We start from the raw sequence: 144,179 nt of genomic DNA, 5'->3' as shown, positions 1-144,179 counted from the left end.
CGTCAACCACCTCTGAACCTGCCCCTGCAGAGCTGACAGAACCTCTGCCCCAGTGTTGCTCCTGTCCCCCAAGCACACCAGCTCAAGCACCGCATGGCATCTTTTGGCCTGCGTACTTGCGTAGCCCCTTGAACGGCTACGGAGCACCGCTGGTTCCAAGGACAAAGCACAGGAAAAGGCCATGGAGGAAGAAGAAGAGGAGGGGGTGGAGGAGAGAGATGTGTCACAATCATTAGCATTTTGGAGGCGTGGTGGCGAAACAACCTCCAACACTACTGCACCTTGTCCTGCATCCTTCCCAGCTGCCAGCAGAGTCAGCCAATGCACCGTGAAACTTAGGTAACGTCCCTGTCCATGCCTGCTGGACCATGAGTCAGCAGTAATATGCACCTTACCGCTGACCGCCCTGTCCAGCGAGGCATGGACATTGCCTTCCACATGCCAGTAGAGATCCGGAATCGCCTTCCGTGAGAAAAAGTGGCGTTTGGGTACCTGCCACTGAGGAACCGCACATTTCACAAACTCATGGAAGGGGGCAGAGTCTACCAACTGAAAAGGCAGCAGTTGAAGTGCTAGCAATTTTGCCAAGCTAGCATTCAACCGCTGGGCATGTGGATGGCTGGGAGCAAACTTCTTTCGGCGGTGCAGCAGCTGGGGCAGGGAAATTTGCCTGGTACAATCTGACGTCGGTGTACCAAAAGCAGATTGCCCACAAGTACTTGGCTGTGACACACCTAATTCTACACCTTCATTTCTCTCAGTGCAGGTCTCAGAGAGGACTGAAGGTATAGTGGGCTTGGAGATCTCAGCTGATGAGGAGCAAGGAGAGGTCCTCTTTGTTCTTTGGTGTGGGTCTTTTAGATACACTTGCCAACGAACTGCATGGCAGGTCAACATATGTCTGGTCAAGCATGTGGTACCCAAGTGGGAGATGTTTTGGCCACGCGAGATACGCTTGAGACATATGTTGCAAATAGCAGTGGTGTGATCTGATGCACTCGTCTCAAAAAAGGCCCACACCAAAGAACTTTTTGAATAATGTGCAGAGACTGCAGCGCCCTGCACATGTGGAGCTTTGGGGTGTGATGCAAGGTGCTGCCCTTAGGCTGGCCCCTAAAGGGCATCCTGCCTCGTTGGTGATGTGCCGCCTCCTCCTCCTCCTCTCTCCTATCAGGCACCCACGTTGAGTCAGTGACCTCATCATCCCCTCCCTCCTCATCACTGGAGCAAACCTGGCAGTATGCTGCAGCAGGGGGAGCATGACTGCCAGATTGCTGTCCTTCTTGGGCACCCCCTCTGTCCGTGCTCACGTTACTGCCTTCATCGAGCTCAGTATCATCATCAGAGCCTTCCAAACGCTGGGCATCCTCCTGGAGCATGTACCCAACACTGTGGTCAAACAGTTTGAGGGACTCCTCAGGAGGACATGGTGGGGCTAGGGAAGGAGTCACTGATGACATTGAGCCAAGGGAAGAGGCCGCTGCTTTGCCAGACAAAGTACCCTGGGCATGGGTGAGAGAGGATGAGGAGGATGAGGACGGCTTGGTCATCCACTCGACCAAGTCTTCCGCATGTTGCGGCTCAACACGGCCAGCTGCCGAAAAAAAGGCCAAGCGTGTCCCCACGGCCATGTGCTGATGAGGATGCACCGTCTCCACGACCAGCACTAGACACAGAGCCTGCTTGCCCTCTCTTATTGGCTTGTGACTGTCTGCCTCTCCTTCTTGGCCTTCCAGACATACTAATGGCCTGTAGCTGCACTAAGCTGGGATATATATATATATATATATATATATGTACTGATACTGCAGCTAGCAAAATCAACTGCCTGCCTGTAGTATGAGAACACCACCAACCTTCTACAGGCAGCTTTAGCTGAACACTGTGCAGAGCTCGCAAAAAACTAACTTGTAGCTTTTTTAGCTGCCTGCGGTAGTGATAGGATCAGGAAAACACCACCAACCTTCTACAGGTAGCTTTAGCTGAACACTGTGCAGAGCTCGCAAAAAAATAACTTGTAGGTTTAGCTGGACACTGTGAGGAGGACGCACCACACTAACTTGTAGTTTTAGCTGAACACTGTGAGCAGGACGCACCGCACTAACTTGTAGGTTTAGCTGAACACTGTGAGGTGGACGCACCGCACTAACTTGTAGTTTTAGCTGAACACTGTGAGGTGGACGCACCACACTAACTTGTAGTTTTAGCTGAACACTGTGAGGTGGACGCACCACACTAACTTGTAGTTTTAGCTGAACACTGTGAGCAGGATGCACAGCACTAACTTGTAGTTTTAGCTGAACACTGTGAGCAGGACGCACCCCACTAACTTGTAGGTTTAGCTGAACACTGTGAGGTGGACGCACCCCACTAACTTGTAGGTTTAGCTGAACACTGTGAGCAGGACGCACCCCACTAACTTGTAGTTTTAGCTAAACACTGTGAGCAGGATGCACTGCACTAACTGTAAATAGTCTAGCTGCCTGACTGTGATACTAATAGGATCAAAAGAACACCAGCAATTTTCTTCAGGTAGCTGTAAATACTGTAACAAGACAAGCCTGCCTGTCAGTAAGAAGATAACAGGAACATATCTAGCTGAACACTGTGAGCAGGACGCACTGCACTAACTTGTAGCTTTAGATGAACACTGTGCAGAGGTCTCACTACACTAACTTGTAGGTTTAGCTGAACACTGTGAGCAGGACGCACAGCACTAACTTGTAGTTTTAGCTGAACACTGTGAGCAGGACGCACCGCACTAACTTGTAGGTTTAGCTGAATACTGTAAGGTGGACGCACCGCACTAACTTGTAGTTTTAGCTGAACACTGTGAGCAGGATGCACCGCACTAACTTGTAGGTTTAGCTGAACACTGTGAGGTGGACACACCACACTAACTTGTAGTTTTAGCTGAACACTGTGAGCAGGACGCACTGCACTAACTTGTAGCTTTAGATGAACACTGTGCAGAGGTCTCACTACACTAACTTGTAGGTTTAGCTGAACACTGTGAGCAGGACGCACAGCACTAACTTGTAGTTTTAGCTGAACACTGTGAGCAGGATGCACCGCACTAACTTCTAGGTTTAGCTGAACACTGGGAGGTGAACGCACCACACTAACTTGTAATTTTAGCTGAACACTGTGAGCAGGACGCACTGCACTAACTTGTAGTTTTAGCTGAACACTGTGAGCAGGATGCACCGCACTAACTTGTAGGTTTAGCTGAACACTGTGAAGTGGACGCACCACACTAACTTGTAATTTTAGCTGAACACTGTGAGCAGGATGCACTGCACTAACTTGTAGCTTTAGATGAACACTGTGCAGAGGTCTCACTACACTAACTTGTAGGTTTAGCTGAACACTGTGAGCAGGACGCACCGCACTAACTTCTAGGTTTAGCTGAACACTGTGAGGTGAACGCACCGCACTAACTTGTAGTTTTAGCTGAACACTGTGAACAGGATGCACCGCACTAACTTGTAGGTTTAGCTGAACACTGTGAGCAGGACGCACCGCACTAACTTCTAGGTTTAGCTGAACACTGTGAGGTGAACGCACCGCACTAACTTGTAGTTTTAGCTAAACACTGTGAGCAGGATGCACTGCACTAACTTGTAGCTTTAGATGAACACTGTGCAGAGGTCTCACTACACTAACTTGTAGGTTTAGCTGAACACTGTGAGCAGGACGCACCGCACTAACTTCTAGGTTTAGCTGAACACTGTGAGGTGGACGCACCACACTAACTTCTAGGTTTAGCTGAACACTGTGAGCAGGACGCACCCCACTAACTTGTAGTTTTAGCTGAACACTGTGAGCAGGACGCACTGCACTAACTGTAAATAGTCTAGCTGCCTGACTGTGGTACTAATAGGATCAAAAGAACACCAGCAATTTTCTTCAGGTAGCTGTAAATACTGTAACAAGACAAGCCTGCCTGTCAGTAAGAAGATAACAGGAATGGATCTAGCTGAACACTGTGAGCAGGACGCACTGCACTAACTTGTAGCTTTAGATGAACACTGTGCAGAGGTCTCACTACACTAACTTGTAGGTTTAGCTGAACACTAAGAGCAGGACGCACAGCACTAACTTGTAGTTTTAGCTGAACACTGTGAGCAGGACGCACCGCACTAACTTGTAGGTTTAGCTGAACACTGTGAGGTGGACGCACCGCACTAACTTGTAGTTTTAGCTGAACACTGTGAGCAGGACGCACCGCACTAACTTGTAGGTTTAGCTGAACACTGTGAGGTGGACACACCACACTAACTTGTAGGTTTAGCTGAACACTGTGAGCAGGACGCACCCCACTAACTTATAGCTTTAGCTGAACACTGTGAGCAGGACGCACCCCACTAACTTGTAGTTTTAGCTGAACACTGTGAGCAGGATGCACTGCACTAACTGTAAATAGTCTAGCTGCCTGACTGTGGTACTAATAGGATCAAAAGAACACCAGCAATTTTCTTCAGGTAGATGTAAATACTGTAACAAGACAAGCCTGCCTGTCAGTAAGAAGATAACAGGAACGGATCTAGCTAAACTGAATACAGTGTATATATATATATATATAAATGCAACACCTGGGATGCATATATATACACAATACACTGTAAGTGCAGCTAACTGACTGACTGTTCTGCCTAATCTATCTAACTCAAATCAAATGACACTGTCTGTCTCTCTTTCTATCTATGAACGCCGGAACACACACTACACAGGGCCGCCGTGCAGGCGGCCTTATATAGTGTGGGGCGTGTACTAAATCCCCTGAGCCATAATTGGCCAAAGCCTCCTTGGCTTTGGCCAATTACGGCTCTCTGTTCAGACGTGATTGGCCAAGCATGCGGGTCATAGTGCATGCTTGGCCAATCATCAGCCAGCAATGCACTGCGATGCCGCAGTGAATTATGGGCCATGAGGCGCCACACGAATTTGGCACGAACGGCCCATATCGTTCGCAAGTCGGCGAACGGGTGAACAGACGATGTTCGAGTCGAACATGAGTTCGACTCGAACACGAAGCTCATCCCTAATCCATACTAATTCCATTAATGTAAACAATTTTTCTCCTATAGGGTTTTTCTACAGAGTCAGGTTTTGGCCACAGTTTTTTATACCTTTGCCTGACTATGCATGGCCTAGGCTGACTTACCATTAAACTGACCAATGTTCCTTTTTTTTTCCCTTTTTTCTTTTATTAGTTGGTTCACGTTCCAGATTGATCACCATCTGTGTTACCTTGTGAGATACATAATGTTTAATATGATCCTGGTCTTACTTTAATTTTTTCATATTCCTACCTGGAACTAATTATTTACTTACAGTTATGTTATTTGTTGTTTACAGGCAGTGTGCTGTCGGGGAGCACTTCCCTCACTACTAGGGATGAGCTTCGAGTTCGAGTCGAACTCATGTTCGACTCGAACATTGGCTGTTCGCAAGTTCACCGAACAGCGAACAATTTGGGGTGTTCGCGGCAAATTCGAATGCCGCGGAACACCCTTTAAAAGTCTATGGGAGAAATCAAAAGTGCTAATTTTAAAGGCTAATATGCAAGTTATTGTCATAAAAAGTGTTTGGGGACCTGGGTCCTGCCCCAGGGGACATGGATCAATGCAAAAAAAAGTTTTAAAAACGGCCGTTTTTTCAGGAGCAGTGATTTTAATAATACTTAAAGTCAATCAATAAAAGTGTAATATCCCTTTAAATTTCGTACCTGGGGGGTGTCTATAGTGTGCCTGTAAAGGGGCGCATGTTTCCCGTGTTTAGAACAGTCTGACAGCAAAATGACATTTTGAAGGAAAAAACTCATTTAAAACTACCCGCGGCTATTGCATTGCCGACAATACACATAGAAGTTCATTGATAAAAACGGCATGGGAATTCCCCAAAGGGGAACCCCGAACCAAAATTAAAAAAAAAAAATGACGTGGGGGTCCCCCTAAATTCCATACCAGGCCCTTCAGGTCTGGTATGGATATTAAGGGGAACCCCGGCCAAAATTTTAAAAAAAAAATGACGTGGGGTTCCCCCTAAATTCCATACCAGACCCTTCAGGTCTGGTATGGATTTTAAGGGGAACCCCGCGCCAAAAAAAAAAAAAAAAAACGGCGTGGGGTCCCCCCAAAAATCCATACCAGACCCTTATCCGAGCACGCAACCTGGCAGGCCGCAGGAAAAGAGGGGGGGACAAGAGTGCGGCCCCCCCTCCCTCCTGAACCGTACCAGGCCACATGCCCTCAACATTGGGAGGGTGCTTTGGGGTAGCCCCCCAAAACACCTTGTCCCCATGTTGATGAGGACAAGGGCCTCATCCCCACAACCCTGGCCGGTGGTTGTGGGGGTCTGCGGGCGGGGGGCTTATCGGAATCTGGAAGCCCCCTTTAACAAGGTGACCCCCAGATCCCGGCCCCCCCCCTGTGTGAAATGGTAAGGGGGTACATAAGTACCCCTACCATTTCACGAAAAAAGTGTCAAAAATGTTAAAAATGACAAGAGACAGTTTTTGACAATTCCTTTATTTAAATGCTTCTTCTTTCTTCTATCTTGCTTCATCTTCTGGTTCTTCTGGCTCTTCTGGTTCTTCTGGTTCTTCCTCCGGCGTTCTCGTCCAGCATCTCCTCCGCGGCGTCTTCTGTCTTCTTCTCCTCGGGCCGCTCCGCACCCATGGCATGGGGGGAGGCTCCCGCTCTTCTCTTCTTCTCTTCTTTTCTTCTTTTCTTCTTTTCTTCTCTTCTTCTCTTCTTCCTATTCATTTTCTTCTCCGGGCCGCTCCGCAATCCATGCTGGCATGGAGGGAGGCTCCCGCTGTGTGACGGCGCTCCTCGTCTGACAGTTCTTAAATAACAGAGGGGGGCGGGGCCACCCGGTGACCCCGCCCCCCTCTGACGCACGGTGACTTGACGGGACTTCCCTGTGGCATTCCCCGTGACGTCACAGGGAAGTCCCGTCAAGTCACCGTGCGTCAGAGGGGGGCGGGGTCACCGGGTGGCCCCGCCCCCCTCTGTTATTTAAGAACTGTCAGACGAGGAGCGCCGTCACACAGCGGGAGCCTCCCTCCATGCCAGCATGGATTGCGGAGCGGCCCGGAGAAGAAAATGAAGAAGAAGAGAAGAAAAGAAGAAAAGAAGAAAAGAAGAAGAGAAGAAGAGAAGAAGAGCGGGAGCCTCCCCCCCATGCCATGGGTGCGGAGCGGCCCGAGGAGAAGAAGACAGAAGACGCCGCGGAGGAGATGCTGGACGAGAACGCCGGAGGAAGAACCAGAAGAACCAGAAGAGCCAGAAGAACCAGAAGATGAAGCAAGATAGAAGAAAGAAGAAGCATTTAAATAAAGGAATTGTCAAAAACTGTCTCTTGTCATTTTTAACATTTTTGACACTTTTTTCGTGAAATGGTAGGGGTACTTATGTACCCCCTTACCATTTCACACAGGGGGGGGGCCGGGATCTGGGGGTCACCTTGTTAAAGGGGGCTTCCAGATTCCGATAAGCCCCCCGCCCGCAGACCCCCACAACCACCGGCCAGGGTTGTGGGGATGAGGCCCTTGTCCTCATCAACATGGGGACAAGGTGTTTTGGGGGGCTACCCCAAAGCACCCTCCCAATGTTGAGGGCATGTGGCCTGGTACGGTTCAGGAGGGAGGGGGGGCCGCACTCTCGTCCCCCCCTCTTTTCCTGCGGCCTGCCAGGTTGCGTGCTCGGATAAGGGTCTGGTATGGATTTTTGGGGGGACCCCACGCCGTTTTTTTTTTTTTTTTTGGCGCGGGGTTCCCCTTAAAATCCATACCAGACCTGAAGGGTCTGGTATGGAATTTAGGGGGAACCCCACGTCATTTTTTTTTTTAATTTTGGCTGGGGTTCCCCTTAATATCCATACCAGACCTGAAGGGCCTGGTATGGAATTTAGGGGGACCCCCACGTCATTTTTTTTTTTTAATTTTGGTTCGGGGTTCCCCTTTGGGGAATTCCCATGCCGTTTTTTATCAATGAACTTCTATGTGTATTGTCGGCAATGCAATAGCCGCGGGTAGTTTTAAATGAGTTTTTTCCTTCAAAATGTCATTTTGCTGTCAGACTGTTCTAAACACAGGAAACATGCGCCCCTTTACAGGCACACTATAGACACCCCCCAGGTACGAAATTTAAAGGGATATTACACTTTTATTGTTTGACTTTAAGCATTATTAAAATCACTGCTCCTGAAAAAACGGCCGTTTTTAAAACTTTTTTTTGCATTGATCCATGTCCCCTGGGGCAGGACCCAGGTCCCTAAACACTTTTTATGACAATAACTTGCATATAAGCCTTGAAAATTAGCACTTTTGATTATTCATGTTCGTGTCCCATAGACTTTAACGGTGTTCGCATGTTCGAACGAACTTTTTTCCTGTTCGCATGTTCTGGTGCGAACCGAACAGGGGGGTGTTCGGCTCATCCCTACTCACTACCCCTTCCCTATAGCATAACCCCGTCCCCCTCTCCTTCTGGGGTTGGCGAGCGCGAACGGCCTTACAGTTGTCCTATTCAATCCCTCCTCAGGGATTGGGATGGCCTCTCGCTCTCTCTTTCCCCAATGGGACCACTGCAGATTTCTGCGTGTTATTCATCTGGTTCCCACAAGTTCTTTAATCCACGTATGTAACTTTTATACATGCTCATCTTCTTACTCTTTTCTTTCTTTTTTTCTCCAAACAATCTCTCCCGCTTTGCCCCCCCACTCCCCCCTCCCTGCTGGCATGCATGGCAGGATAAGCTGAAGGATCACATTTTATTTTAACAATGGCTACTATAAAGATTATATCATACAATGTCAGGGGTCTTAATGTCTCTGCTAAGCGCCACCAAATATCTTGTGAACTTAAAAAAGCCGCTTGTTCCATTGCCTTTCTTCAAGAAACACATCTAACCCACACAACACCTGTTAAATTAACATCACCCCACTTCCCACAGTGGTACTATAGTCTATCGGGCACCAATAAAGCTAAAGGAGTAGCCATTGGATTTTGCAGAGGTGTGTCCTTTAGGCTATCCAACATGTTAGCAGATGATCATGGTCGCTTTCTTTTTCTTAGGGGCTTCATAGGTAACACTCAATGCACTCTTGCAAATGTATATTGTCCAAACCATAATCAGCCTGCCTTTCTCTCACAAATCCTAACTAAACTGTCACACTTCGCTAAGGGACTTACTATCCTAGCGGGAGACATAAACATGCCATTAGACCCAACGATTGATACGTCCCAAGGCTTCTCTAATATCTCTTTCAAACGGCTGAAATTTGTTAAAAAAAGGCTTTTGGACCTTCAGTTGATGGATGTCTGGCGTCTCCTCCATCCCAAAGAAAAGGATTTTTCACATTTTTCCACAACACACCAATCTTACTCCAGAATAGATAATATGTTTTTAGATCATTTTCATCTCCCCCTTCTACAATCTACTCATATAGGCACCGCATCTGTTTCAGACCATGCACCTGTGTCAATGACGTTGACCATGTCTTCCTTACCACGACATACTAACAACTGGAAACTTAATGACTCCCTTCTTTCTAATGAAGCTGAGGTTTCCATGTTAGCCTCTCATTTATCGCAATACTTCAAGGAAAACAAACCCTCTGACACCTCTCCCTCCATCGTTTGGGAGGCTCATAAGGCTACTATTAGGGGCCAATTCATTGAGCTTGGTGCGAGGAAAAAAAGGGAACATGGACAACACATTAACCAGGTTCTACAACAGATAGCGGTTCTTGACAAACAACATAAACTCTCTCTGCATATTGAACACCTCTAATCCCTCACACTTAAATGAGAGGAATTAAAATCCCTCCTTAACTTAGACACCAAGAGAAAATTCCATTGCCTGTCACAGAAATTTTATGAGTGGGGGAACAAACCGAATAAATTATTAGCTAGATCATTAAAGACTAAACAATCGCAGTCATTTATCTCTAAAATCAAACTTTCAACTGGTGAGATTGCTCATGCAACTCCTGACATTGCTAAGGCTTTTAGAGAGTATTACGCTGACCTTTACAGTGTTAAAAACAACTTATCCTCTCTGCCTCAAAAAGAGAGAAGAACTTGCATGCTTACCTACTTGAAAGAGGCCAATCTTCTTAAATTTCCCATAGCTTTCCTTAAATAAATGGAGGAGGATTTCTCAGTTGAGGAATTTCAGGCAGCATTGAAGTCTTCCCCATCCGGTAAAGCTCCTGGACCTGACAGGTTCACTATTTTATAGTATAAAACATTCATCGACATTTTGCTTCCCCGCCTTTCCGCTTATGCAAATTCTGTCTCTCACTCTTCAGGTTATGCCCAGAATCCCTTTCAACTCATATCACTGTCATTCCTAAACCTGATAAGGACCCCACCCTATGTAACAGTTTTAGGCCCATATCATTAATAAATGTCGACATTAAACTATTTGCCAAAGTAATGGCAAATCGCTTGCTCCCCCTATTACCTAGCTGGATCTCAGCAGACCAATTAGGTTTCATACCCAATAGAGAAGCAAAAGACAATTCCCTTCGGGCAATCTCCCTAATCCAGTACGTTCGGAGATACGCCCAGCCCACCCTACTCCTTTCCACAGATGCAGAAAAAGCTTTTGATAGGGTGGACTGGGAATATCTTAAGATGACCTTACGACATTTTGGCTTAGGACCTAAAATGGTTCATTGTATCTCATCCCTTTACTCTAACCCCTCAGCACAAATTAGAATTAATGGAACGTTAAGTGATCCCTTTGTCTTACATTATGGAACCAGGCAGGGCTGCCCCCTCTTCTCTTTGCTATTACTTTAGAACCCTTCTTAGCTACTATTAGGAATAATGTTAATATCAAAGGCATACAAATAGGTAACAGATCCCATAAATACGCAGCATATGCCGATGATGTACTATTTTTTATTCAACAACCACGTATTTCGATTCCCAACTTAATGTCTGCTTTTTCCACATTTCGCTCAATTTCTAACTTCAAAATTAATTTATCCAAATCCGAAATTTTAAACAATAATATCTCCAAGACTGAGGTACTTTCCCTTAAACCCCTTTTTCCCTTTAAATGGGAACCAAAATGTATGAAATACCTAGGTATTTATCTTATTCCTAATCTCCAATCTCTCTTTCGATATAATTATATCCCCATGCTAAATAGGATTAGAGATGACCTACGAAAATGGTCCAGCCTATCACACACATGGCTGGGGAAAGTAAATATCATTAAAATGAATATATTACCTCGCATCCTCTTCCTCTTTCAAATGCTCCAATTAGATGTACCAGTAGGGTTCTTTACTATTTTACAATCCATGTTTTCCCGATTTATTTGGAAGAGCAGTCATTCCAGAATATCCAGAGGGCTATTGTTTCGCTACAAATGCTCAGGAGGATTGGCACTTCCTAATTTTAAAATATATTACCAAGCGGTTATTCTGGCCAGAGTGGCTGATTGGAAATATGCCTTTAAATTGAAATTATGGGTACAGTTTGGCAGGAGGCGGAGCCTAGCAGAGCAGACATGCATTGTTAGAGCTCCACACCGCTGAGGAGAGAAGAGAAGGACAAAGCGGAGCCTGCAGGCTCAAAAGGTATCCATCTGAACCTTTTTGCCCCAGGGAACAAACTGTGAAAGTTTGGGCAGGAAATATGGTACTGGGAGGAAACCGTGGCAGAAATAAAAATCACCTCACAAAGAGCTCACAGGCACTCACTGCAGCTGAAGCAGCTCCAGTCACCTCACAAGATACAGCATCAGGGCGCTCTCACAGACAGAAAATGTCACAGCAAGACTCTCCATTTGAGTCAGATACAGAACAAATCCTCTCACAAACTTCTCCACAAGCCTCCTCAGTATCCCCAGTAATATTATTACAATTTGAAAAGATGCTTCATAAGGCTTTAAAACAAACCTCAGACCAAATAACAAAAAGCCTAACCAAAGAAATAAGAGAGCTGGGAAACCGCACCGCAGCCTTAGAAATAAAAATGGATGAAATTGAAATTACAACCCAAGAAAATATAACAGAATTGGAACAATTAAAAAAAGAGAATTTAATACTTCAAACTAAGCTCGAAGATTACGAAAATAGAGCCAGACGTTCAAACTTGCGCATAAGGGGAATACCTGAAACTGTGACAGACCTGCAATCTACTATTACTGCTCTATTACAAGAACTAAAGCCAGATATCCCTATTGAACGTTTAGAACTGGACAGAGTACACAGAGCCCTCACAGCCAAAAAGAAAGATGGACCCCCACGTGATATAATCACAAAATTTCATTATTACAGAACGAAAGAACAAATACTAATTGCTGCAAGAGAAAAAAAGGAACTTAATTTTCAAGGACACAATTATCAAATTTTTGCTGACCTATCCCAATTTACTATTACTAAAAGACGATCCATGAAACCCCAACTAATGGAACTGCAACGCCACAACATTATGTATCAATGGGGCTTCCCCTTTTCAGTCAGATTTAAATACCAAGGTACAATTTACAGAAGCAGATCAGCAGATGAACTACAACAAACCCTTTTAAAATTAAATCTGACAGAACCCACAAGCAGCAACACTCCCACACGCAGAAGAATGGCGTCATCTTCACCTTCAGGCAGCACCCAGAAAATTTCAGAACAAAATGGGAATCATCATTCTCACAAAAGAGGCCGTTATGCCACATCATCCATGGACCAAGAAGATTCAATGGACTGACATCCTAATTCCTGATATCTCTTCATTTATTATACTAAGAGATGGTTCTCTATAAAAAACCTATATTTATAACTGAATGTAACTGCATTCTGATAGTCACACACTGTGTGGGATCATGTTACATTCCAGTTATATTTCTTATTACTTCTGATTCATATAGCCTTAGAATATATAAGTGAAATAAGGAAATTCTTGTTCAGTTATATATTATCAGGTAATAACAATAGATTTATTACTTTTTAGGACAAATATGTTCAATAATCCAGAAGTAATGGAAGCTTTTTCTTTCTTTTCTTAAAACAAATATATTATTACCTAACTAGTTCCTAGAATTATGTTTTTGTTTATTCTAATCTGAAGCAATACAACCTCAATTTTATGAGTTAACATATCTAAACAGTTGCGTATGAATAAAATATGTAATTGTTTACTCTAAAAGGGTTAAAATCCCAAAATAATTCAAACTATCTTCATCAATACCAAAGTTATTAACAATACCTTTCTAACTGAATTATTTAGCCTAGGGCAAGACTAACCATATACAACCACCCTGGAATAAATAATTTCAACAAAAACTATATTCTGCACTCCAATTAATGAAACATCATTTTGATGTCTTTTGACATAGCACTTCTCTCCTGTAAGCGGAAGATCCGTGTACCCCCATTAGCCCTCCTCATTCTCCCAACCATATTATGTGGGAGTGTGACGAAGGCACTTATTCCCCTGAGAGAGATATTTATTCTCTTTCACGGGTAAATTGTGATTACTTGCAAAAAATAATTTATGCAATGTATCATCTAATCTCATATGTTTTTTGTTTACTCTTTACTCCAGAATTCACTGGTTTCTTTTCTATCTATTCATCTCTTCAGTCCACACAGGTTGATCTGCGCAGTCAGCTCTGCATAACAAAAAGTAAGTCAAAACTATTTGATCTATTGCCATGGCACCACTGAATATACTTTCCCTGAATGTTCAGGGAATAAATGTCCCTCAAAAAAGGACCAAAGCCTTCCGTACTTTCCATAACAAGAAGGCTCACATAGTATGCCTCCAAGAAACACACTTCACCAAAGATTGTACTCCAAAATATATTTCTCCTTTTTATCAACAAATTTACACGGCTTCTGCCTGTACCAAGCAAAGGGGAACTCTAATTGCATTTCACCGATCCACACCATTCACCTTATCATCAGAAATTAAAGACCCAGAAGGTAGATACCTGATACTCATGGGTTATATAATGGATACAGCAATCACGGTGATTTCCTACTACGCTCCTAACAAACAACCTACACCATTCCTCTCACATATATTACAAGTGATTAATACACACAAAATAGGAACAGTGATAATGTGTGGGGATTCGAACCAGGTCCTCCTCCCATTTCTAGATAAATCACCTTTTACACCATCCAAAATAACCTCTAGATTACCTTTTTCTCAACTTCTTTCCAAATACAATCTGGTAGATTCATGGAGAGAAAGTAACCCAATGAAAAAGAAATTCACTTATTTCTCGCACCCTCATCAAACCTTCACCAGAATAGATCATATTTTTCTAACAATAGGAATGATACCAGAAATTATTGCATCAGATATAATTCCGATTCCGTGGTCTGACCATAATGCAGTATACACTACTATAGCCTCAGCCATACCAAAAGCGCATGACCCAACGTGGTACTTACCGGACATAATGCTCAAACACCCACTACATCAGATGGCCATTGAATAAGCTTTAAAGGAATACATATCAATTAATAACACAACAGACATCTCCCCAATAACACTGTGGGAAGCTCATAAGCCTGTCTTGCGTGGTACAATACAAAGACAAATGGCACTATTTAAACGGGAACGCAAAAATCTAGCAAAAAAACTAGAACTCAATTTTAATGCAGCCTACATATCATTTCAAGATAATCCATCTCAGAGTACAAAATCTCATCTGGAAAAATCTAGATTGGAATACGATCTATTTCTCACTGAGTCAGTTGATAAATCCCTCAAACGCTCCAAACACAATTTCTACATGAATACAAACAAACCAGGTACATATTTGGCTCGGGCATTAAATTCAACTAACAAATCTTTCAAACCAATACGTTTGAAATTATCAAAAAATGTTTACACTTGTAATCCAGTTAAAATAGTCCATAAATTTCACTCACATCTCGCAACTTTATACAAGACATTGTAAAATTCGCCCCTAGCCTGGCCAACATTTTTATGGCCCGGTGGGAGGAGGATGTCGTCTATGCCCTCGATCCCCCGGAGTTAGCTCTCTGGGCGAGGTACATAGACGACATCCTCCTCCTCTGGAGAGGGAGCGTGGATACCTTACATGCCTTTTTGAAGAAACTCAATGATAACAAGATTGGGATTGAACTAAAATATGAGATCAGTGCTTCATCTATCCATTTTTTGGACCTAGAAATAATGGTAGTTAATGATCACCTAGAGACTAAAACATTTTTTAAACCAACCGACCGGAATGGTTACATTCCGGTCGATAGTTGCCACCACGCCACGTGGCTGAAATCGGTGCCACGTAGCCAATTTACACGGATTAGACGTAACTGTAGCAACCTTACTGAGTACTTCCAACAGACACAAATTTTAAGGTCCAGGTTCATCGATAAGGGCTACGACCCCGGAGATGTGGACAGTGAAATTATGAACATCGCTCAGATTAATAGGGAATCTTTATTGATGGGACACCCCAAAAACAACTCTGATAATAAACACAAATGGTCTTTGCTGACTAATTTCTCCATACAACATAAACAGATCAAAGCAATCCTAGCTAGACACTGGAAAGTTCTTAAGAATGACCCAATACTGGGTCCGGTCCTTCCTGAACGAAGTGGTATTATTTTTAAAGGGGCTCCTTCCATTAGAGGCCAAATTGCCGCTAATGTTATCGATCCCCCTCCGATTCGTTCATTTTTTCACAATATGAAGGGTTTTTTCCCTTGTAAACGTTGTAACGTATGTCTGCACAACATCAATGGACGCAGACGAACGGAGACATTCACCTCCACCTTTACGGGGAGGGAATACCAGATAAAACATTTCTTGACATGTGAGACCAGATATGTGGTCTATTTGATCACATGTCCCTGCAAAAAACAGTATGTAGGCCGGACCATACGTACATTATCAGTGAGAGGTAATGAACACATAGCTAATATTAAAAAAGGCCTTACGAATCACAGTGTCCCTAAACACTTTTTGCAATGTCACAACCAAAATCCGAATGGTATTCAGTTCCAAGTTATTGATAAATTTATTCCACATTGGAGGGGCGCGTCGATGAAAAGGGGCGTGTCCAGATTGGAAACTTTCTGGATACATCAACTAAAATGTTACCTACCTTTTGGCCTCAATGTCGACTGGGATATAAATGCTTTTATTAACCAGTCGTGATAGTTACACTAGTAGTCCTCTCTCTCTGAATCTTTGTACTTCTAATCCTTTTTGCAATTTTATGTTATTTGTATTTTTTATTTTATTTTCATTTTGCATATTCGTGTCAAGATGGGGATTTGGGGTTATAATTAGCTGAATATATTTTCCCCCCCTTTTATACATCATTTGTTGCTAATAATATGTACCTATTTTACCGTTCTCCATAACCCCTATTTTGGTTGATTTTGATTAGCCGGTTGGAGCTATACATTATATTGGTATAGTTTATTTAGGTACTCTCTAGGAATTTCGTGAATTTTATACATTTCTGCAGTATGGTAACATATTGTATTACTAGCCAGTATAAGGTTATTGTATCTAGCGACGTTTGAGCCATGTTATATCAAATTTCTTTCTTCTTTCCCCTTTAGAGGCTGGACCGCATATGCGTGCCAGCCTTCACAGTACGTTATGTGTATTTTCATTGACGGACTATTATGTTTGCGTCCCAGGTTCAGGGAGGCTTGGTTCACATGTGCGTTCCACCCTTCGTCACTTCCGGAGATTACGGAACTGACGTCGCACACGTCTTCCCAGTGAGCGCTCCCACGTGACGCATTTGCGTCCCACCTTTCGTCACTTCCGACGGCTACGGAACTGACACCATGGACGGTCTGTCAGTACCGCCCCTTCATGGACGCTGCGCATGACGCCTCTAGCATTTGGGCCATGATTGGCCCTGGGAGGTGACACGTATGGACGTTGCCTTCCATCGGGGAGGTAGACGCTGCCCACGCTACACCTTGATGGGACCGTCCATAGAGAGGCTTGGTTTGGAGCCAGGTTCTGTCTCTTCGTGATTGGTGGTTCCCCTATTTTGACGCCCTCTTCCGGATATCCCGGAAGTAACGGCACACATGGCACAAACAGCTGCTACCATTAGGTAATTATGAGTTTTATATATATATACAGGCATTTGTGGCGGACAGTCATGTACCCCAGTTGAAGTCCCGTAGGACGAAACGCGTCGGGTGGTTATGCCTGTCTTGCCACTTTTATCTTATAGCGCTTTTTATTGTCTATACCTGACTGTGAGTGTCCGGGTTAAGGCGTGTTGTTTAACCTTCGCTTTATTAATAAATGCTTCTGAGTAAGCGGATTTACACTATGGGGTGGTTTCCTTCTTTTAAAACCCCATTTTGAGGACCCATACCTGGCCTTCTGAAGCGGCTTTTTTGTGAACATCCTCCGATTGAACCCTTGCAGACCGGGAGTCATCACTACTTGAGAGGTCGGTTGGTGAGTGTCGAGGGTCCCCTCCAACCCCTCCAACTGTCGTGGAAGTCTTCTCCCATATCCTTAAGCCTGTTAGACCCCCAGGCCGCTGGCCGAGGGGTCCACCATTTCCGGTAAGAGTATGTTTTACCTATTCCATCTTGATATATGCTGAGCCCCTTGTCCTGTGGATGCCATCCCTGGACTGAAGGTCTTCTACCAATCATCTTGACAACTACAGACTTTTGATTCTTTATTTCTGAATGTTGGTCACTGAAGTTTTCTCATTTAATTATTGACTGGACGTTTTTATGACAGCTACATAGGCTGTTATGGTATTTCACTATTTATAATTTGCATATGTGTCACCACATCATTTTTAAGGTTTCCAAATTCATCACTTTTTGAATGAGGATTAGTGAGAGAGTACCTCTTGATCCCTTTTTCACATTGGGTATAGTCAGGGGTTCGTACCAGTACTGCCTTTAATGTTGGTTGGTCCCTTCTGATTAACCCACGTATTTATGTATTATTTTCACTAGTCTAACACACAAGTTGTTTTGGTGTTTCATTAATACACTTTATTGGACTATTTTCCTCACGGATTTCCATTCTGTCAGGCCTTGTCCACTAATGTACATGATTATTTAGCGCCACACTTATGTACCCAAGACAAACAATGAATTTAATCCTACAGAAGCTGAATCCTTCTTCTCAAAAATAACCTTACCTGAGTTATCTCAGAATCAAAAAAGCAGTTTGGATGAGCCTATAACTATAGATGAAGTTGCTAACGCCATAAAAGACCTAAAACTTAACAAAAGACCAGGCCCAGACGGTTACTCGGCTTTATACTATAAAACATTCTCAGAAATACTCTCTCCCATTCTCACTGAAACTTTTAACAAACTTCTAGATGGACATTCTTTTCGGCAAGAAACACTAATGGCAATTGTTTGTATGATCCCAAAACCTCTTTCTGATGATACTTCCTGTGAGAATTATCGGCCTATCTTTCTGTTAAACCTCGATATTAAATTATTAGCAAAAATAATAGCAAAACGCCTCAATAGCATTATAGGAAAATTAATACATAGAGATCAAGTAGGCTTCATGCCAAATAGACAGGCAGGCGATAATATACGCAGGGCAGTGTTATTGGCACATATTGCTAAAAAACGGAAAATCCCTTTATGTTTTCTATCTCTCGATATTAAGAGGGCATTTGACACAGTATCCTGGCAATATATGCAATATTCATTACAAAAATGGGGTTTTGGACCCCACTTTTTAACATGGATCAAAGCATTATATAATAAACCCAAAGCCTATATAAAATATGCTGGATACAAATCTGAAGCCTTTAATATCGAAAGAGTTACCCGACAGGGTTGCCCATTATCTCCCTTATTATTTGCCCTTATACTCGAACCCATGGCCCAATACATCAGAACAAACCAAACTATAACTGGCATTGAAGTAGGAGGTATTACACACAAATTATGTATATTTGCAGACGATATATTACTTTTTCTATCATCACCACAGGTCTCTGGTCCTAACTTAATACCAGCTCTTGATGGGTTTGCAGCCCTATCCGGCCTTATGATTAATCCTAAGAAATGCCTAGTGCTTAATATTTCACTCACAAACATGGAATTGATCCCGGCTAGGGCTGCACTCCCATTCACATGGGCAGAAAAATCAATCCCATATCTTGGAATTCATTTAACAGCATCTCATTCTGACTTATTCTCAACCAATTATCCTCCAGTATTAAGACAGATCACAAATCTAATAAAACAATGGTCGCAACTTCCTTTATCCTGGATAGGGAAGATTAATGCAATCAAAATGACTATTCTACCCAAATTGCTTTATCTATTCAGAGTCCTCCCTATTCCAATTCCTTCCTATTTTTTGAGAATAGTACAAAAAAGAGCAACTTCGTTTATATGGGGCTCTTCTAAACCACGTATACCTATACACACACTACATCTTCCCAAAAATAAAGGAGGCCTGGGATACCCTAATTTTACTAACTACTACAGAGCAGCACATTTGGCCAGTCTGTCCAAATACCATGCAAAACAGGAAATCCCATTATGGGTATTTATAGAGGCTTCAGAAAATGACCCTCTATTAATATCAAATTTATTATGGCTTGATCCTAAAGACCGCTTTAAAATTCATAATCCCATAACTAAACACTTCTTATCTCTCTGGGATAAACTAAAAACCAAATATCAGTTACAATCTCCACACAATCCTCTCCTTTCTTTTATCAGAAATCCGGCCTTTTATCCGGCATGGATCTACCCAAATTCTTTTAAAGCTTGGACAACATCAGGCATTCAGACACTAAATGACTTCATAGCATGTAAATCATTCCTTTCATTCCCATCGCTTAGAGAAAAATATGATCTACCAAACTCTGAGATATTTAGATATCTCCAAATCAAAAATTTCTATACACCATTCCTAAAGGGGGATACACCATTATCCCAATTATCCATTTTTGAATCAATCTGTACAAAAGATCCATTTGCTAAAGGTACAATTTCATCACTTTATAATCAATTATATGGAGTAGCAAATCTTAATAGACCCTCTTACGTTCAGAGGTGGGAGGAGGACCTGGGACGAACTTTAGAAGACACGGACTGGTCTAATATATGGCTCACATCTAAGTCATCTTCACCCAACATCTTAGCACTGGAGAAAAATTATAAAGTCCTAACTCGCTGGTACCTTGTACCCGCTAGAGTGGCAAAATATTCACCTAATACCTCAACTCTCTGTTTTCGAGGATGCCCAGAAATAGGCACATATTTACACATATGGTGGACGTGCCCAGTAATCCAAACCTTCTGGAAGGAAGTCTTCGTGATTGCATCTAAAATATTTAAAAAAATAATACAACCAGATCCATATTTAACTTTACTTAATCTAAAACCGGAATGGTTAACACTCTCTCAATTCAAACTTATGATCCAACTAATAACGGCTGCAAAACAAACAGTGGCCAAGGCATGGAAATCTCCTACATTGGTACTAGCAGAAACAATTCACAGAATGAATAATACAATGTCCCATGCTAAGATGGTAGCCATCGATCAAAATCAAATTCCAAAATTTGAAAAACTTTGGCATCCTTGGATAAAACAACAGTTCCTGTCAAATTTCAATGACTCTGTCCTGTTGCCATGGTAACAAATTAAATGACTTACAGAGACACCCATTCTAAGGCTTCAAAGAGAACTAAAAAGAATAATAAACTGACGAGTGGGACAACCTTGTGGACCATACCTCTACCTTTCAACCCTTTTTCTTCTTTCTCTTTCCTTTTCTCCACCTTACGATTAAAGCTCATTATCAGAATTTATTTGACCTATATACACTCTACTTGTAAACAATATGTATAGTAGGTATAAATCATTTAAATACCTACAAAAGTAACTAAGGAAATGATATATATCTTTAATTTAGGTTTACGTGAACCCAATGTTTAATATTTGAAATTTCATGATATTTACCTATATAAACCCTACTGTAAAACAATGAGCTTACTTTATAGATCCTTGTAAACGTACTTTATGTATCTTTATGTATCTTTATAACATTGTATACTCAATAAACTTCTTTTGACAAGGAAATTATGGGTACAAATTGAATATTTCTTAAGTGGCATAGATCTCTCAGTAGCCCCTTGGATACCCCATTCTTATAGGAATTTTGCTCGATCTACCTCGGCTCTTACCATATCCTCTTTAGATAAATGGGACTCCATACACAAAAAATTCTCATGGAATTATGATTCCCCTCTATTACCTCTCCTCAATCATAGATATTTTTCTCTGGGTCTACTTGACCCAGGCTTTAAATCATGGAGATCGGAAGAGCCTCTCTTATTACATCACGTTCTCTGTGGCAACGTACTTAAACCATTACACATGATTCTTGCTCCTAAACCTGTAACTTTCCTAGATAAATGGAGATACCACCAACTACAACACTTCTTAAGCTCCCTTCCTAAGCCGATTAGAGGTATAAGTGATTTAAATGATATAGAAGTAATATTTCACCTAAAAGACCCCCCCTATACATGGTATTTCTTTATTTTACAAAGCTCTTATTGCTCTTCATAATCCCGACTTTCCACCCTTCCTAGCTAAATGGGAGATCGATTTAGATTCCTCCCTTACTGACAACCAAAAGGATAAGATCCTACAACTAGCCCATACTTTATTCCTTGCCTCAAAAATGTCAGAGGTCAACTATAAATTGCTCACTAGGTGGCATTACACCCCTGCTAGACTACACCAAATGTTCCCCGCCAGTTCCCCATTGTGCTGGAGGAACTGTGGGAACAAAGCTACTCATGCGCACGTATGGTGGTTTTGCCCACTCATTAGACCATATTGGGATGCCATTCGCGATCTGATTGTACAGATCTCGGATGTCAAAATACCCAATAACCCATGGACTGTCCTTTTCCATGCTACAAAAACTCCCATAAGCATATATAAACGTTCAATCATTCCTCATTTATTGAACACTGCCAAAGCCTTAATTCCCACTGTTTGGGGCCAACCATCAACTCCTTCTATAAAAGCTTGGCTACAAATGGTGGACAATGTACACCTTATGGAGAGTATTACCCACAGTATTAGAGGTACTTCCAAGAAACATTCTCTAACATGGGATTCTTGGATAAAATTTCAGTCCACCTCCTCCTACAAGGACCTTATAACGCAAACCCTTAAAAATGTCAATTAAAATTGGTCATTTAACGGTTGATTCTTAAAAAATTACCATTTTGGGGGCAGGAGGCGGAGCCTAGCGGAGCAGACATGCATTGTTAGAGCTCCACACCGCTGAGGAGAGAAGAGAAGGACAAAGCGGAGCCTGCAGGCTCAAAAGGTATCCATTTGAACCTTTTTGCCCCTGGGAACAAACTGTGAAAGTTTGGGCAGGAAATATGGTACTGGGAGGAAACCGTGGCAGAAATAAAAATCACCTCACAAAGAGCTCACAGGCACTCACTGCAGCTGAAGCAGCTCCAGTCACCTCACAATATACAGCATCAGGGCGCTCTCACAGACAGAAAATGTCACAGCAAGACTCTCCATTTGAGTCAGATACAGAACAAATCCTTTCACAAACTTCTCCACAAACCTCCTCAGCATCCCCAGTAATATTATTACAATTTGAAAAGATGCTTCATAAGGCTTTAAAACAAACCTCAGACCAAATAACAAAAAGCCTAACCAAAGAAATAAGAGAGCTGGGAAACCGCACCGCAGCCCTAGAAATAAAAATGGATGAAATTGAAATTACAACCCAAGAAAATATAACAGAATTGGAACAATTAAAAAAAGAGAATTTAATACTTCAAACTAAGCTCGAAGATTACGAAAATAGAGCCAGACGTTCAAACTTGCGCATAAGGGGAATACCTGAAACTGTGACAGACCTGCAATCTACTATTACTGCTCTATTACAAGAACTAAAGCCAGATATCCCTATTGAACGTTTAGAACTGGACAGAGTACACAGAGCCCTCACAGCCAAAAAGAAAGATGGACCCCCACGTGATATAATCACAAAATTTCATTATTACAGAACGAAAGAACAAATACTAATTGCTGCAAGAGAAAAAAAGGAACTTAATTTTCAAGGACACAATTATCAAATTTTTGCTGACCTATCCCAACTTACTATTACTAAAAGACGATCCATGAAACCCCAACTAATGGAACTGCAACGCCACAACATTATGTATCAATGGGGCTTCCCCTTTTCAGTCAGATTTAACTACCAAGGTACAATTTACAGAAGCAGATCAGCAGATGAACTACAACAAACCCTTTTAAAATTAAATCTGACAGAACCCACAAGCAGCAACACTCCCACACGCAGAAAAATGACATCATCTTCACCTTCAGGCAGCACCCAGAAAATTTCAGAACAAAATGGGAATCATCATTCTCACAAAAGAGGCCGTTATGCCACATCATCCATGGACCAAGAAGATTCAATGGACTGACATCCTAATTCCTGATATCTCTTCATTTATTATACTAAGAGATGGTTCTCTATAAAAAACCTGTATTTATAACTGAATGTAACTGCATTCTGATAGTCACACACTGTGTGGGATCATGTTACATTCCAGTTATATTTCTTATTACTTCTGATTCATATAGCCTTAGAATATATAAGTGAAATAAGGAAATTCTTGTTCAGTTATATATTATCAGGTAATAACAATAGATTTATTACTTTTTAGGACAAATATGTTCAATAATCCAGAAGTAATGGAAGCTTTTTCTTTCTTTTCTTAAAGCAAATATATTATTACCTAACTAGTTCCTAGAATTATGTTTTTGTTTATTCTAATCTGAAGCAATACAACCTCAATTTTATGAGTTAACATATCTAAACAGTTGCATATGAATAAAATATGTAATTGTTTACTCTAAAAGGGTTAAAATCCCAAAATAATTCAAACTATCTTCATCAATACCAAAGTTATTAACAGTACCTTTCTAACTGAATTATTTAGCCTAGGGCAAGACTAACCATATACAACCACCCTGGAATAAATCATTTCAACAAAAACTATATTCTGCACTCCAATTAATGAAACATCATTTTGATGTCTTTTGACATAGCACTTCTCTCCTGTAAGCGGAAGATCCGTGTACCCCCATTAGCCCTCCTCATTCTCCCAACCATATTATGTGGGAGTGTGACGAAGGCACTTATTCCCCTGAGAGAGATATTTATTCTCTTTCACGGGTAAATTGTGATTACTTGCAAAAAATAATTTATACAATGTATCATCTAATCTCATATGTTTTTTGTTTACTCTTTACTCCAGAATTCACTGGTTTCTTTTCTATCTATTCATCTCTTCAGTCCACACAGGTTGATCTGCGCAGTCAGCTCTGCATAACAAAAAGTAAGTCAAAACTATTTGATCTATTGCCATGGCACCACTGAATATACTTTCCCTGAATGTTCAGGGAATAAATGTCCCTCAAAAAAGGACCAAAGCCTTCCGTACTTTCCATAACAAGAAGGCTCACATAGTATGCCTCCAAGAAACACACTTCACCAAAGATTGTACTCCAAAATATATTTCTCCTTTTTATCAACAAATTTACACAGCTTCTGCCTGTACCAAGCAAAGGGGAACTCTAATTGCATTTCACCGATCCACACCATTCACCTTATCATCAGAAATTAAAGACCCAGAAGGTAGATATCTGATACTCATGGGTTATATAATGGATACAGCAATCACGGTGATTTCCTACTACGCTCCTAACAAACAACCTACACCATTCCTCTCACATATATTACAAGTGATTAATACACACAAAATAGGAACAGTGATAATGTGTGGGGATTCGAACCAGGTCCTCCTCCCATTTCTAGATAAATCACCTTTTACACCATCCAAAATAACCTCTAGATTACCTTTTTCTCAACTTCTTTACAAATACAATCTGGTAGATTCGTGGAGAGAAAGTAACCCAATGAAAAAGAAATTCACTTATTTCTCGCACCCTCATCAAACCTTCACCAGAATAGATCATATTTTTCTAACAATAGGAATGATACCAGAAATTATTGCATCAGATATAATTCCGATTCCGTGGTCTGACCATAATGCAGTATACACTACTATAGCCTCAGCCATACCAAAAGCGCATGACCCAACGTGGTACTTACCGGACATAATGCTCAAACACCCACTACATCAGATGGCCATTGAACAAGCTTTAAAGGAATACATATCAATTAATAATACAACAGACATCTCCCCAATAACACTGTGGGAAGCTCATAAGCCTGTCTTGCGTGGTACAATACAAAGACAAATGGCACTATTTAAACGGGAACGCAAAAATCTAGCAAAAAAACTAGAACTCAATTTTAATGCAGCCTACATATCATTTCAAGATAATCCATCTCAGAGTACAAAATCTCATCTGGAAAAATCTAGATTGGAATACGATCTATTTCTCACTGAGTCAGTTGATAAATCCCTCAAACGCTCCAAACACAATTTCTACATGAATACAAACAAACCAGGTACATATTTGGCTCGGGCATTAAATTCAACTAACAAATCTTTCAAACCAATACGTTTGAAATTATCAAAAAATGTTTACACTTGTAATCCAGTTAAAATAGTCCATAAATTTCACTCACATCTCGCAACTTTATATAAGACAAACAATGAATTTAATCCTACAGAGGCTGAATCCTTCTTCTCAAAAATAACCTTACCTGAGTTATCTCAGAATCAAAAAAGCAGTTTGGATGAGCCTATAACTATAGATGAAGTTGCTAACGCCATAAAAGACCTAAAACTTAACAAAAGACCAGGCCCAGACGGCTACTCGGCTTTATACTATAAAACATTCTCAGAAATACTCTCTCCCATTCTCACTGAAACGTTTAACAAACTTCTAGATGGACATTCTTTTCGGCAAGAAACACTAATGGCAATTGTTTGTATGATCCCAAAACCCCTTTCTGATGATACTTCCTGTGTGAATTATCGGCTTATCTCTCTGTTAAACCTCGATATTAAATTATTAGCAAAAATAATAGCAAAACGCCTTAATAGCATTATAGGAAAATTAATACATAGAGATCAAGTAGGCTTCATGCCAAATAGACAGGCAGGCGATAATATACGCAGGGCAGTGTTATTGGCACACATTGCTAAAAAACGGAAAATCCCTTTATGTTTTCTATCTCTCGATATTAAGAGGGCATTTGACACAGTATCCTGGCAATATATGCAATATTCATTACAAAAATGGGGTTTTGGACCCCACTTTTTAACATGGATCAAAGCATTATATAATAAACCCAAAGCCTATATAAAATATGCTGGATACAAATCTGAAGCCTTTAATATCGAAAGAGGTACCCGACAGGGTTGCCCATTATCTCCCTTATTATTTGCCCTTATACTCGAACCCATGGCCCAATACATCAGAATAAACCAAACTATAACTGGCATTGAAGTAGGAGGTATTACACACAAATTATGTATATTTGCAGACGATATATTACTTTTTCTATCATCACCACAGGTCTCTGGTCCTAACTTAATACCAGCTCTTGATGGATTTGCAGCCCTATCCGGCCTTATGATTATGAAGAAATGCCTAATGCTTAATATTTCACTCACAAACATGGAATTGATCCCAGCTAGGGCTGCACTCCCATTCACATGGGCAGAAAAATCAATCCCATATCTTGGAATTCATTTAACAGCATCTCATTCTGACTTATTCTCAACCAATTATCCTCCTGTATTAAGACAGATCACAAATCTAATAAAACAATGGTCACAACTTCCTTTATCCTGGATAGGGAAGATTAATGCAATCAAAATGACTATTCTACCCAAATTGCTTTATCTATTCAGAGTCCTCCCTATTCCAATTCCTTCCTATTTTTTGAGAATAGTACAAAAAAGAGCAACTTCGTTTATATGGGGCTCTTCTAAACCACGTATACCTATACACACACTACATCTTCCCAAAAATAAAGGAGGCCTGGGATACCCTAATTTTACTAACTACTACAGAGCAGCACATTTGGCCAGTCTGTCCAAATACCATGCAAAACAGGAAATCCCATTATGGGTATTTATAGAGGCTTCAGAAAATGACCCTCTATTAATATCAAATTTATTATGGCTTGATCCTAAAGACCGCTTTAAAATTCATAATCCCATAACTAAACACTTCTTATCTCTCTGGGATAAACTAAAAACCAAATATCAGTTACAATCTCCACACAATCCTCTCCTTTCTTTTATCAGAAATCCGGCCTTTTATCCGGCATGGATCTACCCAAATTCTTTTAAAGCTTGGACAACATCAGGCATTCAGACACTAAATGACTTCATAGCATCTAAATCATTCCTTTCATTCCCATCGCTTAGAGAAAAATATGATCTACCAAACTCTGAGATATTTAGATATCTCCAAATCAAAAATTTCTATACACCATTCCTAAAGGGGGATACACCATTATCCCAATTATCCATTTTTGAATCAATCTGTACAAAAGATCCATTTGCTAAAGGTACAATTTAATCACTTTATAATCAATTATATGGAGTAGCAAATCTTAATAGACCCTCTTACGTTCAGAGGTGGGAGGAGGACCTGGGACGAACTTTAGAAGACACGGACTGGTCTAACATATGGCTCACATCTAAGTCATCTTCACCCAACATCTTAGCACTGGAGACAAATTATAAAGTCCTAACTCGCTGGTACCTTGTACCCGCTAGAGTGGCAAAATATTCACCTAATACCTCAGCTCTTTGTTTTCGAGGATGCCCAGAAATAGGCACATATTTACACATATGGTGGACGTGCCCAGTAATCCAAACCTTCTGGAAGGAAGTCTTCGTGATTGCATCTAAAATATTTAAAAAAATAATACAACCAGATCCATATTTAACTTTACTTAATCTAAAACCGGAATGGTTAACACTCTCTCAATTCAAACTTATGATCCAACTAATAACGGCTGCAAAACAAACAGTGGCCAAGGCATGGAAATCTCCTACATTGGTACTAGCAGAAACAATTCACAGAATGAATAATACAATGTCCCATGCTAAGATGGTAGCCATCGATCAAAATCAAATTCCAAAATTTGAAAAACTTTGGCATCCTTGGATAAAACAACAGTTCCTGTCAAACTTCAATGACTCTGTCCTGTTGCCATGGTAACAGATTAAATGACTTACAGAGACACCCATTCTAAGGCTTCAAAGAGAACTAAAAAGAATAATAAACTGACGGGCGGGACAACCTTGTGGACCATACCTCTACCTTTCAACCCTTTTTCTTCTTTTTCTTTCCTTTTCTCCACCTTACGATTAAAGCTCATTATCAGAATTTATTTGACCTATATACACTCTACTTGTAAACAATATGTATAGTAGGTATAAATCATTTAAATACCTACAAAAGTAACTAAGGAAATGATATATATCTTTAATTTTGGTTTACGTAAACCCAATGTTTAATATTTGAAATTTCATTATATTTACCTATAGAAACCCTACTGTAAAACAATGAGCTTACTTTATAGATCCTTGTAAACTTACTTTATGTATCTTTATAACATTGTATACTCAATAAACTTTTTTTGACAAGGAAAAAATTACCATTTTTTCAATGTATCGACGTGCATGCCAGCAACCCCCCCCCCCTTCCCCTCCTCTCATCATTCTTTTTCATACCTTCTCTATTTTTCTTTCTTCTCAGCTATTCTTTTCCCTATCATTTCATTTTTCCTATTCATTCATTGCTGTTCTCTATTATTCTTTACCTTCTTTAAATGAAAGCTATGTTTTTTCTCAAAATGTGTTTGGATTCAAGTGCTCACATAGTAGGAATTAATTTTCTAGTTAGATATCACAATGACAATCTGTATTATTTCAGTGAAATTTTTTGGATTACTGGCTTCTATTTAACCGTTGTAATCTATGAGTACTGAAACCTGTTATTTTACATATGAATATGTTTCTTTCTTGAGATATATGTATATCGTTGCTTTATTTTTCTTTAATAAAAACTTATTAAACAAAAAAAAATTTTATTGGAAGTTATTAAACAAATAACATATAAATACATTAATGGCATTGTCATACCACAAAACATCTTATACAAACTAACTAGCATCACATATTTTGCATGTAATTGATTTTTTACATTTTTGCTTGACCTAAATAGAGCAATAGACATCTTGTCTGATTCATTACAACTTGGAAAAAAACAAGTGTTTTTTTTTTGTTTTTTGTTTTTGTTTGTGCAGCATTGCCTGTGGCAACAGGCCTAAATTGAATGATAGAAGTAGGAGCCACAACAGATCTAAAAACTATAGGACAGTTCAATCTTACATAGTTACATAGTAGATAAGGTCGAAAAAAAGTCCATCAAGTCCAACCTATGTGTGTAATTATATGTCAGTACTACCTTGTATATCCCTGTATGTTGTGGTCGTTCGGGTGCTTATCTAATAGTTTCTTGAAACTATCTATGCCCCCCGCTGAGACCACTGCCTGAGGAAGGGAATACTACATCCTTGCCGCTCTTACAGTAAAGAACCCTCTACGTAGTTTAAGGTAAACCTCTTTTCTTCTAATTTTAATGAGTGGCCACAAGTCTTGTTAAACTCCCTTCCACAAAAAAGTTTTATCCCTATTGTGGGGTCACCAGTACGGTATTTGTAAATTGAAATCATAACCCCTCTCATACGTCTCTTCTCCAGAGAGAATAAGTTCAGTGCTCGCAACCTTTCCTCATAACTAATATCCTCCAGACCCTTTATTAGCTTTGTACTCACTCCATTTCCAGTACATCCTTCCTGAGGACTGGTGCCCACTGCCCAGAGCTAGACAGCATACTCTAGGTGCAGCCGGACCAGAGTCTAGTAGAGCGGGAGAATTATCATTTTATCTCTGGAATTAATCCCCTTTTTAATGCATGCCAATATTCTGTTTGCTTTGTTAGCAGCAACTTGGCTATGCATGTCATTGCTGAACCTATCATCTACTAAGACCCCCAGGTCCTTTTCCATCCTAGATTCCCCAGAGGTTCTCCCCCCAGTGTATAGATTGCATTCATATTTTTGCCTCCCAAATGCATTATTTTACATTTTTCTACATTGAACCTCATTTGCCATGTAGTTGCCCACCCTATTAATTTGTTCAGATCTTCTTGCAAGGTTTCCAAATCCTGTGGAGAAGTTATTGCCCTGCTTAGCATAGTATTGTCCACAAATACAGGGATTGAACTGTTTACCCCATCCTCCAGGTTGTTTATGAACAAATTAAACAGGATTGGTCCCAGCACAGAACCCTGGGGGACCCCACTACCCACCCCTGACCATTCCGAGTACTCCCCGTTTATCACTACCCTCTAAACTTGCCCTTGTAGCCAGTTTTCAATCCATGTACTCACCCTATGGTCCATGCCAATGGATCTTATTTTGTACAGTAAACATTTATGGGGAAGGAACTATGGCAAATGCTTTTGCAAAATCCAGATTCCCCTCGTCTACGGGCCTTCCTTTATCTAGATTGCAACTCACCTCTTCATAGAAGGTTAATAGATTGGTTTGGCAAGAATGATTCTTCATGAATACATGCTGATTACTGCTAATGATACCGTTCTCATTACTAAAATCTTGTATATAGTCCCTTATCATCCCCTCCAAGAGTTTACCTACTATTAATGTTAGGCTAACTGGTCTGTAATTCCCAGGGATGTATTTTGGGCCCTTTTTAAATATTGGTTCTACATTGGCTTTTCTCCAATCAGCTGGTACCATTCCAGGCAGTAGACTGTCAGTAAAAATTAAGAACAATGATCTGGCAATTACTTAACTGAGTTCCCTAAGTACTCTCGGGTGCAAGACATCTGGTCCCGGTGATTTATTAATGTTAAGCTGCTTGAAAAAAAAAAAAAGCTTTCCAAGATTCATACAAATTGACCAGTGGTACAAAAGTTTCATAGTATACTTTGTGACCTTCTTTTTTCACAGTACCACACTGTATTGTGTTAAAATTTGGTATAAAATGTCAAAACAGAGCACACAAAAACACTTTGAAATGACAACTCCACAATCTCTGAACCAACTTCCATCCCCATAGCTCTAATTATGCACCAACTATTTCAAATACAAACCTAAAAGAGAAGTATGGTTTTCTTTTTTATTGTAGATTCATACTTACCTAGGTGGCTGCAGCATTGGTCCGATGCTGCATCTGTCCCCCGGTGCCTCTGCACTGAAAACTGAAAGTGGTTTTCACAGCTCCATGAGCAGAGAGCTGTAGACTGTCAGTCACAGATCTCTGCTCATCTCCCTCCTCGCTCACTGGAGCACTGGGCTGTGGAGGGGGCGGAGCGGGCCATCTCAGGCCCTCAATGGCTCTCTGAGAGGCTGAGATGGCTGTCAGTCCAGGTACCTGGTGGATCCAGACTTCCATTGTTGGGATAAAGCGGTGCCTGGACTGATTTCTGTGATGTCATCAGAGAGCAGTAGTGCAAAACGAACTGCACTTCTGTGATCTATAGGAGAAGTACAGCCAAACGAGCTTTGGCTGTACTTCTTTAAGCTACAGTATGTGTTTGATAGAAACTGCCTAGCATCAGGACAGTACTAGACATGTGTGGTTCATTTTGTTCTGAATTGAATTTTGGACAAATTCTAGTTTTTCAGAAATTTGGATGTATTATTTTTCTAACCCTATATCAGCACCTATCCAGTATGTCCTGAGGAAGCAATTAGGTGCAATGGAGTTCATGGACCTGACTCTTTGATAAATATATACACCCTTTATTTTGTCTGCACTTGATGGACTTCTCACTAATCCAATGAAAGCATCCATGCCTCCATGTCTGTTTGCCGCAGTATAGTGCAGTGTGTTAGTGCATGTTTAATGCAGTATATTTCAGTGCGTTGGTGCATGTGCACCGCAGTATATTGCAGTGTGTTAGTGCACATTTAACGCAGTATATTTCAGTGCATTATTGCACATTTACTGCAGTATATTGCAGTGCGTTACTGCACGTTTAATGCAGTATATTTCAGTGCATTATTGCACATTTACTGCAGTATATTGCGGTGCATCACTACACTTTTAACACAGTATATTTCAGTGCGTTATTGCAGGTTTATCACAGTATAATGCAGTGCATTAGTGCACATTTAATGCAGTATATTTCAGTGTGCTATTGCATGTTTATTGCAGTGTGTATTGCAGGTTTACCACAATATATTGCAGTGTGTTAGTGCATGTTTAAAGCAGTATATTTCAGTGCGTTGGTGCATGTTTACTGCAGTAATAATAATAACTGAATAACTAAACAGTTTTTATTAATAATTATTTTTATTAATTTGTTACGTTCCATTTGTTTAGATGCAGCATTCATTATTTTGGATAATTCGGAACTTCGGATACATTTGTATTTGTAATGTTCACTAACAGCCAAATTTGAATGGGAATTCCAATACCTATTATTTAATAGTTAGTAATAGTTATTTTTATTATTAGTTAGTTAGACATTAGTTTGGGTTTTCCAACTGTCAGGTTTTCAAATTTTCGTTCTTATTTTTGGATTTTCATTCTTTTGAATTTTTTTGTAATGATGACTCCAATCATGGCTCATTGGTCTTAGTCCCTCCCATACTTCAAAAATATTTTTCCCATAGAGGCCATTTTCAGTGTGATATTGGCGTGGAAAGAGATAGAACAGGGCTCTGTTCAGTGCTACTAGCGAATTAGTGTGCTATAGTGGGCTATTGAGATTCTATTGTGAGTTTAAAGTATCAGTTTAGTGTGAATCTAGTGATAGTGCAGTGTGAGTGTGATGCGACCATTTATTTTTACTATAGTGTCGGTTTATTGTGAATCTAGTGCAGTGTGAGTGTAGTGTGACTGTTCATTTTTAATTTAGTGTCATTTTATTTTGTCAGGTCAGGTTTCCTGCAGTATATTTCTGTGCGTTACTGCACATTTACCACAGTATACTGCAGTGCATTATTGCATGTTTACCGCAGTATATTGCAGTGTGTTAGTGCACGTTTAATGCAGTATATTTCAGTGCCTTATTGCAGGTTTATCACAGTATATTGCAGTGCGTTAGTGCATGTTTAACGCAGTATATTCCAGTGAGTTATTGCACTTTAATGCAGTATATTGCAGTGCGTTATTGCAGGTCTACCGTATATTGCAGTGTGTTAGTGCACGCTTACTGCCGTTTACTGCAGTATATTGCAGCTTGTTAGTGCACGTTCACTGCAGTATATTTCAATCTAATCTCTTTGCTACCGCGCTATAGCCGAAAGACGGCTGCAGCATGGACGCTAATTGCCGGGAGGCCATCCCTGGACGTCCTCCTGTTTACTTCCACAATGCGTGGTCCCGCGGGCGTGGATCGGGAAAGTTCTGTGCTGCCCGTGTCCATTGGACACAGCCATCAGTGTCATGTGTCATCAGTGCCACGTATCAGTGCCATCTGTCATCAGTGTCACGTGTCATCAGTGCCATGTATTAGTGCCATCTGTCATCAGTGACACGTATTAGTGCCATCTGTCATCAGTGCCACATGTCATCAGTGCCACGTATTAGTGCCATCTGTCATCAGTGCCATGTGTCATCAGTGCCATGTGTCATCAGTGCCACATATTAGTGCCATCTGTCATCAGTGTCACGTGTCATCAGTGCCACGTATTAGTGCCATCTGTCAGTGCCATGTATTAGTGCCATATGTCATCGGTGCCACGTATTAGTGCCATCTGTCATCAGTGCCATGTATTAGTGCCATCTGTCATCAGTGCCACATCAGTGTCATCAGTGCCACGTATCAGTGTCATCTGTCATCAGTGCCATGTCAGTGTCACGTGTCATTGTCCTGGTGCTCTAGGGCCTTCAAAAGTGTAATAGGTAGTCAACAAGTTAGATGTGTAATTTATGCTCCTAGAACACCTGATGGTGCTCCCTGCATGTTGTCAGGACACAACATGCAGGACCCTCTATGTGGCCAGGCTGTGAAAAAGTTCCACACATGTGGTATCGTAATACTCAAGAGGAGTAGCAGAATGTATTTTGGGGTGTTATTTGTGGTATACACATGCCATGTGAGAGAAATAACCTATTACAATGACAATTTTGTAGGGGGAAAAAAAAATCTTCATTTTGCAAAGAATTGTGGGAAAAAATGACAACATCAAAAAGCTCACCATGCATCTTACTAAATACCTTGGAATGTCTACTTTCAAAAAAGGGGTCATTTGGGGGGTATTTGTACTTTCCTGGCTTGTTCGGGTCACAAGAAATGAGATAGGCTGTCAGTACTTCAGGTGTGATCAATTTTTTATGATTTGCACCATAGTTTGTAGACTCTCTAACTTTCACAAAGACCAAATAATATCCACTAATTTGGATTATTTTTACCAAAGATATGTAGCAGTATAAATTGTAGCTGAAATTTATGAAGAAAAATTAATAATTTGCAAAATTTTATCACAGAAACTAAGAAAAATTTGTTTTTTTTCAAAATTTTCGGTCTTTTTTCATTTATAGCGCAAAAAATAAAAAACCCAGAGGTGATCAAATACCACCAAAAGAAAGCTCTATTTGTATGAAAAAAAGGACAAAAAATTCATTTGGGTACAGTATTACATGACTGAGTAATTGTCATTCAAAGTGTGAGAGCGCTGAAAGCTGAAAATTGGTCTGGGCAGGAGGGGGTTTAAGTGCCCAGTTGTCAAGTGGTTAATTTCATTGGTGCATGTTTACCGCAGTAAAAATAATAACTAACTAACTAAAAAGTTTTTATTACTATTATTTATTATTATTAATTTGTTATGTTCCATTCATTTAGATGCGGCATTAATTTTTTCAGATAATTCGATACTTCGGATAAATTTGTATTTGTTACGTTCACTAACAGCCAAATTTGAAAGGAAATTCCAATACTTATAATCTAATAGTTAGAATAATTATTATTATTAGTTAGTTAGTTATTATTTCAGATTTTCGAATTGTCGGGTTTTAGAATTTTCATTCTTTTGAATTTTCGCATTTTCATTCTTATTTTCGGATTTTCAAAGTTAATTATTATTTTGAATTTCCGAATTTTCAAATTTCTAAATTTTCGAATTTTCATTTTCAAAAACATTTGTTAAACGGGTTTTCGTTAATTCAAATATTTCCGAATTAACAAATTTGTCAAATATCATCGAGAAACTAATTAGAAAATAAATGAGCTACACATGTCTAGTCCACACTGCTATACATGATGACCTCTCAGCAACCTCCAATGACAGGGATGATGGTATAGCAAAGGGTGTCACAGGTCCTTGCTGGATGTAAACACAGAGGAGGGGTAGGCAGCTTCAGTCCGCTTTGCTGAGGGACATAGCCGCGAGATCCAAGCAGCAGATCACTGTAGGGCAGCAGGGCATTGTTAGTGGTGCCGCTACCCATGGGTGTCACCCCTTTGGTGAGTGTCATCCGGGTGCAGCCCCCGTCCCCCCTAGCAACGCCCCTGCCCAGCGTCTAAATTTAAGCTGGTCAAAGCTGTTGGTTTTTTAACACCTGCCATTCCGTGGATTCTTGGTGGATTCTGCCCACTTCCGTGATTTTGCAGAATGAGCTGAACCACAATAGCAGGTTTCAGGACACTATTTATTTTCATGTAAGGCCATTCCAGCTCTGTACCATCACGTGGAAGGTAATGGTGTGGCATAGTTGGGCAAGGCAGTCAGCTGCAAGGTTTACTTTACTGCTGACACGTGGTCCAGCAAGCATGGTCAGGGACAATATATTTCGTTCACAGCATACTGGTAACTCGGCTTGCAACTCAGAATGATGCAGGAAAGAGCTCAGTGATGCAGCTTGTTGTGCCACCTTGCCTCCATACCAGCTAGTGGTGACGATGCGAGATTTATCAGCTCCACCTCCTCCATGCCCTCCTCTGCTGAATTGTCCTATGAACCACCAGTACCCCTTAAGCATTCAAGGGGCTATTCAATGAGTCAGTCCAAAAGGTGCCATGCAGTGCTTCAGCTGGTCTGTGTAGGGGACAGGAGCCACAGTGGCACAAAGATACTTACAGTTATGCACGGGCAGGCTCAGAGGTGATTTATGCCATGCCAGCTGGAGCCAGGAATGGTGGTGTGCAATAATGACACAAACCTCCTGTCCACCCTTTAACATGGAATGTTGACACATGTGCCATGCCTGGCACATGTCCTCAAATTGGTGGTGCAGCATTTCTTAAGCAGTTACCCAGGATTGGAAGATCTACTAAAGGAGGCCAGAAGAGTCTGTAGCCATTTCAGGTAGTCATACACAGCCAGTGCTCGGTTGGCTGAAATTCAGAGTGAATTCCTGCCTGTAATGACCTGATTTAAGACATGCCCACCAGGTGGAACTCGACCTTGGCAATGCTGCAGCGGCTGCACATGCGGCAGAGGGCCGTCAACGAGTACCTATGTCAGAATGGCACAAAAAATAGGCTCAGGCCGGGTCGGCTTTTCTTCCCGATGCCAATGGCTGCTGATAAAGGATGTATGTGACTGTGACTGTGCTGTCACCATTTGAAGAGGCAACAAGGATGGTGAGCCTTGACAATGCATGCATCAGTGACACAATCCCTATTGTGTTCCTGCTGGAGCAGGCTCTACATGGCATTATGGCCAGGGCATTAAGGCAGAGCAGTGAGAGGAAGAGGATAACTTCCTTTCCTCTCAAGGCCCGCTTTAGGACAAAATTCTTCCTATGCCACAGAACACACAAGAGGAGAGGGGGGGAGGATTCTGGAAGTTTTGGAGGCATTGAAGCACAGCAAGACATACATCAACCCTTAACAGATGGTTTTCCATCCCCAGAACCCTTGGGAGTAGTACGTGGCTGGGAGGAGGCAGTACTGCAATACTGCAATCCTCAGTGACCCAGAGAAGCCTGCTTCTCATGCCTCTGCAAACTTGCGGTGCATGGGCTCCCTCATTCTCCAAAGCCTTCAAAAGGACCCCAGAATACGTGGCATCAAGGAGAAGGATCACTATTGATTGACAACCCTCCTTAACCGCCGTTACAAGGGGAACGTTTCGGAACTCATCCCATCCCCACAGAGGGAGCAGAAGATGAAATCGGACATCTTAAAGAGAAATTTATGTAACGCCTATCCAGACTTTGGTAGGTTACAGTCTTGTGGAAAACATAGTTTTGAAGCTTCTGTTGGTCAAAGTAGGAGCAGTGGAGAAGGCGGCCACATCAATGATGCATTTCAAATTTTTTTTAGTCCTCAGTGCCCAGGACTGTCAGCTTTCAAATCCCATCAGCAGCATCTGCATCATATGCAGGGAGATTATCTAGGGGCAAAAACAGACATAGAGAGCTTTCCAGTTGATGATCCACTGGGTCATGAAAATAGACCACTGACCAGAACTTGCCCAGTCTGCAATAAAGTTGCTGGGCAGCCCTGAATCCAGCTTACTTTCCAAACCAACATTTAGTGCTGCCGGAGGTTTTGTGACAGATAAGAGAGTGCGCCTGTCCACAGACTCAGTGGACCGGCTGACATTTTTAAAAATTAATCAATCCTGGATTAGCAGTAGCTATCAAGACCCTGATTGACCCCAATGTTGCTTATTAAGTGCTTTCTGAATCTCAGATCTCTGAAAGACTGTCTAGGCTTTGCGGGTGTTGATTTCATCTGGAAGAATTTATTTGGTGTAGGTTTCATGGGCACAATTAACACCAAGGACCAATTTTTCTGCATCTGTTTGACAGGTGCATATAATTTACATTTTTGACATAAGGCCAATTCTTGCTTTCATCAAGAGTACCTCTATAGGGTTACAGTGTGAAGGCACCACCGACACCCAAAGCCCAATTTCTCTGCACCTGTTACTTATATCCAAAGTCTGCGAAAGAGTTACCAGAATTTATCCCAAAAATCTCTAAACTTGTTCAGAGTGCACTAAATTGTGGCCGCTGTTTACAAAATAAAGAAAGTGTACAGGGAAAATGTCATTTTTTGGCTTTATAAATGTCATTATTGCTGCAGCAGGTTCTATATACGGTACAGATGTGCCACTTTACAGGCAGACTAAGGGGACCCCCACGCACTATATTTAAAGGAATTTTTCATTTTGATTTTTATTTCTCATTTGGATGGTTTCACTTTAAGCATCAGTAAATCACTGCTCAATTAAGTTCGGGTTCCATAGACTTTATTGGGGTTCGTTATTCAGTTCCGAACTTTTGCGATGTTCGAAAGTTCTGCTGCGAATCAAACTGGAGGTGTCACGTAATTGGTGGAAATCGAGCTGTAGAGAGGGCTTCTCCTACACCTCCTGTCCAACACCCCTGGTAGAGATGACAGGGAGTGAAGGACACAGAGTGGCACTAGGGCCGATGTAGCAGGTGGCACCGGCTGGGCCTTGGCAGGAACCCAGTGGCTGTAGATCACCACATAGGCCCTGAGAACAGGAACTCGTGTTGCTGGATCAGCAGGCAGAAGCATGGTCGGAACATAAGCCAGGGGGTCATCAACAGCCAAGCAGAGCAGGTACAGGAACATGAGGCAGAAGCAAAGACAGGACACAGGCCGGGTTCAGTACACAGTCTGGCAGCGAGGTACAGAAGCATGAAGCAGGAGCATCAAGCACAAGCCACGGTCACAGGAAGGCAGGCGGAAGTCCAAGGGTAGGTTCAGGTGGAAGCCGGGTCAAACACAGGAAAACTGGAACAGATCGAACCACAGGTAAACAGGAATAAGCTGAAAGACCACTCAGCAATGTGTGTGTGTCATGTTTAAATAGACTGGCTGGCGCCAGTACTTGCACGTGTGCCTGCTCACGTCCGCGCATGCGCCAGTACATACTACTCTTGGTGCACACACTGGTGTGCCCGCACCTGTGCGCCAATGGGCGTATATCATCCGGACTTCTCTTACATTGCCCCTCGAATGGGCAACCTCTGGATGTCCATCTGTAACTTCTTTTAGGGGTGAGCCTGGAAGAACGCCCATATCAATTTCTTGGCATGTAGATTAGACTCTGGTTCCCAAGAGTTGTTTTCAGGTCCATAGTCTTTCCATTTAATTAAAAACTGGATCATGTTTCTTCTTTTTCTACAGTCTACAATTGTTTCGACTTCATACTGCTCATATATCGATAATAGTAGGTGCAGGTGGACCTGACTCCTGACCAGGAAAAGCATCTAACCTTGCATTTTTTAGTAAAGAAACATGGAAGACAGGGTGAATTTTGTAATTCTCAGGAAGTGAAAGTTTGTAGTCTGCTGGATTGATCTGCCTTTTGACAGGGAAAGGACCAATATATTTAGGTCCGAGCTGGACATGACAATTTTAAGTTGGCAGTGGATAACCAGACCTTGTCTCCTACTTGAAGTTTTAGGTTTCCTCTTCTTTTCCTGTCAAATAATCTTTTGTTGTCTTGTTGTGCTTTAGAAAAGTTCTTTTGCAATGCTTTATTGTTTGATTGAAGAGCACTTAACCTTTCTTGGACTGCAGGGACTGAGGAATCGGGCAAGATGTCAGGTAGGAAGGTTGGGAAGTATCCATAATTAACAAAAAACGGGGCTTGTCCCGTAGTTTGGCCATTTGTCTGGGGATGGTATGCTGATGAAAAACAAGTTTCAATTTTTAACATCCTGCAAAGCTCCTTCCAGAATCTGGATGTAAATTGTACCCCTCGATCAGAGGTGATGATGTTGGGCACCCCATGGAGTCTGTGTATGTGAATCAATCTGTGCTCACCAAACTACTCATGGAATACCTGCAATAAAAAGGTGAAAAAATAGTGTCTATATGGCCAAACACTAATATACCTAAATAAATGCTGCTATCTCCTAAAAAATGAAATACTTAATTTCAACATGGATTATAAACAAAAAAGAGATGCGCAAATATTATATTCACAATGTGTAAAATTAATATACCATAAACATATATGTGCACTAAAAAAATCAGTGCAATAAGTGAATCAAAAGATAAAAGAAAAATAAATTATTAATACATTTTGAAAGAAAAGTATTCATGAAAAGTTCACCAAAAATGTTTGTGTATAAATCAGATGTTCATAAAAAGAAGTTTGCCAAAAATATTTGTGTATAAGTATCCAAAAAAACTTCAAAACTGCAACAGAGTGAATAGATAGCAAAAACAGGTGTAACAAATGGTGATGCTGCCTTTCACATTCAGGAGACCTTGATTGAAAACTTCACATCCGAGTGGGAGATATACAAAAAGGAGCCAGGAGTATTGCATAGTATTGCAGAGTATTGCATAACATTGCATAGTATAGCAGAGTATTGCATAGATTTGCATAGTATTGCAGAGTATTGCATAATATTGCATAGTATTGCATAGTATGGCAGAGTATGGGCACTGAGGAGCGCTGTGGGCTGGATCTGTAGTGCCCACAGCGCTGCAAACAATCTCTCCCTCTCTCCTCTCACACTGTAACGATCGGTACAGAGAGGGGAGAGAGGAACCGTCATTTGACGGAGCGATCACGTGGTAAACGGCCGTGGGAGGACGATTCTGTGAGGCCGTCCATCTTTCGGCTATGGCCCAGTCGGCATGTGGTTAAATAAGCTTTATAAACATGTTTGGTGTTCTTGTTAAATGACATGTGACTATTAAATGGTATTTGAATACATGCAATGTTTGTTCGGATACTATGGACTTTTTCTGTTATATATATTATTTTATTCCAATTTTACTATGCACAAAAAACATTATAGGGGATATTGTGTTTAAAGTTCACTGTTTAAAGTCAAGTGTTAGTAAAATTAATTGCTGTATGTGCAACACCGATCAGCTGCAAGTAATTTTTGAGATTCCGGTGTCGCTCCTGTTTCTGTGTATATATACTGTGGTGTTCTGATTCCCCGGGTATCTCCTTTCCCAGTCGATGCTTGTTACAGGGAAACGCGTCAGTTGGAGAGAACCCCGTGATGTCACCACACACCAGCTAGTAGCCTGAGAGCTTAAAGTGCTGTGTGCTGTTTTTTATATTTCTGCGCTGTGCAGGTATAACTATAATGCCCCGTACACACGATCGGACATTGATCGGACATTCCGACAACAAAAACCATGGATTTTTTCCGAGGGATGTTGGCTCAAACTTGTCTTGCATACACACGGTCGCACAAATTTGTCGGAATTTCCGATCGCCAAGAATGCGGTGACGTACACCACGTACGACGAGACTAGAAAAGGGCAGTTCTGAACCACCCTTTGGGCTCCTTTTGCTAATCTCGTGTTAGTAAAAGTTTGCTGAGAGACGATTTGCACTTTTTTAGACTAGTGGTTTTAAGATTGTTTTCTGCTGTTCAGTTTGTGCTTGTGGGTTTGTATCTGCTCTTCAGTGCGTGCAGTCAGTTTGTATTGGATTATTTAGTGCGATCTTGTCCGCTCGTTGCTGTTTTTCAGGTCGCTCTTCACAGGCCTTGCTGTTCTTCAGTGCGTTCTGTTACTTCGTTCTGAGCAGCCGACCGTTTTCTAGCCATGTTGCGTATACGTACTCCTTGTAGAGTTCATGCTGTGCGGAGGCTTGGTGTTGGGGTCCTTACTTTGACACAAGTCCAGTCCATGAACAGGGTGGGGAGGAGTTCATGGACCAAGAATTGGTTGCTCCAGCGTGACCAGTTCTGTCATATGCCTTTGCTCTGTGAGATCCGTGAGAATAATCCTGATGATTTCAGGAACTTTCTCCGGATGACGGACCCTGTATTTCACCATTTGTTGGCTTTGCTCACCCCCTATATCAGCAGGCAGGATACCTGCATGAGGCAAGCCATCACTCTGGAGCAGAGGCTAGTCGCTACCTTGTGGTACTTGGCATGGGGAGAAGCCTGCAGGACTTGAAGTTCTCAACAGGCATCTCCCCCCAGGCTCTGGGTATCATTATCCCAGAGACCTGTTCTGCCATCATCCAGGTCCTGCAGAAGGAGTATATTAAGGTAAGATTTGTATCCTTTAATATCACATTTTATTGTATATAATGTTTGATAATATATTGTATTTATTTCCTCAATCCCTAATTACCATGATTGTAATATGCTGTGAATGTCCCCTTTGTTCTCATGCAATAATTTTTTTTGTCCTTCATACATATTTGCCTTCACTTACCTCCCCAGCATGGTCTCCTGGGCCATCTTTGTCAATCTGTCTATGATCACAAAAATGGTGGTGAATCTTTCGGATGGTGGGAGCTCAACGATAAAGTCCATATTGATAATTTCCCAGGGCCTCTTGGGAATGGGTAATGGCAGTGGCGTAACTAGAACCTTCAGGGCCCCGGTGCAAGAAACCATTAAGGGCCCCCCTGAACCCCAGCCGGGGCCCTTCCCTCTATGTCAGCTGGTGGAACTCCAGGGCCCGATTACAGGTACGACCTTTGTGAGGCCTGTAGTTCTGCCACTGGTATCACTAGTTTTTTATTATTTTTTTACAATTTTTTAGGAGCCCCGTGGGGGGGCTTTGGTAACATTTCAGAGGTCTAAACAGACCTATGATGTTCCACCTTTAAGACAAAGAGGAAGACTGATCCCCCAATCTCCTTCTTTGTAGCCTCAGCTACATAGAATGAATGGACAGGAATAGCTCTGTACAGAGCTTCCTGCCCATTCATAAACTGAAGCATAGTAAACGCAGTTTACTATATGCCACAGTTATGAATGGACAGAGTCAGTGATCGCTACACATTTACTGGCCCATTTCCCACTCTCCGTCATACAAGATCCCTGGCAGCAGCCAGCAGGAAAGAGGATGGAGGAACCTGGCAGAGCCGACGAGAAGGTCCGGGAAAGAGCACACAGGGGCTGGAGTGCACACCTTGCTGCTACTGCTGTACCCATCTCCAGTGACCGCATGCTGGTACTGCTGTACCTCCCCCCCCGGTGTCCAGTGACCCCTGATGGTACACCCCCCAAATAGCTGGGGATTCAGATTTCCTCTGTGTGTTCTGCCCCCTCCTCCATCCTGGCACCCTAGGATGGCTGACGCCAGCCTTGCCAGCCATTATGGTCTGTAGATGGGGTTTCTGTTCTTTGGGGAGGTGGGGTCCTGGTCCCCAGGGAAGATGGGATCCCTAGGTAAGATGGAGTCCCCATAGCCAGGGGAGATGAGGTTCCTGTCTCCAGGTGACAAGAGGGTCCCTGTCCCCAGGTGAGAAGAGGGTCCCTGTCCCCAGGTGAGAAGAGGGTCCCTTTCCCCAGGGGAGATGGGGTCCCTTTCCCCAGGGGAGATGGGGTCCCTGTCCTTAGGGGAGATGGGGTCCCTGTCCCCAGGGGTGATGGGTCCTTGTCCTTAGGGGAGATGGGGTCCTTGTCCCCAGGGGTGATGGGATCCCTGTCCCCAGGGGAGATGGGGTCCCTGTCTCAGAGATGATGGGGTTCCTGTCCCCAGGGGTGATGGGGTCCCTGTCCTTAGGGGAGAAGAGGGTCCCTGTCCCCAGGGGATTGGGTCCCTGTCTCAGGGGTGATGGGGTCCCTGTCTCAGAGATGATGGTGTCCCTGTCCTTAGGGGAGATGGGGTCCCTGTCCTTAGGGGAGATGGGGTCCCTGTCCTTAGGGGAGATAGGGTCCCTGTCTCAGAGGTGATGGGTCCCTGTCCCCAGGGGTGATGGGGTCCCTTTCCTTAGTGGTGACGGGGTCCCTGTTTTAGTGGTGATGGTGTCCCTGTCCTTAGGGGAGATGGGGTCCCTGTCTCAGAGATGATGGGGTTCCTGTCCCCAGGGGTGATGGGGTCCCTGTCCTTAGGGGAGATGGGGTCCCTGTCCTTAGGGGAGATGGGGTCCCTGTCCTTAGGGGAGATGGGGTCCCTGTCCCCAGGGGAGATGAGGTCCCTGTCCCCAGGGGAGATGAGGTCCCCGTCTCAGGGGTGATGGAGGTGGGTATGTGATGGTATGTGTGGGGGATGGGGTCATCTCACTCACCATGACCAAGCTGCAGGCCGGGCACTCATCCATGGTGACCTGGGCTCTCTCCAGATTGCTGCACAGAAGATCAGTTTATCTTCCAGAAAGACCTGTCATCTGTGTATGACGGGGGAGAAGGGGGGCTGGCAGACAAGCCTGTGATATCCTCCGAGGAGCCGGCTCACAGGGCTGCACTGCATCTGTGTGCTTAGTTTGTTTGCCCGGGAGAAGCATGCAGTGCAGTGTGAGCCGACTCAGGGGGCGGGACTAACACGGACTGAGCGGCGCTGCATGAAGCAGGAGAGGGGGACCCAGAGGAGCTGGCTGTGGACACAGGTCATGAGGGGAATGCAGAACTAAAGAGCAGCCAGTGCATTACTCGAGCATGGAGCTCTGCTAGTCACTCCCCGCCTCTAGCCAGCAGCCACCCGTGCGCACGGTGCACGCACTGGTACTCCTAGCCTATGATGCCGCCGGCCATGTGTAAAGGGGGCCACATGGGCCCCCTGAAGCACAGGGCCCAGTCGCGGCTGCGACTCTTGCGCCCCCTATAGTTACGCCCCTGGGTAATGGTCTTAAGAGACCCCAGGATTTGGTCTTATCATTCTTGTTTCGGGCACAGACCTCACGGGTACTGACATAATTTTTGCAGTTGAGCCTTAGACCTGGCCACCAAAAGGACTGTTGCGCGAGCTCCACTGTCTTGGTTACCCCAAAATGTCCCACCAAGGGATGGTCATGATACAGACCAAGGATCTTGGGGTGCAGATTTGGGGGTACAAACACTTTTTGGTTATGTAGGAATAATCCCTGTTGTTCCTGAAAGCAAATAACTAGTGGTAGAATGTCCCTTGTGGATGCCTGCTTAACAAAATGTTGGAATGTTGCTGGAGCATTGCACAGCCCGAAGGGCATAACAAGGTACTCATAATGTCCAAATCTTGTGCGAAAGGTCGTCTTCTATTCATCCCCTTTGCAGATTCGTACTAGGTTATATGCACCCCGCAAATCAAGTTTTGTGAACACAGCAGAAACGTTGAAAAAGTTCCGGAACCAGGGGCAATGGGTATCTTTTCTTGATGGTGACTTTATTTAATTCCCGGTAATCAACGCAGGGGCGCAGGGTATGATCCTTTTTCTCCACAAGGAAAATTCCAGCACCCGCAGGGGACGTAGTTCAGAGAGTTCCAGTTCAGAGAGAGGAAAGATGCGCCCAAAAGGAATTTCAGAGCCAGGCAAAAGTTTAATTGGGCAGTCATATGGGCATTGAGGTGATAGGATATCTGCCTTCTGTTTATCAAAGACAGGATTCACGATAGACTGCATGTATGAGCTGTGACACAGGAGAGTCAGTGTGAATGCCCAGAAGAGGTGCAGGTATCGTGGAAATGGGGTGAAGGCAGGACTGCTGGCAGTAGGAGAATGAAAAGGTAGTTTCTTCTGAAACCCAGTTTATCTGCGGGTTGTGGGCTTGCAAGCAAAGGATGACCTATTTCCGATAACCAGTATCGGATACAGTCAGTAGTGGGCAAGTCTCATGTGCTATAGGCCCAGACCTAAGACGAGATCCATCTGCCAGATGGATGGACAACAGGTATGTCTTTGCTTGTAAAGGAATTTGGTGAAGGTGAGCAAAGTCCTTGTCCAAGAAGCAGCTGCAGGCTCTGGAGTCGACTATGGTTGGTACCTGAATGTTTCTCCTGGGGAGCTGAAGTGATAGGAACAGGGTGATATGAGCAGATCGGTTAGCAAGGTAGGTAGAGGAGATGATCTTGGTCTTTGTGGGTCTCACAGAGCAGTCTTGAAGATAATGCCCTGCTACCCCACAGTATATACACAGGCCCATTCGGCGTCTTTGCAACTTCTCTGCACTAGAGATGGGGAATTAAAAAGTTCTAGTTGCATAGGTTTTGCCTGCAGGTTCATAGGTATAGTGGTAGTGCCAGCCTTCTCTGTTCTCCTTTCCCTGAATTTACGGTCAAGCTGGATAGCAAAACTAATGAGGCTATTAAGGGAACTGGGAACCCCCACCCAAGCAAGTTCATCCTTGAGTCCTTTGGACAGGCCAAGGCAGAATTGATGCTGTAAGGCTGCATCATTCCACCTGGTATCAAAGGCCCATGAGCGAAATTCTGCCACATAGTCCTCAGCGGGTCGATGACCCTGTTGTAGAGTATGAAGGGTAGACTGCAGTAGAGGTACGCTGGGGGTCTTCATAGAGCTGGGCCATTGTTTCAAAAAATGAAGAGAGAGAGTCCAAGACTGAACTATTCTGTTCCAGGACTTGGTGGGCCCAGGACTGTGATTCTCCGAGAAGCAAGGATATGACAAATCCCACCTTGATGGTTTCAAGTAAGAAGGTTCTTGGCTGCAGGGCAAAGTAAAGCTCACAAGAGTTTTTAAATGCATGGAACTTGTGCCAATCACCTGAAAATCGCTCTGGTGCAGGAACTCGGGGTTCCGGTGGCGGCATGACACCTGCAGGTGTGAAGACAGTATGTTTTGCTATAGCAGGTGCAGAAATTGCTTAGATGGTGGCAGAGGTTTCGATGCGACCTTCCCGCTGCAGGTAGCTTCTTTGCATGGTTCTGACAGCCTGTGTGAAAGAGGCAAGTTGCAGGCATAGTGATTCCAGAGGTGAAGCCTCTCTCTCAATCTCTGACATCTGGCTGGCTGAGTGGTATTGTCACATACCTGGTGGAGATCGAGCTGTAGAGAGGGCTTCTCTTGCACCTCTTGTCCAACACCCCTGGTAGAGATGACAGGCAGTGGAGCACACATAGCGGCATGAGGGCTGATGTAGCAGGTGGCACCGGCTGGGCCTTGGCAGGAACCCGGCTGTAGGTGGCTGTAGATCACTGATGGCTGTAGATCACTGGATAGGCACTAAGAACAGGAACTCTGTGTTGCTGGATCAGCAGGCGGAAGCGTGATCGGAGCATAAGCCAGGGGGTCATAAACAGCCGAGCAGAGCAGGTACCAGAATGTGAGGCAGAAGCAAAGAAAGGACACAGGCCTGGTTCGGTACACAGTCTGGCAGTGAGGTACAGAAGCATGCAGCAGGAGCAGGGTCAAGAACAAGCCGCAGTCACAGGAAGGCAGGTGGAAGTGCAAGGGAAGGTTCAGGTGGAAGCTGGGTCAAACACAGGAAAACTGGAACAGATCGAACCACAGGTAAACAGGAACAAGCTGAAAAACCACTCAGCAATGTGTGTGTGTCATTGCTCTGTTTAAATAGACTGGCTGGCGCCAGTACGTGCATGTGTGCGCGCACATGCGCCAGTACATACTATTCTTGGCACACACACTGGTGTGCCCGCGCCTGCGCGCCAATGCGCGTCTATCAACTGGATTTCTCTTACAGGAGGTCATTCGGCCTATGTCTTTTTAACAGTAACACATACTCCTCAGTGATGCATAGCAGACACTTTCTTTCAGATTGCTTCCAATTTGGAATTTTTCTCCTCCTCTTGAAGGGTGTGTAGTGAACACTTTCTTCTAGAATACAGATAATGCGAGGCGCATAGTGGACGCATTGATGATGTGAAACACTCGTGTCTAGGTAATCAATGGCAATATATTTGAGCCGCTGCTGTCAATACTGTCCCCACTTAGGGGTAGGTTGAGAATAGGTTAATGATAGATAGCGCCTACTCCACCTAAAATTATACTAGATCCAAATGCGATACACCGTGTCTGTAACTAGTACCTTATCTATATCATATAGATATCTATATTCTATTAGATGTGACAACTAAATAATACAAAAATGTCAAAACATATAAAGTGCATATATGGAGGACTGTATGAACCAATGTCCAATGTTAATAAATTCATCAAATAATACAATTCATTAAAAATATATATAGTTGAAACAATAAAAGAATTTCAGAGCCAATAAAAACTCTTACCCTAGTGCTCTAAAATGGAAAGAAGTTTTTTCGGCGCACTGCTAGCTGCTGTTATAAATAGAAACAATGTTGTAAAAGATATATCTTCTTAGAAGAAGAAAATATTAACAGCGCTTGGTACGAATATTCATTCATAAATATGATATATCATATAGTGCTATAACCAGCCATTAGCTTTCGATCTTAATTAATCATGCAATCTCTAGTACCCAAATATGCCTCAATGATGAGGTTCTAATGATAATAGAGAGGTAAAATTATTCAAATGAAACATCAGAAAAAAAATGCATAGAAGTTGTTCCAAAGCAAAGAAACAACAAACCATATACGGCTCAGTAATGATTAAAATCCAAAGGGGTTTTTTAGAACTCTGAGCAAATGTTCCATGAATACAAACTATAATGTAGCATAACACTGTGAGGCAGTCCTTCTGTATAAAACCCCATGCATGCAGGTGACAACAGTTGCAGAAACACCGCTTCTTATGTAAAAAATGATGATACTTTCTGCTGGATGGTAAACCTTCACCAGAACACAGTGTGACAGGCCCCTTATGTGTATATGCTTACCAGAAGTAAGAATAAAAAATGCCTGCAATCTGCTTCACCGCACTGATCAGCTCCTGGACCGTCGTCCAGCTTAATCCTCCAAGATCCTGGTGTTACCATGTCATTGGGATGTCATGTACGGATATAACGGGAGGCTCTTCAGAGTGTTAAACTGTTTATTTTGTATTACAAATTCCCCCTTGATACAAATTGTGCTTACAATGTTAAAAAAGTAAAACTGGTTGGAGTATAAAACGTCCCATCCACCACGATGAGTCCCGGGATGACGCTGTGTGACTGATGCTGTGGGTCGCATGGTCACGACCTGATGCATTTCGTCATTACGTCTTGTTTCGTCATTGGTCATATGTCACATAAATAAAGTGACATATGACAAGTATAAAGATCAATAAAAATAAATGTCCATATGTGATGAAAAGGTACCACATATAATGGTGAATCCCTGTGGTGAGTGATCCAAAACAAGCATGTGACGATCATTAAAATCTTGAGCAGACATCAAAGTGAATGGTGAATAACCATGAAAAGACCACCACCGAAAGTACTAATCTCTTACCAGAAAGATTGGACTTGTACAGATGTACACCTGACAAGTCAATCAAGCTTGGAAGGTAACCAGTGAGGCACCAAATTCAATGTATGGAATACAGCGTCTGGATGGACGTTCCATTGAATTCAGCAGAGTAGACACATCTTACATGCAGATGCAAATCAGCCAAGACTGAAGATTTTAATGATCGTCACATGCTTGTTTTGGATCACTCACCACAGGGATTCACCATTATATGTGGTCCCTTTTCATCACATATGGACATTTATTTTTATTTACCTTTATACTGATCATATGCCACTTTATTTACTGTATATTTATGTCACTGTTCACATATTATTTCACTTCTTTTATTGTGACATCATTGTCGACAATTACATTCTTGGTATTTATTTGTTTATAGCGCCGCACTCCCCCTCCTTTTTTTGACCATTTTATTTACATTGTCGTGTTGGCTGCTTTTTCACGTTTTTTTTTACAGCTCGGTACTGTTTGTGATTTTTTTTTTTGGCGCTGTTGTTCAGATGGCCTGTTTTACTTTTTTAACATTGTAAGCACAATTTGTATTAAGGGGGAATTTGTAATATGAAATAAACAGTTTAACACTATTGCCCCATACACACGGTCGGATTTTCCGATGGAAAATGTCCGATCGGAGCGTGTTGTCGGAAATTCTGACCGTGTGTGGGCTCCATCGGACATTTTCCATCGGATTTTCCGACACACAAAGTTTGAGAGCAGGCTATAAAATTTTCCGAAAACAAAATCCGATCACGTCAATTCCGACCGTGTGTGGCCTGTTCCGACGCACAAAGTGCCATGCATGCTCAGAAGAAATTCCGAGACGGAACAGCTTGGTCTGGTAAACTTAGCGTTCGCAATGGATACAACACTTTCGTCACGGTGCAATGTTAAAAATGGTTTAATACAGCGCACTCTCTTCTTCTTTATAATGTGAGAAGAATGAAGTAGTTTTGCTGCTCATATTCACACAGACTTCTCACAAACTTCTTTCTTTATTATTTATCGGGATTCCCTTAATATATTTTGATTTGTCACATCTGACAAAAATGTTTTTCTGTTGTTTTTTTTTTTCTTTTTAAAGGCAGATTTTTTTTTTAGGTTTGTATTTTTTCCAAGGCTGATCTTTGTTTTATTTTAGTTTTAGTTTTACTCCAGAATATTTTTGTGTGTATTTTGTGTGTCAAGTTACCACAACACCATTGATATCTTATATTATTTAATCTCAAGGAGATTGTTTGGTGTTGGTGTCCCTTGTTAATTTCACATTGTACTTTAGAAATGTACCTGAATCCTCACAAAAAAACTGTCCTTGAAGGAAAACACACATAGGAGAGTATAATTGAAACCAAAAATCCTTTATTAAGGGCTCAGAACCAAACAAAGAGGGAGGCAACGCTGGAGAAACAGCAGAAATTAGCGAAGCCTTGGACCCCCAGGGCAGACATCAATTCTTTAACATCAAAATTGGTGCAGATTGACATCTGTGTCCCCAGGCTGTGGTACCACAAGAGGCTGCATCTTTTGCCAGACCAGACTGGACCCAGGGTCATCACTTTCTGGTCTTCCTTCCACGCTTCCTTCCTGGCTGTGGCTCTGCTGTTGTAGATGTGGCAGGAGGAGGAGTAGGACCTGGAGGAGGAGGAGGACTAGGACCTGGAGGAGGAAGAGGAGGAGGAGGAGTAGGACCTAGAGGAGGAAGAGGAGGACCATGTGTGGGTAGCAGATGTTATTTGGCCCCTCAACCCCTTATTGAGAGCTTCCAAAATTAATGACTCACACATGAGTTGTTGGCCCTCCTCCATCCGCTGCATTTTACAGGCAATTATGCCAGCAAAGTCCTCCTCCACAGTGTGGGGGGCTGTCAGGGCCTCTGTAGCCTTCCAAAAGAGGCTTATGGCAGCCTCAATCCCAATCAATCCCAATCATAAATTAGTACTCCAAACTAACATCTAGTTAACATCATTGATTGGACAACCTGAAATATTTAGAGGAATGCTATACCTGGCTCAAGCTGGGCTCCTCCACATGTTGCTGCTTGGAAGGCCCAGGTTGGGCGTCAGAAGCCTCAGCTGGGGGGAAGGAAGACTGGAGAGTGATGACCTGGGTTCAGTCTGGCCTGCCGGAAAATGCAGCCTGCCATAGTACCACATCCTGGGGACATAGATGTCATCTGCTGCTCCGGATCTCTGGGAATCCTGGACCTTCTTGTGCTCCCTTAGATAAGTGCTCCTCAGGCCACCAATTAGGATCTTCAAATAGGTCATGTCTGCCGTGGGGATCACCGTCTTCACAAATTCCAGCAATTGATCCAGTGCTGCCTTCCTCTTTGTTTGGTTCTTATAATGTGGGTGGTTTATCTCCCAAAGACAAGGCAGCTCCCTGAACATATCTATAAAGATTGCCATAAAGTCGGTATCTTTCAAGATATCCATTTTTACTGCAAGACACAACACAAGACAAACCCTAATGTCAGGCAAAACTCTCCTAATCTAGTTACAATATAGGCCTCAATCTAGAAGCAGTATAGGCCCAAGTTTTGCTCTTACCTTCGTTATCACGATCGGTGCCTCCGATACTCCTTCCTCCGCTCACAGATCGTACATACTACGCACACGTGTTACGCTTTATACACACTGCGCATGCGTGTAACTCCGCCCGCCCCTGACGTTCTTTCTAGTCTATTCCCCGCCCCTTTTCATTCGGCGCAGTGGGTGAAGAGCACATGGCGGAGTCAGAGCAGGTGCGTGCTAATTATAGCAACGAGGAGGAGGAGGAGGAAAGCCCGGATCCGGAAACGTCCCGATCCAGAAGGAGACGATTTAAGGCCTCAAATATGTCCTTTGGTGAGATGTTGGAGATGGTCGACATCCTGAAGAAGGCCGACTATGATGGAAAGTATGGACCTTACCTCAACCCCAATATCAGAAAGGCCAAGATCATGGCAAAAGTGATCAAAAGTCTGCACCGGAATTTCGGGGTACGTCGATCAAAAGATCAGCTCAGGAAGCGGTGGTCGGACCTGAAATTAAGAGAGCCCGAGCAGTACAGAAAGATCCGGAGAGTGCTGCAAAAAAGTAAGTAGTTGTGCTGTGTTCCTATTCTTTTTGTCTTTATTACGTTCATGCTGCTCCATGTGCTTTTCTTAAGTGTTGTACAGTTTAAAATGGCAACTTTTATGTTCATGTGCACATTATTCGTTCATATCAAACATTTTTCTTTCGGCCTATAAAACACCATTGTTTAGGCCATATGCATTTGCCCACATTTTTTAGGGCCTACTTGTATGAAAAATATTTGGTTGTGTAGATGGGTTTGTTACTAGAATAAAATGCAAACTAGATTCTGTGTAAGGAGAGGACACTCAGCAGCTGTTTTCACATCTGGACGCTGGAGCACTAGTGTGGGACACCAGAACACCCTTTTTATTAGGGGACTTACACAGGTGCTCCAGTGTATACTATAGGGAGGTCTCCATCTGTGAAGCTTGTACAAAACAGGTAAAGTCTTGAAGCTTGACAACGGACAATAAAAATTCTACATCTTGGAACTCTTCAAAAATAGACAATTGTACACCACTTCCAAGCAATGTTTCCTCTTTATATTTCGGGCATCAAATATCTGTGTGCTAATTATACAATTTTTGTTTTACATAGGGGAGAAAAGACTCGGAGGACACCCCTCATCCGAGGAGACCACAGACCCCCCACCTCGGGAAGAAGGGGAAATACCCCCAACCCAAGAAGAGCAGGAGGAGGAAGAAGACGTGGTGGAAATTGGCACCACAACAGGTGAGTGTCTGCGACCACAGACTCAGGTAAGAGATGGATGCCGGCATATTTATAATACCTATTTTTTTGGGGGTTTCTCTCTTTTTAGGTGATCGTGATGTTGTGGATCCAGGGCATTTCACCTCGGAAAGTGCACAGATCCTGATTGGGGAGATCATGGGGTGTAATTTAGCTTTGGAAAACATCAAGAAAAACATCAATGATGTTATTCAAAAAAATAAGAACATCATTGATGTTTTGGGGAGAGTTTAAAACCCCTCCAAATCACTTTGTTTTTTGTGTGCTACAATGTTAAAAATGTTTAAGCGATTTTTAGAAAAGCCAAATTTTGAGGATGCACACAGTGTGTCAACCTGTGCTATCTGCCATCACGGGAGATCAATGGATGCGTTTTGGGGGTGCAACCCCTTCCTCAACAATAAAGTAGCTGAGAGGAAGGTGTTGCTCCCCCAAAACACTTCCCTTGATCCCCCGTGATGGCAGCTAGCACATGTTGACATTCGTAAATTGGTGTGCATCTTCAAAATTTGGCTTTTCCTGGGGTGACTTCACCCCACCTGAACGCAATATCAAACACAGTTCCTAAATACTCATGTCTGATATTGCCTTCAAGTTTTTCCATATGTGAACTTTGTAAGTTCAAGATTTGTGTCTTTCTTGTTGTTTCGAAACATGCCTGTTTTATCTTAAATGGACATTTCTATTTTTGATAATGCCACCCCAAAAATTGTTATACAATAAACATGTTGGTTTGTTTTAAAAACCTTTTCTAAATGCACATGTGATTGTGCAGGTATTAAAAAGATTGTTAATCAAGAATATGTGGATTATTGTATTATTGTCTCAACGCTACAACACTTTTGTGGTGATGTAATTGCTGCTTTCTGTGACAATGGGTGTTATTTCCTAAGGGCAAATCCACTTTGCACTACAAGTGCAGTTTCAGTGCATTTTCAAGTGCACTTGTAGTGCAAAGTTTATTTGCCTTTAGTAAATAACACCCAACAGTGCTTTGTATAAGGTTACACAATCACGCCATTTTCAGGACTCACCACATTTCGGTCATGGTCAGCTAAAACAAACACAAGCAGTAAATGTCACCAAAGATTTGCTTATTTTTTTTATTTGATCAAGGTTTCACAAATTGTCTGGCATATTGATGCCCCCCTACCCGCAAAGAACTCAAGGTATCTTAGCCGGACATCACGGGCTCTCAGGGAGGGCAAGCCAGGACGGCCACTTTCAAGCGCCGTCAGGGATGTTTCATTTATAATTCTGGCCTCAGGCCCAACTGAGCCAGCATAGTTGGCAGAATGTTGACGTAAAAAGTTATGTAGAACACAGCACACCAGGATGATATGATTCAGTTTATACTCCACCATATGGATGGGTGTAAGAAATAGACGGAACCAGCTGGCCATAATTCCAAATGTGTTCTCCACCACTCTTCTGGCTCTGGCCAGCCAGTAATTAAAAACCCTCTGTTCCGGGGTGAGGGTCCTCATCGAGAATGGCCGCATAAGATGGTCCCCCAGCACAAATGCTTCATCCGTAACAAAGACAAATGGGAGTCCTTCTACATTCTCTTCTGGAGGTGGCAAGTCCAAGCTGCCATTCTGGAGACGCCTGTAAAATTCCGTCTGGGCGATGACTCCACCATCGGACATCTGGCCATTCTTCCCCACGTCCACATACAGGAACTTTTAATTAGCCGACACCACCGCCAACATCACAATACTATTGAACCCCTTATAATTATAATAGTACGACCCCGAGTTGGGTGGTGGGATGATGTGGACGTGTTTCCCATCAATTGTCCCTCCGCAGTTTGGAAAGTCCCACCGCTGGGCAAAGTGGGAGGCCACAGTCTGCCATTCCTGTGGCATGGAAGGAAACTGTTGAGGAAAACAAAAATAAATGAGTATTTTTGCACATAAATATGGAAAGCAGATTAGACACAAACAGTCTTGGCCAACATCCAGATAACATTTATTAAGGGGAATTTTACAACACCAAAGTATAAGGTACACCTATCATATCCCCCCCCCACCCCTCTCATGGGCCATTTCTAACATTATAGGGGGGAATCTTGGACAGGTAACCCTCTCCAGTTCATTGAGAGATGAATGCTTAAATAATGGGTATTACTTGGAACAGCCCCTCCTTAGTTACACTATTGGCAGACCACTGGACAGGTAAGAAGTGTCATAATACAAAGATATAAATACACACTGTACACATTTGAGCACATTTGGATATTCTGCTATTACCTATCAAGATAATAATAGATTAGGGGGGTGCATGCGCGGCGCCAAAGGAAATGGACGTCTGACACAGTAGCTCTGCTCCACCCGGGCCTTTCACGGCATCCCGAGGGCTATTAACTGCTCAAATCACCCCGTTTCTTGCACCCCTCGAGCCGCTTAACACTGGTGCATGCCGTCGAAGAGAAGGAAATCCGGTGGATCCGCTCAGAATACCCTAACTCAGTATCTCCTCCGCACACGGGAACGCTACAGTATGTCTCAAGATGCCGCGGCGAGGAAGGAGGAGTCTCCTGCTCAAACTCCGACATCGCAACAGACGCCCTCCCAGAACACATGCAGCACGAGTGAGTACCACACTACCCTCTCTAAGGCTGATTTGGACAGCAGTCTGGAAGCAATGTACACCAAACTGGCTTCCAAATTTCAGATGGAATTGCACAAAACTTCCCACACACTATCACAGGAAATTGCGGCCTTAGGCTCACGCACCGAGCTCCTTGAGACCAAACACGATGAGCTGGCTCTGGTCTACAACGACCTCAGTCGGGAGCATGACTCCTTGGCTACAGCATTGTCTGCAATTCAAGCCCAAGTCGAAGATCTCGACAACAGAAATAGACGCAACAATTTGCGCCTTAGAGGTATCCCGGAATCAGAGACTGAACTAATCCCTGCCGTAATTCGTTTATTTAAATCACTGCTCCCAGAGTGTGACTCCTCTGCTTTTAAGTGTGATCGCATCCACAGAGCGCTTCGCCCCAAACCCCCTGACGATAAACCACCCAGGGATGTGATCCTCTGCCTAAAAGATTTTCTCATCAAGGAGAACATTCTGAGAGCTGCACGTAACAAGCAAAGGATTATGTTGGATAATCATCCGATCCAGATCTATCCGGATATCTCCCCTTCCACCCTGGATAGACACAGGGGCTTAAAAGAAATAACCACCGCACTCCAATCTGCCCACATTCGTTACAGATGGGGCTTCCCGTTTAAGCTGCTGGTCCCCCACAATGGTACCACCTTTTCAGCCTCTTCTTTACACGAGGGCCAAGAAGTCCTGGTGAAACTGGGCCTCCTTGACGCAGCCACCATCCGTCGCCCACCATCAACCCCTCGTCCGGCCCCCATCTGGCAAACCCCTCCGCCTCGAAGAGACAGAAGGAGAATCCGTTACGACGTTGGAGAGGGCCTCGCGGAGCATCCACGGTAACATTTCTGATGTCTATCACTCCACAGCTTCTGAGACGCATGACACTGTTCCTTCCATCACCTCATTACAGGCGACAGTCCCGCGGAGCCGTGGCATGTCCTCCCCACCCAGCAAAGGTTCCATTTGAAACCTCGGGCTACGAGCTGTTTTGACTTTTTTTCTCTTTATTTTTTTGCTTTTTCTTTCTTTTTCTACTCTTTTGTGAGCCTCACAGGTTTCTCCCCACAGTGGGGTTTAGTAATCCAGCTGGGTACGAGACCTAGTTGTCTCGCTAACAAGTTTTTTTGTCTTCACTGTTATCAGGTAAAGTTTTGTTTTACTTTTTACTTTACCTGACCCATTTTTTTTTTATATTGGACTTCATGTCTAGTTACGGAACTTTATATGTTTTTCTTTTTTTGGTTCGATGCATTTTTATAGCTGTTCTCCTTTTATTTGGTCAGTCACCTTACAGTCTGGAATGTTTGCTCTCCCGATACAATGCTAATGAGATAGATAGGTTTTTCCATTTTATTAGCCAAAATGTGAATTTTATGTACCACTTTCTCCACTTTTTGCTTGAATTAATGACAGCACCCCTGCTGGGCCTAACATGCTTTGTACACAGCCCCTCTTGCAAGCTTAGTTTTATACCTTTTCTGCCTGACAGCATAGTATTGACATATCATGGCAATTACCTGCATTTCACATAATGTGAAGGGGTTTAACTCCCCTGTCAAAAGGCGCAAGGCATTTGATCTTTATAGCCGGCTAGGTGCCAAGATTCTCCTACTTCAGGAGACTCACTTCTCCCACTCCTCATACCCAAAATATCTTCATAGAAATTTCCCACAATCATTTTATTCCCTTCACACATCCAAAAGCAGGGGTGCTGCCATTCTGTTACATTTCTCCATTCCTATGGAGATTAAACAAAGCTACAAAGATAAGGATAGCAGATTTGTCATTATAAAAGGAGTAATGCATAATAGGGAAGTCACCATAGCCAGCATTTATGCACCCAATGATGCCCTTGCTTCCTTTTTTAAAATGTTTTTTGATAAATTAGCCTCCTTGGTATCTCCCCATATGATTATAGGTGGGGATTTCAACCTAGTAGCTAACCCCACATTGGATAGATCCTCTCCCACTACTGCTACTAAAGCCTTCCCCAGGTCTCTAACCCATGGCCTTTTGAACCACCAACTGGTGGATACCTGGAGAACACACAATATGAGCATTAAAGAATTTACCTTTTACTCACACCCACACAAAAGTTATGCCAGGTTAGACTATGTTTTTACGACCCCCATCATTTTAGCCAATTCCACTAGCGCCACGATCCACCCCTGTGTTTGGTCAGACCATCACGTAACCTCCTTCACCACGGATTTCATAAGACTTGCTCCCACCCTGTATACCTGGAGACTTAATGAAGCTTTGCTTTCGGACTTGGTAGTAGAGGCAGAAGCAGCCAAATCCATTGAAGAATATTTCTCAATTAATGCCCTCCCCGAAACTCCGCCCCCTATTGTTTGGACAGCCCATAAGGCAGTTCTGAGGGGCAAATTGATTAGCATCGCTTCCTCCCATAACAGACTCCACAGGCAGAGAATTGTTGACCTCACAAAAGACCTCGACAGGCTATACAAGGACACCGGTTCTTTGACTTTGGAGTCCACTAGAAAGCTGATCGATCAAAAAAGCCTAGAACTAGACTCCCTTCTCTCTTCTAAGACCGAGAAGGCACTCAGATGGTCGAAAGCGAAATCTCGACCTTATTTGCCAGACGGCTCAATCAGTCCTCTCGCCCCCCACATGTTTATAAATTAACACAAAGCACAGGTTTACCCACTTCCCATCCCAAAGAAGTACTCCAACTTTTCACACAATTTTACTCAACCCTTCTGGCTCCTACCCAGAAGCTGCCCACACAAGCTGAAGTTGACTGGCTCCGAGAGCTACCTATGCCCTCCCTTACCCCATCACAAATTGAGAAACTCAATGCCCCATCACTATCTCTGAAGTACTTAAGGTTATTAAATCTCTGAAGATAGGCTCAGCTCCGGGCCCTGATGGCTTTTCAGCCATATACTACAAGAAATTTGCCAATCTTCTAGCCCCTAATTTAGTACAAATATTTAATTGGGTCCTACAAGGAGGAAGCTTCCCTGAGGATATGCTGTTGGCAAATATGTCCATGATTCCCAAACCAAACAAAAACCACTTACTCCCTCAGAATTATAGACCAATCTCAGTCATAAATAATGATCTGAAAATTTTTAGTAGAATTCTAGCAGATAGATTGGCACCCATTATCTCTTCACTTATATCCCCCTACCAGTCAGGATTTATACCTCATAGATTCATTACAGATAACATACGTTTGGCCACTAATATTATCCAAGACGCCAACCTGTCCTCCCAGAAACTGTTTATGCTCAGCCTGGATATACACAAGGCGTTTGATAGCGTCTCCTGGAGCTATCTTTCTACCATCTTACAACGAATGGGATTTAGGGACGAATTTTTTCATGCATTCCAGGCCCTCTACTTGAACCCTAAAACCCGCATTAAGATCCCAGGTTGTAGCTCAGACTTCTTCTCCATAGGTCGGGGCACGAGGCAGGGATGCCCACTTTCCCCCTTAATTTTTGCCCTTGCCCTAGAATCACTCGCTATAGCAATACTTAACAACCCAAATCTCTCAGGCTACACTAAAGGCCCCTCTTCTTACAAATTTTGTATGTACGCTGACGATGTCCTCATGTTCTTGACTAACCCCCTCATATCTCTACCCAACCACTTACAGACCCTCTCGGACTTTGCGGGAGTCTCTGGCCTCAAGATTAATGTTTCCAAATCTGTTGCTCTCCCAGTAGGATTTTCACAGTTGGAAACCCAACAACTGAAGAATGCCTTTCATTTTGTCTGGGCCGAAACTCACCTACAATATTTGGGCATCGAGCTGGCTGGAGACTTCCGCAGACTCTTTGAGGCTAACTACCCTCCCCTGATCTCAAAACTGAAAAAAACCCTTAAACTCTGGAATCATCTCCACATTTCCTTCCTGGGAAGAATCACAGCCCTTAAAATGACAATACTTCCCAGGTTACTTTACCTGTTTCGTTCCCTCCCTATTAGAGTGTCCAAATCTTACCTACTTACCCTTCAAGCACATCTTAATAAATTTATATGGCAAGACAAACCCCCGAGATTCGCTAGAGAGACCATTTACCGTTCCTCCAAAAGGGGTGGGCTGGGAGTCCCCAATATTTGGCTGTACTACATAGCCAGCAGATTTGCACAGCAAGCACAATGGAACATTAGGGACTCCAAAGTCCCATGGGTTAGGTTCGAACAAGACTCCATTGCCCCCCTCTATCTTCCTGGCCTACTGTGGTCCTCAAACCCTTCCCTCCCGGACCTTTCCACCCAAAACCTAGTAGTGACAGCCGGACTGAAGCTTTGGAAAATGTATAAGACCAAATACTATCTCTCCTCTCCAATATCCATTGGAGCTTCATATCTTGGAGACCCTAGATTCCCCCCTGCATATGACCACCCGGAGTCCTTCCTAGAGTGGACCCAAAATAACCTGATTACCCTGGGAAACTTTCTAGTCAACTCCACATTTACCACATTCTCAGCACTTCAAACTAGATTTCAGCTACCAAATAGAGAATTTTACCGTTATCTCCAAATAAGACATTTTTTTCAGCTACACTACCCCAACCCTACTGCAGACACAACGACACTTTATGAGGACTTATGCCACACATCCCCCCGTCAAAAAGGCCTTATCTCATTGATCCATGGTGTGCTAGAATCAACTAATGACCCACCTACCTTAAAATATAGATCACAATGGGAACAAGAGCTAGCACTTGACCAGGAGGAGTTAGACTGGGAAAAGAGCTGGCAGAACATACGCAAATGCACAAAGTCATTAACAATCAGGGAGACAGCCATCAAACTTATAACAAGATGGTACTACACCCCGACTCGTCTCCACAGGATTTATCCGCAGGTATCTCCCAGGTGCTTCCGTGGTTGCACCAACTTAGGCTCATACATACACATATTCTGGGAGTGCGATAAACTACAACCCTCTTGGAAAGAGGTTTTTAAACTGATTGATAAATTGGCAGGGAAACCTATTAATCTCACATTCCACCACTGCATTCTATTCCAAGACATCCCTGAAGTGGCCAAACCTATGATGAGATTAATACATTCTATCTGTATTGCTACGCTTTGGGTCATTGCACTGCACTGGAAATCCTCTACATTCCCCTTTGCACAAATCATCTCACGTATAGATAGTATGATGGTAACCGAGAAAATATTCCATACCCTTCATGACTCCATTCCGGCATACGATGCCAAATGGAATCCGTAGTTTCTATTCAGGCTCCAAGACTGACCCTTCATTGATTAAATCGACTAATTCTTAGTCATTTACTATTTGTTCCAGTTGTTTGGAAAAATCTTTTTTTTTTTTTTTTTTCTTATTTTACCAGGATGATGGTGTAATATGAGTCATGAACAAAATACAAGGGGCCACTGAGTATTCAAGGTGGTCTTACAACCTAACATGCCTACAACTCTTTATGTTGTTTTAAAGGATATTCCTATGACTCTGAAGGATGTATATTTATGTCTATTTTGTATACTGATTTCGTTACTTTCAATAAAACTAATTGAAAACAAAAAACATAATAGATTACAAAAACTTTAAACAGTACCATTTGAAAGTATACAGGCAGGCCCTTGCACTACATGCTTTGGGGAATTAATCGATAAATCTGACCACAAAAGAGGTGGGTATAGTGTGTATGGGTTTGGCAAAGTCAGCAGATAGATGATTCAGGATAGATAGAGAATTGGGATCAGCTGACTTAGCAGTTGGAGGAGGGAGGGTTAAAAATGATTTGGGGACACCACAAAAAAAAGCCTCTGGCACTCTGCCTGAATTTAAAGCACAAATCACATTTCTAAACATTTTAGGGGTTGTTTGGGGTAAAGCACTACTATGGAGATGATAAAATACAAGTGAAGGCAAATATGTATGAAGGACAAAAAAAAAATATTCCAGCATGCATGAGAACAAAGGGGACATTCACAGCATATTACAATCATGGTAATTAGGGAATGAGGAAAGTAATACCATACATTAGCAAACATTATATACAATAAAATGTGATATTAAAGGATAAAAATCTTACCTTCATATACTCCTTCTGCAGGACCTGGATGATGGCAGAACAGGTCTCTGGGATAATGATACCCAGAGCCTGGGGGGAGATGCCTGTCGAGAACTTCAAGTCCTGCAGGCTTCTCCCCGTCGCCAAGTACCGCAGGGTAGCGACGAGCCTCTGCTCCGGAGTGATGCCTTGCCTCATGCAGGTATCCTGCCTGCTGATATACGGGGTCAGCGAAGCCAACAAACGGTGAAATACAGGGTCCGTCATCCAGAGAAAGTTCCTGAAATCATCAGGATTATTCTCACGGATCTCACGGAGAAAAGGCATATGACAGAACTGGTCATGCTGAAGCAACCAATTCTTGGTCCATGAAGTCCTCCCCACCCTGTTCATGGACTGGACTTGTGTCAAGGTCAGGACCCCAACACCAAGCCCCGCACAGCACGAACTCTACGAGGAGTACGTATACGCAACATGGCTAGAAAATGGTCGGCTGCTCAGAACGAAGTAACAAAACGCACTGAAGAACAGCAAGGCCTGTGAAGAGCGACCTGAAAAACAGTAACGAACGAACAAGAACACAATGACTGAGTCACGCGTAGCTTGCTTGCACGCACTGAAGAGCGGATACAAACCCACAAGCACAAACTGAACCACAGAAAACGATCTGAAAGCTACGAGTCTGAAAAAGCGCGAATTGTCTCTCACCAAACTTTTACTAACACGAGATTAGCAAAAGGAGCCCAAAGGGTGTCGCGCTTGGTTCTGAACTGGCCTTTTCCAGTCTCGTCGTACGTGGTTGATGTCACCGCGTTCTTGGCGATCGGAAATAAAGACAACTTTGTGCGACCGTGTGTACGCAAAGCAAGTTTGAGCCAACATCCGTCGGAAAAAATCCTAGGATTTTGTTGTCGGAATGTCCGATCAATGTCCGACCGTGTGTACGGGGCATTAGAAGAGCCTCCCCTTTATATCCTTATATAACATCCCTATGACATGGTAACACCGGGATCTCGGAGGATTAAGCTGGATGATGGTCCAGGAGCTGATCAGTGCGGTGAAGCAGATTGCAGGCATTTTTGATTCTTACCTCTGGTAAGCATATACACATAAGGGGCCTGTCACGCGTTGTTCTGGTGAAGGTTTACCATCCAGCAAAAAGTATCATCATTTTTTACATAAGAAGCGGTGTTTCTGCAACTGTTGTCACCTGCATGCATGGGGTTTTATACAGAAGAACTGCCTCACAGTGTTATGCTACATTATAGTTTGTATTCATGGAACATTTGCTCAGAGTCCTAGAAACCCCTTTGGATTTTAATCATTACTGAGCCGTATATGGTTTGTTGTTTCTTTGCTTTGGAACAACTTCTATGCATTTTTTTCTGCTGTTTCATTTGAATAATTTTACTTCTCTATTATCATTAGAACCTCATCATTGAGGCATATTTGGGTACTAGAGATTGCATGATTAATTAAGATTGAAAGCTAACGGCTGGTTATAGCACTATATGATATATCATATTTATGAATGAATATTCGTATCAAGCGCTGTTAATATTTTCTTCTTCTAAGAAGGTATATATTTTACAAAAAAATATATAGTGACAATTTAAAGTGCATATAGTGATGGCTGTGCAAAAGTCTTTTACTTATAAACAGTGCTAGGGTGCTCCATGTCCCATAAGTGTCAATGCATCCACCTCATGGGGGCTGTAAAGATTTGCACTCACCAGATTTGCTAGATTCCCTTGTTTTATTGCAAAATGAGTCTTCTGTGCTTGTAGGTCATTAATGAGGACCAATCCCAATACTATGTCCTCCAGTTGCTCCCTCTGTGGTAGGTTTCCTCTGATGGTGGGTCCGGGGCTCGTAGGACAAAATTGTGCAATGTGCAATATGTGGAAAAGAAACTCCTCATAGAGTAAAATCCTCAGATGATTTATTATAAAACAGCAGCATAAATAATAAAAAAATTCTATCAAATGTTATTAAAAAAACTTTCAATGTGACAGAACTGGACATCACAAACAAAAATATCAGCCCTGTTCATGTGAGAGACGTGGACGCTGCTTACTGTATAGAGTGCGTTCCACTCTCTAGTGACATATGGGAAAATCCGCTTGATGCGTTTCGTCATCTATGTGCGATGTTATCAAAAGCTGGGTGGAAGCACACTGGCTCCAGGGGTAAGAGACCTGACCCCACACAATACCTGCACACCTTATGGGGAAGATCAGGGACCCATCCCCAATCTGAGCCTCAGCCTATTCCCAGCATGGATTGCTTCCTGACTTGGCCGGAAACCTCGGGCTCAATTTCAAAGGCCGAACGGGATCGCCCTGCTGCGGCTGAGGAAACCCGCACACAAACACTCCCTTCCTCACAGCTCCCTGATACACAATCTATACTGACCCCTGAGCTGCTGGATGTTAAGCTACAGGCCCTGTTACAACAATTAACCCACAATATAGCTCAGGAAGTACGGAGGATCTCTCAGGAACTGCAGGGAGAAATTGATCAGCTAGGGGAACGTACTGACATGCTAGAGAGTAGAGACTAAGTTTGATGACATAATACAGTATGTGCATGCCCTAGAGGAGGAGAACTCTTCCCTCAAACACAATATGTCTCACCTTCAATTACACCAAGAGGATCTTGAAAACAAGGAAAGACATCAAAACTTACGTATACATAGTGTCTCAGAAAACGTGAGTGACAATAACATTCACCCTTACCTCCTGAGCCTATTCAATATCCTTGCTCCTGATATAGCCGACATAGACTGGGACTTGAACGGGGCTCACAGGTCCCTTGCGCCTAAACCCCCTGCTGGAGCTAGACCCAAGGACATAGGGGTACGTTTCCACTACTACGACAGCAAAGAAGCCCTCACTCTGGCCACCCACAATCGCTTACATATTGAATACAAAAGTGAGAGGATACAAATCTTCAGCAACCTTTCTCCTATTACCTTAGCAAAAAGGCACTCCCTGTGACCCATCACCACTCACCTTCAATCCCACAAGATCCTTTACTACTGAGGTTTCCCATTTTGCCTGAGTGTTATGGTATCCACCATGTTCTTTGTGATCTCCAGGAAAGGGACGCCTTCCTCAAAAACTTAGGCCTCCCTCCACTCCCTGCTGAGGATTTGCTACCACCACCCTCAACAGCGAAGACCCCGTCTGCCCCATTCAGGATATGGAGCCCAGCCAGGGGAAGAGGGAGAAGATCCTCATCCACTCCTCAGCGTTCTCATCTTACTCGGCAACCGACCTGAATCCTCCCTGACCATCTTTCAAGAAGTCTCCACATGGTCTTGATACCATTTTGTCTCCTGTGGGGGTTTATTTCCCCTACTTGGCTGTTCCCGGTTTGCAGAGGAGTGATTCCACCCCCCTCCTTCTATCTTTACTGAAGCGATGATCTGTTTTAAAAGAGTTATTTGTTGTTTAAATGTGGGAATCCTCATCTACTTCCACATACTGAGAGCGGAACTTGGATCCTATCACGAAGTTCCACAGAGCCTCCATGTCTCCCTCCAAGCTCCAAGGATATGGCGCTGGTTTCCTGAGGTACCACTTTATCTCAGGCCTACGACAACTTTTTTTTAGCCAAATTGGCCTTTGATTTACACGCTACTAGTTGCTTTGCTGGACATTTTTTAAATTATTTCCTGTATCTTTTATAACTATTTTGATTCACAATTCCAACTGCTATCATACACTATTGGGGTAATCCTTGTTTTGTGTTGCTTATGTATGCTTATTACTAGTAGGTGGTTATGGCTTTCTAAAATCCTGTCATATAATGTAAAAGGTCTAAATTCCATTCTAACAAATGCTGGTTGGTGCTCAAAGTATTCAAAACCTCTGGGTCAGTGGTTATGGTTCAGGAGACACATTTCCAATCTGGGGGCTCCTTTAAATTTGCATCTAAACACTTCCCCCTCTCCTACATGGCATCTGACCCATCTGGCAAGGCTGGAATAGCTATACTGATCAAACGCTCTTGCCCTCTCCAGATCCGGTAATCTCACTTAGACCCTCATGGTCGATTTGTAATCCTGAGCTGTAGCTACCTGTCCACCACTCTCATGCTGATGAAAGTTTATGCACTAACACTGGTCAGATCAAGCTTCTCAAGGAGGCTCTTGAAGTGTTACAGTGTTTCGCCCAACCCTTTACAAATATTGGAGGAGACTTCAATTTTGTTTTTTCTTCCACATGACAGGAGGTCCTTATTCCAATCTGACTCACCCACTTTGACTAAATCTCTGGCTACCTATTTCCGTACACTGATTTACTCCCACCACCTCTTTGACGGCTGGAGAATTAAACACCCTACTGGTAAGGAATTCTCCTTTTACTCCCAACCACACAAAATGCTCTCCAGATTATATATTTTTTGTTTCTGCCCCCTTTTAGCTAATGCAGTAGCATCAGAACTTGGTCAGATTACCTGGTCTGACCATGCCCCAGTTTTTTTGGACCTTTCTCTGACTACGGCTTTCACTATCAAATGCCACTGACGACTTAATGAATCATTAACTAGTTGGACAGACTTCAAAGAAAAACTCTCCCAGACTATGTCTGAGTTTTTTCAAGTAAATGTGGGGTCTGTATCGGACGCGTCCACCCTGTGGGAGGCACACAAGGCCTACTTTCGAGGGCAGTGCATTTCTGACGGATCTCTCCTGAAAAGAGATTTAGCTGCTCAAAAACTATCATTGCTGGCTCAGCTGCTATTTGCAGAACATCTCCTTGTGCTCTCCCCCACGGTGGTTTGCCTTCATGCTGTAACCTCATTACGTAACCAACTCAAATCTATTGCTTTAACTGGTATAGCTAAGTCTTTAGGTAGAGAAGTCTTTCGAGCCACAAGGATATATTGCCTCAACAGTGAAGAAAACACCTAGCTGCCTGCGTGAACACGTCTCATATACCGAGCACCACCATGAAGAAAATAAAAATACGCTGCGCTAAAAGTGTAAAGGCAAGGGTGCCAAATAACGTAGTGTTCCTTCTGCTTACTCTCAATGGTAACGTAATCTAATAGTGTTAGGAATCAGTGCAAATATGCATATGAATCAACAAATATAACATCTATAAATCATTAGATATGCATCTATAATTAAATAAAACATAAAGTGCCTTGTGCAGTGGATCTACAACAGTAGATATATGATGTGCAATATACAGTAAAGCTGCCAAGTGACCACACATAAGTGAGAGTATAACAATTTTCAAAGTCTATATGCCAAGTGATCCATATAATAAAGGTATTTAAATTGTCCATAAACTCCAGCATGCTCCAAAAAATCTGTGCTTTGAAAACCATGCTCCAGTGTGCATCTAGTGACCCCCCCAGGGAAAGCTGCTCACCTCAGAGCGCGTGACCCAGCTGTGACACTGAGTCAAAACACGCTTTGGAGCCCCTCCACGGCTCAGTATATATATCCAGGTACACAGCTCTGGCAGTGGTTCCACAGTAAGGGAAGATGAGAAGAAAAGATTGGATAGTGTATTACTGTTTATAAAATGTATTGTAATAAAAACATTCCCCACAATGGGGTACTCACAAGCTCCGGATGCGTCAGTGCACCAATCTAAACACAGCCTCCAAATAACGAGTGTCAGGCGCGGTGAAGTGTGCGTCGCATCACACCAAAGAGAAAGCTCCGTGCTCCATCCTGGCCCCTCCCCTACGCGTGTTCGACACAGGGTCACGTGTCTTCATCAGGGGAATATCAATTTAAATACCTTTATTATTGAACATGGATCACTTGGCATATAGACTTTGAAAATTGTTATACTCTTACTTATGTGTGGTCACTTGGCAGCTTTACTGTATATTGCACATCATATATCTACTGTTGTAGATCCAATGCACAAGGCACTTTATGTTTTATTTAATTATAGATGCATATCTAATGATTTATAGATGTTATATTTGTTGATTCATATGCATATTTGCACTGATTCCTAACACTATTAGATTACTTTACCATTGAGAGTAAGCAGCAGGAACACTACATTATATATTTTTATGTTTACATATTTTACTTTATTGAAAAAAAATATTTTTTTAGCTAAGTTTTTAGTGTGGGCAAAACAAAAATGTTATGAATATTCTAATAAGCCCCATAGAATGCTAGCCTCGAGACTTAATCCACGTCCCTTTCACTCCTTTCCTGATTTTATAGTATTACCTGATGGCACACCTACACATTGTCCCCAGTCTATGGCTAAGGCTTTTGGTGAGTTCTATAACACACTTTACAACTGTCTAACCCCAGCCCATCATCCTTCTTTTAAACATGAAGCTCTTGACACATTTCTAACAGACATATGCTTTCTCAAATTATCCACTGCTGAGCTCTAGAAACTGAATGCTTCCATCACTACAGAAGAGCTTACTGCTGTTGTCAAAGACCTGCCTATGCATAAATCTCCCAGTCCTGACGGGCTCCCCTATTCATATTATAAAACTTATCTTCATATAGGTGCCCCTCATCTACTCACCCTCTATAATTCCCTTCTTCAGGGAAAGGTCCCCCAATCTTCCTTTGTACATTCTTATATCACGGTTATACAAAAATCGGATATGTACCCATCCATCCCTAATAAATACAGACCGATTGCAATTCTTAACTCAGACTACAAGATTTTTACAAAAATCTTAGCGAACTGTCTATCCCAGCTACTCTTCAAACTCATTGATAAGGACCAGGAGGGATTTGTCCCAACTAAACATGCAGGGGACAATACTAGGCATGCCATAGACCTAATTGATATGTTAAACAGAGTTTGCCGCCCAGCATTGATACTGAGTCTGGATGCTCAGAAAGCATTAGACCAGTTAGGCTGGCCTTATATGTTTGAAACCTTATCTAAATATGGTTTTTAAGGTCCTATTATCTCTGCTCTTCGGGCCCTCTACTCCAATCCCTCATCCCAGGTACAGTTGTCCTCCTTTCTCTCACAGGCCTTCCAGATGTAAAATGGCACCAGGCAGGGTTGCCCGCTCTTGCCTTTACTTTTTATCTTATGCCTAGAACCTTTGGCTGCAGCTATTCAGGCCCATCCGGACATCTGGGGGACCCTTATGAGATAAAGAATGTACAAATTGTCTTCATTTGCAGACGACATCCTGCTGACATACTCAATTGTCTCTTTACCATCCCTGCATGCTCTGTTAACTCAGTTTGGTTCCTTATCCTGTTATAAAATAAATACTTCCAAGAGGGAGGCTTTGCCCCTTCATATCCCCCCACGCATTCTAACCTCCCTGGAGCAGAACTATTCATAACGCTGGTGTCCTCAATACTTGGGCGGGCAGATCATGACTACATACTCTTCCTTATACCAAGCTAACTCTACTCCCCTGTTTAGAGACATCAGTGACATGCTAAAACTTTGGACTCCATACCCCATCTCGTGGTTAGAAAGGTTTGCTGGATCATGAAATCCAATTTTTTGATACACTATTTGTTTTTGGGGATTGATTTCTGGATTTTTGATTAAAAAAAAAAAAATATATATATATATATATTTTTTTTTTTTTGGCACATATGCACTTGGGGAATACAAAAGGACACTTTTTTGATTGAATAATTGACACTTTTCACTTATTTATGAAATATATTTTCTTTAGTTTGAGAATATATTCATACATACACTTTTTCAGGATGTTTTTCACATGCATTTATGATATGTAGATGTCACTACACATACCAAGATACCACATTTTTGTGCAGGGAAACTTTGAATTCGGTTGCAGGGAAAATTGTGGTGGCACTTTATTTTTTATATAGAACACATGTTCATTTTAGGCTCAATATGTATATGATGTAGTGGTATAGTATTTGTAGGGAGCTGTTGGTATATGAACTAATTATAAGGATTCCATCTTCATTAGATTTCAGAATTTCGTATGCAATTGTGAAATTTATATAGATTAGCACTGTTATTTTTGTTTTCTTTGACTATCTACAGTACTAGTGATGCACTAGGATTGAGCGGCAGCAATCATTATTAGAATCCACGATTATCCATTAATTTCTTTGGCGCTGATTCCCCTTTTCCTTCCCGTAACACTTCAGCTGGACCCGATATATTGTCTTTTGGGTCTTCCCTTTCCTGACACAGGGAAATGTCCAAATAAATGAGCCTCATATATTTTACTAGCGGCTAAGAGAACTATCCTGGTACATTGGTTATCCTCTAAGCCCCCTACTTAATCCCAACTCCTACACAACATTTCAGAGATTCGGAGAATGGAATATATGACTGCCCTGGTGGGCGATGTCTTGGCCCCTTTCAACAAGATATGGGATCCTTGGGACCAAACTGAGTATGGATCCCTCCCTGTGTCTTGATTGCACTTGCTCTCTGTCGGTATTGCCGGATAACAAATCTTCACCTTTCCATGTCTCCGTCACTCTGACCTAAAACCCCCGGTGTATACTTCTAACTTAAGTTTTGATATGTAAACACACCATATGTGTGATTGTTCTATTCAGTGTTCATATATATGCTATTCCATTTATTGGATTTAATGTTCTGCGTTGTGCACTACTGTTTCTTTTGCAATGTCCTTTTTTTTTAATTATTTTTATTTATTTTCAAAATTGCAAACTTTGTCATTTCTTTTTGGAAAACATTTAATAAACATACAATAAAAAAAAGAATACAGATAATGCAATTTTAACCTTCTCTGCAAGGTTGCCTAGCAACCATTTTATTTAGAGGACAGTTAATGCTCCCTTTCCCTCCTCATCATTAGGGATGAGCCAAACACCCCCCGGTTCGGTTCGCACCAGAACCTGTGAACGGACCGAAAATTTGCACGAATGTTAGAACCCCATTGACGTCTATGGGACTCGAAAGTTCAAAATCAAAAGTGCTCATTTTAAAGGCTAATTTTCATGGTATTGTCCTAAAAAGGGTTTGGGGACCCGGGTCCTGCCCCAGGGGACATGTATCAATGCAAAAAAAACTTTTAAAAATGGCCGTTTTTTTCGGGAGCAGTGATTTTAATGATGCTTAAAGTAAAAAAAAAAAAAGTGAAATATTCCTTTAAATATCATACGTGGGGGGTGTCTATAGTTTGCCTGTAGAGTGGCACGTGTTTCCCATGCTTAGAACAGTCCCTGCACAAAATGACATTTTTAAAGAAAAAAAAGTCATTTAAAACTGCTTACGGCTTTAATGTAATGTCGGGTCCTGGCAATATGGATGAAAATCAGTGAGACAAACGGCATGGGTACCCTCCAGTCCATTACCAGGCCCTTTGGGTCCTGTATGGATATTAAGGGGAACCCCGCACCCAAATAAAAAAAAAAGGAAAGGCGTGGGGCCCCCAGGCCCTATATACTCTGAACAGCAGTGTACAGGCGGTGCAAACAAGACAGGGACTGTAGGTTTGTTGTTAAATAGAATCTGTTTGCAATTTTGAACTGGTACATTTTTAAAGTGTAGCTCCAGCCAAAAAATCTGTTTTTAAGCTTTTTGGAAAATGTAGGGAAGGGTTATCACCCCTGTGACATTTGTTTTGCTGTCTGTGCTCCTCTTCAGAAGATTTCATCTCACTTTTTGTCCCAATGACAAATGTTTTTTGAAAATTTGGGGGTTTTAGTGAAACAAGGATTGGTGATAAAGCATCAGTGGAAAGGAGAAAAGTGTTTCCCATATTAATTCTTACAGGAGAGAATTTCCCTTCCTATGGGGTAGATTTCATCTCACTTCCTGTTGTCTCCTTTCGTTTGCAAGTAGGAGTCGTTTGTAAGTTGGATGTTTGAAAGTAGGGGCCTGCCCTATATACTCAGCAGAAATTTGGGCCTTAGGTGTTGTTGTGGCCTCAACACTGTAAGCCCTCACAGGGCTCTGCTGTGAAATATTAGATCAAGAATTGCAATTACATGCCCCTGTTGAACAGGGCCAGAAAAATTGGGCCTTTGGTGGTGGTGGTGTTGGTGCCACAACACTGTAAGTCCTCACAGTTAATCTTGGTGGGCGCAGAAACGGGCCCTGCTGTGAAATATTAGATCAAGAATTGTAATTACATGTCCCTGTTGAACAGGGGCTGAAAAATTGGGCCTTAGGCACTGGTGCTGGTGCCACAACACTGCAACCCCTCACAGATACTCTAGTTGGAATGCAGGAACTAGTCCTGCTGCAAAGAATTGCATCAAAAATTGTAATTACATGCCCCTGTTAAACAGAGGCTTAAAAATTGGGCCTTAGGCACTGGTGGTGGCGCCCAGAACCAAAAATGTTCTTACAAGCTATCAGCATGATCATTGAGGAGGAAGAGGATAATTACTCAGCATAACAGGATAGTCACTCAGCATCAGCATAGGCAGTCTTTGAAGGGATCTGACATTTCAAAAAAAATTATTCGGTTACATCAGCATCAGGTGCTGGTGGTGATCCAAGACTGATTCATTTTTATGAAGGTCAGTCGATCGACCGAGTAGGTGGACAGACGCACCCTGTGATCGGTTACAAAGCCTCCGGCAGCACTGAATGTGTGTTCCAAAAGAACGTTGGATGCAGGACAGGCCAGTAGCTCAATTGCATACTGTGCAAGCTCTGGCCAGTGATCCATCCTCAAGACCCAGTAACCCAGGGGATTTTCGGTGGGAAAGGTGTCCAAGTCAGATCTTGCCCCTAGGTATTCCTGCACCATGTAAAACAGACGCTGGCGATGGTTGCTGGAACCGATCATACCTTGGGGCTGCGGACTAAAAAATTGTCTGAATGCATCGGTCAGACGGCCACCTTCTCCACCACTCCTTCTTTGACTGACTGAAGCCTCAGCAACACGTTGTTTAGAAACAGGAGTTTGTAACCTCCCAGTCTCTGGGAACGCGTTGCACAGACCTTTCTGCAAGGCCTCCCGAAGATGTTTCATCCTCTGCTCCCTCTGCGACGGCAAGATAAGGTCCGCAACCTTACCCTTGTAACATGGATCAAGGAGGGTTGCCAGACAGTATTGGTCCTTCTCCTTGATACCAAGAATACGAGGATCCTTACGCAGGCTTTGCAGGATCAGGGAGGCCATGCAGCGTAGGTTTGCTGAGGCATTCGGTCCGGAGTCCTCTGGGTCACTAAGGATGACATGGTCCACAGCCACCTCATCCCAGCCACATACAAGTCCATGTGTTTCTTGGGACTGATCCCTTAAAGACTGCTGCTGATGCTGAGTGCCAGGCTCCACCTCCATACTGACACAATCCTCCTCCTCTTCCTGTGTGATCGGCGGGCACGCAGGAACACTGTCTGGATAAAGGGGGCCTTGAGAGCTAAGGAAGTCCTCCTCTTCCTGCCTTTGTTCTGCCCCAAGTGCCCTGTCCATTATTCCACGCAACGTGTGCTCCAACAGGTGGACAAGGGGGACAGTTTCACTGATGCATGCACTGTCACTGCTCACCATCCTCGTGGCCTCCTCAAATGGTGACAGGACACTGCATGCATCCCTGATCATGGCCCACTGGCGTGGGGAAAAAAAACAAGCTCCCCTGACCCTGTCCTGGTGCCATAGTCGCACAGGTACTCATTGATGGCCCTCTGCTGCATGTGCAGCCGCTGCAGCATGGCCAACGTTGAGTTCCACCTGATGGGCATGTCACAGATTAGGCGATTCTTGGGCAGGTTAAACTCCTTTTGGAGGTCTGCCAGCCGAGCACTGGCATTATATGACCGGCGGAAATACACACAGACTTTCCTGGCCTGCCTCAGGACATCCTGTAAGCCCGGGTACCTGCCCAAGAACCGCTGCACCACCAAGTTAAGGACGTGAGCCAAACAGGGCACATGGGTCAGTTATCCCTGTCGGAGGGCGGAGAGGAGGTTGGTGCCATTGTCGCAAACCACCATTCCTGCCTTAAGATGGTGTGGCGTCAACCACCTCTGAACCTGCCCCTGCAGAGCTGACAGAACCTCTGCCCCAGTGTGGCTCTTGTCCCCCAAGCACACCAGCTCAAGCACTTGCGTAGCCCCTTGAATGCCTACGGAGCACCGCTGGTTCCAAGGACAAAGCACAGGAAGAGGCCATGGAGGAAGAAGAAGAGGAGGGGGTGGAGGAGAGAGGTGTGTCACAATCATTAGTAATGGAATTTTGGAGGCCTGGTGGCGGAACAACCTCCAACACTACTGCACCTTGTCCTGCATCCTTCCCAGCTGCCAGCAGAGTGACCCAATGCGCCATGAAACTTAGGTAACGTCCCTGTCCATGCCTGCTGGACCATGAGTCAGCAGTAATATACACCTTACCGCTGACCACCCTGTCCAGCGAGGCCAGGACATTGCCTTCCACATGCTGGTAGAGAGCCGGAATCGCCTTCCGTGAGAAAAAGTGGCGTTTAGGTACCTGCCACTGAGGAACAGCACATTCCACAAACTCACGGAAGGGGGCAGAGTCTACCAACTGAAAAGGTAGCAGTTGAAGTGCTAGCAATTTTGCCAAGCTAGCATTCAACCGCTGGGCATGTGGATGGCTGGGAGTGAACTTCTTTCGGCGGTGCAGCAGCTGGGGCAGGGAAATTTGCCTGGTACAATCTGACGTCGGTGTACCGAAAGCAGATTGCCCACAAGTACTTGTCTGTGACACACCTAATTCTACACCTTTATTCCTCTCAGTGCAGGTCTCAGAGAGGACTGAAGGTATAGTGCGGTTGGAGATCTCAGCTGATGAGGAGCAAGGAGAGGTCCTCTTTGTTCTTTGGTGTGGGTCTTTTAGATACGCTTGCCAACGAACTGCATGGCAGGTCAACATATGTCTGGTCAAGCATGTGGTGCTCAAGCGGGAGATGTTTTGGCCACGTGAGATACTCTTGAGACATATGTTGCAAATAGCAGCGGTGTGATCTGATGCACTTATCTCAAAAAAGGCCCACACCAAAGAACTTTTGGAATAACGAGCAGAGACAGCAGTGCCCTGCACATGCGGAGCTTTGCGGTGTGATGCAGTCAGTGTGCTGCCCTTAGGCTTGCCCCTGGAGAGGTCGCACTACACTAACTTGTAGTTTTAGCTGAACACTGTGAGGAGGACGCACTACACTAACTTGTAGCTTATTTAGCTGCCTGCGGTACGGATAGGATCAGGAAAACACCACCAACCTTCTACAGGTAGCTTTAGCTGAACACTGTGCAGAGCTCGCAAAAAACTAACTTGTAGCTTATTTAGCTGCCTGCAGTAGTGATAGGATCAGGAAAACACCACCAACCTTCTACAGGTAGCTTTAGCTGAACACTGTGCAGAGGTTGCACTACACTAACTTGTAGTTTTAGCTGAACACTGTGAGGAGGACACACTACACTAACTTGTAGCTTTAGCTGAACACTGTGAGGAGGACGCACTACACTAACTTGTAGCTTTAGCTGAATACTGTGCACTACACTAACTTGTAGCTTTAGCTGAACACTGTGAGGAGAATGCACTACACTAACTTGTATCTTTAGCTGAACACTGTGCAGAGGTCGCACTACACTAACTTGTAGTTTTAGCTGAACACTGTAAGGAGGACGCAGTACACTAACTTGTAGCTTATTTAGCTGAACACTGTGCAGAGGTCGCACTACACTAACTTGTAGTTGTAGCTGAACACTGTGAGGAGGACGCACTACACTAACTTGTAGCTTTAGCTGAACACTGTGCAGAGGTTGCACTACACTAACTTGTAGTTTTAGCTAAACACTGTGAGGAGGACGCACTGCACTAACTTGTAGCTTTAGCTGAACACTGTGAGGAGGACGCACTACATTAACTTGTAGCTTTAGCTGAACACTGTGCACTACACCAACTTGCAGCTTTAGCTGAACACTGTGAGGAGGACGCACTACACTAACTTGTAGCTTTAACTGAACACTGTGAGGAGGATGCACTACACTAACTTTAAATAGTCTAGCTGCCTGACTGTGGTACTAATAGGATCAAAAGAACACCAGCAATTTTCTTCAGGTAGCTGTAAATACTGTAACAACACAAGCCTGCCTGTCAGTAGCAAAATAACAGGAACGGATCTAGCTAAACTGAATACAGTGTGTATATATATATATATATATATATATATATATATATATATATATGCAACACCTGGGATGCATATATATATACACAATACACTGTAAGTGCAGCTAACCCACTGACTGTCCTGCCTAATCTATCTAACTTAAATCAAATGACACTGTCTCTCTGTCTATCTATCTCTCTCTCTCAACGCCGGAACACACACTACACAGGGCCGCCGTGCAGGCGGCCTTATATAGTGTGAGGCGTGTACTAAATCCCCCTAGCCATAATTGGCCAAAGCCTCCTTGGCTTTGGCCAATTACGGCTCTCTGTTCAGATGGCGCTGTGATTGGCCAAGCATGCGGGTCATAGTGCATGTTTGGCCAATCATCAGCCAGCAATGCACTGCGATGCCGCAGTGAAGGATGGGCCGTGACGCGCCACATGAATTTGGCGCGAACAGCCCATATCGTTCGCAATTCGGTGAACGGGCGAACAGACAATGTTCGAGTCAAACATGGGTTCGACTCGAGCACGAAGCTCATCCCTACTCATCATCCTCTTCTGCCTCATCCTGGTACAAGAGGAGAAGGATTGGGGTGCTGGTTGTGAGACGGAGAGATGGGATTCAATAATAGAAAAAATAAATAGGATGTCTGCCCTTCCACAATGAAGGGGAAGGACAGGCAGCAGCAGTGTGGGGGGGGGGTTGGTTGGGGCCATGAGGAAGGACAGTATTTTGTATTTTCACTTTTCTAGTGGTGAGCCACAAAGAAGGTACTGAAAGGTACTGAAGTCAAGATCAAGGCTGCCTTTCCTCACTTCTCCTAGGCCTAGAACCCCCGCTTGGCTAAAGAGCTGCTAATGCACCTTTTTTCTCTTCCTCAAGGGTGCATAGACCCCATTTTGTGGGGCCCATTGATGCATCCTTTATTTCCTTTAACCTCTTCTCAGGGGCATATAGTAGCCACTCTTTTAGGTGCTAATGTGCCTTTTTCCCCTCTCCCCTTTCTGTCTTCTCCAATACCACCATACTTTTGTTTGGTTTCGAAACAGTCCTTTTTTACTTCCTTTTCTATATCTTCCTCATAGGTGCAGAACAACCACTTTTTTTTACAGTGCTCCTTATAAACCCTTTTTCCCCTTTACCTCAAAATGACAGAGCAACCACTTGCCTTTCTAGTACAGATCATGCCATCTTTTTCTTCCTTTTCCTCTTCAGGTAATCCTGTCATATCTCCAGCACCTGGAGGAGGAGTCAGTTAAACCTCTGTACCTCTGCAGTGCTTCAACAGGAGCAGAAGAAAATAAAGGACATTGGTGGAAGACTTCAAGGGAGAAGTTTTGCCCCTCCTTGCTACAGGGGGAAAATCTGGGAGACATACAGCCACCATCACAAAGGGAGCCCAACATGCCCCACTTTGAGGACATCATCTGCAAAAACCTCTTTGCCACATTTTCTTATGGTGCAAGATCCTCTGCACTAGATGTATAGCTGCAAGGAAAAGTCCTATGGCAGAGGCGAAACTAGAACCTTCAGTGCCCCAGTGCAAAAAAACATGAAGGGCTCCCCTGACCCAGGCCCAGGGGAGTCTAGGGCATATAGAGAACATTGTGCCAGATGGAGTCTGAAACTATCCATCTTATAATTTGCTAGGGTGTGTTTTTGGTAAGAGGCGGCATATGAAATGATCCGGCCTCGAAGGAAGGCCTTGTCAGGATCCCAAATAAGGTTTGGGTTGTCAGTGTGAGATGAGTTGGCTGAAGAAAAGTCTTTCCATGCTTCCTCCATGTATGATTTAAAATCAGAGTTGTTGTGGAGATAAGATGGAAAACGCCATATTCTAGGGTTAGGATGTAGATCAGGGTTGTCAAGAGTTACTGAAATTGAAGCGTGGTCTGATATGGCTACGTCATGGATATCTGCTCCAGAGATCATTGGGACAATGCTGTCAGTACAGAAAAGGTAGTCGATTCTGGTGAAGATGTTATGTGGATTAGAGTAAAAAGTGAATTCCCTTTCCACTGGGTGTAAGAGTTGCCAAATGTCATGGAAATGGAGAGTCCATTGTGGATGCGAAGTGTGTAATGTGTAAGTCAGGAGTTTTGGGTGGTTCGCGAGGGCATTTGGGTGTGGATCTGTCAGGTGTAGTATAGTGCTGAAGTCACCCCCAACTATGTGAGGGATATGCGGGGTTTTTAGTAACCTAGTGGAGATATCGCCAAAGAATTGTTTTCCGGGGCTATTGGGGGCATAAATATTGGATATCACGAGATCTCTGTTCCCTAATCCGATATGTGCAGTGAGGAAGCAACCCTGGCTGTCGGGTTCTACAGACACAACTTCACTAGGGAGGTTTTTGTGAATCAGGATGAGAACCCCGGCATTGTGTCCAACTGCATCGAATCCCAGGACAGTGGCTACCCAGAGCTTCTCATGCGATGAAAGTCAGGGGACGATAGGTGGGTCTTCTGAAGTAATGTCAGTTTTTAAGTCTCTTGATGGACTTAAGCCATTTTACGTTCCAAGAGGTGATTTTCATGGGGGGGGGATTTTGAGGGGGATTTGGGCTGGTATTACGGTTGCGTTGGGTTTTGAACTGAAGGGAGGAACTGTTTTGTTAGTGCAGAATGATGCGGTGGTCATATGAAAGGTAACTGTTACCTGAGTGTATAGTGTGTGACGGGTAATGTAGGGTAGAGATGAGTAAAGTGGGAGAAGATTTGGAGGAGTAAAAGCATGAAAAAAACATAATACAAAAAATTGAAAGAACTCTGCTTTTTTCCGCATGGGTTCACTGTATAGACCAGCTACCAGTATTGACCCAAATAATGCAGTGGATGCTTTCCCAATACATCAATGATATCTTTTGCAGCAAGTTTGGGTTGTGTTTAAGGGAGGGAGGTGGCTGTATGCATTGAGGCCATAGAGGACATTTCAGAGAAAAGGAGATAGAGTAGGATTAAAAATAATATAAATAATACCAAGGCCTGCCATATTGTTGGAGGCTATATCAGAGGATGTTTGTGTAGGTAGAAATCAACCTAGGATAACCTACAAGGCAGTTTACATGTACCCGTTTGTTGTCAGAGCGGGTTTTCACGTCTACCAATTTAACGAGGAGTAGAACGATGGTCAGATCCAGAGTATTTGAGACGCTTTGGAGAGTCTTTCCGTGGGATTATTTGGTCCAGAGGACAAGTATTCGGGACAACCCTGGATGAGGAGTTGGAGTGCGACTCTGTGTGTAGTGTACGCTGGAAGGCTTCCACTTCAGAAGGATCCTGGAAGGAGAGCTGGTCCTCGTTGGGAGCTTTAAGGCGGAAAATTGCAGGGAAAGCTAAAGAAATTCACTTGTCGCTGGTGGCGTTCCGTCCAGACGTGTTGGAAGGCTTTACTTTTTTTGGTCTGTGAAAATCTGAACCTTGATTCCATCTATCTGAAGGGATCTGGACTGCCTGAATTTTTGCAGGATGGGGGCTTTGTCTGAGTAATTCAAGTATTTTCCCTGTGCAGGGGCCAGGGAGACCTAGTGCTTCTGAGATGCGCCTGAAGCAGAATTCAGTGAAGGTTGATGCTTGGAGAGATTCTGGGATGCCCACAAAGCGCAGATTACTCCTTCTGGATCTATTTTCCAAATCATCTAGCTTCTGGAGTACATATTGATTTGTTTTGTCCTGTGCCTGCTCCGTGGCTTGTGCCTGGTATAGTTCTTCCTCCATATTGGGGATACAGTGTTCTGCCTCGTTTAGACTGGTTGTGTGTTCCCCCAGTTGTTTTTTAATCTGCCTCATCCCTGCATTCACTGCCTTCTCCACTGAGGCAGCAAAAGTGCTGCCACTGTCTGAGCTATGCGCTCTGTACTGTTGTCTCCTTAGTTTGAGGAGGGAGAGGCATGGTGTGAGAAGGGGGAGGTTGTGCAGCCGCTTACTTCCATGTCCCCTGCGGGATCCAACAAGGCTGGGACTGGGGCCTTAATTTTCTGCTGGGCTGCCTGGGCCACCTGCGTTCACAGGCCTGTTTTCTCCACAAAGCAATCCATGGATGTGCGGGGGGTCACCCGAAGGGGATGCGGGCAGTGGTGGAAGGTCAGGCAGGTTTTACAGCTGTTTTGAGGGTCTTGCTGAGGGAGCTGATGAGGGAGACAGCTACTCCATGCGGCGCCAGAACCGGAAGTCCCAAGGGCCCTTTAAAGAGATCCCCCTTACATTAGAGTCCACAGAGTTTTCACTAACATTAAAGTCCCCTCTTACATCAGAGTTCCCAGCATTCCAAGAGCCCCCTTTACATCAGAGTTTCCCCTTACAGTACATTACAATGCAAGAGAGAACTCTGCGGACCCTGATGTAAAGGGGAACTCTGGTAGCTCTATATAAGGGGGGTCTTGGTGACCAGAGGCTCACTTATATTGGAATTCCCCTTTACACTGGAGTCTGCAGAGTGAATACACTAAGGTAAAGGGGTTCACTAATGTAAGAGATGAGTGAGGACGCTGATATAAAAGGGGACCTGCATGCACAGTTTGGGAGCTGGCCGATTAGTAACTGGCTGAGCTCAGGCTTGGCTCTAGTGAGGGTGAGCGGTCAGCTGGCCAGGTGCACAGTAACCTCATGGTGCTGGGTGCCTTTCCCACAAATTTGAAAGTAACCACAAGAAGGGGATGTGGGGGGAGAGGAGGCTCAGAGACAAGCAGCTGAGCCAAGGACAAGTAATCAGCTGAGTGAATCGGGACAAGTTGAGTTTTAATGGGCACTTTTCTGCTGTTTCCGGTCAGCAGAAAGTGACATTTTTTACAACCCAACCGTTGGAAGGTTGGCAACACTGCTTGGGGCCCCTCACAGTGGCAAAACATCAGGGCCTGGTTGCAAGTGCAACATTTGTGACCCCGGTGGTTCAGCCACTGGCCAATGGTAATTTGCTGCTTGCTCTTTCCTTCTGTATGCAGTAGTTATAAGTATTTTTTGTTTATTTTTCCTTGTAAGGCTTTTCCTGCGCCTGTAAAGTTAAGGCATAGGCCTAAACCCTGCGAAAACATGCTTGCGCTTTAAAAATGTATTGATTCTCCATAAAAGACACAGACAACAGATGTAATTGCGTTTCAGCCTCACTAGTGAACAAGGCCCGCAAGGCTGAAACGCGTTTACATCTGCTGTCTGTGTCTTTTATGGAGAACCAATACATTTTGAAGCTTTTAAAGAGCAAGCAAGGAGTTGCGGACCATCTTTTCTCATGATTGCTACTGCAGCTTTGCGACTGCCTTTCCATCCCCAAGTAGCTCTAAACAATCTTCTGATCTTATTGGGTAGTAGCACCCTACTTCTGCTCTAATTTATAGGTCTAAACCCTACCTTGTCCCTATGCAAAAACACAAATGGGCTCCTTGCAAAATAACACCAAGAGGGAAAGTACTGGATTTGGTACAAAAATTATACTTGGTGTTATCTTCATATGGTTCTCTGATGTAAAATAGATTTTTGATTTGCCCTTAGCTGTATCCCTGGGCTTTTGTGACAATGTGAAGGGCATTCAAGCCTAATGGAAAAGGTGACTGACACTGACATTTCAAAGGAGTTGGAAGTCTCACTCAAGGAATTCAATGAAAAGGGCAGGAAGTCATATTTAATCCAAAATATTATTTGTTAGTTTTGAAATGGCCATAAAGTGACAACATAAATGTGGAAAAAAGACATGCACCTACATTGTACAGTACATATTCAGTTACAGGAATAAATAAGACGAGGTCTCTGAAACATTGCATACACAGAAAAAAATGTATTACAAAGAAAATAGTTATGCTATCAGATTGCTAAAATTAAATGAAAAAGAAGACCTACTGTAATCACAGACTGGTTGCAGGATTATAATCAGTTGAGAAACTATGAAAAACAAACCAAAAGTGTTGTGTGCCATCTCAACTTTATGGATATTTGGAAATCAGTATTACCCTTAACATAAAGGATCACAAATGAGTACATGGCACTGCAGCCTGAGTATATTGAGGCTAAACAAATAAAAGCCACTGTTCACAATCAAGTATGAGTTGTGTCTAACAAACAAAAAAGGTTTTGCCTGCCACATACCCCATATTTTAAGATTTTTATTTTTTATTTTGGGGTGGGGGGGCAAGCCATGTGGTCATAGATTGGTTTGTTATATGGGCACATTTTGGTAATCTCCGCTTTCCATTGTTGTAAGGCAAGCATTCCGGCTTTCCAGCATTCCAGAAAACCTGTATTGGGCACTAGAACAGGTAGGAAAAATGAGCCAGGGTTGGCTGGTTAAACATTTGGTTTGTTGGGACCTTAAAAAGAAGAAGATATCCCCCGTGGGGCTTTAAAGCAGCAAAAAATTATGAAAATAATAAGTTGTTACTTGAAAGGGTTTTTTAATTAGCAGGACTTAACCGTAATGGTTAAAATAAGAGCTGTGCTACAGGAGATAATACAAATGAAGCTGGCACAAGTTTATACAATGATCAAGCGCTATAATGGGGTGATAATCCTGACGCGCTTCGACCCCGTTGGGTCATCTTCAGAGGATTAAGGCGCTGTGACAAAATTTACGTATTAGAGTTCATGGATGTGACCATAAAAATATAATATAATATATATATGTTTAACAGTATAATTACCAATCACATTGTGTTTGAGCAGTTTCTCCTGAGCTTATAATTCTCCGACGTCTTCCCCACCGGGTCCCGACAAGGGTCCCCGGCCATCCACCACGTCAGCAGGGGAAAAGGGGGGGCCTCACTCGTCCATGCCTGTCTTACAAGGAGTCACACCAAGTGGATATTTCCCAAAACTGGGGAGGAGCGTGGGGGCAAGCGAGCGAGACCTGCAGCCAAAGCATCAAATAACAGACAACTGTACCATCAGTGCGTTCTGTTTAGCACGGATAGAGATATATGTATCATGTATCACTTTTTGAAAAAAAGGGATAACTCTGTTAATGATTTATTTAATATTTGTTTGATGTTGTCTGTACTTATTGGGGTCAGCGATGTATGAATATTCCCATAGTGATGATGGTAACAAAAGGGGGGGAAGGGGTTAACAAAGGTAGATGGGACTGCATGTAGATATCAGTATGTCAGAGTATGTAATGTAATAAGTAAATAGTGGTATCTATGTGTTGGCCGTGAAATAAGTGACAAAGTAGGGTAAAAATATAGGAATGTAAAGAAAAAGGCGAGTGTGGGGAGAACATGTGAGGAAAGAAGGGGACAGGCAGACTAGTAGGGAAGGGGAAGAAAAAAAAAAAAAAAACGGAGACAGATTGGTGAAGTGTGAGGATAGTGCAGGTGGGGTGATGCATGTGAGTGGAGGGGAAGCATGAGGGTGGGGAAATGGGAAGGTGCAGTGCAAGGGGCCAAATAAAACAATCAAAAAGCAGTGAAAGCAAAAACATCAGCAAAAGACACAATCCAACCGTGTGTATGTGAGGGATGGGTGTGTGTGATAGTGTACTGTGAGATGCATAGGTGCTGGAAAAGGAGTGATGAGGTGTCAAGATGGGAAGAAAATGGGACAGAGGTGAGACAAAGAAACACACAAAGTGAAGTGCAATAAGGGTGAACGTGTATTGAAGGTGGGTGGAATCGGATGTAAATTGTACAAAATGATGTAACTAATCACAGTGGGAAGGAATGACGTGAAAGAGACCCACAATACAGGGTATGTCACGTCAGGTCCAACTCATCAATGTATTCAGATACTGGTGATTACCTGTCTCCAGAGTATAGGTCAGTTGGTCAGTCTGATGAAACAATAGGAACTAAATGCAGATCCCCCAATCTGCTTGGTCATTATAAGTAGAGTGCTGGCCGCTGATTGGATGCCTAATTAGGCTGCAGGTGCACGCAGGCTGTCCCCACCCTCCCTCCTCCTCCAGCAGGGATTAGCACTCCACATGTGGCTCCCCCGGCGTTCAGGAAGATGGATATCCCGGCACAGCCGTCACATCCGCCGTAATAGCGTGATGTCGTGATGTCACGCGCACGCATGCAGCATCGCGTGCCCGCAATGCCACGGCATCCGGATGTGATCCGGAACGCTGCTGGCAGGAAATGATACACCCGAGGGTGCAGAAAGGAGGCACGGGCCCCTTAATAGTGCCCCCCCTCTTTTCCTGCCAGGAAAAGACGCAACGACGAAGCCCCCATCCCCAGGATGGTTCCACGGTCCATGGAACCCACATCGGGCACCGGAAGGGGGAGAGGCGGGGGAACAGCACAATGCAGACAATATGTAAAAAGATTAAAAAACCTATAAATGTATAAATTGCATTCTAGTGTTCAAAGATCTAGAAAGCTGTGGGTGGTTGGAATGCATTTGAGGCAGCCATGGGCTACCTCCATTGGATTTGGCAAAAAACGTACATGTGATGCTCCAGATGGTAGGGGTTGTCATTACAGCAGAATGAAAATACTAGCCAATGTATTGTAAACATGTTAGGTGCGCCTGAGGGGGCACACTAAAGTGTCCAATATTATGATAAATTAATGAAAACAGGGGAGAATGACAGATAATTTTATCCGATCTCGCCTGTTCTAAAATATTAACATGTAATTACATGGGGATAGTCCAATCATCACCTATACATATACCTTGGCTCATCCTGTAAACAATGTAACACAATACTTATTCAGTAGAAACAGTCACAATAAAAATATTACAAGAAATGCACAATTCAACCAAAATCATCCCACAGCTCATATCTTAACTCGAGTGTCAAAAAGTAGGGGGAGGGGTGTTTAACCACCCAATATTCGAGAAAAGGGGAGAGACACATACTGAGAAGATATAGAGTGCTGCACACCCCGATTAATGTCAAAAAGAAGAAGATATCCCCCGTGGGGCTTTAAAGCAGAAAAAAATTATGAAAATAATAAGTTGTTACTTGAAAGGGTTTTTTAATTAGCAGGACTTAACCGTAATGGTTAAAATAAGAGCTGTGCTACAGGAGATAATACAAATGAAGCTGGCACAAGTTTATACAATGATCAAGCGCTATAATGGGATGATAATCCTGACGCGTCTCGACCCCGTTGGGTCATCTTCAGAGGATTAAGGCGCTGTGACAAAATTTACGTATTAGAGTTCATGGATGTGACCATAAAAATATAATATAATATATATATGTTTAACAGTATAATTACCAATCACATTGTGTTTGAGCAGTTTCTCCTGAGCTTATAATTCTCCGACGTCTTCCCCACCGGGTCCCGACAAGGGTCCCCGGCCGTCCACCACGTCAGCTGGGGAAAAGGGGGGCCTCACTCGTTTGTTGGGACCTTTCAATGAACCGCATGTCCTCCATTCATTAATTGTGTTTCATTCATAGATGCTGTAGTACTGGCTTCTATGAATAGAGGAACTGGGCTAAAAGGACAGGCAGAATCATGCACTTTTGATTAGTGCCTATGGCAGCTCCTTGGTTCTTTTGACCCTGGCTACATAACAGGATTATGGTGGCAGGGGTAAGGGGGCTTCAGAAAAGAAAGATTGCTACTGAACAAGAAGACAGAAGTGCAAGATAAACATCACACTGAAGGTAAGTACTTGTTACATAGTTACATAGTTACATAGTAGGTGAGGTTGAAAAAAGACTCAAGTCCAACCTATGTGTGTGATTATGTGTCAGTATTACATTGTATATCCCTGTATGTTGCGGTCATTCAGGTGATTATCTAATAGTTTCTTGAAGCTATCAATGCTCCCCGCTGAGACCACCGCCTGTGGAAAGGAATTCCACATCCTTGCCGCTCTTACAGTAAAGAACCCTCTACGTAGTTTAAGGTTAAACCTCTTTTCTTCTAATTGTAATGAGTGGCCCCAAGTCTTATTAAACTCTCTTCTGCGAAAAAGTTTCATCCCTATTGTGGGGTCACCAGCAGGCCTGTACTGGCCATCGGGACTACAGGGAGTTTCCCGGTGGGCCGATGGCTCAGTGGGCTGGTTTCAGTGACAGCCTGTCAAAGTAATGGCTTTCTTGGTTCGCCCTCAACTTCACACAGTGATGTGAGAAAGATGAGAAAAATACAGAGGAGAATAAGTGAAATAGTAAAAGAGGTTAGTGAGGACTCCTTATGTTATGCTACTTATGTTTTTTTGCACAATTGCGTATAGTTTATACTGTTTTTGTGCTTGTTTGCACAAATAAAGTGGGCCGGTCTGGATGAAGTCCAGGGCCAAATTTTTATCCCAGTCCAGCCCTGGTCACCAGTACAGTATTTGGAAATTGAAATCATATCCCCTCTCAAGCGTCTCTTCTCCAGAGAGAATAAGTTCAGTGCTTGCAACCTTTCCTCATAACTAAGATCCTCCAGACCCTTTATTAGCTTTGTTGCCCTTCTTTGTACTCGCTCCATTTCCAGTACATCCTTCCTGAGGACTGGTGCCCAGAACTGGACAGCATACTCCAGGTGCAGCCGGACCAGAGCCTTGTAGAGTGGGAGAATTATCTTTTTATGTCTGGAGTTGATCCCCCTTTTAATGCATGCCAATATTCTGTTTGCTTTATTAGCAGCAGCTTGGCATTGCCTATCATCTACTAGGAACCCCAGGTCCTTTTCCATCCTAGATTCCCCCAGAGGTTCTCCCCCCAGTGTATAGATTGCATTCATATTTTTGCTACCCAAATGCATTATTTTACATTTTTCTACATTGAACCTCATTTGCCATGTAGTCGCCCACCCCATTAATTTGTTCAGGTCTTTTTGCAAGGTTTCCACATCCTGCGGAGAAGTTATTGCTCTGCTTAGCTTAGTATCGTCTGCAAATACAGAGATTGAACTGTTTATCCCATCCTCCAGGTCGTTTATAAACAAATTAAATAGGATTGGTCCCAGCACAGAACCCTGGGGAACCCCACTACCCACCCCTGACCATTCTGAGTACTCCCCATTTATCACCACCCTCTGAACTCGCCCTTGTAGCCAGTTTTCAATCCATGTACTCACCCTATGGTCCATGCCAACGGACCTTATTTTGTACAGTAAACATTTATGGGGAACTGTGTCAAATGCTTTTGCAAAATCCAGATACACCACGTCTACGGGCCTTCCTTTATCTAGATGGCAACTCACCTCCTCATAGAAGGTTAATAGATTGGTTTGGCAAGAACGATTCTTCATGAATCCATGCTGATTACTGCTAATGATATCGTTCTTATTACTAAAATCTTGTATATAGTCCCTTATCATCCCCTCCAAGAGTTTACATACTATTGATGTTAGGCTAACTGGTCTGTAATTCCCAGGGATGTATTTTGGGCCCTTTTTAAATATTGGTGCTACATTGGCTTTTCTCCAATCAGCTGGTACCATTCCAGTCAATAGACTGTAAAAATTAGGAACAACGGTCTGGCAATCACTTGACTGAGTTCCCTAAGTACCCTCGGATGCAAGCCATCTGGTCCCGGTGATTTATTAATGTTAAGTTTCTCAAGTCTGATTTTAATTCTGTCCTCTGTTAACCATGGAGGTGCTTCCTGTGTTGTGGCATGAGGATAAACACTGCAGCTTTGGTTACTGAAGCCCCCCAATTCACTTGTGAAGACTGAGGAGAAGAATAAATTCAATACCTTCGCCATCTCCCCATCCTTTGTAACCAGATGTCCTTCCTCATTCTTTATGGGGCCAATATGGTCTGTCCTCCCTTTTTTACTGTTTACATACTTAAAGAATTTCTTGGGATTTTTTTTGCTCTCCTCCACTATGTGTCTTTCATGTTCTATCTTAGCCGTCCTAATTGCACCCTTACATTTCTTGTTGCATTCTTTATAAAGTCTGAATGCTGAGGATGATCCCTCAACCTTGTATTTTTTGAAGGCCTTCTCCTTTGCTTTTATATGCATTTTTACATTGGCGTTAAGCCATCCAGGATTATTGTTCGCTCTTTTAAATTTGTTACCCAATGGAATACATTGGCTAATGCCCTTATTTAATATGCTCTTAAAGCAAACCCATCTCTCCTCCGTATTCTTTGTTCCTAATATTTTATCCCAGTTTATGCCTTTTAGCAAGGTTTGTCGTTTAGGGAAGTTGGCTCTTTTGAAATTCAGTGTCTTTGTGTTCCCTTCATGTTTCCTATTTGTGTGATTTATACTGAAACTAATTGACCTGTGATCGCTGTTACCTAAATTGCCCCATATTTCCACATCCCTGATCAGGTCTGTATTGTTGGTAATCAGTAGATCCAGTAATGTATTATTTCTAGTTGGTGCGTCTACCATCTGACCCATAAAATTGTCCTGCTTGTGCTTATTTTGTTTTTTTTTGTTTGTTTTTGTTTTTTTTTTTTTTCAAGGTAAACTTAAACTTTCAAATGGAATTAACTGAAAAACCTGTCCTTATGCACTGGAACAGGGCAGACTAGGCAATTATGTTTTTTAATACTTTTTGGAATTTTTGAAGAACATATTTTGAAGTGACCAAAAAGGCTTACTTTTCCCACAACACAAGTGGAATTTCACTTTCTATGAAGACTATAATGGGTTTTGTATATCAAAAGAAGCGGCGAGAACAGGGTGGTGGGACTTTAAATGAAGCATATGATGACGATAAAGTACAAATGGTGAAGTAATTGGAAGGATTTTTAATAATTGTCATGAGGTACAGTCAAATATAGAACATGTAAAATGTACAATACATAGCATTTATAGCATAATAATGTAAAACATAAAATGTTACAAGTTCATTGTCACATTGTATAATAGGCTATAACTTCCAAAATTTCACCAAAAAAGGTAATAATAATGGGTTTTGGTCAGTTCTGTTTTTTTTTTGTGATTGTATAAATACTTCTAAGCTGACATTTTGTATTGATTATATATTGATTATTATACACAGAAATTTTTCACGAGTACCACTTGCTAGCTAAAAATAGTAAATGTAAAAAATTCTATGCAAATGTTCATAAGTATCTGGCTAAAATAAAAATATATCTAAATTTTATTTTTAGCCTTGAACATAAACTCTAAAGAAGATACATGTATACTAATAGACTGGAAATCATGCTGTACATTATTTTTTGGTACATAAAACTGAAAAAATAGGGTTAATCTTTTTATAGCACAAATGGCATACACAATGAAAATGTGATTTCATTTTTGCACATATACTGTATATGAATTATAAAATGCTGTTCTAATTGCAAATGTTTGCCTATTTCACTTTGAGACGTAGAATATCATGTTGATAATGTTGTTGGAAGATTCCAATTATACCAGGTTATGTTTTACAATTATAGTAATCTCAATATTAAATGAAGGAGAAAATTGCATTATTGTAAATCTGAATTCATATTTAGTATTGTAATGTTTGCTAAGCTTGAGTTGTCTGTTAGTCTATATTATTTGACTAAAATACATATAAACCTAAACAAATATAAATGCAAGATGCATATTTTGTGCACTGTAGTCAACACAAAATGCTACAAGTTGCTATTTCCACATTTAACTTGCAATTTTCAAATATATGAGTTTAAGGTATGTAGAATTGTAACATGTGTGCACATGATAAGCTTTAGATGCATGAATGCCTTTGTCTGTTGCTGTCTCTTCCCAATGACTGAGGGAGCAGTTTATTTCACTTTAGAGGAACTCAACACAAATAAGCAGACCTAGGGCTACTGTTTTTTTATGGTTTACACACAATTCATTCAGTTTGTTGAAAAATATACACAGAGTATAGATAAATAAAAAGATCTTATTCTCTAGGAGCCGTTCCAAGGATTCCACTGATTTTAAAGTAAACTACCATTTTAAAGCAAGAAAGCCATATTTATCGGCGTATAACACACACAGACATATAACACACACCTTAATTTTAAGAGGGAAGTTTCAGGAAAAAAATACAATTTTAAATAAAGAACTTTGACGCAAAATAAGGGTCAGTGCCCATCAATGCAGCCTCACCAGTGCCCATCAGTGCAGCTTGATCAATGCCCATCAATGCAGTCTGATCAGTGCCCATCAATGCAGCTTGATCATTGCCAATCAATGCAGCCTGATCAGTACCCATCTGCAGCCTCACCATTATCCATCAATGCAGCCTGATCAGTGCCCAACTGCAGCCTCACCATTACCCATCAATGCAGCCTGATCACTGCCCATCTCTTCCTCACCATTGCCCATCAATGCAGCCTGATTAGTGCCCATCAGCGCAGCCTTACCAGTGCATGGAGATAAGAGCCCCTGGATTACACAGAGTGGGGATCTCCAGCATACTCGGCTGCCACTGTTATACGAAGTCCAGCCTCCTGGACCAACTCCTATTATAGAAGCCACATGTCCCAACATTGCACCAGTGTGCTGTCTATTATAGGAGCCAGTCCAGGAAGTGGGACTTCATAAAACAGCGGCAGCAGAGTAAGTGGAAAATCCACGATCTGTGTAATCCGGCGGCGCTCGCCCCCCCCTTCCCCTCCGAGACAGCCCTATAGAAAATATCAGCGTATAACACGCACACATTATTTGCACTCTATTTTCAGGGGGAAAAAGTGCATTTTATACTCCGATAAATACAGTAGCTAAACAGAAAAACATGAAATGCTTATACTGTATGTAAAGTAAAAGGTTTGTAATTTTATTCATCCAGTCTCATGATCCAAACACCCCTGCCAGACAACTTAACTGAATGTACAACATCTCTTTAATTATGAAAAATAAAGATTATATCTGGACTGAACCCCATAGTTTGGTACTCTCGTTTTCACTCTACATGAGCAGACAACATAACCAATGAACAGAACTCTCCTTTATCTGCTGAAGTAGAAGCAGATCTAAATCCAATCACTACACGCGGGTGTACATACGTATTTGTGTATATTCAAAAGTTATTTTCAATCCTTTAAAGTCTGCATTTCCATTAAAGGAATACATGGGGATCCGGCGACCCTGCCATGAGGGTAATGTTCAGTACTTGTTTTGAGGCTACAGCTGTCTCACAACTTTGCTCCTCTGTTGTCACCTGTCACGTGAACCCTTGTTTGAGAATAAAAGTGGCCATGTCAACACATATTTTGTGGGCATGGTCCATTGCTGTCACTATCAGGAAACCAGTCCAGAGCAATGATGTGCAGTCAATACTGGAGTGGGTGCATGAAGACAGAAAGTGGCAATTAAGGCTGAAGGTGATTAGCAGCACTATAACCCAGAAAAGGGTAAAACAGTTGAAAACAGTATTTTAACAAAACAAAAATATGGCAATTACAGTATATTATTATTATTATACAGGATTTATATAGCGCCAACAGTTTATGCAGCTCTTTACAATATAAAAGAGAGACAATACAGTTATAATACAATAAGATACAGGAGGATTAAGAGGGCTCTGCTCAGAAGAGCTTACAATTGTTCAGAAGAGCTTACAGGTGGTACAAAAGGTTGTAACTGTGAGGAATGAGCTGATGGAAGTGGTAAAAGATTAGTTAGAGAAGTTATAGGCTTTCCTGAAGAGATGAGTTTTCAGGGATCGCCTGAAGGTAGCAAGAGTAGGGGATAGCCAGACAGGTGGAGGTAGCGAGTTCCAGAGGATGGGAGAGGCTCTGGAGAAATCCTGGAGACGAGCATGAGAGGAGGAGACGAGAGAGCTTGAGAGTAGGAGGTCCTGAGAAGAGCAGAAAGGACGATTAGGGTGATATTTGGAGACAAGATTGGTAATGTAGCTCGGGGCAGAGTTATGAATGGCTTTGTATGTTGTCAGGATATGCTTTAGCCAAGGTTCACACTGCCGCGATGAGGCACATCGCATGTGATTCGCACAGGAATGGCACCGCATTTCTGTGAAAATCACATGCAATGTCTGTGCGGTGTGATTTATACCATTAATTTTGTATTTGCAGCAGCTGTTTTGTGCAGCACCAGAATCGGAACGCATGGGTGTTCACACCTATGTGATCTGATTCAGGCAGTCACACTGCATTTTGCACGCTGTTTTGGGGTGTCATTATTTTAACATTGACACCCACAGAGGATCGCATGAATGTCATGCTTTCAATGCGGTGTGGGAAATGCACAGGAATCACTACATTTCCTGCATCGCATATATGTGAACCAAGGCTTATACTTTCAAACCAGTTGAGAACCTAGGTTTTATAACATATATCCTAAAAATGTCAGCCAAGTACCTTGGGCATATACCCTTCTCCTCCTTCCTATGCTACTGCTCCCTGGTCACTATTGTTAGAAAATTCCAGCTGTCAAAATGGCAGGTTTATTTTCTGTATCACAGCATCAGCTGAAACCATTGTTGGGTAAAACAAAGCTCCTGAACAGTGTTTGGAAAGATTTATTGAGAAATATTTATTGTTGCATTGTATTTATTTTTGTATCATTCATGTACAAAACTTTGATCTGCATATAAAGTAATTTAAAGCCACCTTTCAAGTAAAATATTGTTAAAATAAAATTGGTCCCTATCTAACCCCTATACCTAACCCCTATATCTAACCCCTATACCTCGTACCCACTGGGCACTTAAACCCCCTTTCTAACCAGACCAATTTTCAGTTTTCGGTGCTCTGACATTTTGAATGACAATTAATTAGTCATGCAACACTGTACCTATATGAAATTGTTGTCCTTTTTTCACACAAATAGAGCTTTCTTTTGGTGGTATTTAATCACCACTGTTTTTTTTTTTTTGCACTATAAAAGAAAAAAGGCCAAAAATTCTGTAAAAAAATGAAATTTTCTTGGTTTCTGTTATAAAATTTTGAAAGTTAGTAATTTTTCTTCATAAATTTTGGCCAAAATTTATACATCTACATATTTTTGGTAAAAATAACTCAAATTGGTTTATATTATTTGGTCTTTGTGAAGGTTATAGAGTCCACAAGCTATGGTGCCAATCTCTGAAAATTAATCACACCTGATGCACTGACAGCCTATCTCATTTCTTGAGACCCTAACAAGCCAGGAAAGTACAAATACCCCACAAATGACCCCTTTTTGGAAAGTAGACATTCCAAGGTATTACGTAAGAGGCATGGTGAGTTTTTTGAAGTTGTAATTTTTTCCCACAGTTCTTTGCAAAATTTTTTTTTTTCTTTTTTTTCACAAAATTGTTATATTAGCAGGTTATTTCTCACACACGGCATATGCATAGCACAAATTACACCCAAAAAACCACATTCTGCTACTCCTAAATACGGCGATACCACATGTGTGAGACTTTTACACAGGGTGGCCACATACAGATGCCCAACATGCAAGGAGCACTGTCAGGCGTTCTTGGAGCAAAAATTACACATATAATTTCTAAACTACCTCTTACACTTTTGAAGGCCCTGGAGCACCAGGACAATGGAAACACCCCAAAAAATGACCCCATTTTGGAAAGAAAACAACCCAATGTATAATCTATGAGGCATAATGAGTCTTTTGAACGTGTCATTTTTTCTACAAGTTTTTGGAAAATGTGTAAAGAAAATGAAAACGCAATTTTATTTTACACAAAGTTGTCCATTTTTACAATATTTCTAACAAATAGCATGTATATGCCAACAATTACACCCCAAAATAGATTCTCCTACTTCTCCTGAGTACAGCAATACCACATGGGTGAGACTTTTACACAGCCTGGCCACATAGAGAGGCCCAACATGCAGGGAGCGCCGTCAGGTGTTCTAGGGGCATACGTTTAAATCTAATTTGACTACCTATTACACTTTTGTGAGGCACTGTAGTGGCATGGATGTGGCATGGATGAGAACTGATGTGGGATGGGCGAGCCATGGATGGTGATGGCTGAGCATGAATGAGTATGCCTAAGTACAGCTGAATACGGCTAGGTGCGACTGGGTATGGCTGGGTACGGCTGAGTACAGCTGGGTACGGCTGGGTACTGCTGAGTGCGGCTGGGTGCAGCTGAGTGCGGCTGGGTACGGCTGAGTATGGCTGGGTATGGCTGAGTACGGCTGAGTGCGGCTGAGTGCGACTGGGTACGGTTGAGTGAGGCTGGGTATGGCTAAGTGTGGCTGAATGCAGCTGGGTATGGCTGAGTGTGGCTGGGTACGGCTGGGTACAGCTGAGTGTGGCTGAGTAAGGCTGGGTACGGCTGAGTAAGGCTGGGTACGGCTGAGTACAGCTGGGTATGGATAAGATGCCTGAGCATGGATGGTTGGATGAGTATTGCTGAGTACGGCTGGATGGCTGAGCATGGATGAGTATTGCTGAGGATGGATGGATGAGTATTGCTGAGGATGAATAAAAAAGAAATAACCATGCTAAATATAAGTGAAACACGTGAAGCAATCTCAAAGACTTCCGTGAGGAAGTACATATATAAATACAAAAATGTTGAAAAATATTAAAAATTAAATTATGAAAAGTACATGGGTCAACACATGTATGTATGAATCAAACATGAGTGTCCATATGTAATATTTCCGAATAAAAATAAGTGTCCATATATAGTAACAGAAAATAAAAATGTGAAGTGATGTTCTGAAAACAGTCCAAGAAAGACCCCTTGGGTGAATCCAACAAGAGTCAATGGTGTAAAAAATATGAGTGACAACCCATACAGTATCTGCAAATACCCAATAATTGCGCTTACCGCAAGGCAAGCGAACACCAGCCTGTATCACGTCTTGGTGTGGAGAATCCAGATGGTGCTCTTAGACTGTATACATCGTAGCTGAAAGGATGTAATGAGGAAACCAAACTTCCATCTCATGGACATGTAAATAAAAGGAAACTTGCCATAGTGTAATACTGCCAAACTAATTAAAGTTTAGAAAAGGTAGAAAACTTACACTAGTGCATAAAGATACAGCAGGAAAAAAAAGGGAACTTAGAGTGAACACTAGCAAACTCAGTAGTGAAGATGAGATCCCACACTCCGTGCAAATATTGCGCTTACCACAAGGCAAGCCAACAACAGCTTGTGTTTAGTATTGGTTAACCACACCACACTACGTGATCCACCACCAGGCAAATAATGCGCTTATGTCCAACCACAGCTTATGTTCAATAGCAGTATGAGAGATCCAATGGCGTTCTGGACTGCTTGCGGCAGGAACCGGGGGATACAGCAGAGACTCCAAAATGACATCTCACAAGCATGTAAATAAAAAGGAACTGGCCATAGTGTAATACTGATAAAAACGATTCAATAGATAAAGGTAGAAAACTCACATGAGTATGTAAAAATACAGCAAACAGCCGGCCGGCATAGCGAGCACCCGTCCACACTGAAAATGGCGATGACGTCAGAGCGTCATCCTCCCTGAGGATGGATGGATGAGTATTGCTGAGGATGGATGGATGGATGGCTGAGCATGGATGGCTGAGTATTGATGAGAATGGATGGATGAGTATTGATGAGGATGGATGGCTGAGTATTGATGAGGATGAATGGCTGAGCATAGATGGATGGATGGCTGGAGTTGTCACATATCAGCGCTGTGGGCACTGCACATCCAGCCCACAGCACTGCTGCCTCTGATCTCTCTCGTCTCTGTACCGATCGATACAGAGGGGGAGAGAAGAACCGGACATGACGCCAGTTTGTTTACAAGCGAGCGATCGCATGGTAAATAGCCGCTGTCAGCGGCCATTTACCGTGATCCGTGATGCCCAGCGGTCACGGATATTCCCAGGTGTGCGCCCCAGGGGGCGCGCGGGAGCGTGATTCTGGGAAGATGTCATAGTACGCCCTCCCAGAGTTATCAGACCGCGCTGCAGCCGTCATTCGGCTATAGCGCGGTTGGCAAGCGGTTAATCCTAGGGTAACTCTAAGAAGTCCCTATTAAAGTGTATCTGTAGGCAAAACCCCCTTTTTTTTGTTTTGGATAGAGTAGCAAAGGGTTAGAACCTACTGGCTGTGTCTTCATTGGGGAGATTTTCCCTTTACTTGTGCTGGTAACCATTGTCACTAAGAAAATGTGAAGCGAAAAGAAATTTCTCCAAAGCTACAGACAAAACCTTATAAAGAGAATGCAGTTATGTAACCGTAAACTCAACAGAGCACATGAACTGCCACCCAAATTAACTACTTTTTTCATTAACCATGTATAACCATATGTTGACCAAAGAGTGGGGGAATGGTGGCAAGATAAAAAGGCAAAAGTAAAAGGAAATAGCTAGTGCAGTAATGATAGAGATAGAATATTTTTGGCTCGAAGATCTCACTCTTAAGAAATTACGTTAAAAGGTGTATCATTTGATGGAAGATTTCTAAGGGCTATACTTATGATCAATCCGGGGGGACCATTGTGTGTAAACCATGTTTGGAAGCCATTATCTGTCTAATAGCATAAGTGTCAGATAGGTGGTTAATTATCTCACTTATGTTTGGTGCAATGTTAGATTTCCATTTTTGCATGAAAACCAAACGTGCTGCAAAGAGGACATGCATGAACAAAGAGCGAATGTTTGTTTGAAACTGGTCCACTGCAATACTTGTATGGCCTGTTCAAAACTAGCTATAACAATGACCCCTGTCAATTTTGCGATCAGACAGAAAATAGAGTTCCAATAGCTGCGAATTTGTGGGCAGAACCACAGCATATGGGATAGGGTTCCTACCTGTCCACACCCTCTCCAACATAGATTAGAATCATGGAATTTACATTTAGCCAGTACATAGGGAGTGTAGTACCACTGGAGATTAAGCTTTTGTGCCATTTCCCAATAAGTTGAGCACATATGCCCTGTACACACAACCGGACTTTCTGGCAGACTAGGTCCGATGGTCTTCCCGATGGACTTCCGGCGGACTTACGACGGACTTTCCGAACGAACAGACTTGCCTACACATGACCGGACTTTCCGGCAGACTAGGTCCGCCAGTCTTCCCGACGGACTTTCGACGGAGTTACAGCGGACTTCCGAATGAACGGACTTGCCCACACATGGACTAAAGTCCGTTCATTTTGAACGTGATGAGGTACGACGGGACTAGAAAAGGAAGTCAATCTCACCTCCTTTATTGGCGAGATTGACACCTTGCGAGCCCCGTCACAGAGCATACCAGGCCCTTAGGTCTGGTATGGATTTTAAGGGCCCCCCCAAAAATCCATACCAGACCCTTATCCAAGCACGCAGCCGGCCGGTCAGGAAAGGAGGTGGGGACGAGCGAGCACCCCTCCTCCTGAGCTGTACCAGGTTGCATGCCCTCAACATGGGGGGATGGGTGCTTTGGGGGAGGGGGCGCCCTGCGGCCCCCCCACCCCAAAGCACCTAGTCCTTATGTTGATGAGGACAAGGGCCTCTTCCCGACAACCCTGGCCGTTGATTGTCGGGGTCTGCGGGCAGGGGGCTTATCGGAATCCGGGAGCCCCCTTTACATCGTACCCCTACCCATTCACCTGGGGGAAAAAGTGTCAATAAAAAAACACACTACACAGGTTTTTAAAGTAATTTATTAGGCAGCTCCGGGGGTCTTCTTCTGACTTCGGGGATCTTCTTCCGACTTCTCCGCTCTCTCCGGCCTCTTCTCCCAGTGTCTGGTTCTTCTCCCGCCCTCTGGCCACTTCTCCCGGTGTCCGGTTCTTCTCCCGCTCTCCGGTTCTTCTGCCGGGCTCCTCCGCTATCTTCTGCTCTTTTGCAGCTCTTTTGCTAGCGGAGGCCTGGTCTTGTTCCCTCTTCTCTTCTTCTGATGTTGACACGATGCTCTCTCCCACTGTAATGCTGTGTGAGCGGTGCGCAATGACTTATATAGGCATGGGGCGTGGTCACCGGGTGATGTCACCCGGTGACCCCGCCCCTTATGACGGCACAGTCCCAGGGCATGCTGGGACTGTGCCATCATAAGGGGCGGGGTAACCGGGTGACATCACCCGGTGACCATGCCCCATGCCTATATAAGTCATTGCGTACCACTCACACAGCATTACAGCGGGAGAGAGCATTGTGTCAACATCGGAAGAGGCCCTTGTCCTCATCAACATGGGGACAAGGTGCTTTGGGGGAGGGGGGCTGCAGGGCCCCCCCTCCCCCAAAGCACCCACCCCCCATGTTGATGGCATGCGGCCTGGTAAGATTCAGGAGGGGGAGTGCTTGCTCGTTCCCACCCCCTTTCCTGACCGGCCGGGCTGCGTACTCAGATAAGGGTCTGGTATGGATTTTGGGGGGACTCCCACACTGTTTTTTCGGTGTAGGGGGTCCCCCTTAAAATCTATACCATACCTAAGGGACATTGTCGCCTCCCTTTCGCGCTCGCCGCAATAGGAAAATGTGTTTTTCCTATCGCAGCGAGTGCGAGATGTATAGTACCCTGTCGCTGAAAACCAGTGCGATATGATCACGCTGGAAGGATTCTCGCGGGCAAGTGCTGTAGCTGCCCTTGCATCGTATTTGGTCCGTCGGACCAGCATACAGACGAACGGGCTTCCCGATAGGAACTGGGTCCGGCGGAGTACCGGCAGAAAGATTTGAAACATGTTTCAAATCTAAAGTCCGTCGGATTTTCAACCGAAAAGGTCTGTCGGAAGTCCAATGAAGCCCACACATGGTCGGATTGCCCGCCGGCCTTGGTCCGTCGGATCAGCCCGGTGGAAAAGTCCACTCGTGTGTAGAAGAGTCAGTCGTAACGGCTTTACGCCATTGCTGGCCAGGGATGGGATGTATTAGTTCAGCCAACCATTTTAGAAGTGGCTTAGATACTGTGAATGAAAGCTTGTCATGAAGGCAATGGAAAAAAATGGATATACCCTTACGTGGGGAGTTTGGTGAGAACGAAAACTGCCAAATCTTAGGAGACGGCTCTAGGTCTGAGATGGGAGAATGCAGCTGGAAAGAAGTTAACAGGGCAAATGTCAGGACTTCCTCTTCCGGAAGGGCGTACTGGGAGACTATTGTGGCAAAAGGAACGGGTTTATTGTTTTGAAATATATCTGAAACATATTTAATCCCTCTATTTTCGTATAGCTTGGGGGCAATAGCAGAAAGGAGGAACTTGAAGGGCAAAGAGATATTTACTGGCTGATCAGAGGTATTGCAATATTTAAGGAAATATTTCCATGCTGTAACAGTAGGTGCCTGGATGTAAATTATATAATGAACTATAGTAGATGCTAAAGGCATTGGCCATGTCCTGAGGTTTTAGTAGTTTTTCTCTGTCTCACCTCTTTTGGGGAAAAAGAGGTGAGACAGTTTCTGTTTTGCAGATTTGTCTTTAAGTTGTTTGGGCCAGTAGTTTCCCATCTTTGTTGCCATGGTGGTAGTGATTAGCTTTCATGGATTTAAGTTGATTATGGTATTGGGTTGTTAGGAGTGATCTCAGGTTGAGTCTTGCCTGATTTAGTTCCTCCAGTATGTGGGGAGTGGGCCTCTGTTTGTGTGTTTGTGTTCTGCGCCTCCTCACCACCGAGCTTAATTTCATTGTAAGCCCACTAATAAAGGCCTTATGTGAGTTCCACAGCATGAAGGGGGTGGCAGCGGACGAAGCATTACAAACTTATTTTAGAGAATTTTGTATGTGGTTTTTAGGTTCCGGTTTAGACATCATCAGGACGTCATTATGTCAGTGATTTGCTCTCATCCCCAGCCCCCCCCGCACCGTGATAGTCACTCGGGCATTGTCTGACCATGTGATATTACCAATGTCCGTTTTAAGCACATTTTGGAACAGAAATTTGTCAATCAAGAATAAGTCTATTCTGGAATAGGAATTATGTGCATGAGAAAAAAAAATGTATAATCTTTTCTGTTGCATGGTGGTAACGCCACACATTAAAAAGACAGAATTCATCTATAAAGTATGACATTGTTGCTCTAAGTGAACAGTGTGAGGAGGAGAAGATCCAGGACTGCATAGTCTTCACTAGGGATGAGCCGAACACCCCCCTGTTCGGTTCGCACCAGAACATGCGAACAGGAAAAAAGTTCGTTCGAACACGCGAACACCATTAAAGTCTATGGGACACGAACATGAATAATCAAAAGTGCTAATTTTAAAGGCTAATATGCAAGTTATTGTCATAAAAAGTGTTTGGGGACCTGGGTCCTGCCCCAGGGGACATGGATCAATGCAAAAAAAAGTTTTAAAAACGGCCGTTTTTTCAGGAGCAGTGATTTTAATAATGCTTAAAGTCAAACAATAAAAGTGTAATATCCCTTTAAATTTCGTACCTGGGGGGTGTCTATAGTATGCCTGTAAAGGGGCGCATGTTTCCTGTGTTTAGAACAGTCTGACAGCAAAATGACATTTTGAAGGAAAAAACTCATTTAAAACTACCCGCGGCTATTGCATTGCCGACAATACACATAGAAGTTCACTGATAAAAACGGCATGGGAATTCCCCAAAGGGGAACCCCAAACCAAAATTAAAAAAAAAAAATGACGTGGGAGTCCCCATAAATTCCATACCAGGCCCTTCAGGTCTGGTATGGATATTAAGGGGAACCCCGGCCAAAATTAAAAAAAAAAAATGACGTGGGGTTCCCCCTAAATTCCATACCAGACCCTTCAGGTCTGGTATGGATTTTAAGGGGAACCCCGCGCAAAAAAAAAAAAAAAAAAACGGCGTGGGGTCCCCCCAAAAATCCATACCAGACCCTTATCCGAGCACGCAACCTGGCAGGCCGCAGGAAAAGAGGGGGGGACGAGAGTGCGGCCCCCCCCCCTCCTGAACCGTACCAGGCCACATGCCCTCAACATTGGGAGGGTGCTTTGGGGTAGCCCCCCAAAACACCTTGTCCCCATGTTGATGAGGACAAGGGCCTCATCCCCACAACCCTGGCCGGTGGTTGTGGGGGTCTGCGGGCGGGGGGCTTATCGGAATCTGGAAGCCCCCTTTAACAAGGGGACCCCCAGATCCCGGCCCCCCCCCTGTGTGAAATGGTAAGGGGGTACAAAAGTACCCCTACCATTTCACTAAAAAACTGTCAAAAATGTTAAAAATGACAAGAGACAGTTTTTGACAATTCCTTTATTTAAATACTTCTTCTTTCTTCTATCTTCCTTCATCTTCTGGTTCTTCTGGTTCTTCTGGCTCTTCTGGTTCTTCCTCCGGCGTTCTCGTCCAGCATCTCCTCCGCGGCGTCTTCTATCTTCTTCTCCTCGGGCCGCTCCGCACCCATGGCATGGGGGGAGGCTCCCGCTCTTCTCTTCTTCTTCATCTTCTTCTCTTCTTCTCTTCTTCTCTTCTTCATTTTCTTCTCCGGGCCGCTCCGCATCCATGCTGGCATGAAGGGAGGCTCCCGCTGTGTGACAGCGCTCCTCGTCTGACAGTTCTTAAATAACGGGGGGCGGGGCCACCCGGTGACCCCGCCCCCCTCTGACGCACGGGACATGACGGGACTTCCCTGTGGCATTCCCCGTGACGTCACAGGGAAGTCCCGTCAAGTCACCGTGTGTCAGAGGGGGGCGGGGTCACCGGGTGGCCCCGCCCCCCGTTATTTAAGAACTGTCAGACGAGGAGCGCCGTCACACAGCGGGAGCCTCCCGCCATGCTAGCATGTGTGAGGAGCGGCCCGGAGAAGAAAATGAAGAAGAGAAGAAAAGAAGAAGAGAAGAAGATGAAGAAGAAGAGAAGAGCGGGAGCCTCCCCCCCATGCCATGGGTGCGGAGCGGCCCGAGGAGAAGAAGATAAAAGACGCCGCGGAGGAGATGCTGGACGAGAACGCCGGAGGAAGAACCAGAAGAGCCAGAAGAACCAGAAAAACCAGAAGATGAAGGAAGATAGAAGAAAGAAGAAGTATTTAAATAAAGGAATTGTCAAAAACTGTCTCTTGTCATTTTTAACATTTTTGACAGTTTTTTAGTGAAATGGTAGGGGTAAGTACCCCCTTACCATTTCACACAGGGGGGGGGCCGGGATCTGGGGGTCCCCTTGTTAAAGGAGGCTTCCAGATTCCGATAAGCCCCCCGCCCGCAGACCCCCACAACCACAGGCCAGGGTTGTGGGGATGAGGCCCTTGTCCTCATCAACATGGGGACAAGGTGTTTTGGGGGGCTACCCCAAAGCACCCTCCCAATGTTGAGGGCATGTGGCCTGGTACGGTTCAGGAGGGGGGGGCCGCACTCTCGTCCCCCCCTCTTTTCCTGCGGCCTGCCAGGTTGCGTGCTCGGATAAGGGTCTGGTATGGATTTTTGGGGGGACCCCACGCCGTTTTTTTTTTTTTTTTGGCGCGGGGTTCCCCTTAAAATCCATATCAGACCTGAAGGGTCTGGTATGGAATTTAGGGGGAACCCCACGTCATTTTTTTTTTTTTAATTTCGGCTGGGGTTCCCCTTAATATCCATACCAGACCTGGAGGGCCTGGTATGGAATTTAGGGGGACTCCCACGTCATTTTTTTTTTTTAATTTTGGTTCGGGGGTTCCCCTTTGGGGAATTCCCATGCCGTTTTTATCAATGAACTTCTATGTGTATTGTCGGCAATGCAATAGCCGCGGGTAGTTTTAAATGAGTTTTTTCCTTCAAAATGTAATTTTGCTGTCAGACTGTTCTAAACACAGGAAACATGCGCCCCTTTACAGGCATACTATAGACACCCCCCAGGTACGAAATTTAAAGGGATATTATACTTTTATTGTTTGACTTTAAGCATTATTAAAATCGCTGCTCCTGAAAAAACGGCCGTTTTTAAAACTTTTTTTTGCATTGATCCATGTCCCCTGGGGCAGGACCCAGGTCTCCAAACACTTTTTATGACAATAACTTGCATATTAGCCTTTAAAATTAGCACTTTTGATTTCTCCCATAGACTTTTAAAGGGTATTCCGCGGCATTCGAATTTGCCGCGAACACCCCATCCCTAGTCTTCACATAAAATTATGTGGCCTTGGCACATAGGTTGGATCTTCTTCCAGATTTTCCTCAGTAAAGAAATTTGCTTGACATTAGGAAGGTAGATATTAATGATAAAGTATGTAGTGTTGTGGATTTGGCATATTAGTACCACATACCACCCCTGTGTGTTGGCTTCAGAAGTGATAAGTTTGAAGGCTATCACTTCTCTAACAGCAATCAGCCTGCCTCTGCAGTATTTTTAGACAAGGCATTTGAGGCAAATATATGAGGGAAAGGTCTGTGATGAAATGTGGGTGGCTTTTGTGGGGTTTCCTGTAGGCAGAAGATGTCACAATCCAGCCTCTAAGCTTCTTTTGACGCCATTCGACTTTTAGCTGGGCTGTTTAGGCCTTTCACATTAAGGGAGGAAATGTTGAACTGCATCACGACACTGGATGAACTGACCTTTAGTAGGAAGTTAGAGTAAGTGAGAAATTAGCAGTGTAAAAGGGCACATACCTTGCTTGAAAAGGTGACACGTCAAGTCGCGTCAAACTTGTTTTCAGGCATTTGTAGTAGTTTGTGTGGTATGAGCAAGTTAGTGTTGAGATTTGAGGCTAGGCCTAGGAAAATTCAGCGAGATAGAAGTCTGGCAATGAGGATGAAAATTAAAGACAACTTTTATGTGGATTTCAAGGAAAACAAATAATCAGGGATAATAATTCCAATAGGAACAAAGTAAAGAGAAAACAATTGTGATTCCAACCTGGAATCAGTGGAATCAAAGCCACAATATGTGGGGAGCAACAGCTTCTAGGATGCCAGTGACACTGTATAAGCTTGCCGGAGCTGTGTTGGCAGATTTGCAAGATGTTAGCACAGAGGACCAGTCATTGGGATGATCATGCTGATCAGTGTCTTTTAGAGTGGGTGTGAGATGACCGTTTGGATCTGGTGCAGTGTGGTCTAGTAAATTCAAGTCACGCAGTAGGCAAATTCCATCAGCTAGAGATGAAACCTTGTAGTTGCTGTCATCCTTGGTAATAAAGAGCTTTGCTGGTATCTCCATTGATAGAAGATGTGATAATTGCAGAGAGGCTTAGTGATTGTAGCCAGCTGTCTCTGTTGTTGCATGGTGTGAGCGGATAAGTCCACAAATAGGGAGAACACCTGAAGGTGTTCTGGCAAGTGATCCATGTTTCTAAAGGCTGCCAGGAGGTTTTCTTTAGAATGGAAGAAATTAATGTGAGTGATGGTATCCCTGGGCAGGTGTGCAGGGATATGATTTGGTTTTGGCAACCTGTGAATGTGGTCGATGGTTAGGTCTTCAAGAGGAGCATCTGGTAAGGCCTCTTTCATCATATCAGTAAATTATTATTATTATTATACAGGATTTATATATCGACAACAGTTTGCACAGCGCTTTACAACATGGGCACAGACAGTACAGTTACACTACAATACAATACAGGACGGATTAGGGGGCCCTGCTCGTTAGAGCTTACAATCTAGAAGGGAGGGTCAAGTTGAACAAAAGGTAATAGCTGTGGGGGATGATCAAATAAAGAAATTGAAACAGTTGTTAGGTGTGGATAGGATAGGGTTCTCTGAAGAGGAGAGTTTTCAGGTATCGTCTAAAAGCTAACAGAGTAGGAGATAATCGGACAGATTGGGGTAAGGAGTTCCATAGGATTGGAGAGGCTCTGGAAAAGTCCTGGAGGGGAGCTTGGGAGGAGGTGATGAGGGAGCTAGTGATCAGGAGGTCTTGAGAGAAACAAAGAGAATGATTAGGTTGGTATTTTGAGACTAGGTCAGTGATGTAGCTGGGGGCAGAGTTGTGGATGGCTTTGTAAGTAATTGTTAGTATTTTGAATTTAATTTATTGGGTGAGTGGAAGCCGGTGGAAGGAATTGACACAGAGGAGTAGCTGATACAGAGCGATTGGTAAGGTGAATGAGTCTAGCAGCAGCATTCATGATGGATTGAAGAGGGGATAGACTATGTAGAGGTAAGCCAATGAGGAGGGAGTTGCAGTAGTCGAGGTGTCATTGGTTAGAAAGGGGTGAATTTTGGAGATGTGGCGGAGGTTGAGGCAGCAAGATTTGGACAGTGACTGGATGTGGGACTTAAAGGAGAGTTCAGAGACTAAAGTATGCTTTCAGATCTGACTACTTGGCCGATTTGGGTATGCCTCTTATTTTAACATTATTGCACCTGGAAAAGTCCTCCAGGTCAGCAATTTTTTTATTTCATCCAGGTTATATAATTTTATGCTCATTATGGGCATCTATGAAACCATTGAAAGTGTTGGCAAATTCCCCCATCTTATCTTCAATATGGGTCCCTCTATCACTCACCTCTGTGATGTCTGTCCTAAATTGCTGCGCCAGTGTCATGATGTCTGAGTGGATGGTACTTCTCAAAGAGACCAGCATGTCTTTTAAAGTTGTGTCAAGTACTGGCTGATTATTAGTAGGGAACTCCATAATGGAGTCTTGCAGCTCTCTGGTGTACTCAGATGGATGCTTCGCTCACCTTTTGAGCTGACTCTGGAATTGGATGGGGCCTCTGCTTGGCCTTAATAGGGCTGGAGGAGCTGGATGAAGCCTGTGAGGTAGTTGCTTTATGGTGCTGTCGACGGCCAAAGTTGGGGGAGAAGTACTGCAGGCAACCCTCTCCTGTGTCATAGCAGCCTTGTGAGTCACGAGGAGAGTCGCTAGCACCATCTTGGCCAGTGGAGTGGCGAAGCTGGGGAAAAAAGCCCGTCATCTTCCCCCATTGGAAACAGTCTTTTTGTTTGCAGGACATGGCTGTCCCCGACCCTGTAGGTGTCAAAACTGCCGATCCCAGGGGCTCTGTTTGTCTGTAGAAAGTTCTAATGAGCTGTCAGTGTACAGAGTAGGGAGTTCAAGTGGCCATCTTCTTGGCTAGCTGGCCACCCCCTTAAAAAAAACATTTAGCTATGCATACACTATATTATTTACAAAACAGTGAAATGCTCCTCATACGGATTAAAATGTGCTCTAGTCCTCAGTACAATTAATATTAAACAACAAAACTCAGTGTAACTCATGTGTATATTTCATAGCATTAAAAAAAAGTGTGTATCAGAAAACCTCTTTTTAAATCCAAATAAAATAAATATGTGCATACTGTATGTCAGTCAATATAACACATGTGTGCATGCCATAACGTAATATGCAATGATTGTATGTCAAAAAGGTCTCTTTAAATTCAACTGTGAATAACATGCCAAAATTCGGAAATGAAATTAAAATATCCACATTTTATCAAAATGACTTTAAATCCTTGCACCACGTGAACTGGCTTCATCGCTTTGCACAAATGATTGTGTCCTCACCTTATAAGTTGGACCTCAATGTGTTAAAAATAGATCAATCATCGCTTAAAGTAAACCTCCACACCACTCCAGATCCTTTTGCCAGGTATGATCAACCACTTCCTCATTTACAGGGCTCCTTGATCAGAACACTCAGAGGACAAGAGCAGAGGATAAGTCCATAGTGCAAAACCATTTTATTTAAAAAAAATAATTGGGTACAGTCACAGGATACCTCTTTAAGAAAGCTCAGTGACATTTTAAATGGGACAAATTATACAATAAAATGTACACTATTTATGAATAATAATACTATTTGTTTTAACAGCTTCCCGCCTAGCCACTGTAGATAAACAGCCAAGCCCGACAAGCGTCCTTCTGGGAGGACATACTGTGATGGAGATATTGAATTCCATATTTATATTAACCACTTCAGCCCCGGAAGGATTTACCCCCTTCCTGACCAGAGCACTTTTTACAATTTGGCACTGCGTCGCTTTAACTGCTAATTGCGCGGTCATGCAATGCTGTAACCAAACGAAATTTGCGTCCTTTTCTTCCCACAAATAGAGCTTTCTTTTGATGGTATTTGATCACCTCTGCCGTTTTTATTTTTTGCGCTATACACGGAAAAAGACCGAAAATTTTGAAAAAAAATGATATTTTCTACTTTTTGTTCTAAAAAAAATCCAATAAACTCAATTTTAGTCATACATTTAGGCCAAAATGTATTTGGCCACATGTCTTTGGTAAAAAAAATGTCAATAAGTGTATATTTATTGGTTTGCGCAAAAGTTATAGCGCCTACAAACTAGGGTACATTTTCTGGAATTTACACAGTCTTTAATTTATGACTGCCTATGTCATTTCTTGAGGTGCTAAAATGACAGGGCAGTACAAAACCCCCACAAATGACCCCATTTTGGAAAGTAGACACCCCAAGGAAATTGCTGAGAGGCATGTTGAGCCCATTGAATATTCATTTTTTTTGTCCCAAGTGATTGAATAATGAAAAAAAAAAAAAAAAAAAACAAAATTACAAAAAGTTGTCACTAAATGATATATTGCTCACACAGGCCATGGGCCTATGTGGAATTGCACCCCAAAATACATTTAGCTGCTTCTCCTGAGTATGGGGATACCACATGTGTGAGACTTTTTGGGAGCCTAGCCGCATACGGGGCCCCGAAAACCAATCACTGCCTTCAGGATTTCTAAGGGCGTACATTTTTGATTTTACTCCTCACTACCTATCACAGTTTTGAAGGCCATAAAATGCCCAGATGGCACAAACCCCCCCCAAATGACCCCATTTTGGAAAGTAGACACCCCAAGCTATTTGCTGAGAGGCATGTTGAGTCCATGGAATATTTTATATTTTGACACAAGTTGCGGGAAAGTGACAATTTATTTTTTTTTTTTTTTTTTTTTTGCACAAAGTTGTCACTAAATGATATATTGCTCACACAGGTCATGGGCATATGTGGAATTGCACCCCAAAATACATTTAGCTGCTTCTCCTGAGTATGGGGATACCACATGTGTGGGACTTTTTGGGAGCCTAGCCGCGTACGGGACCCCGAAAACCAATCACCGCCTTCAGGATTTCTAAGGGTGTACATTTTTGATTTCACTCTTCACTGCCTATCACAGTTTCGGAGGCCATGGAATGCCCAGGTGGCACAAAACCCCCCCAAATGACCCCATTTTGGAAAGTAGACACCCCAAGCTATTTGCTGAGAGGCATGGTGAGTATTTTGCAGCTCTCATTTGTTTTTGAAAATGAAGAAAGACAAAAAAAAAAATTTTTTTTTTCTTTTTTTAATTTTCAAAACTTTGTGACAAAAAGTGAGGTCTGCAAAATACTCACTATACCTCTCAGCAAATAGCTTGGGGTGTCTACTTTCCAAAATGGGGTCATTTGGGGGGGGGTTTGTGCCACCTGGGCATTCCATGGCCTCCGAGACTGTGATAGGCAGTGAAGAGTGAAATCAAAAATTTACGCCCTTAGAAAGCCTGAAGGCGGTGCTTGGTTTTCGGGGTCCCATACGTGGCTAGGCTCCCAAAAAGTCTCACACATGTGGTATCCCCGTACTCAGGAGAAGCAACAGAATGTATTTTGGGGTGTAATTTCACATATTCCCATGGCATGTTTGAGCAATATATCATTTAGTGACAACTTTGTGCAAAAAAAAAAAAAAATAATAATAATTTGTCTCTTTCCCGCAACTTGTGTCACAATATAAAATATTCCATGGACTCGACATGCCTCTCAGCAAATAGCTTGGGGTGTCTACTTTCCAAAATGGGGTCATTTGGGGGGGTTTGAACTGTCCTGGCATTTTATGCACAACATTTAGAAGCTTATGTCACACATCACCCACTCTTCTAACCACTTGAAGACAAAGCCCTTTCTGACACTTTTTGATTACATGAAAAAATTATTTTTTTTTGCAAAAAAATTGCTTTGAACCCCCACACATTATATATTTTTTTAAAGCAAATGCCCTACAGATTAAAATGGTGGGTGTTTAATTTTTTTTTTTCACACAGTATTTGCGCAGCGATTTTTCAAACGCATTTTTTTGGGGAAAAAACACACTTTTTTACATTTTAATGCACTAAAACACACTATATTGCCCAAATGTTTGATGAAATAAAAAAGATGATCTTAGGCCGAGTACATGGATACCAAACATGACATGCTTTACAACTGTGCACAAACGTGCAGTAACAACAAAATAAATACATTTTTAAAAGCCTTTAAAAGCCTTTACAGGTTACCACTTTAGATTTACAGAGGAGGTCTACTGCTAAAATTACTGCCCTCGATCTGACCGTCGCGGTGATACCTCACATGCATGGTGCAATTGCTGTTTACATTTGACGCCAGACCGACGCTTGCGTTCGCCTTAGCGCGAGAGCAGGGGGGACAGGGGTGCTTTTTTTTTTTTTTTTTTTTTTTTTTCTTTATTATTTTTTTGCTTTTTTATCTTATTTTAAAACTGTTCCTTTCATTTTTTTTTTTTTTTAATCATTTTTATTGTTATCTCAGGGAATGTAAATATCCCCTATGATAGCAATAGGTAGTGACAGGTACTCTTTTTTGAAAAAATTGGGGTCTATTAGACCCTAGATTTCTCCTCTGCCCTCAAAGCATCTGACCACACCAAGATCGGTGTGATAAAATGCTTCCCCAATTTCCCAATGGCGCTATTTACATCCGGCGAAATCTAAGTCATAAAATGCTCGTAGCTTCCGGTTTCTTAGGCCATAGAGATGTTTGGAGCCACTCTGGTCTCTGATCAGGTCTATGGTCAGCTGGCTGAATCACCGGCTGCATTCTCAGGTTCCCTGTTGAGACAGGAGAGCCAGAGAAAAACACGGAAGACGGTGGGGGGGGGGGGCATTCTCTCCCACTGCTTGTAAAAGCAGTCTAGAGGCTAATTAGCCGCTAGGATTGCTTCTACATGAAAGCCGACCGCTGGCTGAAAAGAATGATACCAAGATGATACCTAAACCTGCAAGCATCATTCTGGTATAACCACTCAAAGTCGTGAATGCTGTACTCAGACAAAAATATGGTTAACAATAAAGCACAGTAAACGGTAAAGTATAAAAAATTGCAGACCTGAAAAGCAAACATGATAAAACATAATAACAATAAAACATTGCAGAATAGAATACAGTAAAAAAGAGCAGAACAATAGAGAGAATAGAGAGAGAGAGAATAGAGAGAGAACAATAAAACGACAACTATTATTTTTTATTTTATATTTTTGTTTGTGTTTTTTTTTTTTTTTTTTCACTTTTTTTGTAACTGTAACTTTTATAACTGTAACCGGTTCCAGGTTCGGGTCTCTCAAAATGCGATGGCATCTTGGGAGACCCTGTGAAAGTGTGTCCTAGTCTGTGCAATGCTGTACCCTACGCTAATACTCAGCTAGTGAATGGTAGCGTTCAAAACATTCACCAATGCAAAGACCAGGATTGTCAGGACAGGAGGGACAATAATAGCGTGTGTCATGCCTATATCCGCGCTTGCTGCAGACACAACATCTTTTTTGGGGGGGTTCGCTGGGTAGGGGTACTCGGGAGGACATAAAAATGCCTCTCATGCAGCCGACTGCATTTGGTTGGGGATGTGAATGGGGGAAGTACGGGCGCTGCAGAAGCGGTAGGTTCCCAATTAGGATTGGCGAATGCAGCAGGAAGGGCATTATGGGCACGACGGGCCTGTGTTTGTCTTTTTGGTGGCAGCGGGACACTACTTGTGCTTGCCACCTCACCAGCTTGAACTGCACTTATGGGACTCGCCACGTCACCAAGTGTTACTGCAGTGCTGGTTTGACTACGACCGGGGTGTACTAGGCCGCTGGCGCTTGCCAGTTCACCAAAACGCTACCAAAAAAACTGTTAACGATCGCAGGGATCAGGCCTGACTCTGCGAACGCTGCAGTTATGCATTTAGTGTTTTGTAAGTGACAGTGATCGATCGATACTGCACTTGGGTGGGCTGGGCTGGGCCGGGCGGAGGGGCAAAACGCAGGTGCTAGCAGGTATCTGGGCTGATCCCGCTAACACTGCGTTTTTGGGAACCCTAAACTGCTGGGGACGCCAGTATAGATCTGATCGGATCAGATATTGATCAGTTCAGATACTATACCACTAAGGGAGGTGTACAGTGCGTGCGTGGGTGTTAGCGCTACTGGCACTAACCTGACGCTGCCTGGGGCTGGTGCTTGCCAGTTCACCAAAACGCTACAAAAAAAACTGTTAGCGATTGCAGGGATCAGGCCTGACTCTGCGAACGCTGCAGTTATGCGTTTAGTGTTTTGTAAGTGACAGTGATCGATCGATACTGCACTTGGGTGGGCTGGGCTGGGCCGGGCGGAGGGGTAAAACGCAGTTGCTAGCAGGTATCTGGGCTGATCCCGCTAACACTGCGTTTGTGGGAACCCTAAACTGCTGGGGACGCTAGTATAGATCTGATCGGATCAGATATTGATGCGTTCAGATACTATACCACTAAGGGAGGTGTACGGTGCGTGGGTGTTAGCGGTACTGGCACTAACCTGACGCTGCCTGGGGCTGGTGCTTGCCATTTCACCAAAATGCTACCAAAAAAACTGTTAGCGATCGCAGGGATCAGGCCTGACTCAGCGAACGCTGCAGTTATGCGTTTAGTGTTTTGTAAGTGACAGTGATCGATCGATACTGCACTTGGGTGGGCTGGGCCGAGCTGGGCGGAGGGGCAAAACGCAGGTGCTAGCAGGTATCTGGGCTGATCCCGCTAACACTGTGTTTTTGGGAACCCTAAACTGCTGGGGACGCCAGTATAGATCTGATCGGATCAGATATTGATGCGATCAGATACTATACCACTAAGGGAGGCGTATGCTGCGTGCGTGGGTGTTAGCGGTACTGGCGCTAATCTGACCCTGCCTGGGGCGACGCATATCACCGCCGGGCGATCAGGGGGCTAAATCTTTATTCGGTAATAAACGGCGGGTTCCCTGACACTATAAAAAATAAACAAACTAACCAGCGTCACCCGTAACGGTTATACAGTGATCAGTGGTGAAAGGGTTAACTAGGGGGCAATCAAGGGGTTAAAACATTTATTAGATAGTATATGGGGGTCCCTGTCGCTATAAAACTCTGACGGCGAACCTAAATATTTACGTCCCTAACTAGCATCACCAGCGACACTAATACAGCGATCAGAAAAATGATCGCTTAGCGACACTGGTGACAGGGGGTGATCAAGGGGTTAAAACTTTATTAGGGGGGGTTAGGGGGGTACCCTAGACCTAAAGGGGGCCTAACACTCACTGCCCTGACACTGTAACTGTCACAAACTGACACCAATACAGTAATCAGAAAAAAAAAAAAAAAAAAAAAAAAACTGCTGGTGTCAGTTTGTGACAGGGGGGGGGGGTGATTGGGGGGGGATCGGGGGGCGATCGGGGGGGGGATCGGGGTGTTTAGTGTGCCTGGCATGTTCTACTGTGTGTGTAGTGTTGGTGCACTTACATTGCAGTCTTCTCTCCTCGGCCCGGAACGGAAAATACCGAGCCGAGGAGAGATGACATCATTTCCTCTGCCTCTGTGTACAATACAGAGGCAGGGAAATGATCCCATTGGCTGAGAGCGATCGCGAGGGGGGGGCCACGAATGGATGGCCTCCCCCTCACCTCCGATCGCCGGGGGAGATTTGCCGACCGCCGCAGGCACCGGGGGGGGGTCCGATCGGACCCCCCACCCGCGGGCAGGCAAGGACGTACATATACGTCCTTTTGCCTGCCCGTGCCGCTCTGTCGACGTATATAGTCGTGCGGCGGTCGGCAAGTGGTTAATGAGATCCAAGCTGACCATTGCAAGGACTCCAATTAAACTGCCTTGCCCCATGGGATGTATGTATATAAATATATATATATATATATATGTGTGTATATATGGGTATATGTATATATGTATCTAAGTGTATGTTATGTATCTACATGTATATATGTGTATCTATGTGTGGGTATATATATATATATATATATATATATATATATATATAGGGTATATGTTTTTTAATATCAAGATAGAGCATAGCTCACCTTGTTAGGAATGTAGTTACACTGATGGGAACCAGAGAAGGTCCCCAGGTGTTAATTGAATCAAAGAGTATTGGCAGACCCTAAGGCATTAATTCATCAGGGGGCCATTAACATGCTAATGTCGGGACTGTTTGGGCTGGGAGATCAAAGGAGATTGTTCATGAATACATAGACTGAGAGGCACCGAAAGTTTTACTGTTCCAGCAATGTCCTAGCATGGTATCTAGCTTGACTTCAGATGTGACCAATCAGGATTGGAGGCAACTATAAGCCAATGATCAATTAGGCTTCAAATGTAGCCAACCAGACTTTGAGGCAACTCTGAACCAATCAATGCGGGGCATCTGTTGATTGGTGGAAAATGCATATAAAAGAGGGAGAGTGTTAAAAGTTCAGTCTCTTTCTCTCTTTGTGGACCCAGCCCCAGACCATCAAGGGGATATGCTGTCTGAGTAATGTATACTGGTATCTCTCTTTAAGTTTCTTTCTAACCTTTTTGTATCCTAGGAATTGCCTTAGAATGTTGTATAGACTGTGTATGTCCATCGTAACCATTTCTGAGTTCGGCCTAGATTAACTTTGCAGCCTAGAGCAACACTGTACTTATGACATCACTGGAGATATATGATAAATTCTAATTATTCTAACTTTCTTTTCTGTGTAAATAGATGTAATTGTTTCTTTTTTTCCCTGTTATCGCTCGTTTTTATTCTTATATAGACAAAGGTTTAATCACTTATATTTGTATTGTTAATCATTTAGGTGAGGTATAAACATTTCCAAAACATATGGTGCCCGTCATGTGAGGAAGCTTCACGTTTGAGTGATTTGTGGTTTTGCGGGTGGAGGACAAGTCTAACCCCAAAAACGGTAAGCATTTTTATGTCTTTGTATGGCTGTCCGCCCTGTCTGAACACCCAAACTCCCAAACTAGCAAGCTTCTTTGAACATTGTTTATATATATATATATATATATATATATATATATATATATATATATATATATATATATATATATATATATACATATATACACAGGCATACCCCACTTTTAAGTACACAATGGGGTTTATTTACTAAAGCTGGAAAGTGCAAAATCAGGCTCCCTTCTGCATAGAAACCAATGAGCTTCTAACCCCAGATTGTTCAATTAAGCTTTGGTAATAAAACCTGGAAGCTCATTGGTTTCTATGCAGAAGTGAGCCTGATTTTGCACTGTAACGACACCCCGAGTATGAAAGGGGTTAAAGTCGTTTAGGACATTCCATACCCAAACACAAAGACAGCTACTGAACACTCCAATCAGCTGAACAAGGAACCCATACAAATAATCCACCCCAAAAACGAGACAAGATGCTCTGTCTTCAGGGCCAAGCAGGAATCAACTCATTTGTTATAACACATGGTCGCAACAGATAAAATAACTCAGAGACTCTTTCCCCCCCACCCTTGGAAAAGAGGGCGGGTTAAACTGTCCAATGACAATGGACACACAGGTCAGGTGTGTTTAGCGTCTCATCAGTACACAGTGTTAGCAGGGAGAGCTGTTGGAAAAATCCCCCCTCCCGATGGGGGGACAGGAGGCGGAGCCTAGCAGAGCAGACATGCATTGTTAGAGCTCCACACCGCTGAGGAGAGAAGAGAAGGACAAAGCGGAGCCTGCAGGCTCAAAAGGTATCCATTTGAACCTTTTTGCCCCAGGGAACAAACTGTGAAAGTTTGGGCAGGAAATATGGTACTGGGAGGAAACCGTGGCAGAAATAAAAATCACCTCACAAAGAGCTCACAGGCACTCACTGCAGCTGAAGCAGCTCCAGTCACCTCACAAGATACAGCATCAGGGCGCTCTCACAGACAGAAAATGTCACAGCAAGACTCTCCATTTGAGTCAGATACAGAACAAATCCTCTCACAAACTTCTCCACAAGCCTCCTCAGCATCCCCAGTAATATTATTACAATTTGAAAAGATGCTTCATAAGGCTTTAAAACAAACCTCAGACCAAATAACAAAAAGCCTAACCAAAGAAATAAGAGAGCTGGGAAACCGCACCGCAGCCTTAGAAATAAAAATGGATTTAATTGAAATTACAACCCAAGAAAATATAACAGAATTGGAACAATTAAAAAAAGAGAATTTAATACTTCAAATTAAGCTCGAAGATTACGAAAATAAAGCCAGACGTTCAAACTTGCGCATAAGGGGAATACCTGAAACTGTGACAGACCTGCAATCTACTATTACTGCTCTATTACAAGAACTAAAGCCAGATATCCCTATTGAACGTTTAGAACTGGACAGAGTACACAGAGCCCTCACAGCCAAAAAGAAAGATGGACCCCCACGTGATATAATCACAAAATTTCATTATTACAGAACGAAAGAACAAATACTAATTGCTGCAAGAGAAAAAAAGGAACTTAATTTTCAAGGACACAATTATCAAATTTTTGCTGACCTATCCCAACTTACTATTACTAAAAGACGATCCATGAAACCCCAACTAATGGAACTGCAACGCCACAACATTATGTATCAATGGGGCTTCCCCTTTTCAGTCAGATTTAACTACCAAGGTACAATTTACAGAAGCAGATCAGCAGATGAACTACAACAAACCCTTTTAAAATTAAATCTGACAGAACCCACAAGCAGCAACACTCCCACACGCAGAAGAATGGCATCATCTTCACCTTCAGGCAGCACCCAGAAAATTTCAGAACAAAATGGGAATCATCATTCTCACAAAAGAGGCCGTTATGCCACATCATCCATGGACCAAGAAGATTCAATGGACTGACATCCTAATTCCTGATATCTCTTCATTTATTATACTAAGAGATGGTTCTCTATAAAAAACCTGTATTTATAACTGAATGTAACTGCATTCTGATAGTCACACACTGTGTGGGATCATGTTACATTCCAGTTATATTTCTTATTACTTCTGATTCATATAGCCTTAGAATATATAAGTGAAATAAGGAAATTCTTGTTCAGTTATATATTATCAGGTAATAACAATAGATTTATTACTTTTTAGGACAAATATGTTCAATAATCCAGAAGTAATGGAAGCTTTTTCTTTCTTTTCTTAAAACAAATATATTATTACCTAACTAGTTCCTAGAATTATGTTTTTGTTTATTCTAATCTGAAGCAATACAACCTCAATTTTATGAGTTAACATATCTAAACAGTTACATATGAATAAAATATGTAATTGTTTACTCTAAAAGGGTTAAAATCCCAAAATAATTCAAACTATCTTCATCAATACCAAAGTTATTAACAGTACCTTTCTAACTGAATTATTTAGCCTAGGGCAAGGCTAACCATATACAACCACCCTGGAATAAATCATTTCAACAAAAACTATATTCTGCACTCCAATTAATGAAACATCATTTTGATGTCTTTTGACATAGCACTTCTCTCCTGTAAGCGGAAGATCCGTGTACCCCCATTAGCCCTCCTCATTCTCTCAACCATATTATGTGGGAGTGTGACGAAGGCACTTATTCCCCTGAGAGAGATATTTATTCTCTTTCACGGGTAAATTGTGATTACTTGCAAAAAATAATTTATACAATGTATCATCTAATCTCATATGTTTTTTGTTTACTCTTTACTCCAGAATTCACTGGTTTCTTTTCTATCTATTCATCACTTCAGTCCACACAGGTTGATCTGCGCAGTCAGCTCTGCATAACAAAAAGTAAGTCAAAACTATTTGATCTATTGCCATGGCACCACTGAATATACTTTCCCTGAATGCTCAGGGAATAAATGTCCCTCAAAAAAGGACCAAAGCCTTCCGTACTTTCCATAACAAAAAGGCTCACATAGTATGCCTCCAAGAAACACACTTCACCAAAGATTCTACTCCAAAATATATTTCTCCTTTTTATCAACAAATTTACACGGCTTCTGCCTGTACCAAGCAAAGGGGAACTCTAATTGCATTTCACCGATCCACACCATTCACCTTATCATCAGAAATTAAAGACCCAGAAGGTAGATACCTGATACTCATGGGTTATATAATGGATACAGCAATCACGGTGATTTCCTACTACGCTCCTAACAAACAACCTACACCATTCCTCTCACATATATTGCAAGTGATTAATACACACAAAATAGGAACAGTGATAATGTGTGGGGATTCGAACCAGGTCCTCCTCCCATTTCTAGATAAATCACCTTTTACACCATCCAAAATAACCTCTAGATTACCTTTTTCTCAACTTCTTTCCAAATACAATCTGGTAGATTCGTGGAGAGAAAGTAACCCAATGAAAAAGAAATTCACTTATTTCTCGCACCCTCATCAAACCTTCACCAGAATAGATCATATTTTTCTAACAATAGGAATGATACCAGAAATTATTGCATCAGATATAATTCCGATTCCGTGGTCTGACCATAATGCAGTATACACTACTATAGCCTCAGCCATACCAAAAGCGCATGACCCAACGTGGTACTTACCGGACATATTGCTCAAACACCCACTACATCAGATGGCCATTAAACAAGCTTTAAAGGAATACATATCAATTAATAATACAACAGACATCTCCCCAATAACACTGTGGGAAGCTCATAAGCCTGTCTTGCGTGGTACAATACAAAGACAAATGGCACTATTTAAACGGGAACGCAAAAATCTAGCAAAAAAACTAGAACTCAATTTTAATGCAGCCTACATATCATTTCAAGATAATCTATCTCCGAGTACAAAATCTCATCTGGAAAAATCTAGATTGGAATACGATCTATTTCTCACTGAGTCAGTTGATAAATCCCTCAAACGCTCCAAACACAATTTCTACATGAATACAAACAAACCAGGTACATATTTGGCTCGGGCATTAAATTCAACTAACAAATCTTTCAAACCAATACGTTTGAAATTATCAAAAAATGTTTACACTTGTAATCCAGTTAAAATAGTCCATAAATTTCACTCACATCTCGCAACTTTATACAAGACAAACAATGAATTTAATCCTACAGAGGCTGAATCCTTCTTCTCAAAAATAACCTTACCTGAGTTATCTCAGAATCAAAAAAGCAGTTTGGATGAGCCTATAACTATAGATGAAGTTGCTAACGCCATAAAAGACCTAAAACTTAACAAAAGACCAGGCCCAGACGGCTACTCGGCTTTATACTATAAAACATTCTCAGAAATACTCTCTCCCATTCTCACTGAAACTTTTAACAAACTTCTAGATGGACATTCTTTTCGGCAAGAAACACTAATGGCAATTGTTTGTATGATCCCAAAACCCCTTTCTGATGATACTTCCTGTGTGAATTATCGGCCTATCTCTCTGTTAAACCTCGATATTAAATTATTAGCAAAAATAATAGCAAAACGCCTCAATAGCATTATAGGAAAATTAATACATAGAGATCAAGTAGGCTTCATGCCAAATAGACAGGCAGGCGATAATATACGCAGAGCAGTGTTATTGGCACATATTGCTAAAAAACGGAAAATCCCTTTATGTTTTCTATCTCTCGATATTAAGAGGGCATTTGACACAGTATCCTGGCAATATATGCAATATTCATTACAAAAATGGGGTTTTGGACCCCACTTTTTAACATGGATCAAAGCATTATATAATAAACCCAAAGCCTATATAAAATATGCTGGATACAAATCTGAAGCCTTTAATATCGAAAGAGGTACCCGACAGGGTTGCCCATTATCTCCCTTATTATTTGCCCTTATACTCGAACCCATGGCCCAATACATCAGAACAAACCAAACTATAACTGGCATTGAAGTAGGAGGTATTACACACAAATTATGTATATTTGCAGACGATATATTACTTTTTCTATCATCACCACAGGTCTCTGGTCCTAACTTAATACCAGCTCTTGATGGATTTGCAGCCCTATCCGGCCTTATGATTAATCCTAAGAAATGCCTAGTGCTTAATATTTCACTCACAAACATGGAATTGATCCCGGCTAGGGCTGCACTCCCATTCACATGGGCAGAAAAATCAATCCCATATCTTGGAATTCATTTAACAGCATCTCATTCTGACTTATTCTCAACCAATTATCCTCCTGTATTAAGACAGATCACAAATCTAATAAAACAATGGTTGCAACTTCCTTTATCCTGGATAGGGAAGATTAATGCAATCAAAATGACTATTCTACCCAAATTGCTTTATCTATTCAGAGTCCTCCCTATTCCAATTCCTTCCTATTTTTTGAGAATAGTACAAAAAAGAGCAACTTCGTTTATATGGGGCTCTTCTAAACCACGTATACCTATACACACACTACATCTTCCCAAAAATAAAGGAGGCCTGGGATACCCTAATTTTACTAACTACTACAGAGCAGCACATTTGGCCAGTCTGTCCAAATACCATGCAAAACAGGAAATCCCATTATGGGTATTTATAGAGGCTTCAGAAAATGACCCTCTATTAATATCAAATTTATTATGGCTTGATCCTAAAGACCGCTTTAAAATTCATAATCCCATAACTAAACACTTCTTATCTCTCTGGGATAAACTAACAACCAAATATCAGTTACAATCTCCACACAATCCTCTCCTTTCTTTTATCAGAAATCCGGCCTTTTATCCGGCATGGATCTACCCAAATTCTTTTAAAGCTTGGACAACATCAGGCATTCAGACACTAAATGACTTCATAGCATCTAAATCATTCCTTTCATTCCCATCGCTTAGAGAAAAATATGATCTACCAAACTCTGAGATATTTAGATATTTCCAAATCAAAAATTTCTATACACCATTCCTAAAGGGGGATACACCATTATCCCAATTATCCATTTTTGAATCAATCTGTACAAAAGATCCATTTGCTAAAGGTACAATTTCATCACTTTATAATCAATTATATGGAGTAGCAAATCTTAATAGACCCTCTTACGTTCAGAGGTGGGAGGAGGACCTGGGACGAACTTTAGAAGACACGGACTGGTCTAACATATGGCTCACATCTAAGTCATCTTCACCCAACATCTTAGCACTGGAGACAAATTATAAAGTCCTAACTCGCTGGTACCTTGTACCCGCTAGAGTGGCAAAATATTCACCTAATACCTCAGCTCTTTGTTTTCAAGGATGCCCAGAAATAGGCACATATTTACACATATGGTGGACGTGCCCAGTAATCCAAACCTTCTGGAAGGAAGTCTTCGTGATTGCATCTAAAATATTTAAAAAAATAATACAACCAGATCCATATTTAACTTTACTTAATCTAAAACCGGAATGGTTAACACTCTCTCAATTCAAACTTATGATCCAACTAATAACGGCTGCAAAACAAACAGTGGCCAAGGCATGGAAATCTCCTACATTGGTACTAGCAGAAACAATTCACAGAATGAATAATACAATGTCCCATGCTAAGATGGTAGCCATCGATCAAAATCAAATTCCAAAATTTGAAAAACTTTGGCATCCTTGGATAAAACAACAGTTCCTGTCAAACTTCAATGACTCTGTCCTGTTGCCATGGTAACAGATTAAATGACTTACAGAGACACCCATTCTAAGGCTTCAAAGAGAACTAAAAAGAATAATAAACTGACGAGCGGGACAACCTTGTGGACCATACCTCTACCTTTCAACCCTTTTTCTTCTTTTTCTTTCCTTTTCTCCACCTTACGATTAAAGCTCATTATCAGAATTTATTTGACCTATATACATTCTACTTGTAAACAATATGTATAGTAGGTATAAATCATTTAAATACCTATAAAAGTAACTAAGGAAATGATATATATCTTTAATTTAGGTTTACGTGAACCCAATGTTTAATATTTGAAATTTCATGATATTTACCTATATAAACCCTACTGTAAAACAATGAGCTTACTTTATAGATCCTTGTAAACTTACTTTATGTATCTTTATAACATTGTATACTCAATAAACTTCTTTTGACAAGGAAAAATCCCCCCTCCCTCCAATGCAATACACATCCTGTGATCAAAGACAGACAAACACAAACCCTCCAATGCAATACACATCCTGTGATCCAAGGCAGACAAACATAATAGAACATTGGTTTGCAGGAGGCTGGCATTCAGTCCCCTCCAAAAGTCTCTCTCCCGGGTAGGTCTGTCACATTGCACTTTCTAGCTTTAGTAAATAAACCCCATTGTGTACTTAAAAGTGGGGTATGCCTGTATATATATATATATATATATATATATATATATATATATATATATATATATATATATATATATATAACCTTTTGTCTGTACTCATATTTTCATGAGACTGATTTTGAATATTGTGTATATATAAAATGAAATTGTAAGTGCGAATGATGAATGCTCCATTAGGAATCTTGGAGGCAGTGGAAAAGGATATGGGCCTTTCTGCCAAAAAAAGCAATTTCAGTTGACCCTTTGAATGAGATTAGGCCATTTATTGTGATTGAAACGCACGTGGGCATAGAGCTACGTTTCCACTGATGCAACTCTAAGGTCTCACGATTGAGTGCGACTGTGGTGTGACTTTAATGCGACTGTGGTGTGGCTTTGAATGTGACTTTGATTCAGAGTCGCATCAGAGTGGTGCAGGTACCCTTTCAGAGTCGCTGCAGCTTTAAGTAGCATAGATTGGAACGGGTGCTATTGAAATCAATGGGCTGTGACTTGTAATGCGACTTTGTGTCCAAAGTTGCATGGAAAAAAAAAATTGCATCAGTGGAAACGGAGAATAAATCACATTGAATGATCTTAGGTATGAATCTTTCTTCTTTGCAATTACTAACTGGGGATTGTAAGCTTTGTAAGTAAACCTGGGAACAGTGGCTATAATGTAACAGATACAAATCATATTGCAATTAGGTGTGCATCAGTTAACTGCCTCCTGTACTACAAGCACGCATAGGGTCATGATTATCTAAGTTTGTGCTAATCATTAGTAATAGCCTTTCGTTAAGCATTTCTTTTAGCGTACTTCAGAAAAGTACACAGAGGGGATTAAACTACTATTTAGTTTGGGAAATCTCCAGGCTAATTTTTTTGAAGGACTATAGCCAGGACAGGAAAAATATTGTTCTGGCAAGTAGTGAAAAAAAAAAAGGTGACAGGGGCGGTACCTGTCAACCCAATTCTTGGCCAGAGAGTAGCTACCTCTGGAGTAAAAGCAACCTATAGAAAGGTTGGGAGAATCAGTTCAAGGTCCGGAGTCCGTAAAGGATGGGTAATCTAATCGCTTCAAAGAGGGGGTCTGAATGGGGTAAACCCTATCAAATGACCCCAAGGGAAGAGATGATAGATAAATATGGACCTTGGGTTGTGAAATATATTGGGCTCGCTGGACTGGGAAAAAGTATTTTAAAAGAGGTACTTTTAAGCCAAAAGCTTGGGAAGATCTGTACCGTGCTCTCCACAGAAAGATGACACGGCCATATGAAAAAGATACTTTATTTATATGGATGCTGGAGTCAGCGAATAAAACAGAGCAAATGAATGTTATTACTATGGGATTTAAGGAGAAATCATTCCAAACAATGCTTGAACGTAGGGACAAGCGGAAACCATCACAACCCCCAACAAGGGGTGACAGTGATTTTCAGGGAGACAAGGAACAGTTGTCAGGACTTAGGCCTTGTGCAGTTGTCCAGTCCTTGTCAGCTGAATGCTCATGGGCTGACATGAATTGTCACCTTTCAGTGGTGGACAAAATAGTAGAGCCACAACGCAAGTCTGATACCTCAGTAAAATGTGGATTACATGGGGATTGGGAGGTACAGGAAGAAGAAGGCAGAGTAGCAGGACAAGGAGACAATATGGCCATGCTGGCATTAAGGGAGGAAGGTCTCCAGGCAGAAGGGACACTTTCTGTCCCGCTGACGGGAGAGGATGTGAAATTAAATCTCACTGAAAGAAGCTGTATTAAGCGCACGGGAAAACCGCCGCTAATCTTTGCGGCCAGGTGGTTAGCGAAACAGTATGAACGTTTGAAAGTGCAAAACACATCCCTAAAAGAAGTGCTAGAAATAACCAAAGGTAACATCAGTGCTTTAGAAGCGTCAAATTCTGAGGCTATCCACCAGCAATTAGTACTAGAAAACAAAAGATTACAGGAGGACGTTCATCAGTTGGGAAAGAGACTGAAGGATGCAGAAGGTGGGGTGAGACCATTATCTGTCAGCTGCCAGGAGCCGTTGGATCAGTTTTCAGATAGAGAAGATTACCAGGTAACTGATTTGGGTAGGTCTGAATTCAGGGGGACGTCCTTCACACCTAAGGTATGTATCAACAAGAATAAATCCCAGGAAGGTAAGAGCTCTTTAAAAATTGTCCCTATATTTTGTAATCAGGTAAAAACTACTAATCCAGAAAAGGCCATCCCACAGTCGTCTAAAACAAAGCCTTTTGTTAAGAGATGTTGTACCACTTTAACCACTTGCCGACCGCCGCACGACTATATACGTCGACAGAGCGGCACGGGCAGGCAAAAGGACGTGTATGTACGTCCTTGCCTGCCCGCGGGTGGGGGGTCCGATCGGACCCCCCCCCGGTGCCTGCGGCGGTCGGCAAATCTCCCCCGGCGATCGGAGGTGAGGGGGAGACCATCCATTCGTGGCCCCCCCCCTCGCGATCGCTCTCAGCCAATGGGATCATTTCCCTGCCTCTGTATTGTACACAGAGGCAGAGGAAATGATGTCATCTCTCCTCGGCTCGGTATTTTCCGTTCCGGGCCGAGGAGAGAAGACTGCAATGTAAGTGCACCAAACACACTACACACAGTAGAACATGCCAGGCACACTAAACACCCCGATCCCCCCCCCGATCGCCCCCCGATCCCCCCCCCCAATCACCCCCCCCCTGTCACAAACTGACACCAAGCAGGTTTTTTTTTTTTTTTTTTTTCTGATTACTGTATTGGTGTCAATTTGTGACAGTTACAGTGTCAGGGCAGTGAGTGTTAGGCCCCCTGTAGGTCTAGGGTACCCCCCTAACCCCCCCTAATAAAGTTTTAACCCCTTGATCACCCCCTGTCACCAGTGTCGCTAAGCGATCATTTTTCTGATCGCTGTATTAGTGTCGCTGGTGATGCTAGTTAGGGACGTAAATATTTAGGTTCGCCGTCAGAGTTTTATAGCGACAGGGACCCCCATATACTATCTAATAAATGTTTTAACCCCTTGATTGCCCCCTAGTTAACCCTTTCACCACTGATCACTGTATAACCGTTACGGGTGACGCTGGTTAGTTTGTTTATTTTTTATAATGTCAGGGCACCCGCCGTTTATTACCGAATAAAGATTTAGCCCCCTGATCGCCCGGCGGTGATATGCGTCGCCCCAGGCAGCGTCAGATAAGCGCCAGTACCGCTAACACCCACGCACGCAGCATACGCCTCCCTTAGTGGTATAGTATCTGTACAGATCAATATCTGATCCGATCAGATCTATACTAGCGTCCCCAGCAGTTTAGGGTTCCCAAAAACACAGTGTTAGCGGGATCAGCCCAGATACCTGCTAGCACCTGCGTTTTGCCCCTCCGCCCAGCTCGGCCCAGCCCACCCAAGTGCAGTATCGATCGATCACTGTCACTTACAAAACACTAAACGCATAACTGCAGCGTTCGCAGAGTCAGGCCTGATCCCTGCGATCGCTAACAGTTTTTTTGGTAGCGTTTTGGTGAACTGGCAAGCACCAGCCCCAGGCAGCGTCAGGTTAGTGCCAGTACCGCTAACACCCACGCACGCACCGTACACCTCCCTTAGTGGTATAGTATCTGAACGCATCAATATCTGATCCGATCAGATCTATACTAGCGTCCCCAGCAGTTTAGGGTTCCCAAAAACGCAGTGTTAGCGGGATCAGCCCAGATACCTGCTAGCACCTGCGTTTTGCCCCTCCGCCCGGCCCAGCCCAGCCCACCCAAGTGCAGTATCGATCGATCACTGTCACTTACAAAACACTAAATGCATAACTGCAGCGTTCGCAGAGTCAGGCCTGATCCCTGCGATCGTTAACAGTTTTTTTGGTAGCGTTTTGGTGAACTGGCAAGCGCCAGCGGCCTAGTACACCCCGGTCGTAGTCAAACCAGCACTGCAGTAACACTTGGTGACGTGGCGAGTCCCATAAGTGCAGTTCAAGCTGGTGAGGTGACAAGCACAAATAGTGTCCCGCTGCCACCAAGAAGACAAACACAGGCCCGTCATGCCCATAGTGCCCTTCCTGCTGCATTCGCCAATCCTAATTGGGAACCCACCACTTCTGCAGCGCCCGTACTTCCCCCATTCACATCCCCAACCAAATGCAGTCGGCTGCATGAGAGGCATTTTTATGTCCTCCCGAGTACCCCTACCCAACGAACCCCCCCAAAAAAGATGTTGTGTCTGCAGCAAGCGCGGATATAGGCGTGACACCCGCTATTATTGTCCCTCCTGTCCTGACAATCCTGGTCTTTGCATTGGTGAATGTTTTGAACGCTACCATTCACTAGCTGAGTATTAGCGTAGGGTACAGCATTCCACAGACTAGGCACACTTTCACAGGGTCTCCCAAGATGCCATCGCATTTTGAGAGACCCGAACCTGGAACCGGTTACAGTTATAAAAGTTACAGTTACAAAAAAAGTGTAAAAAAAAAAAAAAAAAAAAAACACAAACAAAAATATAAAATAAAAAATAATAGTTGTCGTTTTATTGTTCTCTCTCTCTTTATTCTCTCTCTATTGTTCTGCTCTTTTTTACTGTATTCTATTCTGCAATGTTTTATTGTTATTATGTTTTATCATGTTTGTTTTTCAGGTATGTAATTATTTATACTTTACCGTTTACTGTGCTTTATTGTTAACCATTTTTTTGTCTTCAGGTACAGCATTCACGACTTTGAGTGGTTATACCAGAATGATGCTTGCAGGTTTAGGTATCATCTTGGTATCATTCTTTTCAGCCAGCGGTCGGCTTTCATGTAGAAGCAATCCTAGCGGCTAATTAGCCTCTAGACTGCTTTTACAAGCAGTGGGAGAGAATGCCCCCCCCCACCGTCTTCCGTGTTTTTCTCTGGCTCTCCTGTCTCAACAGGAAACCTGAGAATGCAGCCGGTGATTCAGCCAGCTGACCATAGAGCTGATCAGAGACCAGAGTGGCTCCAAACATCTCTATGGCCTAAGAAACCGGAAGCTATGAGCATTTTATGACTTAGATTTCGCCGGATGTAAATAGCGCCATTGGGAAATTGGGAAAGCATTTTATCATACCTATCTTGGTGTGGTCAGATGCTTTGAGGGCAGAGGAGAAATCTAGGGTCTAATAGACCCCAATTTTTTCAAAAAAGAGTACCTGTCACTACCTATTGCTATCATAGGGGATATTTACATTCCCTGAGATAACAATAAAAATGATTAAAAAAAAAAAAAAAATGAAAGGAACAGTTTTAAAATAAGATAAAAAAGCAAAAAAATAATAAAGAAAAAAAAAAAAAAAAAAAAAAAAGCACCCCTGTCCCCCCTGCTCTCGCGCTAAGGCGAACGCAAGCGTCGGTCTGGCATCAAATGTAAACAGCAATTGCACCATGCATGTGAGGTATCACCGCGACGGTCAGATCGAGGGCAGTAATTTTAGCAGTAGACCTCCTCTGTAAATCTAAAGTGGTAACCTGTAAAGGCTTTTAAAGGCTTTTAAAAATGTATTTATTTTGTTGTCACTGCACGTTTGTGCGCAATTGTAAAGCATGTCATGTTTGGTATCCATGTACTCGGCCTAAGATCATCTTTTTTATTTCATCAAACATTTGGGCAATATAGTGTGTTTTAGTGCATTAAAATGTAAAAAAGTGTGTTTTTTCCCCAAAAAATGCGTTTGAAAAATCGCTGCGCAAATACTGTGTGAAAAAAAAAAATTAAACACCCACCATTTTAATCTGTAGGGCATTTGCTTTAAAAAAATATATAATGTGTGGGGGTTCAAAGTAATTTTCTTGCAAAAAAAAATAATTTTTTCATGTAATCAAAAAGTGTCAGAAAGGGCTTTGTCTTCAAGTGATTAGAAGAGTGGATGATGTGTGACATAAGCTTCTAAATGTTGTGCATAAAATGCCAGGACAGTTCAAACCCCCCCCAAATGACCCCATTTTGGAAAGTAGACACCCCAAGCTATTTGCTGAGAGGCATGTCGAGTCCATGGAATATTTTATATTGTGACACAAGTTGCGGGAAAGAGACAAATTATTATTTTTTTTTTTTTTTTTTTGCACAAAGTTGTCACTAAATGATATATTGCTCAAACATGCAATGGGAATATGTGAAATTACACCCCAAAATACATTCTGTTGCTTCTCCTGAGTACGGGGATACCACATGTGTGAGACTTTTTGGGAGCCTAGCCACGTATGGGACCCCGAAAACCAAGCACCGCCTTCAGGCTTTCTAAGGGCGTAAATTTTTGATTTCACTCTTCACTGCCTATCACAGTCTCGGAGGCCATGGAATGCCCAGGTGGCACAAACCCCCCCCAAATGACCCCATTTTGGAAAGTAGACACCCCAAGCTATTTGCTGAGAGGTATAGTGAGTATTTTGCAGACCTCACTTTTTGTCACAAAGTTTTGAAAATTAAAAAAAGAAAAAAAAAAATTTTTTTTTTTGTCTTTCTTCATTTTCAAAAACAAATGAGAGCTGCAAAATACTCACCATGCCTCTCAGCAAATAGCTTGGGGTGTCTACTTTCCAAAATGGGGTCATTTGGGGGGGGTTTGTGCCACCTGGGCATTCCATGGCCTCCGAAACTGTGATAGGCAGTGAAGAGTGAAATCAAAAATGTACACCCTTAGAAATCCTGAAGGCGGTGATTGGTTTTCGGGGTCCCGTACGCGGCTAGGCTCCTAAAAAGTCCCACACATGTGGTATCCCCGTACTCAAGAGAAGCAGCAGAATGTATTTTGGGGTGCAATTCCACATATGCCCATGACCTGTGTGAGCAATATATCATTTAGTGACAACTTTGTGCAAAAAAAAAAAAAAAAATAAATAAATTGTCACTTTCCCGCAACTTGTGTCAAAATATAAAATATTCCATGGACTCAACATGCCTCTCAGCAAATAGCTTGGGGTGTCTACTTTCCAAAATGGGGTCATTTGGGGGGGGTTTGTGCCATCTGGGCATTTTATGGCCTTCAAAACTGTGATAGGTAGTGAGGAGTAAAATCAAAAATGTACGCCCTTAGAAATCCTGAAGGCAGTGATTGGTTTTCGGGGCCCCGTATGCGGCTAGGCTCCCAAAAAGTCCCACACATGTGGTATCCCCATACTCAGGAGAAGCAGCTAAATGTATTTTGGGGTGCAATTCCACATATGCCCATGGCCTGTGTGAGCAATATATCATTTAGTGACAACTTTTTGTAATTTTTTTTTTTTTTTTTTTCATTATTCAATCACTTGGGACAAAAAAAATGAATATTCAATGGGCTCAACATGCCTCTCAGCAATTTCCTTGGGGTGTCTACTTTCCAAAATGGGGTCATTTGTGGGGGTTTTGTACTGCCCTGTCATTTTAGCACCTCAAGAAATGACATAGGCAGTCATAAATTAAAGACTGTGTAAATTCCAGAAAATGTACCCTAGTTTGTAGGCGCTATAACTTTTGCGCAAACCAATAAATATACACTTATTGACATTTTTTTTACCAAAGACATGTGGCCAAATACATTTTGGCCTAAATGTATGACTAAAATTGAGTTTATTGGATTTTTTTTAGAACAAAAAGTAGAAAATATCATTTTTTTTCAAAATTTTCGGTCTTTTTCCATGTATAGCGCAAAAAATAAAAACGGCAGAGGTGATCAAATACCATCAAAAGAAAGCTCTATTTGTGGGAAGAAAAGGACGCAAATTTCGTTTGGTTACAGCATTGCATGACCGCGCAATTAGCAGTTAAAGCGACGCAGTGCCAAATTGTAAAAAGTGCTCTGGTCAGGAAGGGGGTAAATCCTTCCGGGGCTGAAGTGGTTAACTAAGATAAAATGTCACCTATGTGGGTTATTTGGCCACATCACGAGATTCTGTCTGTCCAGTTCCAGTCAAAAAGTCGGGAAGCATAATTCATACAGGACCACAAGATGTGATTTTGAAGTGTACTCTGCACGCTTCGCCACATGGCCTAGGTGTAGGAAGTATGGACCACCTGGGTCAGGGGTCCCATTCTAAACTCCTGAGAATGCGTCCATACAGGCTGAGAAGGGGCTAACGAAATGGGATGGATCTCTGAAAGAATTTCAACCTTACCAAACAGATGTTATGGGTTTAAGAAGAAGTACATGTTATTATAGAAAACATGCTGATATGTGTGATGTCTAGAGGTCATCTTTGACCTAGCTAATTGTGTGAGTGTGTGTGTGGAATATGCAATATATGTCGTGTTGTGTGATGTTTGTTCTCAGCTTCTGTAACAGCCCACCCAAATGACCCCCCTTCTGACCAGGTCACTGAAAGTGTTAAGCGAACTGTATTGACATACAAATTACCTGAGCCAAGATAATTATCTGTATTTGTTTTTGTTTTCCAGAATCAGTTCTGCAAGAGGTTGGTGGTGAGGTATTAATAATTTGTAGGTATTAATAATTTGTAGATAAATGGTACCGCTAAAAGATTTATTACGGGTTGCTCATTTTTTCTCTCACCATGATGAATACATTTTTTGGGGGAATTATTAGTATACCATAAAACAAAAAATCCACGTGGTATTAATATGTATTAAGTAATACATATTAATGATAAGTTGAGCTCAACAATTTTTTGGTATTTAAAAAAAAAAGTGCACTGTTTATGTAATGTAATGTAATGTATATTTGTGTTTCATATGCTAATGTCTTGTTACAGGTATATAACCATTGGATTATTTTGTTTCTAGGAGGAAAATGGAATATTTATTATTAAATTTTATTGGTGTTTTATTCCTCAGATTCGATAATTGGGTTTCCTGGCTTTAAAGGGCACATCGGTCGGCTCGTGTACCCACTACTGTTCAGTGATCCCGGCGCCTCAGTGCTGCAAGGCATTTTTCTTTGCCCTTTGGCCAGTTGTGTTTGGTAGCAGAAGTTCCTCGAGTTGGATACACATTATGCAATTTTTGTTTTCCAATTTCATTCAGATTTACCTTCAGATGTGTAGTACGAGGGCCTGCCTGATGGCATACAAGTGTGATAGGTCTGGCCTCGTAGTGTATAGTTTTGGGTGAGCCTGGAGAAGAGTTGTGCAGGAAGATGGTGTGGGGTGTTACCAGCTCGTGGCTATTCTTCACCACATGGCGCTGCAAAATCTCACAGTGGTTGATAAAAACCTATTACCCTATATGTGCTGAGTATACACTGAATCAAGTGCCGTCATTGTACCAGTGATTGCTCCCAGAGATGTGCAGACACAGAATGAGGTTCATGCAGGACGCTTATTTCTGAGGAGTAACCCGAAAGAGGAAGGATGTATTCAGCACTATATTGGGGGAATAGGAGCTGGGATGGGTGTTGTTAATGGAGTGGACATCGGCCTCCTGAGGAACAAACTCGCAGCCATAGCTTCAGACAGTAAGCGGGGCTTTGTTACTCAGAGAGATTGGGGCATCCTTGATAACATTCAACAAAGTCATATAAATATCCAGGGTAAAGTGGCTCCAGATTTTCTCAACTGTGTTCGGAGGTTGGTATAGAGTGTGATGGAATAGGACAGAAATCTGTCATTAGCTCTGGCGGGCACGCAGCGGCAGGGGGAATTATCAACCAGCATTAAGCTGATTGTACAGTCTCTGTATGGGGGCAGTGGCCTGATGAGTTAGCATCACCGCTCAGTAAGACTTTGCCAAAACACATTGCTTACATTAATCCAAAGTGGTGGTCGAATGCCTGGATGGGTTGTACTAGTTTGGATTGTGAAAGGTGTTATGCTGTATGATCCCATATACAGAAGTGCAGACTCGGTCTGTATATTTGGTGGCATCAATGGGCTTACTGACTAAGGATTCTATCTTGTTGCATTTGAGGCTAAATTACCCACATGGGGTCAGAGAAGATGGAAGCTGGAGGCAGGTTGATACTTCCCTCGGAAGCATGACCATGGTGTCCTTTATAGGCCAGGTCAATACATGGTGGTGAGCGAAAAATGTTGGGAAGATATTTCACTCTGTGTTTTGGATGGAGAGGTCATTGCTGGGAAGGAAGCACCTGGGTATTTGGACATAGACGAGTTTGTTTCTGTGTCCTAAAGAATACCAATGTAACGTTAGTCATGGAACTAGAGGGTTCCTTGAACCTAACCATGGGTAGAGGTGCATTGTATACCCTGGGCATGGTCTCTGAAATCCAGGCACAGGGATGGAGTTGTGTGGGCATGCTGTAATCTCCTCAGTTAATACCCATAGGTGTCCTTCCTGTCCTAGCCTCCTTGCGTACCTTAACTAGTGGTCTGTGTTCTGCATGACAGGAAGACCCGTGCCCCATAAGGTGTGCAGCCTCTATAAAGAAACAAGTGTACCTGGTGGCAGGTGGTTTTCAATCCGGGTATTCTGACTATTTCCCATCCTTAGGAAAGAGAGGCTTAATGGAGACTGTCTTTGGAGCTGGAGGTGGGGCACTGGGTACCTTAAAACACTATGGAGCTGGAGATACTCAGGATCACATTGGGTGGGGTCTTGTGCTACATATCAGGGAAGGGGTTAGGAAAGAAAACTTGCTTTGTCCAGCATCACTTTGCAGGTGAGGGTAGTATCCAGGTTGCCTATGAGTCGTAATAGATTGGTGGATGACTCAGTTCCAGGATCGTTAAAAATCTTACTTGCACTGTTCTCATCCCTAATGGCAGGGATGGGACATTGTGCAGCTATCACGGTCAATCTGGTTACTATCCTATCAGACTCTACTGGGTTACACCCTGGAGTCCATCTTGCTCTGATGGTTTGAGTATGGACAGCCTCAGATGACTGGTACTGATGAGTGCTAGAGAAAGGTAGGTGTTGTGCTATGGGAAAAGGCAACAATGCTGGCACAGGAGGGGGTCATGTCTAATAGATGCCAGAGTAGTGTCCCAACTGGTCCTAAACAAAGTTAAAAATACTTCAGACTGGAGACCTGGGTACTGGTGCTAGTATCACGTGTCTAATGATGCACTGTTTTCAGCATCAGGTTAAATGGTACTCAGCAGGGTACACTATCTCGGGGAGTCTATGGTACACCTCCTCTGGCCCGTGGCATGGATATAGCAGGAACACCAGGTTGTACCCCGATCACCCCTGAAGAAAGGTTTTATAGCAAACCTGACATCCCCTTACACCTACAGAAACTTCCTCTGGGATTTGGGGCTGAGTTAAAAGCTTGGCTGATGGATTTCAGACAACAGGATGAAATATTAAATGTACTAAGAGATGCTGAGAAACAAGCCACCAGACGACTCACCCATGATCAAAATAGATTGATCCAAGTATCCCACGCTTTAGACGCAGACCCTAAGATTTCCTGGTGGGAAAGTTTATTTGGGTACAGTCCTAACGCTACAGCTTTCCTAAACATTTTGCTCCACCCTGTTGTTGTCCTAATCTGTGCAGCCTTATTGCTTTTCCTGATGCAGGTAATAATGTGCGTTACTATCAGGAGAATGAACGCCAAAGCTATGAGAATGTGCACCTCAATGAGGTATCTTCTCTCAAAGGAACAGAAAGGTCACTAACTCAGAAACAAATCTCTGAGGAAGCCAGATCCAATCCAGATCAGTACAAAGAAGTTGCGCATTTAAGAGAGGACCCTAGAACTATATTGTTCTAGGGATAAGCCTCTTCAATTTTTAGTATAAAGTGCAGTCAGGTTTACCTAAATTCTAAAAGTTTTAATCATTTTTTTATGATTTTGTATTTATTATTTTTTTTATTTTTTTTATTTTCTCCCTTTTGTTGTTAATATCTGTGTACCTGACCTAAAAAAATACTGTTAATGGGAGAGGAGGTTTTTTTTAAAGAAAAACATTTGTTTTTGTTTTTTTGTATTTTATTTCTTTTATTATTTTTTTCAACCGATGTATTTGTTTTTTTTTATATACAGATTCAAGGCTATTTAACAGTCTTGGTTGGAGCAGCGTTCAATCTGTAGTTTTTTTTTCATTTTTTGTTCTTTTTTTTTCATTATTATTCCCGCTATTTTTCCTGTTCATTTTCATTACTCACCTCTCTTCCGTTCCTTTTTCTTCTTTAATATTATGCTCTCTAAGTTTTTCCTTTGGTTTCTATCATCTATCTTCTCAAGATAATGTAATTAAGACATCAGTCATATCATTTTTGTTTAAAAAAGACTTTGCCTGCCCACAAGTACAATATTTTAACTAAAGTATTCCTGGACATCCAGTTTCTGCTCCTGTCCGGCATTCCTCCAATATCCGTACACTAACATTCTCCTCTCTCTTTTTGTATTCATGCACGACTGTCTGGAGGCCTGCCCAACCCCCACCTGAAGAAGCAACGACAACCAAGTTATTTCTTGAGATAAATATGTCACGAATAAGACTTTCCTGAACTTTCCTTCACCATGCTGAAAAGTGCTGTCTTGCGGTCCGATCCAATCGGTGCAACTATTACATGGTCTTACAAAGTTACAGGACTAGATATGCCAGGATCCTGCCATCAATGTTGGAGTTCCACTCTTCCAAGGCAGAGGGGTGATGAAACATTGCAGTACAGACACTCATGGTTTGGATGTGAAGTCTCAAAGGCACCAGGATTTCTTTGCTGTCTTAAGCCTACCTTGAGGAGTTTTGGCGTGTTCAAGAAAGGAAGAGGAGGCCGCAGTGGTAGTGGGGAAGGGTCGGGGCTTCTGGGCTGTTGTGGGTGGGTGCAAGATCATTGAAGGAGGACATAAGTTCAAGAATGAACTTCAGGGGGAAATGTGATGGAGATATTGAATTCCATATTTATATTAATGAGATCCAAGCGGACCATTGCAAGGACTCCAATTAAACTGCCTTGCCCCATGGGATGTATGTATATATATATATATATATATATAAATCTATGTGTATGTTATGTATCTACATGTATATATGTGTATCTATGTGTGGGTATATATATATATATATATATATATATATATATATATATATATATATATATATATATATATATATGTGGGTATATGTTTTTTAATATCATGATAGAGCATAGCTCACCTTGTTAGGAATGTAGTTACACTGGTGGGAACCAGAGAAGGTCCCCAGGTGTTAATTGAATCAAAGAGTATTGGCAGACTAAGGCATCAATTCATCAGGGGGCCATTAACATACTAATGTCGGGACTGTTTGGGCTGGGAGATCAAAGGAGATTGCTCATTAATACATAGACCGAGAGGCACCGAAAGTTTTACTGTTCCAGCAATGTGCTAGCATGGTATCTAGCTTGACTTCAGATGTGACCAATCAGGATTGGAGGCAACTATAAGCCAATGATCAATTAGGATTCAAATGTAGCCAACCAGACTTGGAGGCAACTCTGAACCAATCAATGCGGGGCATCTGTTGATTGGTGGAAAATGCATATAAAAGAGGGAGAGAGTTAAAAGTTCAGTCTCTTTCTCTCTTTGTGGACCCAGCCCCAGACCATCGAGGGGATATGCTGTCTGAGTAATGTATACTGGTATCTCTCTTTCTGTTTCTTTCTAACCTTTTTGTATCCTAGGAATTGCCTTAGAATATTGTATAGCCTGTGTATGTCCATCGTAACAATTTCTGAGTTCGGCCTAGATTAACTTTGCATCCTAGAGCAACACTATACTTATGACATCACTGGAGATATATGATAAATTCTAATTATTCTAACTTTCTTTCTGTGTAAATAAATGTAATTGTTTATTTTTTTCCCTGTTATCGCTCATTTTTATTCCTATATAGATGATTTGATTGTAGCCGTATTAGTGCAATTGTGACAGAGAAAATTGAGTACTGTCCATGATACTTTTTTTATTTGCACTAACATACAATTTTTCAGGACAAGCTTTCGGGGTATGTCCCCTTCTTCAAGGTCCAAGCAGTACTGATTCACACATTTTTAAGCAGAATGTTAAAGAAGAAAAAAAACAAAAAACAAAACAAAACAAAAAAAAGAGAAAACCAAACACATACAAATCAATGGTAATAAAGATAGCAGCAGAGTTAGTGAGATAAGACAGAGGGAGAGCTAGAGGGGAATGGGGGGGGGGGGGGGGGATACTAGTCACAGAGCGGTCGTAAAACTTTAGCATAATGTGTAAGGAAACCAATATCTAAATTCAGGCCATTATTCTTCGTGTCAAAAAGAAGTATCATTCTTAGTTCCTTGTCAAAAGAAGTTTATTGAGTATACAATGTTATAAAGATACATAAAGATACATAAAGTAAGTTTACAAGGATCTATAAAGTAAGCTCATTGTTTTACAGTAGGGTTTATATAGGTAAATATCGTGAAATTTCAAATATTAAACATTGGGTTCACGTAAACCTAAATTAAAGATATATATAATTTCCTTAGTTACTTTTGTAGGTATTTAAATGATTTATACCTACTATACATATTGTTTACAAGTAGAGTGTATATAGGTCAAATAAATTCTGATAATGAGCTTTAATCGTAAGGTGGAGAAAAGGAAAGAGAAAGAAGAAAAAGGGTTGAAAGGTAGAGGTATGGTCCACAAGGTTGTCCCGCTCGTCAGTTTATTATTCTTTTTAGTTCTCTTTGAAGCCTTAGAATGGGTGTCTCTGTAAGTCATTTAATCTGTTACCATGGCAACAGGACAGAGTCATTGAAATTTGACAGGAACTGTTGTTTTATCCAAGGATGCCAAAGTTTTTCAAATTTTGGAATTTGATTTTGATCGATGGCTACCATCTTAGCATGGGACATTGTATTATTCATTCTGTGAATTGTTTCTGCTAGTACCAATGTAGGAGATTTCCATGCCTTGGCCACTGTTTGTTTTGCAGCCGTTATTAGTTGGATCATAAGTTTGAATTGAGAGAGTGTTAACCATTCCGGTTTTAGATTAAGTAAAGTTAAATATGGATCTGGTTGTATTATTTTTTTAAATATTTTAGATGCAATCACGAAGACTTCCTTCCAGAAGGTTTGGATTACTGGGCACGTCCACCATATGTGTAAATATGTGCCTATTTCTGGGCATCCTCGAAAACAAAGAGTTGAGGTATTAGGTGAATATTTTGCCACTCTAGCGGGTACAAGGTACCAGCGAGTTAGGACTTTATAATTTGTCTCCAGTGCTAAGATGTTGGGTGAAGATGACTTAGATGTGAGCCATATATTAGACCAGTCCGTGTCTTCTAAAGTTCGTCCCAGGTCCTCCTCCCACCTCTGAACGTAAGAGGGTCTATTAAGATTTGCTACTCCATATAATTGATTATAAAGTAATGAAATTGTACCTTTAGCAAATGGATCTTTTGTACAGATTGATTCAAAAATGGATAATTGGGATAATGGTGTATCCCCCTTTAGGAATGGTGTATAGAAATTTTTGATTTGGAGATATCTAAAAATCTCAGAGTTTGGTAGATCACATTTTTCTCTAAGCGATGGGAATGAAAGGAATGATTTAGATGCTATGAAGTCATTTAGTGTCTGAATGCCTGATGTTGTCCAAGCTTTAAAAGAATTTGGGTAGATCCATGCCGGATAAAAGGCCGGATTTCTGATAAAAGAAAGGAGAGGATTGTGTGGAGATTGTAACTGATATTTGGTTTTTAGTTTATCCCAGAGAGATAAGAAGTGTTTAGTTATGGGATTATGAATTTTAAAGCGGTCTTTAGGATCAAGCCATAATAAATTTGATATTAATAGAGGGTCATTTTCTGAAGCCTCTATAAATACCCATAATGGGATTTCCTGTTTTGCATGGTATTTGGACAGACTGGCCAAATGTGCTGCTCTGTAGTAGTTAGTAAAATTGGGGTATCCCAGGCCTCCTTTATTTTTGGGAAGATGTAGTGTGTGTATAGGTATACGTGGTTTAGAAGAGCCCCAAATAAACGAAGTTGCTCTTTTTTGTACTATTCTCAAAAAATAGGAAGGAATTGGAATAGGGAGGACTCTGAATAGATAAAGCAATTTGGGTAGAATAGTCATTTTGATTGCATTAATCTTCCCTATCCAGGATAAAGGAAGTTGCGACCATTGTTTTATTAGATTTGTGATCTGTCTTAATACAGGAGGATAATTGGTTGAGAATAAGTCAGAATGAGATGCTGTTAAATGAATTCCAAGATATGGGATTGATTTTTCTGCCCATGTGAATGGGAGTGCAGCCCTAGCCGGGATCAATTCCATGTTTGTGAGTGAAATATTAAGCACTAGGCATTTCTTAGGATTAATCATAAGGCCGGATAGGGCTGCAAATCCATCAAGAGCTGGTATTAAGTTAGGACCAGAGACCTGTGGTGATGATAGAAAAAGTAATATATCGTCTGCAAATATACATAATTTGTGTGTAATACCTCCTACTTCAATGCCAGTTATAGTTTGGTTTGTTCTGATGTATTGGGCCATGGGTTCGAGTATAAGGGCAAATAATAAGGGAGATAATGGGCAACCCTGTCGGGTACCTCTTTCGATATTAAAGGCTTCAGATTTGTATCCAGCATATTTTATATAGGCTTTGGGTTTATTATATAATGCTTTGATCCATGTTAAAAAGTGGGGTCCAAAACCCCATTTTTGTAATGAATATTGCATATATTGCCAGGATACTGTGTCAAATGCCCTCTTAATATCGAGAGATAGAAAACATAAAGGGATTTTCCGTTTTTTAGCAATATGTGCCAATAACACTGCCCTGCGTATATTATCGCCTGCCTGTCTATTTGGCATGAAGCCTACTTGATCTCTATGTATTAATTTTCCTATAATGCTATTGAGGCGTTTTGCTATTATTTTTGCTAATAATTTAATATCGAGGTTTAACAGAGAGATAGGCCGATAATTCACACAGGATGTATCATCAGAAAGGGGTTTTGGGATCATACAAACAATTGCCATTAGTGTTTCTTGCCGAAAAGAATGTCCATCTAGAAGTTTGTTAAAAGTTTCAGTGAGAATGGGAGAGAGTATTTCTGAGAATGTTTTATAGTATAAAGCCGAGTAGCCGTCTGGGCCTGGTCTTTTGTTAAGTTTTAGGTCTTTTATGGCGTTAGCAACTTCATCTATAGTTATAGGCTCATCCAAACTGCTTTTTTGATTCTGAGATAACTCAGGTAAGGTTATTTTTGAGAAGAAGGATTCAGCTTCTGTAGGATTAAATTCATTGTTTGTCTTGTATAAAGTTGCGAGATGTGAGTGAAATTTATGGACTATTTTAACTGGATTACAAGTGTAAACATTTTTTGATAATTTCAAACGTATTGGTTTGAAAGATTTGTTAGTTGAATTTAATGCCCGAGCCAAATATGTACCTGGTTTGTTTGTATTCATGTAGAAATTGTGTTTGGAGCGTTTGAGGGATTTATCAACTGACTCAGTGAGAAATAGATCGTATTCCAATCTAGATTTTTCCAGATGAGATTTTGTACTCTGAGATGGATTATCTTGAAATGATATGTAGGCTGCATTAAAATTGAGTTCTAGTTTTTTTGCTAGATTTTTGCGTTCCCGTTTAAATAGTGCCATTTGTCTTTGTATTGTACCACGCAAGACAGGCTTATGAGCTTCCCACAGTGTTATTGGGGAGATGTCTGTTGTATTATTAATTGATATGTATTCCTTTAAAGCTTGTTCAATGGCCATCTGATGTAGTGGGTGTTTGAGCATTATGTCCGGTAAGTACCACGTTGGGTCATGCGCTTTTGGTATGGCTGAGGCTATAGTAGTGTATACTGCATTATGGTCAGACCACGGAATCGGAATTATATCTGATGCAATAATTTCTGGTATCATTCCTATTGTTAGAAAAATATGATCTATTCTGGTGAAGGTTTGATGAGGGTGCGAGAAATAAGTGAATTTCTTTTTCATTGGGTTACTTTCTCTCCATGAATCTACCAGATTGTATTTGGAAAGAAGTTGAGAAAAAGGTAATCTAGAGGTTATTTTGGATGGTGTAAAAGGTGATTTATCTAGAAATGGGAGGAGGACCTGGTTCGAATCCCCACACATTATCACTGTTCCTATTTTGTGTGTATTAATCACTTGTAATATATGTGAGAGGAATGGTGTAGGTTGTTTGTTAGGAGCGTAGTAGGAAATCACCGTGATTGCTGTATCCATTATATAACCCATGAGTATCAGGTATCTACCTTCTGGGTCTTTAATTTCTGATGATAAGGTGAATGGTGTGGATCTGTGAAATGCAATTAGAGTTCCCCTTTGCTTGGTACAGGCAGAAGCCGTGTAAATTTGTTGATAAAAAGGAGAAATATATTTTGGAGTAGAATCTTTGGTGAAGTGTGTTTCTTGGAGGCATACTATGTGAGCCTTCTTGTTATGGAAAGTACGGAAAGCTTTGGTCCTTTTTTGAGGGACATTTATTCCCTGAACATTCAGGGAAAGTATATTCAGTGGTGCCATGGCAATAGATCAAATAGTTTTGACTTACTTTTTGTTATGCAGAGCTGACTGCGCAGATCAACCTGTGTAGACTGAAGAGATGAATAGATAGAAAAGAAACCAGTGAATTCTGGAGTAAAGAGTAAACAAAAAACATATGAGATTAGATGATACATTGTATAAATTATTTTTTGCAAGTAATCACAATTTACCCGTGAAAGAGAATAAATATCTCTCTCAGGGGAATAAGTGCCTTCGTCACACTCCCACATAATATGGTTGGGAGAATGAGGAGGGCTAATGGGGGTACACAGATCTTCCGCTTACAGGAGAGAAGTGCTATGTCAAAAGACATCAAAATGATGTTTCATTAATTGGAGTGCAGAATATAGTTTTTGTTGAAATTATTTATTCCAGGGTGGTTGTATATGGTTAGTCTTGCCCTAGGCTAAATAATTCAGTTAGAAAGGTACTGTTAATAACTTTGGTATTGATGAAGATAGTTTGAATTATTTTGGGATTTTAACCCTTTTAGAGTAAACAATTACATATTTTATTCATATGCAACTGTTTAGATATGTTAACTCATAAAATTGAGGTTGTATTGCTTCAGATTAGAATAAACAAAAACATAATTCTAGGAACTAGTTAGGTAATAATATATTTGTTTTAAGAAAAGAAAGAAAAAGCTTCCATTACTTCTGGATTATTGAACATATTTGTCCTAAAAAGTAATAAATCTATTGTTATTACCTGATAATATATAACTGAACAAGAATTTCCTTATTTCACTTATATATTCTAAGGCTATATGAATCAGAAGCAATAAGAAATATAACTGGAATGTAATATGATCCCACACAGTGTGTGACTATCAGAATGCAGTTACATTCAGTTATAAATATAGGTTTTTTATAGAGAACCATCTCTTAGTATAATAAATGAAGAGATATCAGGAATTAGGATGTCAGTCCATTGAATCTTCTTGGTCCATGGATGATGTGGCATAACGGCCTCTTTTGTGAGAATGATGATTCGAATTTTGTTCTGAAATTTTCTGGGTGCTGCCTGAAAGTGAAGATGACGCCATTCTTCTGCGCGTGGGAGTGTTGCTGCTTGTGGGTTCTGTCAGATTTAATTTTAAAAGGGGAAGCCCCATTGATACATAATGTTGTGGCGTTGCAGTTCCATTAGTTGGGGTTTCATGGATCGTCTTTTAGTAATAGTAAGTTGGGATAGGTCAGCAAAAATTTGATAATTGTGTCCTTGAAAATTAAGTTCCTTTTTTTCTCTTGCAGCAATTAGTATTTGTTCTTTCGTTCTGTAATAATGAAATTTTGTGATTATATCACATGGGGGTCCATCTTTCTTTTTGGCTGTGAGGGCTCTGTGTACTCTGTCCAGTTCTAAACGTTCAATAGGGATATCTGGCTTTAGTTCTTGTAATAGAGCAGTAATAGTAGATTGCAGGTCTGTCACAGTTTCAGGTATTCCCCTTATGCGCAAGTTTGAACGTCTGGCTCTATTTTCGTAATCTTCGAGCTTAGTTTGAAGTATTAAATTCTCTTTTTTTAATTGTTCCAATTCTGTTATATTTTCTTGGGTTGTAATTTCAATTTCATCCATTTTTATTTCTAGGGCTGCGGTGCGGTTTCCCAGCTCTCTCATTTCTTTGGTTAGGCTTTTTGTTATTTGGTCTGAGGTTTGTTTTAAAGCCTTATGAAGCATCTTTTCAAATTGTAATAATATTACTGGGGATACTGAGGAGGCTTGTGGAGAAGTTTGTGAGAGGATTTGTTCTGTATCTGACTCAAATGGAGAGTCTTGCTGTGACATTTTCTGTCTGTGAGAGCGCCATGGTGCTGTATCTTGTGAGGTGACTGGAGCTGCTTCAGCTGCAGTGAGTGCCTGTGAGCTCTTTGTGAGGTGATTTTTATTTCTGCCATGGTTTCCTCCCAGTACCATATTTCCTGCCCAAACTTTCACAGTTTGTTCCCTGGGGCAAAAAGGTTCAAATGGATACCTTTTGAGCCTGCAGGCTCCGCTTTGTCCTTCTCTTCTCTCCTCAGCGGTGTGGAGCTCTAACAATGCATGACTGCTCTGCTAGGCTCCGCCTCCTGCCATGTATCATTCTTAGTTCAAACGTTTTCCTTTCCTGGATAGTTCTGAAATTCCCTTTAAGAACTAAGACATTGAGGTCTTCTATAGTGTGGTCCGATTGTGAGAAATGATGTCCCACAGGTGTGCATAAACTGTCTTCTTTATGTTCTTTGATGGTATGTCTGTGCAAATTCATCCTCGCTTGCAACTGTCCTGTTTCACCAACATAAGATCCTTTGCTGCACCTTTTGCAATGGATGAGGTACACAACATTACTTGAGGTACAGCTGTAAGATCCCATGATATTTAAGGTCCCATTTGTGTGTGTAACACTTTTGGATAGATTTATCTGGTTTCATAGTTTGCAGCGTTTTTTATTGCAGGTTTGCTACCATTATTTGTGACTTCATAATCAGAGTGAAGTTTCCTGCTGATTATTCCTATATATTCCTATATAGACAAAGGTTTAATCACTTATATTCGTATTGTTAATCATTTAAGTGAGGTATAAACATTTCCAAAACAATACCCGCATGTCATCCCAGTCTAGCTGCTAATGTGCAGCCTCGAGGCCACACAGCAGCGTGATCTGTGATTGCTGTGTCCACCCAGGACAGCGGACCACACATTGGGGTACAGGGCCACTAGTGAAAAACTATTTAATGGGAATTGAATGTGTGAGACTGCCAATATCCCGAGCATAGAGAGAAAGGATATGCAACAAGTGCAGCAAGAGCTGCCCCCTTGGACTTTTAAGGCAGAAATGGAAGTAACTTTCACTGGCGCCCGCCGCCTACGCAGTCAGAAAGAAATAAAGTCCTGCAACTTTTAACCTCTTCTTCTCCTGCGAAATTGAAAAGGTCCAGCTCTCACCATAAACTCCCGGTGAAACACTTCTCCAGGTTGCGAGAACTGATGGCCAACAAATCCCGGATGACGCCCCCACATGTAGCACTAACTCTCGGTGGAGCTGCTGGTTTAAAGCGGGCTGTTACCTTCACTCTCGATACCTCTGTTTCACCGGCACCGGGTCTAGGGTCCCGTTGAGCTTACCTCTGGATGATGTAGGCACCAAACACTTGAGTATATTTTTCAATGTTTTAATGAACAAGTAATAAAGGAAGTAGCAGAAAAGAGGCAGAAGGAAAGTTGCAGGGAAGCTCAAATACCTTTCCTTAATATTCTTTAGAACATTCTTTGGAATTGAACACTTGTAATTGAATGCACTCCCCTTGTGGGATTCAATCTTTGCCCGCCTGGATAGGCCTCTCTCACTTGCCTAGCAGTCAGTACGCAGCACGAACAAAAGTCTCTGCCACAGACTTGTTTGGAATAAAACCCATACGATCCTCTGCCATAGGATGTATTGGTTTGCGATGAATGTCTGACACAGTACTTGAACCTTTAAGCCAACCCGACAGTACTATGCAGTAAGATTACTTCAGAATACGTCCTCCAACCGAGTCACCAGGCCCCTCTCCAGACCAGCACTCTGCATGATCCTTCCATGACGGTTCCTCCCCTGGGATCTTCTCGGTTGTCCAGCTTCTTCACTCAGGATAGACAGCTCAGGACCATTCCTCTGCTGTTGTGGTAGGCCCCAGACAGGCTTCTGGGCCCACCCACACGCCACAACGACGTGGGCCTCCGTAACGGAGGACCACGAGGTGGTACTCTTAACGCATACCTGTCGGCCAGGAGGGCCAGCAGGTGGCTGAAAACGAACATCTGTCCCATAAGTACCCTCTCCCAGAATGCAACTCAGAGGACCACCTCCACTGAGTTGTCTCTGGGACAGAGGAGCACTCATACGCTTCAACAAGTTGCCTTTCCAACACCAGCCCATGGTGACATTGACACCCACCGGCACAGTGTGGAACTACACGCAACTCAGCCAAGCTGGAACAGAGGCAAATCTAACTTCACCTAACAAGTAACCCACAAGATTTACCTATCAGTGGTAGATTAAAAATCTACCAGCGCTACATACTCCCCCCCACTACAATAGACGTTGTCCTAAACGTCTGTAAAAAAAAATAATAACTCCCAAACCTGAGAGCAGGTATTTGAGCTTAAAACTTGGATTAAAGTAAAGAAAAGAAGAAGACAGTAGAGAGATATTACAATTTCAACATTTTTCTTTTAAACAATATGTTCACATCCGTAAACAAAACCACATTAATACTGTTGCAACCCCACTATCTATCTAGCTGCAAAGCCTAACAGCTTGATAGCAGGACCACTTGCTTCTGAAAAAAAACAAAGTTAAACACACACACAAGATATATACAGTTGTAGGAGCAAAGTCTCATTCTAAAAAAATGAAACTCTCTTCCTATAATCTTTCCTATGTTCCCACTAAGGAACCAACTAGAATAACTTGAGGAGTCCATCCCTATATATATTTAGGTATGTCATATCTTTAAACGAAAGAAGTCCAGCCTTGGATTTGGAAACACAGAGCTGAACACCAAATCTTGACCTCGAAGATTTCTGAACACTGACACTATCTATCTACATACCCCACAGTTCTTTATCCATAATCACCAGTAGAACCGAGGATCTGGCAATGTCAGTGATTTTCCTTGTTTATCAATTGTAGTGATAAAGTACACCACATCATCTTTTCCTGGTCTGCAAATGACCACTTTGTCAGCATAAATGTGCCGACCATAGTTCCAGTGTTGGAAACATCCACTGAAGCATTCATCCATAGCGACAGAACATCCAGTTTTCTGGAAAGGCTTAGGCACAGACAAATAGTCCCAAACAGCTTCACTGTACCACAGCTCCCGGTTGGCTTCAATCTCTTGCATAATGTCCTGGGTAACATATGGGAACTCCAAACCATATTCCCAGGCCACACGCTTGTTAAGTATTCTCTGTAAACGTGCAAGTTTGGGCAACGACCTATTTTTCCCCAAACCAGGAGGCACACAAGAGTTCAATGACTTGCTCACCATAGACCCGACGGGTGTCGGCAACAAAGTAGTAACTTTAGGCAATGTCTCCCCGACAGTACTGTGTGGCTCCACACAAGGTGATGTCCTCCCAGAATCCAGGGCTGTCCATTCTGAGAAAGTCAAGGCAGAAGCAACGTCTTCACCCTGATCCAATAACAGTTCTTGTGACATTGTCTCAAATAAATCATCATCACCGGAGAGATCCGACATGGAGTCTATCTCCGAATCTCTCAACTCTTCTGCCGGCAAATATTTACACAAAGTCCCAGAAACATTCCCCTGTGAACTCTCACCCGTTCCTGACGTGGACTTCTCCAGTTCGGGCAGTCTCTGGGGTAGGCCTCGACCACGGCCGTGGGAAGCCTTTACATATCCCACCTTCTTCTGGACAGGTACAACAGGGATAGGCGTAGTTGACGCGGAAATCAAGGTAATGTCCGCTGATGAGTCGGTTACCGCAGT

This window comes from Aquarana catesbeiana, linkage group LG01 (assembly GCF_042186555.1).
Source record: "Aquarana catesbeiana isolate 2022-GZ linkage group LG01, ASM4218655v1, whole genome shotgun sequence".
Classification (NCBI taxonomy): Eukaryota; Metazoa; Chordata; class Amphibia; order Anura; family Ranidae; genus Aquarana; species Aquarana catesbeiana.
Note: the sequence above shows the minus strand (reverse complement) of the source record.